Consider the following 137,655-nt stretch of genomic DNA (forward strand, 5'->3'; position numbering starts at 1 on the left):
AACTCACTTTCTATTCATTCCTATGGGGTTTTTTTTTTTAAAGCATATCTATCAAATGGTAAGCCCTAGCTTTCACCCAATGATAAATACTATTCTAAAAATCCCATAAGAATGAAAAGAGAGTCATTTTTTTATGCTGAGGTCTAATCTCAAATTTTGAGAAATCTACCCATAGTGCCTCGTCCCCAGAAACTGCCCTTAAAGGGCTGGTTCACTTTTAACTTTTTAACTTTTAGTACAGTATGTTACAGAATGATCAATTCCAAGCAACTTTTCAATTGGTCTTCATTATTTATTTATTTTTATAGTTTTTTTTTTTTAGTTTTTTGCCTTCTTCTGACTCCTCCAAGTTTTCAAATGGGGGTCACTGATCCCATATAAAAACAAATGTTCTGTAAAGCTACACATTTAGGGGCCGATTCACTAAATTCGAGTGAAGGATTCGAAGTAAAAAAACTTTGAATTTCGAAGTTTTTTTTGGGCTACTTCGACCATCGAATGGGCTACTTCGACCTTCGACTATGACTTCGAATCGAAGGATTCGAACTAAAAATCGTTTGACTATTCGACCATTCGATAGTCGAAGTACTGTCTCTTTAAAAAAAACTTCGACCCCCTAGTTCGGCAGATAAAAGCTACCGAAGTCAATGTTAGCCTATGGGGAAGGTCCCCATAGGCTTGCCTAAGTTTTTTTGATCGAAGGATATTCCTTCGATCGTTGGATTAAAATCCTTCGAATCGTTCGATCAAATTTTCTGCGCTAAATCCTTCGACTTCGATATTCGAAGTCGAAGGATTTCAATTCCTAGTCGAATTTAAGTCTACCTCTAGTCGAGTTAATTAACCCTCGATATTCGACCCTTGATACATCTGCCCCTTATTGTTACTACTACTCTTTATTACTCATACTTCTATTTAGTCCTCTCCTATTCATATTCCAGTCTCTTATTCAAAGCAATGCATGGTTGCTAGGGGAATTTGGATCCTAGCAACCACATTGCTGAAACTGCAATCTGGAGAGCAGCTGAATAAAAAGCTAAATAACTCACAAACCACAAATAATAAAAAAATGAAAACCAATTACAAATTGTCTCATTATATCACTCTCTACATCGTACTAACAGTTTGTTCAATGGCGCACAACCACTTTAACATGAGAAAGCACAAAATATAAAAACAAACATGTAATTCTGCTGGCACTTAAATGGTTAATGGGAAAACTAGCGGTCTGTTTTTTTAACTTTTAAATGCTTATTATACAGTGTAACTAATATGAGAGATTTATTTGGCACTTACCAAGCTGAGCAAATATTTCACCGGTTTCATAATCATTCATTGTTGGGCTCCCGCGATTATCTACCAGAATCAGGGTGTCAGTCAGTGGATATGATATTCTGGACTTTGTATGAGCACCAAGAAAACTGGCTGCATTATCTGATTTGATGTGGTCCTTGTACTCTCCATCATCCAATACATACTTGCAGGTGTTGATGAAAGAGGACTTGCCGTGTCCCATAAACGCAAACAGCTGGAGCAGCACCCGCTTGTACCCCTGATTGCCTTTGAAACTGAAAGTAGAAGTTTCAGTCTGTAAAAGTATTCTTGTTACGGGGTGTGTGTCCCATAGGGCTAATCAATGAACATAGTGTAGGTTAGTTAGGCTTGGGCGAATTTGACCCGTTTTGTTTCGCCAAAAATTCACCTCTGGTGAAATGACGCCGGGCATCAAAAATGATGCGCATCATTTTTTTTTGATGCATGATGCCATACAAGTCTATGGGCATCATTTCCATGGCGAAAAAAATTTGCCCATCCCTATAGGTGATAAATAGCACAAGTGCAGTTGCTAATAGCAACCAGTCAGCAATTCGTTCTGGACTCCACCTGATGCTTGGGGTGGATGTGCTGGGGAGCTTGGAGCCTAAAGTCCCAGTGAGAAGTGTATTGCCCTAATGCAGTGATCCCCAACCAGTAGCTCATGAGTAACATGTTGCTCCCCAACCCCTTGGATGTTGCTCCCAGTGGCCTCAAAGCAGGTGATTATTTTTTAATTCCAGGCTTGGAGACAAGTTTTGGTTGTATAAAAACCAGTTGTACTGCCACACAGAGTCTCCTGTAGGCTGCCAGTTCACATAGGGGCTACCAATAGCCAATCACAGCCCTTATTTGGCACCATCCAGGAACATTTTTCATGCTTATGTTGCTCCCCAACACTTTTTACATCTGAATGTTGCTCACGGGTGAAAAAGGTTGGGGACCCCTGCCCTAATGGAAGAAGGACCCTTAGGGGGAATTCACAAATGTGGTGATATTGAGACAAAATAAAAGTGTAGGTAAAAATGTTGGATTTGCCGCCAAATTCACAAACCTCTATCTCCACTTTTGTGAATTTGTCTTGTAAACAGACATTTTTCAGATTTTGTATTTTGCACAACATTTTAACGAAATGTTTTCTGAATTTGTTTTTATCTTTTACTAAACCTGTCAGTCAGACATCAAATTGGAATTTCCTGGGGAGGGAGTTTATTTTACCAAGGAAAATTATACATCATTTTATCAGGATAACCTGGGCTTTCTAAATCTGCCGACATGTTTGTGTAATTCCACTTGTGTAACAAGATACAAGGGTCTAAATACAAGAAATGCTGTTTTACATAATATAGGGATTTTTTATCAGAAATATGTTTTATTATCTTAGATCAAGGGGCGCATTTTCTAAGGGTCGAATATCGAGGGTTAATTAACCCTCGATATTCGACCATCAAAGTAAAATCCTTTGACTTCGAATATTGAAGTCGAAGGATTTACCGCAAATACTTCGATCGATCAAAGGAAAAATCGATATTTCTGATCGAACGATTAAATCCTTCAAATTGAACGATTAAATCCTTCGAAACAAATGATTCGAAGGATTTTAATCCATCGATCAAATGATTTTCCTTCGATCAGCAATAGCTTAGAAACCTTATGGGGAAGGTCCCCATAGGCTATCATTGTACCTCGGTAGGTTTAAAGTGGTGAAGTAGGGGGTCAAAGTTTTTTTTTAAAAAGACAGTACTTTGACTATCGAATGGTCGAATAGTCGAACGATTTTTAGTTCAAATCGTTCGATTCAAAGTCGTAGTCGAAGATCGAAGTAGCCTATCGATGGTTGAAGTACCCAAAAAAACTTCGTTTTTTAACTTCGAATCCTTCACTTGAGCTTAGTAAATGTGCCCCATAGTGTCTAATTGCTGCTGAAACGTAAAATTGCCTGGAAAGCTTTACTTTTCCTTTAGATTTATATAATACATTCACTCAAATTGCTAATATTGCCTCATTCATTAAGCCAAAACAAGTAAAATAACGCAAGTGTGAGTTAAAAACATTTTACATATAAAATTGTATAAAATACATTTTTTTGTTTTTACACCTATAGGGATAGACACAAACTTGTGCCCTGATTATAAAATCCCTATTAATATGATAATAATTCCCTAATGGGGCACCTACAGGAGGTGTGAAACGATTGGCTGAACCAGAGCAGATTATATTAGAATTGATCTGACACATGGAGAAGAGTTATACTGAGCTTTACTCCATTTTTAAAATGTCAGGAGTAAATGTCGTTTTAAATGTTGTTTTTGTGCCATTTTTGTGTTGTTTGAAAGACAAATTCATAAAAGTGTCTGTAAAGTGTCTTTTTTTCACTAACAAATGAAAAGTGGCGATTGAGTCAGAATTTAGGCAGATTTATGTTTGTGAATATGGAGAAACTATTTTACACCTGTTTACCACCAATTTTACTCCACAAACAAACTTTCTCCACCTTTGTGAATTCCCCCCTTAGACAATTCAGAGAAATGGGAACTTTACAAATGAATTCCCCAAAAGATCAGCAGTGCTCGTAAAAGTAGGTGTGAAAGGTGTGACCCTTTGGTAGATGTTTGATAAACTGAATTTCACGCACCCTCTCTTGCTTCTCGCTGAATGTTTACTGTGTATGTGCAAATATTATTTTGAAGGGTACATCCGGAGGCCCATTTCTTAAAATTTGAATTGTAGTGGTTTTAGAGATTTTCTAAAACACAAAAAAAGCTTCTCTAAAACCATGAATGCAATGAAAGTTATTAAAAAATCCAAGCGAGAAAGACAGAGCTAGAGACAGACAGTGGTTAGAAACTGTAAAAGGTGTAGGTGGGCAGGGCCATTTTACTCTGTAACCCTGTTTCTTAAATTTTTGTAAATAATAATTCATGATGATGATATTTGATTTACATGTTAAAGGGGTTGTTAATCCAGCCATAACACCATCCCACGGTGCCCTCTAGTTTTCCACAGAACGTCCCAAAAAATTCACCAATGATAATTCTACTGATCAACAACTTCATTAAAAATGCAGAATAACTGACCAATGAAAAATGCAGACTCTGAGCACTTGCTGTTCTCTTACATATAGGGATTCTCGAGTTTTTTTTGGATCTTAAAGCTGGCTGAGGAGATTTGGGGATAAGTTTTGGTAAAGTTTTATTGTGCAATATTGCTTTAAGAATACTACTCTGATGTTGTTGAACTACAGCTCCCATCATGCCTCAGCCTTCGTTATATGTTACATTAACCAGATCCCCAGCACTATATGAGGCATCTTGCTTTTACAGAGATTATTGTGCCACTTTTTAGGTTTCATTATTTTATATTTGTTTTCAGTATTGCTTAAAGGAGAAGGAAAGGCTAAAATTAAGTAAGCTTTATCAGAAAGGTCTATATAAATACACCAGTAATCCCTCAAAGTAATGCTGCTCTGAGTCCTCATTTCTTTCCTTCTATTGTGTACTCATGGGCTTCTGTATCAGACTAACTGTTTTCAGCTTAAACCTCCAGGGCTAGGGCTTGAGCATGCTCAGTTTGCTCCTCTCCCCCTCCCTCCTCCCCTCCCTGCTGTAATCTGAGCCCAGAGCTATGAGTGAGCATGGAGAGACTCAGGCAGGAAGTGATGTCACACCAAGCTAATATGGCAGCTGCTATCCTAAACAAATAGAGAGAGCGCCTTGAGCCGTTTACTCAGGTATAGTAAAGCATTCCGCAGAATAACTAGTGTTATAGCTTGAACTAATGTGGCTAATCTATTGGCAATAAACTGCTTCGATACCTTTTCTTTAAAGAATACAACTCTAATGTTGCTGGATTACAACTCTCAGCATGCCTTAACCTTGATATTATGCTAAAGTATTCTGGGATTTACAGTCCAGCAACAACTGAGTAAAGTGTGGTTGAGCAGTGCAGTTCAGCAGGGTTTAGTGTTTCCACTGTTTAATTAAATGTTCACCTTCACACTTTTTCCTGTTCAGTTGTTTTCAGATTGCTCACCAGAGACTTTTTTTTTACCGTTACCGAAGTTTAAAGGGATTCTGTCATGATTTTTATGATGTAGTTTTTATTTCTAAATGACACTGTTTACACTTCAAATAATTCACTCAACAATATAAGATTTTATTCCTGAACCAGCAAGTGTATTTAGTTGTAGTATTGGTGTGTAGGTGCATCTCAACTTTATCAGAACACAAGTCACATGACTGGGGGCACCTGGGAAACATGTCTAGCCCCATGTCAGATTTCAGAATGAACTGTAAAAAAATCTGTTTGTTCTTTTGAGAAATGGATTTCAGTGCAGAATTCTGCTGGAGCAGCACTATTAACTGATGTGTTTTCCCATGACAGGATCTCTTTAATGAATGGGAGTTTTACCCCATTTAACTATGGGAAAATTTGCAGGAGAGCAACTGTGCCAGCACTAGAAAAGTACCCCTTTGTATAATAACCGTATGGCAGGTTCCCACAGAGTCAGGACAGCAAAAAAAAGTATTTTAAAGAAAATTGCTTTCAACAGGTAGAAATAAAGGCAGATTTCTTCCATAAACAGCTTAAATAACAAAAATAGCTTTCAGCAGCAATATGAGTTCAACAGCAACTTAAAGGCAGCATAATTACAGACCTCCATGCAGGTGTTGGTTCCTTTGCATAAGGCATGGCCAGAATCAGGGCAGGATTTTGGGAGGCCCCAAGGCCACATGGTTCTACTGCCGGCACCGCCCGGACCCTCCCCGTGTGAGTGAGCACGCTCTGAAGAATCTGAGCAATGGGGAGCTTTTAGTCCCTAGTGCACCTTAGGGAAGCAGCTGGGCGGCATTCCGCCCCTAAAGTTTTGCCGCCTTAAGCCAGGGACTTTGTGGCCTCACCACAAATCCAGGCCTGGCTGAAACTAGGGGTAGGCAGGAGAGGCACCTGCCTAGGGAGCAATGATCTGGGGGAGCTGGCAAGGTACCTGTTCAAGGATCTTCTACCTAACCCTAGTTTGTGTTCCCTTCCCCCTGCTGCTCTCGCCTCTGTCCCCTCTGTCACTCTCTTTACTTCCCTCCCCTTCCCCTTCATTGCTTTCCCCTCTCCTCTATCATGGTGCATGCACTCTAGCTTGTGCACGCGGGGGCTAGCCGACCAGGTTGCCTAGGGGGCCCAGTCAGCTTGGTCCGGCCCTCTCTCAGACATCTCTCAGTGTCTCGCTTAGGCAGAGCTCCTCAGAAACTGGCCAGCCTGGGTTTTAAGGACTACTGATTAACCACCTGTGGCTAGTAATTATAATAATTATACATTGAGCTATTGGTGCTGTAACTATGTTGCTTCACTTTAACCCTATCTATCCTCCATATGCAGTTTTTATTTAGTGTAAATTTATGGTCCTGCACTGCCTGAAAAGTGTGAAATCAGTGAGTCTGTTTCAGAGTAGATCATTTTATTGTAACTATGATTCAAAGCTAAGTTTTATTACTCTTCGACATCCACCATCTGAACTGGTTTGCTTGAAGTAAGGGGCAGATGCAAAGCTCGGAAAGCATCAAGTCCAACGTTGCTTTGGTGTTATTGGAATTGATCTCACTCTGTTACAAACAGCATAATTCAAAACGTATATCATTTAAATCATTTTGCTATGACATATACCTGCCTAAATAGGCTTGAGGTTTTTAAATAAACATTTGTGGGGGTTTTGGGAGAGACAGGAAATGTGTTAAGAATCACTAGGTGTGTGGTACTTTCTGTAGGGTGGTAAAAGGATAAACAAATTAAATCTGCATTATTCTACTAAATGTATCCTTCAATCCTTGTTTAAACATTGAATTTCTAGATTCACTGAAGTCCTTCTCAGATGAACTGACGAGAATGAGGTCACAGGCCCATTTCTCAATACTTCCTTGTCTCTCCAGAATCCTTTCCTTCTCCTTTGGGCCAATCTCATCCAGGTCATCCACCACCACCATGACTTTGTCTTTCCCTGGAATATGGGAAAATGCAACACAAAGGGGAACATGTCAGTTAATCTAATCCATACAGTATTGAAATTTCATTAAAATGCGTGCATCATGTATTTGCCACTGTTACTGTTGGTACATTACTGATAATTGTACTTAGCCTTAAATGTTTCCGCAGTGCTTTTAGCATGAAATACTGTAGCTGCTGGAGCATAACTTTATTCAATGTTATATTGGATGTTATGACTTCAGTGCTTTGTCAGAGCATTAGCTCTTCTGTCTGTGGCATTTTAACAGGTTTGGATAAAATATGCCAAGTCTCAGAAAACATCAATGAAGTATATAAGGCAGTAGAAGATATTAGCATTTGGGGTATTTTACATTTTACTTGACAAGGAAGAATTATAAAAGTTGGACTCTCTTACAGCTTTGAAGCTTCACTCACCAAACTTGAATAACATAGTAATGGGGTCACCCCAAATGCAACAGTGTTGTACAATCCAAAGTGGGAAGAGCCAATCAAATTTCACTGTTTGACTTTAAAGGAGAAGGAAAGCTACGGAGGCATTTTATTGCCAATAGATTAGCTGCAATAGTGCAAGCTAGAATGCCATATTTATTCTGTAGAATGTTTTACCATACCTGAGTAAAAAGCTCTAGACACTGTCTCTGTTTGTTTAGGATAGAAGCTGCAGTATTAATGTGGTGTGACATCACTTCCTGCCTGAGTCTCTCCCTGCTCTGGGCTCAGATTACAGTAGAGAAGGGAGGGGTGGGGGAGAGGAGCAAACTGAGCATGCTCAAGCCCAAGCTCTGGAGGTTTAAGATGAAAACAGGAAGTCTGATACAGAAGCCCATGTGTACATAATAGAAGGAAAGAAATGTGGTGTTTCTTTTGACAGATGACTCAGAGCAGAATTACTTTGAGTGTTTACTGGTATATTTAGGTGGACCTTTCTGATAAGGCTTAGTTAGTTTTAACCTTTCCTTCTCCTTTAATGGGGAAATGTAAGCTGCTGTATAAGAAGAATTTTATTTCAGTGATTTAAGGTTTCGGGGGCAGACCCCTTTATCAGACATACAGATTAGTGTGCTCCCACAAATCCTTATACCCTCGTTAATTAGCCAAATCGTTTCTTTCTTTCTCCTTTCTGTGCCTAATTTCTCTTCTGAAATTGTGGGTGCATAGTTACGGATTACTGATTTGTGCTCATTTAATCCTGTTTTCAGACTTCTACTTGAGCACAAATCAGTAATCCGTAACTATGCACCCACAATTTCAGAAGAGAAATTAGGCACAGAAAGGAGAAAGAAAGAAACGACCCTGGCATGGTATTTCCATGAACATGGACATAGAATTAGCCAAGGTGGCAAATACTAGAGAAAGTACGTGGGAGTAGCGAAAAGGAAACAAAAAAGAAACTGTTGCAAAGGGAATGTTTCTGGATATGGCAATTACAAACAAAACAGTCTAGAGGGTTAAACGAAGACTTTAATATGAACTGTTATCTATAAACTGATCATTGTAACAATATTGTTTCTCTTTTGGCCATCTAAATGTATCTTATTTTTTTCCTATAGATTCTTTCAATGAATGAGCAGCTACCCAGGGAAAGCTTTAAAGGATAAGTAAACCTTTCAAATAAGTGAATGTAAAATTGATGAGGGGGCTATTCTAAGCACTTTTGTCATTTACATTCATTATTTATTTATATTTTATTCCAAGATATTAAGGGATACATGTACTGTTCATATGAATGAATTTTGTTCCAACAGTGCCACCTGCTGGTCAGTTTCCCACCAGTCTTGTCAGGAGAAAGAAAGAGGCTGCTCTGATATTCTTCTGCTTAGGAAAGATGTGAGAAAGGTTTTGAATTTGAATCTTCTAAGCAGAAGAACATCAGAGCAGCCTCTTTCTTTCTCCTGACAACTCCCTTGACTACTTGCTGGTCAGACTGGTGGGAAACTGACCAGCAGGTGGAGCTGTTGTAACAAAATTAATTCATATTAACAGTACATGTATCTCTTATTATCTTGGAATAAAAAATAAATAAATAATGAATGTAAATGACAAAAGTGCTTAGAATTGACCCCTCATCAATTTTACATTCACTTATTTTAAAGGTTTACTTATCCTTTAAACCAGGGTAAGGTAGAATTTCCTATATTTAACCCAGTTACCATAAGATGTACAGTAGATCTAGTATAGGTAAATCTAAAAACAACTGGACTTGTTGAGTAATTATTGAGGACGTTTCACTGCTCATCCGAGCAGCTTCTTCAGTTCAACTGACTGGTGTGGGAAGTTCTCGGCCTATAAACTCTTCCACTAATCCAATCACAATGGCACATTGTAACTCGGCATATAAACTCTTCCACTAATCCACTCACAATGTGCCATTGTGATTGGATTAGTGGAAGAGTTTATATGCAGAGAACTGCATCAACGTCTTCATTGATTACTCAGCAAGTCCAGTTGATTTAGATTGACCTATACTAGATATACCATGACCTGGATGAATGAAAATCTTCATAGTCACATAAGCTGTAGATTTTAACTATTTAAAGTGTTCGGTAAAGCCATTTGGTTTTGTTCATGTATTTATAAATCTATTAATTTATACACTGATTTTAGGATCTAACTAAACTATGAACATTATCCGGATGGTCTCCACAAAGTGATTGGACATTGCTATATTTTATATTATATATTATGTACGAGTATGGAATTCACGTGATTTTTTTTATGCCCTTTTCACTCTTTTTTCTAATTGATTTTTTCATATGGACTATAGAAAGAAAGAGACTCATACAAGAATAATAGAAAAAATTTGAAAAATATGATTTAAATGTTTGTAATGTTTTGAAATTTGCACATTGATTGCCACTAATTGGTTAATTAAGGAGGGTATAAGGATTTGTGGGAGCACGCTAATCTGTATGTCTGACGGAGGGGTCCGCCCCCGAAATGTTACATCACTGACGTGAATAAACACGCAGGGGTTTGCCCCCCTTCACAAGCCTTAAAGTGTTTGGTAATTCTTCTTATACTGTATTAGCAGAGTGGGGCCAACCTCTTTTCCAAACACCAGGCAGGACACTTGGAGAGGCTGGGAAGATAGGTATCGTATTTGCATGAAATTTAAACTGCTGCCAATGTTAGGGCAGCTATACTCACCAAACTTGAATCCCATAGTCATGGGGTCAACCCAAACGAAAAGCCAATATTTGTTGGACACCCAAAATTGGGCGGAACTACAAAGACCAATCAGATTCTTTCAGTGGAGCATTTTTAACTGCTGCCATTCTCACAAGTTTAAAGGGATACTGTCAAAGGAAAAAAACATTTCAAAATGAATCAGTGCTGCTCCAGCAGAATTCTGCACTGAAATCCATTTCTCAAAAGAGCAAACAGATTTTTTTATATTCAATTTTGAAATCTGACATGGGGCTAGACATATTGTCAATTTCCAAGCTGCCTCCAAGTCATGTGACTTGTGCTCTGATAAACTTCAATCACTCTTTACTGCAAGCCCTTCCCCCCCCCCCAGCAGCCAAACAAAAGAACAATGGGAAGGTAACCAGATAGCAGCTCCCCAACACAAGATAACAGCTGCCTGGTAGATCTAAGAACAACACTCAATAGTAAAAACCCATGTCCCACTGAGACACATTCAGTTACATTGAGAAGGAAAAACAGCAGCCTGCCAGAAAGCATTTCTCTCCTAAAGTGCAGGCACAAGTCACATGACCAGGGGCAGCTGGGAAACTGACAATATGTCTAGCCCCATGTCAGATTTCAAAATTGAATATAAAAAAATCTGTTTGCTCTTTTGAGAAATGGATTTCAGTGCAGAATTCTGCTGGAGTAGCGCTATGTTTGAAAAAAACATGTTTTCCGGTGACAGGATCCCTTTAACATCAATTTACTTTATTTTTTTGTTGTTGTTACTGATCCTTTAAAGCAATGCATGGTTGCTAGCATCATTTGGAACCAGGAACCAGATTACTAATATTCAGCTGTTGAATAAAAAGCTAAATAATTAAAGACACACAAATAATAACAAATGAAAACCAATTGAAAATTGTCTCAGAGTATCACTATCTACATCATGGAAAACCCATTTAACAATGTGGATGGATGTTATCATTATTGCAATGAAGACTGACAACTGGAGCAGTTGACCACACACTGACAAAATGACCTTACTCTAAATTTGGTAGCAGTTTCCCTGACAGCCAAGAAATTGTTGTTCAGTGGGAAAAAAGATCAATAACATTTTTGTTTTAAACATTTATGATTGGGAGCACTTGGTTAAAGTGCAACTGTATAAAAGCTCGAACTCATATGGATGAAACAAATATACAGATAAATATGGTACAGAATGAACCAAGCCTATATACTATATACAGTAGTTTCTAAACTAAACATTCTGTTCTGTATACTGTGTGCAGCTTTCTTGCTTCATGCCTTATTTTTTATGATTTTTATCATATGAACTATTTTATTTTGAGTCAAACAAAAAAAAAAATCTAATCTAAGTAGGTCACATATTGTAGAATTTTTTTACACATGTACAATCTGGAGAAGTAGTATGGAGTGAAATAGGTTTTCAATTGACAATAAAGCTTTCCAAAATTTCTTAACCCTTTTCTTATGGGCAAAGTAATGCTTCTTCAAAGACGGTAAAGGTAATCCATTTTCTTATTTATTAAGTATTGTGGATTTTGTGGTTTTAAAACTCAACCAGAGCGTAAACGGTGGCTCACTATATGCCTATTTGCTTATTGGGTATACCTTGGTCTAATATAAATAAACCAATGTATTTTTTTCTCATCACGGAAATTCTAACAAAATGGTTTTCAACAGTGAATACCAGGTACCGTACAGTTGATCGGTCATTAACTAGAATAATAATAATAATAATCAAGCCACATGAAGTAGATAAACAGATTCATTCATTCATTAATACCAGCCATGTTAGATAGACAAGTGAGTAAAGTTTTGTGAGCAGACATGCTATACAATAAGAAGTAAAATCCATGATTGTTTTTGCTAATAAAGTAAAGCTGGCCATACTCCACTCAGTCAGTGGCTTACGTGCCCATGTGTGAGCCCTCCTCAGCAGATATCTGGTCCTCTACTGATGGCTTGCATTGGCCTCCATTATTGTACAATAATTGGCTCAAGGGCCAAATGATCAGATCAGCCCAGTGTGACCCAGTGCATACCGTAGGTGGCCATATCAGACACAGATCTGGATTTTAAGGTATATGGTTACCAAAACTCACTTACCCAGCTCATTGGCTAAATATTGCAGCTCCTCATCATACAGAGAGTCCTCCACATCAGTGATGTTAATCCTCCCTCTGTTCTTGGTGTGATACAGGATAGCGACCGAGCAATGAGAGACATCCTCCCAGAACTGCATGAGTCCATTGTTATAGATGTAACAGGGTCTCACCTCCTGAACATAATCACTGAACTCTGATGTAATGAACCTGCGTAGCCACCGATAATCATCTTCTACTGATCTGGAGAATATCCCAACCTTGTGCTTCTTCTTTGCACGTGATGCTGTTTGATTGGCTGAGCCAAACTGTTAGTAAATATTCAAAAATTATAAAAATGATAATAAAAGGCTCAAATGATTTCTTTAATCCCTTTTTATAATTTATTTACATTATCCTGTATGATACACTATTTATGGGGAGCTGCAATTTTAAAAGACAGGCTTTTGGAGGAAGTTGAGTGTAGCTATAGAAATTATCACAAAATAACATTATTTCAAACCATAATTGTTTAATTCCCACATTTCCAACAGACCATCAACAGAAAACCCAGGATATAATGGATTAAAGGGGATTTATCGTGAAAATCTAATTTCAATACAAGCTTCCTCATACTGAAATAAGAAACTTTGTAAATACAATCAATTAAATATTCTGCATCTTTCTGAAATAATCACGTTTATCGTCACTATTCCTCTCTCAGCATCTGTTTCTCTTCATTCTGTCTTCATGCAGCAGTTGGGTGTCAGATATTCACTGACAGTTAGATCCAATATATCTTATAGGGGGGCTCCTTTCCTAGCAGTTGCCTTGAGAAAGGTCCCAATTGGGACCAAAATGTCACGTTGGCTATACATGCTTTACTCAATACACGTTTTTGACTGTTAATAATACCCTGTGGTTGCTGGCCCTTTGGTTGCTGGTTCTTTTCTGTATACGTATATATAAGAATTACATATGCATAGAAATGACCAGTAACACCAGGATTTTTGGTGAATCAAAAAATGTTGTTATTGCATGTACAACCGACGTGACGTTTCGGTCCTCATTGGGATCTTTCTTAAGGTGAAAAGGTCCCAATGGGGACTGAAGCAGCGAGCTGCTGTAAAACCAAACATGACTGACTCCACCACTTACCAAATTCCATGATGACGGCCAGGAAGGTTTTAAATCAAAAACCCCTATTAAATGGAGAAAATAAATTTTTACACATGTGTACACATTTATTTTCTGGTTAACATTTTAGTGTGGAAAGGAAAAGTATCAAGGAAGAAGCAACAAGCCAAACATAGTACAGACTGCTGGAATGTACAAAGAGGCACCATATGCAGTCAAGAGGAGTATTGAGATTAAGAGGGCAGCCAAGCATATATCCTATAAGTATTTACACAAGGCTCTTTCTGGGGTCCCAGCTGGTCAAAAGTCAATAAAATCTTCAGCATTTATTATTATTAATAAATAATGAATGCAGCAATTTGATTGGTTGACATGGGTCAACCATGTTGATAAATGGCCTTGAATTCCACTGTTTATTGATTTGTGATACAGAAGGGATAAAAAAGAATATAAAATGTGGATATAACATTACAGGTCACAATAGGAGGAGGAGTTGACCTAGAAGTTAAGAGTTAAGCCTTAGATGTGGTATCTCATATTAAAGTCTCTGGTTAAATTCCCTATGGCAATGCCTTATGACCCTAGAGACGTTAGTTCATTTTGCCTGGTCATGTGAATTAAGAAAGAGCCAGCACTTTATGATGGAACTGCTTTTTGACAGGCTACTGTTTCTCCTACTCAATGTAACTGAATGTGTCTCAGTGGGACCTGGATTTTACTATTGAGTGTTGTTCTTAGATCTACCAGGCAGCTGTTATCTTGTGTTAGGGAGCTGCTATCTGGTTACCTTCCCATTGTTCTGTTGTTAGGCTGCTAAAGGGGAAAGGGAGAGGATGATATCACTCCAACTTGCAGTACAGCAGTAAAGAGTGACTGAAGTTTACTGGGGGCAGCTGGGAAACTGACAATATGTCTAGCCCCATGTCAGATTTAAAAATTAAATATAAAAAAAATATGTTTGCCCTTTTGAAAAATGGATTTCAGTGCAGAATTCTACTGGTGCAGCACCAGTCTGTTTGGCCTTTGTCTTAGTCTAGTTCATCCTAGATTCTTTTTATTGGTAGAAAAATAGGTTGACAATCATGGTCTTCCCTGCAAACAGCAGTATGATCAGCAACTCATTGGACAACCAGAGTTTCTCTTTTGATTTAACTTTAAATATAATATAGATAATGTAGCGGAAGAGTGTGCATGGCCATCAGAGGAACATATGTTAAACACATGTATGTTGTTTCCACCCTGTACATCCAGAGGCACTTCCGCCATAAGGCAGAATTTATTATTTGGGCTTTATAGTTTGTGCTGCTCAGAAATTCACGGGGTTTATGAAAGTGGGGTAGAAAAAGAAGTTCACTCATATGTGCTTATTCACTGTCAAAATGAAAAAAAAAAGACACATGCCTGCGTATGTAATAAAAGGCACTAAGTTTGCACAGGAGCAGCAATCTATAGCAACCAATAAGATGTTTGCTTTAAAACAGGTGACCAGTAAATGCTATAGTACCTGATGATTGGTTGCTATGGGTTATTGCCCCAGGCAAACTTAGTGCCTTTTAATATATAACCCCCAAATAAATCTCTCCTTTAGCTATACAGATGTAACCAGTATGGTGTGTAATTATGGGAGATGATTTGTCAATATTCACTGTTATTCATCAATAGATGTATATTTTTACAGTACCTGCCCTTTGCGAATTCTGTCCGCTAGGTTGTTTCTGACACTGTGTCCCAGCATCACTTCCATGTCCTCTGGGTTGCCCTTCTGTAACAGTTGGGAGATGTGTTGTTTTGTTACCTGTACAGGGAGCCTCTGCTCTGTCATGTATTTCTGCAGGGAATGGAACTCATTAAAGTAACAGATAAATAAAAAGTGATGATCATTACAACAATATCTATAATATCAGATGTCAATATTACTATGGCGAGAAGGCATTTTATTAAGTACAACTATGGGAACTATTATCTGGAATGCTTGAGACCTAGGGTTTCCCAAATAATTTGTTTTCTGTAATTAGCACCATACCAATGTCAGTGTCAGCTTTTTTATACTTTTTCATCTTTATATTTAGGGGCATTTTCTGGAGGAACTTTTTGCTTCCCTAGGAAACCTATATATCATTACACATTTCATTATACAGGAATGGGACCTGTTATCCAGAATGCTTTAATGTAAACATTAAATAAACCCAATAGGCTGGTTTTGCCTCCAATTGGGATCAAGTACAAGCGACTGTTTTATTATTACACAGAAAAAAGTGAATCATTTTTTAAAAAAAATGGATTATTTGGATATGGGAGATAGCCTTTCTGTAATTTGGAGCTTTCTGGTTAACGGTTACCAGATTTGTTTGTGCAAAAATACAACTGATTTGAAAAGCCATAAGTCCTAGTTAGGTGCCAAGATGAAACACTGTCAATATGAGTGAACACGGTCTTCAGGACAGCTTGATATTTAATATGTAAAGGGTAACTTCAGTATCTATAGAGATATAGAGATATATAGAGACCGCCAACATGGAAAAAAATTTCATTGAGGTCGCCCTGGCCACTGCAAAATCAACACATTTCCCCTTTTTGTGTGGGGTAAAAGCCACAGAAAATAAATTCACCCTATATATCATTTTGGAAAGTACCCATGCAAATATGTCTTTCTGCACCAATGTCTTTATGGCATTACATGTTGTTGAGTACCAAGATAAAAATCAGAAATGTTTAAGCTAAGGGTCTTTTTAAAAGTATGTACCCAATATAGATATGATGACAAATCTAAGTGGCCTGTAGAGGTCCCTTAATGAAGATATCACAAAGAAAATGATCACAGGCAATAATATTCGGCAAAACACTGTATTCATAAGATGCCGGCATGGCTATGTTATAACTTACACATCATTCAAGCAGCGTCAGTGGGCATGTGCCAACAAAGAAGCCCTGTATTTACTGCCTGCAATAGGGCAGGTGGCTACTACAGGGTTCCCTTTGAGCTCGCTCAATGGTAGGGCTGCCTTGCACATGGCAATACAACACAATACTTCTCTTGCTGGATTTTCAGTCTGATACTAGATGCCAAGCACAGCAAGAGGTCTCTGTTAATGACCCCCCCAGTAATTTGTAACAACTAAGGCAGCATATATTGGTTGCAAAATAATCCTCTCTGGCTTTGTTTTTATTTTTAATTGTATTTAGTTGCCTAAAGGCAAGGTACAGGTACTTCACAAGTTCCATATCCAGAAACCCAGATTCCATGGACAATATATCCCATACTTGTATTGCCTTCAATACCAAGGCTGGTTTATGATACTCACTATTTTGTTGTAAACAGAAATTCTTGAATAATTGAATTAAGTTGACAGTTCTGCCTTTGGCCTGGTTAAAGCATGCTTTTAGAAGGCCAGATGTAGCACAATCCAGTCTCTCCATAATTTCTTTCATTGTTTTTCGAAGAGGTTTAGGAAGATTGTTAACAAGACGTGTAAATTCCTCTGTAGTTTTTTTGATTTGATCATCATCACCCTCTTCCTCAGTAAGATGCACATAAAGACTTGTGACGTGTAAAGCAGATCTAATGGTCTTCAGCTTCTCCATCAGTTGGGCTTTCTCTTTCTTATCTGCTGGAGTGAGGAGAACCAGGTCACAGGCATATTCTCCAATATTGGGCTGGTGCTCCAGGATTCTCTGCTGCTTCTCAGGACTACTGTCCTCCAGGTCATCAGCCACCACAATCACATTCTCCTTCCCTGGGAACACAATGACATATTCATATTATTCCCATGGTTCAATGTTTTATTTTTAACGTGAAGACCCTGCAAAGATTTTTTAGGCAATTCTGGACATAGCAATTAGCAAGCAAGCAATACATCAATACTGGTGCCAAATTTGTGTCCCTGTGTATACTTCATGGAAAGTATTGACAGTGGCATTATGTTGGTATTGTTTCCATTTAGCAGAGATCAGGAATCTTGGACTTAAAGGGGTCCCCCAACCAAAAACTGATTTTTTTTTCATACTGAAAGAAAGTGTAATTCTTACTAACTTATTGGTTATCTTATTAACCAATATACAATAAATATACATTTCCAATGGCTTTAAAGGAGAACTAAACCCTAACAATGAATATGGCTAAAAATGGCATATTTTATATAGTGAATTTATTGCACGAGGCTAAAGTTTCAGCTTGTCAATAGCAGCAATGATCCAGGACTTCAGACTTGTCACAGGGGGTCACCATCTTGGAAAGTGTCTGTGACACTCACATGCTCAGTGGGCTCTGATTGGCTGTTGAGAAGCTAAGCTTAGGGCTCGTCACTAATTATCCAGCAGAAAATGAGCTTCCCTGGCTGTTATATAAGCTGATGCTACAGGTTTGCTGATTATTAAATTCTGATGCTAATTGCACTGGTTTCTGTGCAATTCGCTGCGAATTTGCGTGATTCGCCGCCAGCGCATAAATTCGTAAAACGCCCGCGAAAATTCGCGTAAAAAATTCGGCGGCGTCAAAATTTTTTTTTAGAAAAAACGGACACCGGCGCCAAAAAACGGGCGCCGGCATCAAAAACGGGCGCCGGCATCAAAAACGAGACGCCAGCGCCGTTTCACGAATTTTTCGCCGTTTCGCGAATTTCGCCCGAAATTCACGAATTTTTCGGCAAAGCGAAACGGCGCAAATTCGCCCATCACTAGTACTGTATATTGTGAGTGGGTCCCTAAGCTCAGTAAGTGACAGCAGCACAGAGCATGTGCAGTGAATCAGCAGAAAAGAAGATGGGGAGCTACTGGGGCATCTTTGGAGACACAGATCTTTACTGCTAAAGGGCTGTGGTTGCCTTGGGCTGGTACAGAAGCACAAAACATCATGTACAACATTTCTAGCTACTTCTTTAGTTAGGCTTTAGTTTTCATTTACATACATATAATTACATATACATATAATTGCGGTTGAAAGTAGCATTTGTTTGTCCCCATTTTTTTTCTGGGTCGGACAAGGTAACAGGAGTAACATTAAGTCAGATGTTACTAGCTGCCTATTTTAGGGATGCAGGGAATATAAACAGACAGACAATCACATTTACAAATAACATTAAACCAGCTGATAATATATATAATACATTATAATAAATGAATGTATACTACTCGGTTGCTTAAAATTAAATTTTCTTTCACTTTGCAAAAATAAACATTTTGGGAGGAATTCCTCTTTAAAGGGATACAATCAACTCAAAACAAACTTTTAGCATGATGCTGTAGATGACAGTATTCTAAAATGACATACAAGTTTTAATTTTTTTTTATTTACTTTCAGATTTAAAGCTGCCTACTAAATTGAAATTGTTTGAATTCAGATTTGTTGGGGAAGAAATGCCACTCTGTACACATCCTAGCTAGACTTAAACATCTGCCAATGGTTTCTGGCTCCTGCTGTTCTCATCCACCAATAAGAAGAGTGAAGGGGTGTCTGTCTAATATGCATGGAACAAACCCAACTCTAAACCCAAAAGCTCTGTGTAGGAGATGGCCAGGATGGGGATGTGTTCACATTGGAAGCCAAGAGATTTGCCTGATAAACTACATTTTATATTGCAAAATTCTTTAGATTGGATTTGAAGCCCTGCAGTCAACTTATTTTGGTAGCTGGGGTCAGGGACCAGACAAAATTCACAGATGGAAGCTGCAAAGAGACAACAAGTGAGAAACCAAACAATATACAAATGAAGACCAATAAAAAAAAAGTCATTCAGAATACTTCTCTCCAAAACTTCATGTCAAGGTGAACTTGCCCTTGGTAGACAAAGGAAGGAACCAAATACAGGGCATAGTGCTTTGTGCCTCAGTTGTTGCCACAGTGGCATGGTTGGCTCAAGAAGATGAGTAAAGCTAGTAAACCCTAGAGGTTGCTCTGTTAGTAAATGATGCATGCCTCAGGCCCAGATCATATGACATGACAGAATAACATATCACCTTTGGTTCTTTTCAACTGAACTTTGAATCACAACCTAACAACAAACAACTCTAACTTGAAGAGTCACCAATCTCAATTTCTTTTTATATTTATAAACAGACACGCAAAGGTTTTGCCTTGGGCATGGCCAGTGTATTTCATGGTTATAAACAACAAATGAGTTCTACTCAAATGTTGTAACCTATTGTTCAAAAAGTATTAACAGATAAATGTATCACTGGTGTTTATGAAGGTGTTTCAGTTGCACCCCTCCTTATCACCTCCCACCTCCTTTCTGACAATCTAATAATCCTTTTGAGATGACCTTTAATACATTGTGTTTGGTCATACATTACTGGGAGCATGGTTTCCTCACAAAGATGTTATTTCCCTACTGAAAAATTCTAATCGAATCAACCTATTAACGGAAAAAGGAAGATACACTGGGAACTTTAGTGGGTTCAGCCATGGCCACCAACTGTATTAACGATGATTTATAATTTATGTGCCCCACTCCTAGTCAAAGCCCAGCCACACTATGATGGGAAAGAGAGGAGAAAGATTCCTACTTAACTTCTGTCTGCTCAGGAATCTTGCCCTTTTCCAATGTAAAAGTAATTTCTGGGGTTCACTATGCCATCAAATATTGGGGGCCTCTGTACCTTTATATGCTGGGGCCACTGTATTTATCCCATTCGCTGGGTCATTGTCAATTTACTAACAGGTGTAGGCAACAATTCGCTAGCAAACGGAACAGTCGCTAGCGTTCGTTCACACTCTACCGCCAGGTGACTTTTTGAACGTTTGTTACTCTACAAATTCAGTAAAGTGTTGAATTTTACTGAACGTTACCTCTTTCACCAGAGTTGACTTTGCCACCTCATACCAGGTGAACTGCCAAAATGAAGCTAGATCTTCCTCAATCTTATGTCACTTCCATCATATCCCGCCTGCCGAAAATGCATTAAAGTTGTAAAAATGCTGGTGACTTGTCCTTTTTTAAGCAGGATTGCCTGCAAAAGTCCTAACAAACTTTTTGGGGTTAATATTTTCCCCAGACATTTGAAGGACATGCCACATTTATATAAGGGTGGGATCAAGTCTAGGGCATTAGAGGATCTTTTTTGTATTCATTAAGTTTCCTTAGACATTTGTAATAAAAAGTGGCAACTTCAAGCATTTGCAACAACATCACTAATAAAGACGTCACATCCCTTGGGGAAGGGAACACTGCTGAACTCTGTAACTCAGGCCAGATTAAAAATCAAGTGCAAGGTGCAAATAGCAGAGCTGAAGGGCACAAGGCATCCTTGTCCTTACCGCCTACAACAGGGTGGTCAGTAAAGGGAGGGTCTCTTTGCACCACAAGCTTATCATTGCCCCCTAAATTGTGTGTCCGAATGATACACAAATTCATAGCCATGGTGCATGCCTCACAAATACTGCCTGTCCCTCACGAAAAAATGCACTTTATTCATCAGAAAGCATAGTACAAAGAGTAGTACAAAATAGGTGCTTGTCATGGGGCACAGTGCAAAGTGTTCTTTGCACCCTCCACCCCCCCTCCGACCCCCCCACCCCAACTCTGTTGACTATAAATAAATATATATATATATCATTGGCAAGTAGTGCAGCCTTCTGTTCTGATTTTGCACTCCACATACCTAGCTGTTCAGCCATATATTTCAGCTCGTCATCATACAAAGAGTCAGCGACATTGGTGATATTCAGCCTCCCTCTCCTCATAGTGTGATACAGGATCCCGAATGTGCACTGAGACACCTCTTCCCAGAACTGCAGCCGTCCATTATTAGAGATGTAATAGGGTCTGACGTCCACCACCAAATCCCTCAACTCTGTTCTGAGGGACGTTTGTAACCAATCGTAATCACTTTCTGCTGATCTGGAGAAAATCCCAATTTTATGGTTTTTCTTGATGGACTAAACATGGAGAACAGAAAGAATGAGCAGGATCATAGTGAGGGACCCAAACACAATGTATTGCACTACATTAAAGTAGAACAAAGAAATGCAAAACACTGAATCGATTTATGGAATTTCCCCATGAATACAGTGCTTTCTGTGTTCAGCTGTGCTGTATTCATGATGGGTGGGCTAAGAGAGTGGTTGGATCATAAGGCAATATCATCCCGTATATGCCCAGCTAAACTACTGTATGCTTAAAGGGATTCTGTCATGATTTTTATGGTGTCGTTTTTATTTCTAAATTACACTGCAAATAATTCACTCTACTGTGTAAGATTAAATTCCTAACCCAAGTGTATTTTTTAAGTTGTAATATTAGAGTGTAGGCGCCATCTCAGGTCATTTCGCCATCTCAGGCACATTCCATGTGCTTTCAGAAAGAAACAGCACTTCATGATAGAACTGCTTTCAGGCAGGCTATTGTTTCTGAAGGAGTCATAGTGAGTGTTATTCTTATATCTACCAAGGAACAGTTATCTGGTTACCTTTCTATTGTGCTGCTGATGGGCTGCTGGGGGGTGAGGAGTGATATCACTCCAACTTGCAGTACAGCAGTAAAGAGTCTAGCCCCATGTCAGATTTTAAAATTGAATATAAAAAAATCAGTTTTCTCTTTTGAAAAACGGATTTCAGTGCAGAATTCTGCTGGAGCAGCACTATTAACTGATTCATTTTGTAATAATAATTTAATAATCTGATTTTATACTAATTTGATTTTTATATAAATCAAAATAATTAGATTTTTGACTGGAATTACTTTGATTTTCACAGTTCTGCACTGGTGCAAGAAATAAAAAGCTATCTTTTTCAATCAGTAAAAACAGAATGTGTTTGATAAAAGAGCTCTATTTATTGGGTTCATGCCAGAACACACGTGTCCTGTCTTAAACCTGTACTGATGTATTTATAGGTGAGAGTCACACACTCAGGATGGCTATTCCTGGCACTCACAGGTACCAAATCTGTATCACATATAGTGCATTTATGAAAGTTTCATGGATCTATTTTTGCATGATGCCATATACCGTTTCAATAAATAAAATCTCATTTAATGTAAAAATAATATGTTAATATACCAGTTTTCCTTCTTCTGTTTTTGGTTCCACTTCGTTAGGACCTAAATTTAAAAAAAAAATTAATTCATAAATTGATGTGAACTTAATTTAAAGTAAAATCTATGCACAACCTATAAACGTTCTATATGGTATAATGATAGTCTTATCCCTGGTCCAAGCATTTAAAAAAAAAAAATCATTGTCCCCAATCCTGGGAACAGGGGGGTGGAGAACAGCAATTCTAATATAATACTTTACACTTCATATATACTTAGTAAAGGAAGGAAGTATTTGTCTCTTAGCAGTATAATGGTTTGTCTAAATTTAGTGCACAAACACAGACCAATAAGCCTGTTATACTGGCCAACCATCTGTAATGCATGGCACCTGAAAGGGCTCTACATACTGCCCTGTAATGCTACTCAATCACATCACTCATCAGTCTGTCCAAATTCATTATTTCATCACTGATACCCCTTATCTGTATCTTAATGGGGCATGGGCAGACTTGGAAGTCTGTGGAGACATTTGGTTATTTGCTGTTTCTGGAGCACAGAGAATAAACTCTTTTCTACCTGTTCTGGGTTCTTTCTGTGTTTTCATTTATTCCCAGCAGCGAGAAACAAAGAAGAAGTTAGTTTGGGAGTTTGTGGAGTCAGAAAAAACACAGAAGAAGCAACATGTATTGCCATGAATAATCAGGAGAATCCGGGGAGGCTGTTAATTCTACCGGAAGCGTTTTTCAGGAACCATTCAGTCAGTGTTAAAGGGGAAGTAAAGTCTAAAAAGGAATAATGCTAGAAATGCTGTATTTTGTATACTAAACATAAACATGAACTTACTGTGGTGTTTATACAAATGGCCTGTAGATGTCACTGTGTTCAGACATACTGGGGCAAATTCACTAAGCGCCGAAGCGCCGAACGCTAGCGTCAATTCTCTAGCGTTGGGCATTTTCGTTACTTCGCAAATTCACTAACGAACGCTGGCGTAAAATTCGCTAGTGTTACTTCGCACCCTTATGCCAGGCGAAGTTTCGCTACGGATGTAACTACGCAAATTCACTAACGCGCGCAGTGTACTGAACGCTACCTTTTACGCTAGACTTCCTTCACCACCTCAGACCAGGTGAAGCGCAATAGAGTAGATAGGGATTGCTTCAAAAAAAGTTCAAATTTTTTTCTAAGTCCCAAAAAACGCTGGCGTTTTTTCTATATCATGGGTGATAGGCTGAAAAAGATCGAAAAAATTTTTGGGGCTCCCCTCCTTCCCCCCTACATTTCCTAACTCATGGCAACTTAACTATACAGTGGGCACATGTGTAGGGCAAAAAAAAAAAAATTATTTGATGTTTTGAAGGTTTCCCAGGCATTTGTAGTGATTCTACATATTCCTCCATTGAAATTTGAATTTGGCGCCGTATGCAAATTAACCATCGCTAGCGTAACTTCGCTTCGCTTAGCGAAGCAACGCTAGCGAAACTTCGCAATCTTATGCTACCCCTGTGCGCAACTTCGGATTTTAGTGAATTTGCGGAGCACTGGCGAAACTAAGCCTGGCGAAGTGTGGCGAAGTGCGGCGAAGTGCGGCGAAGTGCGGCAAAGTTGCGCCTGGCGCAACTACGAATCTTAGTCAATTTGCCCCACTGTGCATACTTCCTGTCAGCTTAAAAGTGAAACTTACTGTTGTGTAATGGCTGCACGAGTCTCTGCTAATAAAACACTGTTATACTCTACTCATCCTCGGCTACCCAAAACATAACAAATGGTGACAAGGATGTCTCTTCTACCTCTGCAGCAGCTTGCACCTTTTCTTCCAAACCCTGGTGAGCCTACCATAACTTTTACTGCTTGGATCCGTATGTTTGAAAATTACATTATTGTCGCTGACCAAGGGGAGATTTCTGCTGCTAGAAAGCTTTACTTATTCACTGCCTGGGAGCAGAGGGACAGCGTATATTCTATACATTACCATTACCTGATGAGACTTATGAAACTGCTCTTACTGCTAAAAGAACTTTTTCGTGCCAAGAGTAAATGTGGTTGCTGTAAGATATAAATTCCGCCAACGTGGACAGCGTAATGGCGAATCCACAGAACAATTTGTAGCAGTTTTGAGAGAGCTGGTTGTTACTTGTGACTTTGGGAATCTAACAGAGAAAATGCTAAGAGACCAAATAGTGGAAAAAACAAACTCACCTCACATTAGAGAGAGACTGCTCCTAGAGCAGGATTTAACCCTTGCAAAGGCTATTACAGTTGCTAGCCAAATTAAAACAGCAGTGGCAGAGGCTAAAACTCTCAGTCAGGGAACTGCTCGGAATGTACAGACTGTGAATTCAGCACTGAGCTCTCTCAATGCTCAGTCACAGGCAAAATACAGTGCTAAGGAAAGGGATTCACCTACACTGCAAAACCATGCAGCAAATACAAATAGAAAATACAACTTTCGCTGTGGTTCAGCACAACACACTGCAAATCATGTTACATGTCCTGCAAAAGCTAAACAGTGCCACAAATTCACAAAAGTAGGACATTTTGCTAAGATCTGCTGTAGTTCTGCTAAAAATGTTCATGAAGTCACTACTACAAATGTCACAGTATTAAGTGTGGATAAAGCCGGTACATTTATTCCAGACAAGTTTATATGTCAGTGTCATTAACCTGATGCTGATACAAGTTCAGCTCTTTCTATACTACCAAAGGAGATTTTCTTGAAATACTTTGCAAAAGATCCGCTTGTTGCACCTGCCCTGAAACTGGTCAGTTACTTAAAGGATCCAATCCCTGTGCTTGGTTACTTGCCAGTGACTGTACAATTTGAATCAAATACTGCAAAATGTGACTTTTACATTGTGAATAAGGGAACTGCTATACTTGGAAGGGATCTCTTTGCTGCATTATACCTACAATTAGTTGATGGTCTCATTACTACAGCACCAGTGCCTGCCACACAGCCTGTGTCTAAAATTTCACCACAAAGCAACACTTCACTGGGCTGTGCAAAGAACTTTGTACACAAAGATAAGTTGAGACCAGATGTAAAACCAGTACCATTCCCTGATTCAGCATGGGAAAAACTTGCTATTGATATTGTCGGTCCTTTTACAGATGCTCCTATAGACTGTAGATTTGCTATAACCTTGTTGGACTATTACAGTAAATGGCCTGAAATTGCATTTGTTTCTCATATAACATCAGCTACAGTAATAACATTTCTGTCTACAGTCTTCAGCAGAAGGTAATCCAAAGGAGTTAATATCAGACAACGGACCACAGTTTGTTTCATATGAGTTTGAATCCTTTCTGAGAGAGAGGAATATTGTCTTCCAAAAACAAGGTTCACTGTGTTCCTCAAAACGTATTTTGAGGAAGGGGAATGACAGAAAAAATATATAGTGTAGTATATTAAACACTTAAAATTTTCACCATTAGTGATATTCACAACATTTGTGCCTTATTACACAAACGTGGCACTTTGTGTATGCAAATCGCGTGACACTTTGTGTATGCAAATCGCTTCCCGTGAGCAGTGTTAAAAAGAGAAATTTAAAAAGAGATTCCAAAAACAGTGTTTCTTTTACCTTTTAGTGTATAATTAAAAACACTCTAAAAATTCTATGCATGAATATTTTTTTCGTGAACCCACCAGATTCTAGCAATCACACGCAACTTAGTGGTAGACAGGTAGATTCTTATCTATGAAAGGAAAAACAGAGGGTATAACCACTGTGATCCTAGTGCCTCCAGTGGCACGATACACTCACCAGACGTGAGTCACAACAGGCAGGGTTTAAGAATATTCTATTCCAGGTTCTGGGATCCTCATCCGTTATTCATATATAGAGAGATAAAAACAGAAGCATGTGCAGAATTACTTAAAAACAGTTTAACCAAAATTCAAAGTTACACTCACAAACAGTTTCTTTGTAGCCGCATTAAAAGTTTTCTGTGTGGGTCCCAAAAACGCTAAGGCTCCTCGGCGTCCCTCAGAGTTCCCTGCGCAAATGAAAAGGATTGCTTCTGCACCAAACACACGTAGTCACGCTTACGCGTTTCGCCTCAATGGCTTCTTCCTGAGCGATGACGTTACCTTGTTCTCTGCTACTTTATCTCCTGTGATCTCTCAACCAAACTTTGCGCAACTTTGATAATAAGGCACAAATGTTGTGAATATCACTAAGGTTTAATATACTACACTATATATTTTTTCCGTCATTCCCCTTCCTCAAAATACTTGTTGTTTTGAGGAACACAGCGAACCTTATTTTTGGAAGATTATTATAAACGGGCAGAGGAGAGCCTAAAGATTTGCTGGACTTATTGGGGGAAACCGTAATTTCCTTGGACTGACATTGATTTTAGAGAGGAATATTGTGCATAGGAAATCTTCAGTGTATTACCCACAAGCAAATGGAGAAATGGAGCGATACAACAGAAGTCTGAAAGAAGCACTAAAGACAGCAAATCTTACTGGGAAATCTTGGAAAGTATCTACAACAGAGTTCCTACATAACTACAGAGCAACTTGCCATGCAACAACACAATCATCTCCAGCTGAATTACTACATGGCAGACAGATACGCACTAAGTTACATGTTGCAGACATCAAACTGCCACAAAATACGATGCCTACAAAATCATCTACTGCTGACATTGTGAAACAGCAACAAGCCAAATGCAATGCTTATACTGAAAGAAAACGTGGTGCAAGAGAAGTACACTTTCAGCCTGGATCTTTACTCAGAATTAAGAAACCAGGAATACTAAAACAAGGACAATCTAAATTACCTACACCACGTGAAGTGAGACGCCAGTTAGGACCATACACCTATGAACTGTCTGATGGACGAATATGGAATGCAAGTTGTCTTGCTCCTGTTAGATATGACTTTGGAGAAGCTCCATTTGATGAAGGACATTTTCCTACTCATGATGTCAACTGCAATAGGCCTGAAGAAAGTGAACTTATAAGGCGTACTGAGAGAATAAGAAAACTACCTGCATGGACCCACGACTATGTGTTGTGAATAATGCATAATATTGTTTTAAAATGCATACTGTTTAATCATTGCTGGTTATTATAGTTGTCCAAATGCTTTCCTACTATAGGGGAAATATGTGGTGTTTGTACAAATGGCCTGTAGATGTCACTGTGTTCAGACATACTGTGCATACTTCCTGTCAGCTTAAAAGTGAAAGCTTACTGTTGTGTAATGGCTGCATGAGAGCCTGCTAATAAAGCACTGTTATTCTCTACTCATCCTCGGCTACCCAAAACAGAACACTTACTGCACCACAAGCCTAATTAAACAAATCATTTATGCATTCAAAGTTGGCCACAGGGGGTCACCATCTTGTAATTTTGTTAAACATCTTTGCAAGACCAAGACTGTGCACATGCTCAGTGTGGTCTGGGCTGCTTAAGGATCATCATAAATTATCAAAACAGCATAAGTCAAATAATATCTGCCAGAAGCAGATACAGCAAAACTGGTTTATAATCAGAATATACAGACTTCACTGGGTCCTGTGTTGTCATTTAATTGAATGTGGATTTTATAGTTTTTGTATTGTTTAATACAAACTTTCTCCAACTCTACAGAGCCAGAAGCTGCAGCAAAATAATCCTCCAAATAGAATGCCAGTTTATCTGTTTAAATCTGGCTCCATGATCTTTGTCCCTGCAGCTGGAGTTGGGAACAGTAAAGGGGATGTAAAGACAAAAATAAAATTCAGTACAAATCTCTACACAGTGGCCCACTGCTCTACAGGGAAACAAACAAAGCTGCTTGAGTTCTGCATGGCTGGGAAGTAAGGCGGGGCTCCCCCTGCTGTTCATAAGTATGATTGTTTCCCTGCAGGGCAGTTAGGGACTGTCTGACCAACAACGGGGGGTTAGCCTCCAGTCTTTAATTAAAGGGCATGTAAAGGCAAAAAAATAAAATCCCATTTTTACTTTCTTTGATAAAAAAAAAACCTACATACTTTACTTAAAAAATGGGAACTGTTTTTATAAGAAACCTGACTGTATGCAGTGAAATACTCCCTTCATTTACTGTGGATAGGACTTGTCATACAGCCGCCCACTGCTCTACAGGGAAACAAACAAAGCTGCTTGAGTTCTGCATGGCTGGGAAGTAAGACGGGGGCTCCCCCTGCTGTTCATAAGTATGATTGTTTCCCTGCAGAGCAGTTAATGACCGTCTGACAATTCCTATCCACAGCAGTAAATGAAGGGAGAATTTCACTGCATAGAGCCCCACCCCCCAGTGGTTGGTTAAGAAGCAGAGCATGACAGCAGCAGCTCTGATTGCATGGGGAGTGGGTCTGGACTGGCGGGACCCTGAGGGATAGAGCCCACAGTGTTTCTTTCCCTGGTGTCCCGCTAGCCAAGTCTGGCCTTAGATCCCAAAAAGGAGCCATGTAATCTAGGCTGTACACAGACAAGTCTGACCTGCACACTGTGTGGCTGGGCAAGAAAGTTCAGCTGAGTGGAAGTTGGCTCATTGGTTGCTGAGCTATCTCTCTGTATAAAATGTTTCCCATAGACCTCAGTGAAAGTGACATTTAAAAAATGAAGCTCTCAAACATGGGGATGTAAGTTTTTTATCACCAAGAATAAACATTTTTGGGCTCCAGTTGGTGGGCCCTTGATATCAAATTCTGTGGTGGGCCCTTGGTGTCCCAGTTCAACACTAGATGGATAATGTGGCATGTACTGGTGTAAGTTTAAAAACAGCTGCTTTTTTGAGAGACATTACAATTTACCTGGTACAGCAAAGCTCCCTGTTCTCTGCAGTATAAGTTTCTCTGGTTTAGGAGAGCCTTGCGCTTGTGCTACTGTATCTTGCTCTGGACACTTTTTCTTTTTATCCTTTGTGTTGCCATCACGCCCCATTTTGCGCTTTGTTGCAGTTTTTATTTTTTGTTTGATTCTTTTGAGCATTTTCTTCAAACCTCCATTGCCTTCCTTATCTGCTTGTGTGATAAGCACCAGGTCACAAGCGTATTTTACAATACTGTGCTGCTGCTCCAGGATTCTGTGCTTCTCTGTAGAGCTACTGTCTGTCAGGTCATCAGCCACCACAAACACATTCTCCTTCTCTGGGAACAGAAGAAAAAAAAAGAAGATTATGTTAAAACTGCTGTCCACAGCTTGTACCACAATGAATGCAACGTGTCACCTGATTAATAAGACTAAAGTTGCAGGGCAAAGATTCAGAGTTGGCATAATGTCACGTCACTTGCTTCAGTGGATGCAATTCATTAAGGGATCCCTGGAAGTTCTGCAAAGTCCAAACTTGGGGTAGATCCAGGTTTCCCTCATCTACATTAGCACAATGGTGCATAGTTCATGACTGAAGGCTTAAGGCTATATTGGTTCTCACCACAAGTTGTTAGGAGCATGTATAGGCCATCTATAATATTTGGTGATATTTACATGAGAATATTAGATGTCACATTGGAGTTCTGTGGTCTTTATAAAAGAACATGGTCTGTGTACCTGTATACTGTATATGGTTTCACAAGTCATTAGGGACATTGAATTTGTTATCCAGTGGGGGCCCCAATGCAGTTAAGTAACAAGGAACAAACTAGTCCCAATCAACACCATTGTACCATATGCCCAGTTAGTCACATCCACCACAGCCCTGATCTGCCATCCCAAGGACAGATCTGTTAATATTCTTATATTTCACAGTAGGGAATGTCTTATTCCCTGAATTGTTTGTAAGCAGAATTGTACAGTTGTACTGCCCTGCCTGGTGTCCAAATTCTTCCATAGAATAAAGTGTAGTTACCAGCTTGCACACCCTGGCTCTCCGTGTCGTGAGTTGCCCGGTGCCCAGCCGAGAAGGCTTTGAACCCTACAAAATTCATAAGTAAATAGAAGTAAATAGTAAAAATGTTCCATACCCAGTATAGCAGACATATGTTTCAGCTCCTCATCATAGAGAGAGTCAGTGACATCAGTGATATTTAATCTCCCTCTGTTCATGGTGTGATACAGGATAGCGACTGAGCAATGAGAGACATCCTCCCAGAACTGTCTGTGTCCATTGTTAGAGATGTAATAGGGTCGAACTTCATCAACCACATCTCTGAATTCTGATTCAAGAAGCGTCAGCAGCCACTGGTAATCACTCTCTGCTGATCTGGAGAAGATTCCGATTCTGTGGTGTCTTGTAATCTGGATACAATCCTATAACAAAACCAACAAGAGGAATTTTATGCTACTATATGGGGCATATCTGATATAGTGAATAAAGTACCCTCTCTTGTAAAATATAAGGATATTATAAGTTACCGAGGAGTTTCATGACCATATAAAAACATGAGGCCGAAGGCAGAGGGGCTCATTTATCAACACTGGGCACATTTGCCCATGGGCTGTTACCTATAGCAACCAATCAGATTGCTGCATTCATTGTTTTGCTTGCTGCTGGCTTTATAAAGCTAATCACTGATTGGTTGCTATAGGTAACAGCCCATGGGCAATTTTGCCCAATGTTGATAAATGAGCCCCAGAGTGTTTTTATACAGGTCATGGAACTCTGAGGTAACTTCTAATATCCTCATATTTTTCAACAGGGGGTACTTTATTTATTATAATACACAAATATCAGTTAGTCTTGTGACAGAAATGACATCACTGTTTATAACTGATGACATCAGAACTCACCGTTTATAAGGATATAATTTACAAGATATTCCTGGCTTTTGTGTATTATAAAATATATTTAAAAAAAGAAAAAAATTAAACTTCCCATCTGGAACAAAAGTTTGGTGTATTAGTAGGGAGAGATGGTGCCTATAGTAACAGTGGGATAATAGTCTCTGGGAAGGGAGTGTGACTGTGGGATAGCAGGTATAGTAGGGAGAGGTGGTGTCTATAGTAACAGTGGATAATAGTCTCTGGGAAGGGAGTGTGACTGTGGGATAGTAGGTATAGTAGGGAGAGATGGTGTCTATAGTAACAGTGGGATAATAGTCTCTGGGAAGGGAGTGTGACTGTGGGATAGCAGGTATAGTAGGGAGAGATGGTGCCTATAGTAACAGTGGATAATAGTCTCTGGGAAGGGAGTGTGACTGTGGGATAGCAGGTATAGTAGGGAGAGATGGTGCCTATAGTAACAGTGGATAATAGTCTCTGGGAAGGGAGTGTGACTGTGGGATAGCAGGTATAGTAGGGAGAGATGGTGTCTATAGTAACAGTGGGAAAATAGTCTCTGTGAAGGGAGTGTGACTGTGGGATAGTAGGTATAGTAGGGAGAGATGGTGCCTATAGTAACAGTGGGAAAATAGTCTCTGGGAAGGGAGTGTGACTGTGGGATAGCAGGTATAGTAGGGAGAGATGGTGTCTATAGTAACAGTGGATAATAGTCTCTGGGAAGGGAGTGTGACTGTGGGATAGCAGGTATAGTAGGGAGAGATGGTGCCTATAGTAACAGTGGGATAATAGTCTCTGGGAAGGGAGTGTGACTGTGGGATAGCAGGTATAGTAGGGAGAGATGGTGCCTATAGTAACAGTGGATAATAGTCTCTGGGAAGGGAGTGTGACTGTGGGATAGCAGGTATAGTAGGGAGAGATGGTGTCTATAGTAACAGTGGATAATGGTCTCTGGGAAGGGAGTGTGACTGTGGGATAGCAGGTATAGTAGGGAGAGATGGTGCCTATAGTAACAGTGGATAATAGTTCTGGGAAGGGAGTGTGACTGTGGGATAGCAGGTATAGTAGGGAGAGATGGTGTCTATAGTAACAGTGGGATAATAGTCTCTGGGAAGGGAGTGTGACTGTGGGATAGCAGGTATAGTAGGGAGAGATGGTGCCTATAATAACAGTGGGAAAATAGTCTCTGTGAAGGGAGTGTGACTGTGGGATAGCAGGTATAGTAGGGAGAGATGGTGCCTATAGTAACAGTGGGAAAATAGTCTCTGGGAAGGGAGTGTGACTGTGGGATAGCAGGTATAGTAGGGAGAGATGGTGTCTATAGTAACAGTGGATAATAGTCTCTGGGAAGGGAGTGTGACTGTGGGATAGCAGGTATAGTAGGGAGAGATGGTGTCTATAGTAACAGTGGATAATAGTCTCTGGGAAGGGAGTGTGACTGTGGGATAGCAGGTATAGTAGGGAGAGATGGTGCCTATAGTAACAGTAGATAATAGTCTCTGGGAAGGGAGTGTGACTGTGGGATAGCAGGTTATAGTATGGAGAGATGGTGCCTATAGTAACAGTGGATAATAGTCTCTGGGAAGGGAGTGTGACTGTGGGATAGCAGGTATAGTAGGGAGAGATGGTGCCTATAGTAACAGTGGATAATAGTCTCTGGGAAGAAAGGGAGTGTGACTGTGGGATAGCAGGTATAGAGGGAGAGATGGTTGCATATGTAAGGTGGAATAATAGTCTCTGGGAAGGAGGTGTGATGTGGATACAGGTATAGTAGGAAGGATGGTGTCTATAATAACAGTGGAAATAGTTCTTGGAAGGGAGTTGGGCTGTGGGATAGCGTATAGTAGGGAGAGATGGATGTTTTAGTAAAACGTGGAAAATAGGTTCTCTGGGAAGGGAGTGTGCTGTGGGATAGCAGGTATAGTAGGGAGAGATGTTCCTTAGTAACAGTGGATAATTCTCTGGGAAGGGGTGTGCTGTGAGTACAGGTATAGTAGGGAGAGATGGTGTCTATAGTACAATGATGGATAATAGTCTCTGGGAAGGGAGTGTGACTGTACAGATAGCAGATATAGTAGGGAGAGATGGTTGGCTATAGTAACAGTGGATAATAGTCTCTGGAAGGGAGTGGTGACTGTGGGATACAGGTATAGTAGGGAGAGGATGGTGCCTATAGTAACAGTGGATAATAGTCTCTGGGAAGGGAGTGTGACTGTGGGATAGCAGGTATAGTAGGGAGAGATGGTGCTATGTACAGTGGATTAATAGTCTCTGGGAAGGGAGTGTGATGGGGATAGAGCGGTATAGTAGGGAGAGATGGTGCCTATAGTAACAGTGGATAATAGTCTCTGGGAAGCGGGAGTGTTGACTTGGAAGCAGGTATAGTAGGAGAGATGGTGCCTATAGTAACAGTGGATAATAGTCTCTGGAAGGGAGTGTGACTGTGGGATAGCCAGGTATACGTAGGGAAGTGGTGCTATGTCAGTGGATAATAGCTCTGGGAAGGAGTGTGACTGTGGATAGGATATAGTGGGAGGATGGTCTATAGTACAGTGATATAGTCTCTGGGAAGGGAGTGTGACGTGGATGCAGGTATAGTAGGAGAGATGGTCTATAGTAACAGTGGATAATAGTCTGGGAAGGGTGTGCTGTGGGATACAGGTATAGTAGAGAGATGTGTCTATAGTAACAGTGGATAATAGTCTCTGGAAGGAGTGTGACTGTGATAGCAGGTATAGTAGGGAGAGATGTGCCTATGTAACAGTGATATAGTCTCTGGAAGAGTGTGCGTGGATACAGTATAGTAGGGAGAATGGTGCCATAGTACAGTGTAATAGCTCTGGAAGGGAGTGTGCTTGGGATAAGGTATAGTAGGAGAGAGTGTCTATATACAGTGGATAGTTCTGGAGGAGTGTGCTGTGGATAGCAGGTATAGTAGGAGAGATGGTGCTATAGTAACAGTGGATAATAGTCTCTGGAGGAGTGTGACTGTGGGATAAGGTATAGTGGAGAGATGGTGCCTATAGTAACAGTGGATAATAGTCTCTGGGAAGGGAGTGTGACTGTGGGATAGCAGGTATAGTAGGGAGAGATGGTGCCTATAGTAACAGTGGATAATAGTCTCTGGGAAGGGAGTGTGACTGTGGGATAGCAGGTATAGTAGGGAGAGATGGTGCTATAGTACAGTGGATAATAGTCTCTGGGAAGGGAGTGTGACTGTGGATAGCAGGTATAGTAGGGAGAGATGGTGCCTATAGTAACAGTGGATAATAGTCTCTGGGAAGGGGTGTGACTGTGGGGATAGCAGGTATAGTAGGGAGAGATGTGCCTATAGTAACAGTGGGATATATGTCTCTGGGAAGGAGGTGTGACTGTGGGATAGCAGGTATAGTAGGGAGAGATGGTGCTATAGTAACAGTGGGATAATAGTCTCTGGAAGGAGTGTGACTGTGGGATGCAGGTATAGTAGGAGAGATGGTGCCTTAGTAACAGTGGGATAATAGTCTCTGGAAGGGAGTGTGACTGTGGGATAGCAGGTATAGTAGGAGAGATGGTGTCTATAGTAACAGTGGATAATAGTCTCTGGGAAGGGAGTGTGACTGTGGATAGCAGGTATAGTAGGGAGAGATGGTGTCTATAGTAACAGTGGATAATAGTCTCTGGGAAGGAGTGTGACTGTGGGATAGCAGGTATAGTAGGAAGATGGTGCCTATAGTAAAAGTGGATAATAGTCTCTGGGAAGGGAGTGTGACTGTGGGATAGCAGGTATATAGTATGAGAGATGGTGCCTATAGTAACAGTGGATAATAGTCTCTGGGAAGGGAGTGTGACTGTGGGATAGCAGGTATAGTAGGGAGAATGGTGCTATAGTAACAGTGGATAATAGTCTCTGGGAAGGGAGTGTGACTGTGGGATGCAGGTATAGTAGGGAGAGATGGTGCTAAGTAACAGTGGATAATAGTCTCTGGGAAGGGGTGTGACTGTGGGATAGCAGGTATAGTAGGAGAGATGGTGCCTATAGTAACAGTGGATAATAGTCTCGGGAAGGGAGTGTGACTGTGGGATAGCAGGTATAGTAGGGAGAGATGGTGTCTATAGTAACAGTGGATAATAGTCTCTGGGAAGGGGGTGTGACTGTGGGATAGCAGGTATAGTAGGGAGAGATGGTGTCTATAGTAACAGTGGATAATAGCTCTGGGAAGGGAGTGTGACTGTGGATAGCAGGTATAGGGGAGGGAGAGATGGTGTCTATAGTAACAGTGGATAATAGTCTCTGGAAGGGAGTGTGTCTGTGGGATACAGGTATAGTAAGGAGAGATGGTGTCTATAGTAACAGTGGATAATAGTCTCTGGGAAGGGTGTGACTGTGGATAGCAGGTATAGTAGGGAGAGGATGTGTCTATGTAACAGTGGATAATAGTCTCTGGGAAGGAGTGTGCTGTGGGAACAGGTATAAAAAAAAAAAAAAAAAAAAAAAAAAAAAAAAAAAAAAAAAAAAAAAAAAAAAAAAAAAAAAAAAAAAAAAAAAAAAAAAAAAAAAAAAAAAAAAAAAAAAAAAAAAAAAAAAAAAAAAAAAAAAAAAAAAAAAAAAAAAAAAAAAAAAAAAGGGGGGGGGGGGGGGGGGGGGGGGGGGGGGGGGGGGGGGGGGGGGGGGGGGGGGGGGGGGGGGGGGGGGGGGGGGGGGGGGGGGGGGGGGGGGGGGGGGGGGGGGGGGGGGGGGGGGGGGGGGGGGGGGGGGGGGGGGGGGGGGGGGGGGGGGGGGGGGGGGGGGATGGTGTCTATAGTAACAGTGGGGTAATAGTCTCTGGGAAGGGAGTGTGACTGTGGGATAGCAGGTATAGTAGGGAGAGATGGTGCCTATAGTAACAGTGGATAATAGTCTCTGGGAAGGGAGTGTGACTGTGGGATAGCAGGTATAGTAGGGAGAGATGGTGTCTATAAATAACAGTGGATAATAGTCTCTGGGAAGGGAGTGTGATGTGGGATAGCAGGTATAGTAGGGGGGAAAATGGTGCCTATAGTTTAAAAGTGGATAATAGTCTCTGGGAAGGGAGTGTGACTGTGGGATAGCGGTATAGTAGGGAGAGATGGGTGTCTATAGTAACAGTGGATAATAGTCTCTGGGAAGGGAGTGTTGACTGTGGGATAGCAGGTATAGTAGGGAGAGATGGTGGCCTATAGTAACAGTGGGATAAAAAGTCTCTGGAAGGGAGTGTGACTGTGGGATAGCAGGTATAGTAGGGAGAGATGGTGCCTATAGTAACAGTGGGATAATAGTCTCTGGGAAGGGAGTGTTGACTGTGGGATAGCAGGTATAGTAGGGAGAGATGGTGTCTATAGTAACAGTGGATAATAGTCTCTGGGAAGGGAGTGTGACTGTGGGATACCAGGTATAGTAGGGAGAGATGGTGTCTATAGTAACAGTGGATAATAGTCTCTGGGAAGGGGAGTGTGACTGTGGGATAGCAGGTTATAGTAGGGAGAATGGTGTCTATAGTAACAGTGGATAATAGTCTCTGGGAAGGGAGTGTGAACTGTGGGAATAGCAGGTATAGTAGGAAAAGATGGTGTCTATAGTAACAGTGGGATAATAGTCTCTGGGAAGGGAGTGTGACTGTGGGATAGCAGGTATAGTAGGGAGAGATGGTGCCTATAGTAACAGTGGATATAGTCTCTGGGAAGGGAGTGTAACTGTGGGATAGCAGGTATAGTAGGGAGAGATGTGCCTATAGTAACAGTGGGATAATAGTCTCTGGGAAGGGAGTGTGACTGTGGATAGCAGGTATAGTATTGAGAGATGGTGCTATAGTAACAGTGGATAATAGTCTCTGGAAGGGAGTGTGACTGTGAGATAGCAGGTATAGTAGGGAGAGATGGTGTCTATAGTAACAGTGGATAATAGTCTCTGGGAAGGAGTGTAACTGTGGGATAGCAGGTATAGTAGGAGAGATGGTGCCTATAGTAACAGTGGATAATAGTCTCTGGGAAGGGAGTGTGACTGGGATAGCAGGTATAGTAGGGAGAGAGGTGTCTATAGTAACAGTGGATAATAGTCTCTGGGAAGGGAGTGTGTCTGTGGGATACCAGGTATAGTAGGAGAGATGGTGTCTATAGTAACAGTGGATAATAGTCTCTGGGAAGGGAGTGTGACTGTGGATAGCAGGTATAGTAGGGAGAGATGGTGTCTATAGTAACAGTGGATAATAGTCTCTGGGAAGGGAGTGTGGTCTGTGGGATACCAGGTATAGTAGGGAGAGATGGTGCCTATAGTAACAGTGGATAATAGTCTCTGGGAAGGGAGTGTGACTGTGGATAGCAGGTATAGTAGGGAGAGATGGTGTCTATAGTAACAGTGGATAATAGTCTCTGGGAAGGGAGTGTAACTGTGGGATAGCAGGTATAGTAGGGAGAGATGGTGCTATAGTAACAGTGGATAATAGTCTCTGGGAAGGGAGTGTGACTGTGGGATAGCAGGTATAGTAGGGAGAGATGGTGTCTATAGTAACAGTGGATATAGTCTCTGGGAAGGGAGTGTAACTGTGGGATAGCAGGTATAGTAGGGAGAGATGGTGCCTATAGTAACAGTGGGATAATAGTCTCTGGGAAGGGAGTGTGACTGTGGGATAGCAGGTATAGTAGGGAGAGATGGTGCTATAGTAACAGTGGATAATAGTCTCTGGGAAGGGAGTGTGACTGTGGGATAGCAGGTATAGTAGGGAGAGATGGTGTCTATAGTAACAGTGGATAATAGTCTCTGGGAAGGGAGTGTGACTTGTGGGATAGCAGGTATAGTAGGGAGAGATGGTGCCTATAGTAACAGTGGATAATAGTCTCTGGGAAGGGAGTGTGACTGTGGGATAGCAGGTATAGTAGGGAGAGATGGTGTCTATAGTAACAGTGGATAATAGTCTCTGGGAAGGGAGTGTGACTGTGGGATAGCAGGTATAGTATTGAGAGATGGTGCCTATAGTAACAGTGGATAATAGTCTCTGGGAGGGGAGTGTGACTGTGGGATAGCAGGTATAGTAGGGAGAGATGGTGCCTATAGTAACAGTGGATAATAGTCTCTGGGAAGGGAGTGTGACTGTGGGATAGCAGGTATAGTAGGGAGAGATGGTGCCTATAGTAACAGTGGATAATAGTCTCTGGGAAGGGAGTGTGACTGTGGGATAGCAGGTATAGTAGGGACAGATGGTGCCTATAGTAACAGTGGATAATAGTCTCTGGGAAGGGAGTGTGACTGTGGGATAGCAGGTATAGTAGGGAGAGATGGTGCCTATAGTAACAGTGGATAATAGTCTCTGGGAAGGGAGTGTGACTGTGGGATAGCAGGTATAGTAGGGAGAGATGGTGTCTATAGTAACAGTGGGATAATAGTCTCTGGGAAGGGAGTGTGACTGTAGGATAGCAGGTATAGTAGGGAGAGATGGTCTCTATAGTAACAGTGGATAATAGTCTCTGGGAAGGGAGTGTGACTGTGGGATAGCAGGTATAGTAGGGAGAGATGGTGTCTATAGTAACAGTGGATAATAGTCTCTGGGAAGGGAGTGTGACTGTGGGATAGCAGGTATAGTAGGGAGAGATGGTGCCTATAGTAACAGTTTGGTTTAAATTGAAATGACTTATTGTGCTACCTCTGATTTCATCCCTATGCTGTTTTGTGAACTGTAATTATGACCGACGATAAAAAGGATTCTGTTACTTACCAGTTCTGACTCTGCTGCCATTTCTTCTGTATAACGACATTCTGTATAAAAAATAAAATATCAGTTCAATTCCAGTTCAATTGTGTTCAATTTCCATGAAAACACAAGCAAAATCGCACAAACCCTGAAACATCAACCACAACTGTGTCAGGCACATCTTCCCCTCGTGACCTGAAATACATTTTATTCATACACTGCACTTACACTTCAGTAAAGTCTGATGACCCAGGAAACAGCTTATTGGTTATATAATATTTCCCTCCTGTTTAGATGAGCTGAGAGTCAGGTTTTATCTTAAAGCAATAAATGTAATTACCTTTAGTTGTACTTGTTCTAAATGGATCCATTTCCTCCTCTGTGAATAATTGCAGATGGCAAACTTTATATGGGCTCTGATCCCAGTTCCGTCTCATCTCTTTCTTACGCAGGGAGTCTTCCAGGTCTGTTACTATCACTAATATATTGGAGAATTCTAAACAGGAATATGTCACGTTAGAGAAGGATTTATGTACTTGTGATTATTCTTGTTACATGTTGTTATTCCCAAACACGTTTCATCTCTTTTGGTTAATTTTATTTCTTAAACCAGTATCATCATTAGAAAATATTCTGACAAGAAGCATCCGATGGGTACATAGTTAAAGGAGAACTAAAGCTTAACTAAAGAAGTAGCTAGAAATGTTGTACATGATGTTTTGGGCTTCTGTACCAGCCCAAGGCAACCACAGCCCTTTAGCAGTAAAGATCTGTGTCTCCAAAGATGCCCCAGTAGCTCCCCATCTTCTTTTCTGCTGATTCACTGCACATGCTCTGTGCTGCTGTCACTTACTGAGCTTAGGGACCCACTCACAATATACAGTACACATAGAATAGAAATGTCACAATATAAGGCTGATTAGTAATTAATACACATAATTACTACATGGCAGCACAGAAACCAGTGCAATTAGCATCAGAATTTAATAATCAGCAAACCTGTAGCATCAGCTTATATTACAGCCAGGGAAGCTCATTTTCTGCTGGATAATTAGTGACGAGCCCTAAGCTTAGCTTCTCAACAGCCAATCAGAGCCCACTGAGCATGTGAGTGTCACAGACACTTTCCAAGATGGTGACCCCCTGTGACAAGTTTGAAGTCCTGGATCATTGCTCTTATTGACAAGCTCAAACTTTAGGCTGGTGTAATATACTCAGTACAGGTATGGGACCTGTTATTCAAAATGCTGGGGACCAGGGGCTTTCCAGATAACAGATCTTTCCATAATTTGGATCTTCATACCTTAAATCTACTAGAAAATCATGTAAACATTAAATAAACCCAATAGGCTGGTTTTGCCCCCAATAAGGATTAATTATATCTTAGTTGGGATCAAGTACAAGCTACTGTTTTATTATTAAAAGTAGATAATTTGGATTATTTTATTATAATGGAGTCGATGAGAGACGAACTTTGCGTAATTCGGAGTTTTCTGGATAATGGGTTTCCGGATAACAGATCCAATACCTGTATACAAAATATGGCATTTTTAGCCAAATTCATTTTATGGTTTACTTCTCCTTTAAGTTGGATTGAAAAAGACCAAAGTCTATCAAATGAAACCCCATCAAACGGAACCCAGTGCCCGTGCATATATTTATACTGACTCATCTATACACTTTTTTATATGAACTATATTTACCAGTATCTTTACTAATTATAGATTTTAGTATCACTACAGTCTTGGATACTTCCAGTAGTCTCATAGGAGGTCCCCCTGCAACCTCATGGTCTGCTTCCTCTATAGTTACACCACTGTGCAGAACCTTGCAAGTATTTAAATACAAACAAACAAAATCATTGAAGTGTGATTTATTTTCCACAAATTCTCCATAAAGCCTTTAGGGAACTACTGACATAAATGTTATGGTAAATTGTCTCTTAAGTACGTAACTCATTTCCGTTTCATCACAATATTTTTTCTGGGTATACATTAAAGGAGAAGGAAAGCTCCAAGACAGTTTATTGCCAACAGATTAGCCACATTAGTGCAAGCTAGAACACTATATTTATTCTGCAGAATGCTTTACCATACCCGAATAAACAGGTCTAGACGCTGTCTCTGTTTGTTTAGGATAGCAGCTGCCATATAAGCTTGGTGTGACATCACTTCCTGCCTGAGTCTCTCCCTGCTCACTTACAGCTCTGGGCTCAGATTACAGCAGGGAGGGGAGGAGGGCGGGGTAGAGGAGCAAACTGAGCATGCTCAAGCCCTGCCCTGGAGGTTTAAGCTGAAAACAGGAAGTCTGATACAGAAGCCCATGAGTACACAATAGAAGGAAAGAAATGTGATGTTTCTTTTGACAGAGGACTCAGAGCAGCATTATTTTGAGGGTTTACTGGTGCATTTATATAGACCTTTCAGATAAAGCTTACTTAATTTTAGCCTTTCCTTCTCCTTTAAGCATTATGACATTCTTATCTCATATGACGTTTATGCAAATTTTGGCCAATTTAATTGGAACAGAACAGTTAAGTTAAAGACAGGCGATGCTCTCTTTTTTTTATGTGAGTGGTCATTTTAGCCGTATGTGTTTGATACATTTTTTGTACTACAGTCCTCCTGCATTAAATCTATTATCTGATTGTTATAGAGCCTTTGTGGCAAATTTACTAAAGGGCGAAGTGACTAACGCTAGTGAAAATTCTTCACCGTGACGTCATTTTGGTACTTCGCCAGGTAACTTCGCTAGCGAAGGAGATAGACTCTAGTGGTACTTCGCTCCCTAACGCCTGCCGAAGTTGCGCTCTTGTGAATGGATGTAACTACGCAAATTCACTAAGATGTGGATTTTACTGAACGTTACCTCTTGCCTTCACCACTTCAGACCAGGCGAAGTGCAATAGAGGAGATAGGACTTCCTAAAGAAATACTTCAAAATGTTTCTAAGTCCCGAAAAACGCTGGCGACTTTTCATTTTTCAGGGTGATAGGCTGCAAAAGATTGTACATTTTTTCTGGGGGATCTGGCTTCCCCCCTACATTTCCTAACATATGAAACATAAACTATACAGTAGGCTCATGTGTAGGGCAATATAACAACTCTCATATTTCAATTCAAAACCGGGAGTCCATATAGTTATTCAGCCAGGCCCAAGGGACTCGCCCCAGTTCAAAAACTACAAAAAAAATTTATATCAAAAACGATATAAGTCCCAAGGCTTCTTCAAGTAAAGAATATTAATTTATTGTTATTCACATTAAAACTGTAACTAGTACATACTACCCCCCATACCCCACCTTACGCGTTTCGCACCCTCCGGCGCTTAGTCATAGGTGTATCTGTCAGTAAGGGGTGATCCCGCCCCTTTTTTTGTTTAAAAACAATCAAGGGTCATAAGTAATTATCCCTACTTCGTATTTGTTAACCCATAATGCTTTATACAGGGTGTATGTACCATTTCAGTTATATAATAGTTTAAAGTTATACATTGTATTCAAATCATTCACTAACCACACAGTCCATCAAGTTAGTTATTGCACAACATTGTATTTTAGCAGTATATAAATGTTTACGCACCAATTAGTTAATCTCTAGCCTTGCACAAATTCCATTATTACCAAAATTATATCGAATGTATACACTGTCATCATTGTGGCTACTATCCATTATTAGTATTATATAATAAGTATATTCCTTTATCTTTATAAACATTCAGGTGTAGCACGTCACGTCAAATTCATAATTAAGTCCCAATGGCAACCGCGTTCCTAAATGAAAAATCCAATAAACTTCTCTCTTTTCTAGTAATTTCTGATGATCCCCTCCCCTTATTCCTAGTCTCACCCTCTCTATTCCCTGTATGGAGAATTGATTTACATCCCCTCCGCTGCATATCGCAAAGTGCTTGGTGACATTACTTTTCTCCATCATTTTGGGGTTCTTAATTTGACTCACTCTCTCCTTCAGTTTTCTACCAGTACACCCGACATATTGCTTGCAGCACTTCAAACAAGTGATCAAATAGATCACAAATGCAGTGTTGCAATTAATATATCCTTTAATTACAAATTCTTTTCCTGTTACTGTGGACATAAACTTCTTAGACACTTTCATATGTGTACAGGTAACACATCTGTGGCTACCACATTTGTAATTACCCACAGACATAAATAGTCCCATATCCTGTTTCTTAGATTCCATTTTAAACAAACTGGGCGACAACATGTCCTTTAAGGTGGGAGCTCTTTTAGGGATAATATTGATTCCCAGGCTCAACAACTCAAAAAAAAAAAAAAAATATATATATATATATATATATATATATATATATATACATACTAACTCTTACCATGTGTCCCCATACAAAAATCCAAATAACTTTTTCCATCTTCTATGAATTTTCCTAATTGCATTGAGTGATAGAGTACGATATAAGTCGCTTCACTTGCTGTACATTTCCATTCATCCTCAGTGGCAATACAAAGGGGAATGAACTTTATGCTCTTGATATTCATTGGCCAGTGCTCCTTAATCTTTGCATGTAGAAACTCTAGATCACGAGGTGTATCCCAGTATAATACTGTCACGTTGTGTCCTGGGGTCTGGCCCATCAAAGCGTCACTGTAACCAGAAACAAACACAAACAACTGATCAAAATTCCAGCCTTTTTGTCAATAATTCATTTGTGCAGGTGATTTACAGTACATTGTTGAGCAATTATAAACAGAAACCATTTTGTTCCTTTCACAACTGGTAATAATAGCAAATGTCAGTCTCAAACAGACCATAAGGTGCTACCCGATCTACAGATCATGGCGGTTTTATTTAAAGGAATTCTGTCATGATTTTTATTGTGTAGTTTTTATTTCTAAATGACACTGTTTACACAGCAAATAATTCACTCTACAATATAAAATTTAATTCCTGAACCAGCAAGTAGGGATGGGCGAATTTTTTCGCCTCGTTTCGCCGAAAAAATGACGCCCATAGACTTGTATGGCGGCGTGCGTCAAAAAAAAAAAAAAGACAGTTTCGCCGCGCGACAACATTTTTTTGACGCCCGTAGACTTTAATGGGCATTTGCGACATTTCGCCGGCGGCGAATTTTTGGCGAAGCGGAATGGGTCAAATTCGCCCATCCCTACCAGCAAGTGTATTTAGTTGTAATATTTTGCCTGGTCATGTGCTTTCAGAAAGAGCCAGCACTTTAGGATGGAACTGCTTTCTGGCAGCCTGTTGTTTCTCCTACTCAATGTAGCTGAATGTGTCTCAGTGGGACCTGGATTTTACTATTGAGTGTTGTTCTTAGATCTACCAGGCAGCTGTTATCTTGTGTTAGGGAGCTGTTATCTGGTTACCTTCCCATTGTTCTGTTGTCAGGCTGCTGGGGGGGGGGGAAGGGTGATATCACTCCAACTTGCAGTACAGCAGTAAAGAGTGATTGAAGTTTATCAGAGCACAAGTCATATAACTGGGGGCAGCTTGGAAACTGACAATATGTCTAGCCCCATGTCAGATTTCAGATTTAAATATAAAAAAAACAGTTTGCTCTTTTGAGAATTCTGCTGGAACAGCACTATTAACTGATGCGTTTTGAAAAAAAAAAAAAATTCCATGACAGTATCCCTTTAAATGGAGTCATGGGACATGGTAAAATAGATGTCTAAATAATGACTTTATCTGTACAATGCCAATAAAAAGACGGCAAAAGCACCCGGCCTAACAACCCCACTATCAAATCAGGGTCCATTCCACAGGGTCGATTCTGTGCCCTTTGCCAACTGAGGCGGCTCCTGCAATCTCACCCTCTTCGCTCCCCAGCAATTACCTTTTTTGCACAGGAGCGGGTCTGCGGGTGGGGTGCATCGTTAGTGCAGAGAGTGCAATTGCACTCTTTGCACTAGAAGAACTGAATTTCCAGTTTCATAACTGAAAATGCAGCTTTTAAAGTTACCAGGGGTGACTGTTTGCTGCTCCTGGTAACTTGGGGGCTGCTGCCCCAAGTTAGAAACTAAAAGGTTAATCTGAAGTGCAAGGCCAAACAACCTACTTCTACTTTTGGATTGGTGCAAACTCTATATTTTTTTACAGGCTGAGAGAAGTGGATTTACTCCATTACACACCTCAATAAAAGCCAAGCTGGGACTAACTAAATGAGCTAAATAAGTCAAAAACCACAAATAATAAAAAATGAAAAACAATTGCAAATTGTCCCAGAATATCCCTCTCTGCATCATACTAAATGTTAACTTTAAAGAGCTAAATAGTAAGAGTAGCAACATGTTCTCGGTTTCTGAGAAATGAAGGCAGAAGCTATGAGGAAAGAGTTAGATGCAAATGATAAAAAAAACAGAGGGTGATAAGATGTCTTTCTCCCAAGGGAAATAATTATTTGCTGGCAGTTTGCATGGCACTGCTGTTTAGGTGAATGGTGTGATTTCAGCAGCTTCAACCTGGAGTTTTTAAAAGTATGTGGCTACCTGCAAAAGAGCCGCACCTAAGGCAAAGAAGTGAGTACTATTTTTTATATTTTTTTATTTTTGTTTTTTTCTGCGAAAGGAACTCTGGCTATATTTAGTTTTCTGTATGCTTTAGTGAGTCTGCCCTCTTTGAGGAGCCTGAAAAAAAAAAAAGGAGAGGCATGAGTCTGAGAGAAATTGTAGAACATGTAGTAATCCTGCATTAAAGTGGAATAAATTGTCAAAGAGAATTCTAGTAGAGAGGAAGTTTGAAAGCTTTACTCATTTACATGAGACATGAGACATGAGATCTTGAACACACCACCTACTGTAGATGCTCTGGTAGCTCGGTTGTCAAGGAAGACAGCCTTACTGATAGATGATTTGTCAGCTCTAAAGTACCTGATGTACCAGCGCATGGAGGAAGAACTTAAGATATTATACATGTCCTTAGGGGCTGCTAGCAAGAGCACTGTGGCTTTTTGGGGTGGCAACTCGTACAGCCTTATGGATTAGACAGTGGTTCGCAGACACAGCATAAAAAAAGGGGTTCAGCACTCCAAATCAAGTCAAAGTCAACTGTGGTTTATATCAAGGGCCAAGGAGGTACCCAGAATTCTTTAATCTTCAGAGAGACATGGCCCATAATAGAGTGGGCTCAGAGGAATATTCTGGATTTTCTCAGGAGAATGGTTGCTGGATTTGTTTGCAGGTGGATTTGATGGCGACCGGGTTCAACACGAATCTTCTGGTCTTCTTCTTCCAGAGTCCTTGTCCAGAAGCCCTGGCAATAAAAGCATTCTCTCAGAATTGGGAGGGGCCATTTGCATACATCTTTTTTCCGATACCAGTCATAATAAGAGTTCTGCGGAAGATCGTCTTATCTCAGGTGGAAGTAACAGCCATCCTTCCCAACTGGTCCAGGAGGCCGTAGTATCCATTACTGGGGAGACTATCAGCCAGGGATCCTCTAAACTTGTCTCGATTTCTGGATCTCCTAATTCAGGGTAGCCCCATTTGAGCCATTGGAGAAAGTTTCGTTATGGCTTCTGACCTTGAAAGTCTTCTTCTTGGTGGTTGTCACTTTGGCTAGATGGATTGGAGAGCTGTGTGCTCTTTCTGTGGACCCTCTGTATACAATAATTCATGACAATAAGGTGGTAGTCAGACCAGTATTGGAATTCCTTCCCAAGATGGTTTTCAAGTTTCATATTAATGGTGGCTTCACAGTTATCTCAAGAGGATCTAACTGCTTTGGATGTCAGATGTTTGCAGATCTCTACATTAAGAACCAGGAAGACAAGAAATTTCTTTGCAGTCCCCATGGGGAAGTGAAAGGAAGAATTAGCAGCCATATCTACTTTAAGTTCCTGGCTGTAAAGATCACTGTGAAAGCTTATAAACAATGGGGCAGATATCTGCCGAGGGTGATCAAGATTCACTCTACCCGAGCAGTGTCAGCCTCTTGGGCAGCAGATACAGGAGTAATGTTGTATACAATCTGCAAAGCAGCAATTTGTGTTACGCCTAACACTTTCATCAAACATAACAGATTTGATGTTTTTTCTGTTTCGTAAGCTCAGTTTGGGCAGTCAGTGATTAATTCTATATCAGTTTAGAATAAATATTTCATACAGCATGCTTCTGTTCTCACCCTGTGTTGCGATTGCTTGGGTATATACCCATCAGTATTTTCTATACATGTTGACGGTGGATGGCCAGGAAAAGAGAAAAGAGAAAATTGTTATCATAATTACCATAATTAAGATTTTCTGGCCATCCTCCTGGTCAGCATTCCCTCCCTAGTTCTATACTCTATTTTCTATACATGTTGAACAGGAGGATGGTCAGGAAAAGAAAATCACGGTAAGTATGAATAAAAAATGTTCTCTTTTGACTAACTACACTGCTGCAGGGGATAAACAAAATGGAGGGTGGTGAGGGCCTGTCTCAGTATTTCTCTCATGCTGTGGTTTTGCCGATCAACACCTCAGTAGCATTGAGTCACTGCTCAACAACAACTTCTTATCTCAAGCACCTTTTCTCCTCACAGTCCCCTCAGGAATTCTTCCTGTTTCTAAATCCCACCCCTAGAGCCTTCTGTCTGTTTCTCTCTCATTCAAGGATTCTTCTATGTCTGGAGCAGTCAGTGTGTAACATGTACAGCCTCACTTTACATCTTCCTGAGGAAAAACATTGTTTTTTTAAACCCTCCTCCCTTTCACATCTTCATGACACACAACACATACCATGCACCACTCAAGTACCTGTCAATTGTGTTCCTTTTTATGTATCTGATGCATCTGAGGGGAACACAATACTCACAATACTCTCCCGCACTTAAGCTGTAATTCTCCAAAATTGCACTTTGCCCACTGCACTTGCAAAAATGGCACAACATAACAGGCAATATGTCTGATCCATGTGTGATACTGAAAGGCCTGGCTAAAGTAACAGCAAAGTGGGGTTCAGTATTGTACTTGTCATGGCACTACTATGACTATTACCCATTGCTCTATATATAGCTATGGCTCTTGAGTAATTTAATGGGCTTCTTCTGTAGCATTCCAGCTTTATTATCAATAGGTTGTTAGGCGCACTGCCCATAGTAACCTGCCATTTGTCTGACTGAACTATGAACAGGATACTCAAGAAAAAAAATAACAATAAAACTGCATCCTTATGATATATTTATATGTATTCATAATACATACAGTACATATACAGGTATAGGATCTGTTATCCAGAAACCCATTATTCTGGAAGGTCCTGGAATAAAGATAGTATGATGGTATGAATATCCAAATGACAGAAATTTCATAAAGATTCATCATCCGGAAACCCCCAGGTCCAGAACATTCTGGATAACAGGTCCAATATATATATATATATATATATATATATATATATATATATATATATATATATATATATATATAAAGTATTAGGGTAGAGTTACATAGTTACATAGTTAAATCGGGTTGAAAAAAGACAAAGTGCATGAAGTTCAACCCCTCCAAATGAAAACCCAGCCCCATACACACACCCCTCCCTACTTTCACATAAATTCTATATACCCATATCTATACTAACTATAGAGCTTAGTATCACAATAGCCTTTAATATTATGTCTGTCCAAAAAATCATCCAAGTCCCTCTTATAGTCATTAACTGAATCAGCATCACAACATCACCCGGCAGTGCATTCCCCAACCTCACTGTCCTGACTGTGATGAACCCCCTACTCTGTTCCTTTAAATGAAACTTCTTTTCCTCTAGTCTGAAGGGGAGGCCTCTGGTACTTGATTCTCTTTATGGGTAAAAAGGTCCCCTGCTATGTGTCTATAATGTCCTCTAATGTACTTGTAAAGTGTAATCATGTCCCCTCGCAAGCGCCTTTTTTCCAGAGAAAACAACCCCAACCTTGTCAGTCTCCCCTCATAATTTAACTCTTCCCTCCCTCTAACCAGTTTAGTTGCACTTAGTCTCTGCACTCTCTCCAGCTCATTTATATCCCTCTTAAGGACTGGAGTCCAAAACTGCCCCCATACTCCAGATGAGGCCTCACCAGGGACCTATAAAGAGGCAGAATTATGTTTCATCCCTTGAGTTAATGCCCTTTTTTATACAAGACTGAACTAAACCCAAGATCCTTCTCATTTAAGGAAAGTCCCAACACACTGCCATTTAGTGTATAACTTGCATTTATATGAGTGGACGTATGAATTAGACTTACCCCATAGCAGGTTTAATGGCAGAAAGGTTTCTAGTGGTTCCAATGTGTGAGGTGTCTGAGCCGCTGATGGTTACAGTATCTATGTTCCCAGTATCCATTGCTTGGGGATTTGACAATCCATCAGTTTTGCCTCCATTTAAAGACTTTGTCTCATTCCTTAGTTCATCCCTTAGCTGATCTGTATCCACCTCTGCAGAATCCTCACGCTGCAATTCTGGGGAACCTGCGCCCTGGATACTGTGTGGAGCAGACACATTGCCTGGTTTAATAATGGCTACAATTGTTGCTTTGGTCTTTCCTCCCAGAAATTAAGAGGCCAAAAAAAAAACTGAGTGTCTCTTATCATATAATTATTATTAATGCCTTAGACATCTGAGCTTCATTTATGTCTGTGCTTGAGTCTTCTAATTCATTATCAAAGAGTGAGGAACAAGTGCACATGTGCAACCCTTAGTGCTCATCAGGGGCGCGCCGCCAATGAGGCGAGCTGAGCCGCTCGCCTCAGGCGGCAGCGCCTGAAAGTATTCCTGCACCTTTAAGAGCCGAATTTCCGGTTTTTGAACCGGAAATTTGGCTGTACTATTGCGAGAGAGCGCAATTGCGCTCTCCGCAATAGTGTTTCTGCCTCCCCTCCCGACACGTAAGTTGGTGAGGGGGGGCGGCATTGCAGGAGCCGCCTCAGGCGGCTCCTAAGTCTGATTCGGCGCTGGTGCTCATTCTCCCTGGATTTGGTTACACTCTTTTCACTGGATAAGAAATCTGTCCTTTGGTGCATAAGGAAGGTGGCACGGACAGGATTCTGTTGTGGGAAGCTTCCTAATCTGTTCCCTTAATTTCACATCTGAATAAAGTTAGGGGCTGTCTCAGGGGAGATGGGGTTATGGCTACATGCCTCCTCCAGCCAGTTTCACATGAATCCACCACTGCTGAATAATGGCAAAGCTGTATTCATGGGGCTTGCTGCAAGTCTCAGTTATTTCAAAAGAACCCATGGCGACCACAAATTTCCCCTCCCTGGCTCAGTCCCAGGCACTGCCTCAGCCCATGGGTTTTCTCCCAGTGCCCCACCAGCCTGGTCCAACGCTGTCTGTAGTGCAAAGTGCTGGGAGTAGCCGGCTCTCTCTGAAAAGCCTGGGCAAGCAGCCAGGGCAACAGTTGGTCAATGCTGGCACAATTATGAAGAAAATTCACAGGACAAAAGGCAACTTTTAATGGAACTGTTCAGTATAAAAATAAAAACTGAGTAAATAGGCTGTGCAAAATAAAAAATGTTTCTAATATAGTTAGTTAGCCAAAAATGTAATGTATAAAGGCTGGAGTGAGCAGATATCTAACATAATTCCACCCTTTATATATTACATTTTTGGCTAACTAACTATATAAGAAGCATTTTTTATTTTGCCCAGCCTATCTATTTGACTTTTTAACAATATCAATTTAACGATTTTTATTTTTATACTCAGCAATTTCTTTAAATGTACATTCTTTGTTTTTAGAGGTGTATAATACAGGAAATAATTGTTTTTGGCACAGTGGTCCAGATTAAATTTCATGAGAAAAACCTTATCTCCTAATTCAAATCCAGGCTGTCATATAGAACCAGAGTAAATTCAATGAGAACAACTTATCTCAGTGTTTCATCACATGAAAACTCTATTGACGTCTATGGGGGAAAAAATGGAACTGAATTATGAGAAATGTTTTTCGCCTCCAATTGAATCATTTATGTGATACAAGTATAGCATCTTTTATCCAGAATGTTTGGGACCTGGGGTTTTCCAGATAACGGATCTTCCCATCATTTGGATCTTCATACCTTAAGTCTAATAGAAAATCATATAAACATTAAATAAACCCAATAGACTGGTTTTGCTTCCAATAAGGATTCATTATATGTTAGTTGGGATCAAGTACAAGCTACTGTTTTATTATTACACAGAAAAAGGAAATCATTTTTAAAAATGTGGATTATTTGGAAAATTATTCCGGTAATTATGAGCTTTCTGGATAATGGGTTTCCGGATAATGGATCCCATACCTGTAATCCATAAAATATTATAAGACTGACATATTATAAGATTGACAACATGTTGCTCCACATGATCACAAAAATGACTCTTACCCTGTAGCCTTGTCATTGGCAAACCCTTGGTTTTCTGTGGTTTCTTGGTGTGAGGGGTCTGATCTGCAGATTATTCGAGATCTGTTCAGAGAGGCCAATGACTGGTTAAGGTTTGGATGAGGATCAGTCGTCGTTTTCACAGATTCTTCTAGTTTGTAATTTTCACAAGGCAGCAATTGTTTGTTGTCTTCAGCTAAATGTAAACGTTCTGTCCCTTTACTTATTTCCTCCTGTAGCTGATCTGCATCCATGTGTCCAGAATCCTCAGATCTCAGTGGCTGAATGACTATACACTTGGCCCTGTGTGAGCAGAAGACAAAATAGACATAATGTCCAGGTAATGATCTACATGTGGCTTAATCATGGCTACTGTTATTGCTTTGATCTTTCCTCCTCTTGAAGCCAAGAAAGAGAACCATCTTTGATATGAATGTATGTCTATGTTTGGGAATGAATTAATTAAAGTTAGAAGAACCAGTCTCCCCTTTCCATCTCAGAGATCAAACTCACAATTCAACATCCTCATGTGCAGATGCAGCAAACATTGACATCACATGGTCTACATAACACATGAGACACACTATATGCATCAGAGCCCACCACGTTACACCGGTCAATTCACCAGAAAAAAGGAGCGGACAATATTTCAGTGAATTGACTGGTGTGACATTTGAGCCAAATGCCTTGATAAAGTTTTCTTCATGTAAATAAAAGACATACCTCCCAACTGTCCCTTTTTCGGAGGGACAGTCCCTCTTTTTACAGCTCAACCCGCAGTCCCTCATTTGTACTGGAAAGTCCCTATTTTCTCTGCACTGAACAGCCAGAAAAATAAATAAAGTTTCTCACTTAATTGGCTTTTAGCAGAGAGCCCAGAACAGGTAACAGGTGCAAATAAGATACTTTGTAACAATTTTGAGACACAAAAACACAGTTTAGATGAGAAGTATTTTCAAACTTTCATAACCTGCCAAATTTTGTAAAATGAACATGGTAATTAGGGGGTGTGGCCACAGAAAGGGGCGTGGTCAAAACATTTTGCTTTTCTACGTGTGAAAAACATTATTGTCCCTCTTTTTACTTCCAAAATGTTGGGAGGTATGAAAAGACCCCAACGTTTATCTCTGTGGAATCCTACACCCTGCTCTGAGCTAGCTGGAAATATTTTATACAGCAACTTTCTTGTCTCTGTAATTAAGACAGTGGCTGGTAGGGCTCCTAGAAGTATATAACAGGGACCGGAAGGAACGAGTAACAAAGTAGAAGACTCTTCACTTGATGGTTAAAAAGATCATTGTGTTGTCATAGTAGGAATGATAATAAGATCCTCATTAAGACATAGGGGTGCAAGAAGACAGTAGGGCTCATTTAAAAAATATTATTCTGTTAATAATGACAACTCGTTCAGCAGCATTGTACAAACATTATACATCATTCACATTGCAAGTGTGACTAAGCTAAATGGAGGCAAGGTTGTGTGTGTGTTTGCTGACGCTATTACTTAAAGGTACATGTCTTTGCACTTCCAAATAGTTGCAGTCAGCACCCATAAATGCAGGTTTTCCATAGCGGATGTGTCAATAGACACAACAGACTTTATCCAAAGAATACATAGTTATATAGTCAAAGTCCATCAAGTCCAACCCCTCCAAATAAAAACCCAGCCCCATACACACACCCCTCCCTACTGTCACATAAATTCTATATACCCATATCTATACTAACTATAGAGTTTAGTATCACAATAGCCTTTGATATTATGTCTGTCCAAGAAATCATCCAAGTCCCTCTTATAGTCATTAACTGAATCAGCATCACAACATCACCCGGCAGTGCATTCCCCAACCTCACTGTCCTCACTGTGATGAACCCCCTACTCTGTTCCTTTAAATGAAACTTCTTTTCCTCTAGTCTGAAGGGGAGGCCTCTGGTACGTGATTCTCTTTATGGGTAAAAAGGTCCCCTGCTATTTGTCTATAATGTCCTCTAATATACTTGTAAAGTCTAATCATGTCCCCTCACCTTTTTTCCAGAGAAAAAGACCCCAACCGTGACAGCCTACCCTTATAATTTAAGACATCACTAGCGATGGGCGAATCTATCCTGCTTCGCTGAAAAATTTGCGAAATGGCAAAACAATTTGCAAAAAGGTGAAAAATTCATGAAACGCATTGTCAATGGGCAACAATTTTTACACGTCGACTATTTTTTCCAAGTGCATTAAAGTCAATGAATGTCTGAATAATTTTGACGAGCGACAATTTTTTTTGTCACTGCAAATTTTTCACCTGCGAATTTCTGCTGCAGTTTCGCAAAAACATTTGAGTGTGGCGAAACGTGGAAAATCACCTCAAATCCATGCCTGGTGAATAAATTCGCCCTTCACTAGACATCACACTCCAATTCTGTTTTAACACCAAATGCAGGGAGAGACGTCATCCCCACTATGATTATTTTAGCCATAATGTGCACCCAATTAACCAGTGGCCATTTATGCAGTTGTGTTCCTTGTTATGTATCTTAGGCAAGTGCAGTGCTGTGCTCTTCCACATTGCAGCTGGAATTGTGGGAAAAAACACTGAATTGAGGTAAAAAAACGTTGCACTTTGCACACTGCACTTGCGGTTGTAAATGAGTCATGATGGCACATCATTAAAGGCATTAGGGTCACATGTATGTCCACAATTGCAGTTCTAACAAAGTCCCCAAGGTCTGGTGGGACAGCAACACCCATGGAATACTTTCCATTTCATCTTTAATTACTACGGGAAGGAAGGAGTCATTTCTTTCTAGTACTATTTTGGTCTGTTTAAAGGAGACATATAGGATAAGTGAAAAAACCCAATTTTGTAGGCAATTATAAGTAATATATGGTGTTGCTTTAAAAATAGCCCCTTTATTGGAGCTCCCTATAGATCCAGTTCTCTGGTCCCTGTCTGTGTTTCAAATGAGGGGTGGGCATGTCCTAACAGTCCCTGCCAGAAGCACAGTAGGAGGGGACAGCCAATCACAGCCCTGCAGTCACACAGGCACAGACAGGCTTCAGTTCCCTATCAGGTCCTGCTAGCTGCTGATTGGTTCCTGTCCTACAGTGCAGTGAGCTGAGAGCCGCCGGCTCCCCTGCACAGCCTGGGAATTCAGGGACCAGGAAGTGGAATATTTCTACGTTTCGCCAAGGGTGAATAAATTCACGAACCTCCCGCGAATATTCGCCAGTGAAATTTTTTTCATGAAAACTTTCAATTGCTCAATTTTGCCAATCACTAGAAGGGAGGGATTATTAGGGTTTTTGCAGAGATATTCAATAAATCAGACTGAAACACTACTTTTTAAGCACAATTCTTCTATATCTAAATATCTAAATGAGTATAATGCACTGGTACATTCTTATTTTTTACACACAATGATGTTTCCTTTAATGCGTTTATTCTGCAACAATCTGCTTGAAGTTTATCTTTTAGTTGTTAGTCTCAATGGTCATAATAGCCCAGCATTTGTTTACTTTTCTGACAAATAATGAATAGCACAATATATATATATATATATATATATATATATATATATATATATATATATATATATATATATATATATATACATACACTATTTAAGCATTAGGATACAGTTATGTTACATGATCATAAGATTAAGATTTACCCCATTAAAGCATTGATGAAACGATTTCCAGTGGTTCCCCGGTTTGGGGTGTTTGAGCCACTGTGGGTTACAGTATCTTTGCATTGAGTGCAAAGAAATGGTTCAGCCTTATTGCTTAGTGCAGCCTCTAGCTTATCCGCAGGCATTGGCTCCTGAGTTGCTGTGAACTTGGCCCTGTGTCCAGAAGACAGAGGTCACTGGCTCTGCATGCATCTGGACCCACCAAATAAATAGAAATATTAAAAGGAAAAAATAGAAATAATTGAATAATAATAATAATAATAAAAGAAAGCTAGATGGGCTCCAAATCACACTTGGCTCCTAGGCACCAGTACTGGTACTGAGAGTAGCTGGTACTCCTGCAGAGCCTGGGCAAGCAGTCAGTGCAACAGCTGGGTAGTAATAACAAGATTTTGGAGGAAATTCATTGTTGAGCACAAAAGTCAACATATTAATGCACATTAATGGTGTTTAATACAGGGAATAAATGTTCTGACACATGTGCTCCTTACATGGATTATTTCATCAGGCTGCATATATTTTAAGCTTGGCAATTACTACACATGGCTATAAGATTTGCTCTTACCCTGTAGCTGTGTCTTTGGCAAACTCTTGGTTTCCAGTGGTTTCTTGGTGTGAGAAGTCTGATCTGATGACAACTGCAGCTATATTCAGAGTGGCCAATGATTGGCTGGGTTTTGTAAAACTATCAGTTGCAGGATTCACAGATTTCTCTAGTTTGGAATTTTTGCTTGATGTCAGGCCCGTGTTGACTTCAGTTAAACTTAAACTCTCTGTCTGTTTACTTAATTCCTCCTGAGGCTCATCTGTATCCATGTGTCCGGAATCATCAGGCCTCAGTGCCTGGGTAACTATATACTTGGCCCTGTGAGCAGAAGACAGAGTATTGAGAGTCTCCTGGTAATTATCTGCACGTGGGTCAATCATGGCTACAATTGTTGCTTTGGTCTTTCTTCCCAGAAACTGATTGAGAATCCAACAAAGTAAAGTGTCTCTCTGATCCACACCATTATCTGTTATTGCCCTGGATGAGTCAATTAAATCTATATCCATGCTGGATTCTTCTGACTCTACTTCCACATGTGCAGCCTCACTTGTTCTCTCACTCCCTACTAGATCCACCAGACTCACCTTGCTACAAATCTCCCCTGTCCCCTGAGTACAGGTTATTGTTAAAGTAAATATTCCATGTGCCTGGCTAGTTTCATCCATAGTAGGGTTGGCTCTGTCAGCTACAGTCCTACACTCATTCCCTGCTATTATTATCTGTCTGATATCTTCATAACTATTGACAACATGTAGGGATAATCCATTGGCATAAGGTCCTAATGGAACATTCGGTTGCAATTTAACTGCTCTGTGCATCCTATTAGGTGCCAAAAGATCCCTCAATTCTTCATTAAATATTTCTGCATAAGAGACCTTAATGTCAAAAGCTTTAAATCTACTGGGCTCACTGTTAAACAATTCAGAGCAGATCAACGAGACCAGACCAGACTGTTCTTGCAACTCCAACAATGAGAACGTTTTCCCTGATCCTGTTTGTCCAAAGGCAAAAACACAAGAGTTGTATCCCTGTGAGATATTCTCTCGGATTTCTTTCCCAAGATCCTGGAATGTCTCTTCCAGTGATAGTTTCTCATCAAACCTCAATAAACAATGATCAAATACAAATTCTTTTGGTTGTTCAGAACCTTCTCCCCCTGAGTTCTGAGGAGGAGGCTGCAGGCTGATCTTGTTGCCATTCACTTGAATAAACAAGCCGGGTCCTTGTGTGGGTTGTGGCTGCTGCACAGGAGAAGATCTCTCACCAACGTCCATTGTGTTGTTCCTACAAACACCGTCTGTACAGTAAGAAAAGATCTCAGTTTTAGATAAATAAATTCCTCATTTCAGAGTCCTCAGCCTGCTTATCTTCTCTGCTACACCCTATCAGACTTATCAGACTTTCACAATGTCAGTTTCTCTTTCACTTTTATAGCTACACAAACACACACACATTCATACACAGCTTAGACACAGTAAAGAAAACTGTGTAAAAGTTGTCAGTCTATAAATGTAAATCTCCTAATGACAAGAGGCCCCAGTCTCCTGCACAAACCTGATTATCTGTAAAACACATGACACTTTACCCTATATAAGACACAATAATTAAATGAGGCCCATTGCTCCGGATTATTCAGCAACACACTTCCTTGTACAGTATAGATATGCACTGCTTTGGCTTATACAGCTACACTGTCCTGTTTAAAAGTGCATTTCAGGTGTATTGCCCTTTACCAACCCCGAATTTGTGTAAGCAGTTTAGCAAAAGCACACAAAAAAAAAATGTGTTGCCTTCTAGTCATTTAGTAATTAAAGGGGAACTATCAGGAAAATGAAAGTTAGCTATAAACTATAGCTCATGGAATTAAGATATTTTAGAAATATACTGAAATGCTAGTTTTGTACCATTTCTGAAATAATTTAATTACTCATCCATAACTCTCTCAGAAACACACGTGGAGATTTAGTCGTCCGACAAAAAAACGCCTCTTGTTCAGGTGACTAATCTCCCCTAACTGCCTCACCGCAGGCTAGAATCTAAATTGCTGGTGGGATCGCAGTCGGAGTGCTTAGTTTTTCGATGTCGCCCAAAGTTGCTGTACAAGGAAATTTGGGCCACTTCAGAAAGCAGAAGCAATATGTGTGCCATTCCACCAGCGATTTACATGTGGGATGGCACTCTTCTTCAGGGGACTAATCTCCCGAATTGTCTTCTTGCCGGCTAGAATCAAAATCACAAACGGGATGGCACTCTGAGCACTTCGTTTTCTAAAGTGATATTCTAAGCACTTTTGTCATTAACATTCATTCATTATTTATTTTTTATTCCAAGATATCAAAGGATACATGTGCTGTTAATATCAATGAATTGTGTTACAACAGCGCCACCTGCTGGTCAGTTTCCCACCAGTCTGACCACCAAGTAGACAAGGAAGTTGTCAGGAGAAAGAAAGAGGCTGCTCTGATGTTCTTCTGCTTAGGAAAACAATTAGAAACCTTTCTCAAATCTTTCCTAAGCAGAAGAAGGTTCTTAGGACTAAGAAGAAGGAGAAGAAGGAGTTTGTGATAGAAGGTTCATTGTGATAGAATGACTTAGAAGAAGGACTAAGTGATAGAAGGTTCTCAGTGGTAGAAGGACTTAGAAGAAGGACTTAGTGATAAAAGGTTCTTAGAAGAAGGTGATAGAAGGTTCCCAATGCTTTGGTTTTATATTATGTCCCTGATCTGATAGAGCTGATTACTAAATGTAGCAATTCATTTGATCTCATTTATATTTCCTCTTTTTCTCTGGTCAACTTTTATGGTCTTCATTTTATCTTGTTTATTTTTCAGCCTCAATAAATTTCTCTATCCCTCTGTAGGGCTTTTAAAAAAAACAAAGAACCAACTGATTTGTTTGCAAAAAACCTGTCTCACATGCCTGTATAATAAATTCATTTGTGTCACTACATATTTTCCACAGCCTCAAATATTACCCTTTGGTATTCGGTGAAATACATGTGTTGGATGTGCTGAGCCTCCATGCAAGAGAAAGTTTCCAGAACAGGCTCACAGCTAACATAGTGTTTTGGCCTCCTAAAAGACCCAAGTAATACATTAGCCAACAGTGAATTATCTTAAATACAGGGTTCCCTCGCTAAGAAAATATAGATATAGTTCTTATCTTATCTAAAACTCTTACAAAAGTATCTTAAGTATCTATTCTGGGCTGTCTGCCAAGAGCCAATTAAGTTAGAAACGTTGTATCTTTTTTGGCGGTTTAGTGCAGGAGATGAAAGAGAAACTCGGGACATATCACTCCAAATCCGGGACTGCGGTTTGAGCTGTCAAAAGAGGGACTGTCCCGGTCAAAACCTAGGAGGTTGGATGACATGGAAGGCTCATTTGCAGGAGATAACTTCTTATTGTACAACAACTCCCATCATCGTTTAAAGAGAGTTTGTCATGAGAAAACATGGCATCAGTTAGTACAGATCCACCAGCATAATCATGCATTGAAATTCAAACAGAGCAAACTTTGTTTTTATATTTCATTTTGAAATCTGACATGGGGATAGACATATTGTCAGTTTCCCAGGTGCCCAGGTGTCATGTGACTTGTGCTCTGATAAACGTCAGTCACTCTTTCCTGCTGCTCTGTAATTTGGAGTGATGTCACTCCCCATTAGACTATCAACAGAACAAAGGGAAGGTAACCAGATAGCTTCATTGCTAAAAATGCTCCCCTAGTGGTAGATATGTGAACAACTCTCAATAGTAAAATCCAAAAAGTCAAGTGATGATTTTTTTTGGTTACATTGAGTAGGAGAAACAATAGCTTATCTGAAAGCAGTGCTGGCTCTTTCTGAAAGCACAGGATCAGGAGCAACGACCTGCGATGGTGCCTACACACCAATATTACAACTAAAAAAATGCATTATTGGTTCAAGAATAATGACTTGGTAGAATGAATGACTTGCAACGTACACAGTGTAATTTAGTGATACAAAACGTCTCCATAAAAATCATGACAGAAGCTGGGAGCTTGCGTCTATGAACACCTCAGCACCCCCAATGTTAAGAGAAAGAAATGTAAGTGATTTAGCCATGGGGTCTGACTCAGGGACTCCATCCCTAATAATAACTGCTGTGTCAGCAAAACATTTCTTCATCCTTTCACTTACCAAAACTCAGCGCTGAGTCTAAGCACAAAGCTGTATTAGGAGTGACACTAATAAAGGTACTTATATTAAGCCTCACCCAGGGATTGTTCATTAAAGGGTTAAAGACTCACCTATTGGAGAATGAGCCGTCCCACAGACCCCAAATATTCTCTGCTTCTCCTTCACTAGAGCCGCTCCTTCTCTCTCCTCTCCTCGTCTCCAACGTATTCACTTCTCAGTTTAGTTTCACTCTCTGCTCTGCACCTTCCTGCTCTGTTACTCAGCAGCCTCTTGTTATTATGGGATGGGTCTGTTAAAGGAAACACAACCAGTTCTCCCTCTCAGCTGAGCTCTTGTACAACTACAGACAGCAAAGTGTGGTGCACAGAGAATTTCAGGTGCAAGCACATCATTTAGAATTTATTTTAACATCCACTTCTCTGCATTTATTTAACCCAGCATACACTGGATTATGTGTGTTTATGTAACTATAGTGCTAGTCATTGGCTCGTTGCTGGTATATTTGCAATTACAGCTCTCAGGGTCGGATTTACATAGCGGGAGCCCCTAGGCCTAGGCCCACTGCCATTTGTCAGCGCTGTCCCCTCCCCATAATTTGGGCACAGGCACAAATGTTCATCATCAGGTCGGGAGCACTGGGGATTAATGCATTTTAAAAACTGTTGTATCTCATGATCAGCCCCAGAGCTTCCAAACTAATTCAGGTGTGGTTGGGCTTCATGTTGTCCGTAAAATCCTGCTGCCCTAGGCCCAGGCCTTTCTGACTACTGACTATTGACTATTGACTACTGTCCACCTATTCTGACATGCCATTGCTCTGCCTGGATTAGTCTACCTGGATTCAGTATAATGGCAGGAGAGGGAGCACAGCCTAACCCAAAGATATTGCTTGGTAGGATGGAAACCCATAGGTCTAGCCTGCCCCCAACTCTCATAGGCCCAGCTTTCCTCCAACCTTGATAGGCCCTGCCTGCCCCCAATCCAACCAAGCCTGCTCCCAAGCTGAATCGGCCCAGCCTGCCCCAAACTAATTGGCCCAGTCCACTCTCCTATTTCCTCCCTCTCTCTCTCTTACCCTGCGTGCCCCTATTATGTGCCTCTATTTCATCCCTCTCACTCTCTTACCTTGTCTGCCCCTTTCCTTTCTATTTTGTGCCTGTATGCCCTTATTTTCCTAAATACTTGGTGTGTCAGTAGCCAGCGACACTTTGTCTAGGGGCCCCGCCAACATGGTCCCAATTGGGCCCCACATTTGATAGGATCAGCCCTGGCTGTTGCTCACGAGAGGTATTGCGGTAGTGATTGTGGTAATGACAAAGCTTCACGGCATGACTGTAGCATCACTGGCAGACAGCCTGTTCAGTGCAGAGAAAAACTGGACTTTCCAGTGCAAACGAGGGACTGCGGGTTGAGCTGTCAAAAGAGGGACTGTCCCTCTTAAAACGGGACAGTCAGGAGTAGTAAATGTAATTATGGCGTGGATTTGATAAAAGGCACCATACAGCTCAGCAACGATAAACGAATGCCCTTAACACCCATTTGTCGTAGGCGTCAAAATCACAGTTTTGCAAATTTTTCACGCATTTCGAGGGAAATGCACTAAATTCAAGGCGAAGTGAAACAGGACAAATTTGCCCATCACTACTCATATATATAGTTAAAGACCAGTGTAACACTAGCATTATCATTACCTTTCCCTTAGTTGATAATACTTATTTCTTTAGCCTTTACTTTCCCTTTAAAATTACAGTATAAACAAAGCCCTGGTTTAATGTCTTTCTCTCCCCCTGTTACTGACAAATTGCTTTTTATAGTACAAGCACAAGCTGCATTCCCGAATCTGCTCCTTTCAGTTTCATTCTCACTTATCCTGGAACAAGGCTAATTCTAGTTTCCTAAGCAGGGCTCACAGACTTGTTCAGTGCTGGAAAACTGGCCTTCCAAATGCAGCAACAAAGAACATAGAGTCATATTTATTGTCTATGGGTAGTGATGGGCGAATTGGAGGCGTTTTGCTTCGCAGAAAAATTCGCAAATTTCGCGCAAAATTTGCGAAACGGCGCCGGCGTCTCGTTTTTTGACGCCGGCGCCCATTTTTTTGACACCGGCGCCCGTTTTTGACGCCGGTGTCCGTTTTTTCGAAAAAAAAAATTTGATGGCAGCGAATTTTTGCCACCAATTTTCGCGGGCGTTTCGTGAATTTATTCGCTGGCGGCGAATTGCGCAAATTCGCCGCAAATTCGCGCCTGGCGAATAAATTCGCCCATCACTATCTATGGGGCCAATTTGTAAATAAATGTGGAGCAGGCACTCAAATGAAGGCAAATCTTCCATCAAATAGTTGAAGCAAAGTAAAAAGATTTATTGTGGCTTTCATCTTACGCGTTTCGTGTTATGAATACTTAATCATAGGCATATGGGGCCAGTTTGACCAAGGACTGTGGTCCTATTCTGAGGTCCTGCTCTAGGGACAGGTCTTGCCCTACCCTCTGGGCACATTATACTAAGCTGTGCTAGTCTTGCACTTTTTACATGTCTATCTCTAAAACATGAATGCAGCACTCTCATACATCATATTAAGCAGTAAAAGGGACACTGTCTTTCTACCTACATAAGCCAAATGCCGGCTCAGTGACAGTTAAGGAAGCAGGAAGAGATCAAGTCAAGTAGAAAGTGAAAGTGATAGGTTTTCACAATAATAACCAGCTATCCTCTTTATAATTTCACTGGGTCAGGAGTATAAAGACTATAGGGCAGGGTGTGTCCATATATATATATATATATATATATATATATATATATATATATATATATATATATATATATAGTTAATTATTTCCCCTTTATTCATTATCATTAAATGAATACAGAGCTTCTGAGGGCCGCAGATGCTAAGCTTGGGGTAGGGTGCAAAGTGCAAATAAACATACTGTATACATGCCCATAGTTCCTAAAGATCAAAGTTACAAATGAAGCCCTCGGGGTGGCCTTGGGGGGCTGAAAATGCTGAAAATTTAATTTCAGCTTCTGCATACTGAAATAAGAAACTTTCTAAATGCAATCAATTAAAAATTCTGTCCAATTTCTGAAATAATCAAGTTTATCTTCACTATTCCTCTCTCAGTTTCTTATCATTCTGTCTTCATGCAGCAGTTGGGTGTCAGATATTCACTGACAGTTAGATCCAATATATCTTATAGGGGGGCTTCCTTTCCTAGAAGATGTATTAGAGTTAAAATCACCAGACATCATGTCTCTCTACATGCAGGATTTGTGCAAAAGGCAGTTATTTTGTTAGATTTTGTTTGTAATGGAATCAGTTATTTGAGTGAGCGCTAATTCATCTACTAGGAAAGGAAGCCCATCAACCCCAATAAGATATATTGGATCTAACTGTCAGTGAATATCTGACACCCAACTGCTGCATGAAGACAGAATGAAGAGAAACAGATGCTGAGAGAGGAATAGTGACGATAAAGCTGAAATGGCGATCATCAGCACACAAAAGAACATACTGGGGGGGTGGGGGGGGGGCAGAAGGGGATTTGCTCCAGGGAAGGTGCGCAGTGGGCATGGTAGAGGGGGGGAGGGGGCCTTGGGGGGTGCAGAAACCTGATGTGGAAGCCCACCTGCCGTCTGACTCTGAAACTTTCCCCTAGTCCTCCACAGCCAGCAGCTGCATTAATATGCAAAATAATCCTCCAATGAGAATCCCAACTGATAAGTATAAATCTGGCTCCATGTTCTTTGTTCCTGCAACTGGAGTTGGAAGCTTTAAGCCCAGTTTCCCAGCACTGAACAAGTCTTGTTCTTTATCCCCATGTCTGATTCCAGTGTTATATAATGAAGAATAAAATTATATAATTATCTCTATATGTAAGATAACTACAAGATGACTGACATAGTGCTGGGAATCAGCATTCTCATTGGTCAGTTCTTTTGCATTTATAATGAAGTTGATAAATTCTCATTGGTGAATTTTCTTACATCTAAAATTATGGTTTTCTGCATCTTCTATAGAAAACTAGGGGGCTCTGTGTGAGATAATTACTGTATATAATGTCTATGCTCATACATTCTCACACATATAAATATAATACTTTCATTATTTTCCAGCTTTGTCCATTGTCTATGCATAACACATATAGAAACATACTACATCGCTAACGGCATATATTCGTGAGCGCAGTCCTTATTCTGTAACCATGGCAACCAAACCTGAAACGTCCTTGTTGTGTACCACAGACTTGATGTCACAGTTTAAAACTTGTAATGGGTGCACTGTATGCTTCCCCCACTCATGGATATTATATGATGAGAATACAGAGATCCTGTAGGCTTCCTATGCTTGGTGGCCTTCTGATGCACCAACACATGCTCTACCTTGGACTAATCTCTACTTTGCATGATACGTAAAGGGTTCAAATCTAGCCTAATGTTGCTTTATAGAGTATCTGTAACGTCTGTTATCCCAAAACTCAGAGCAAACCCCAAGGTCCTGGTCTGTGCTCAGACTTATGCCTATAGCCGATGCCTTTGGCTTCAGGAGGAGCCCTCTGCTACTCATATGCACTACAGAATCAGGAGCCAGGAGAGTAGTCAGGATAAACAGGCCGGATCAGTACCAGTCAGACAGAACCCCCAGTGACTTCTAATATCCTTATCATTTACAGTAGGGGGTACATTATACCTTATAATACATGAGTGATACTCAGAGTTCCCTGTATAACTCCGCCTGCAGCCTTGTGCCTTTATATGGTCACAGAACAACCCCTCAGTGACTTCTAATATCCTTATCATTTACAGTAGGGGGTACATTATCCCTTATAATACATGAGTGATACTCAGAGTTCCCTGTATAACTCAGCCTGCAGCCTTGTGTCTTTATATGGTCACAGAACAACCCCTCAATGACTTCTAATATCCTTATCATTTACAGTAGGGGGTACATTATCCCTTATAATACATGAGTGATACTCAGAGTTCCCTGTATAACTCAGCCTGCAGCCTTGTGCCTTTATATGGTCACAGAACAACCCCTCAGTGACTTCTAATATCCTTATCATTTACAGTAGGGGGTACATTATCCCTTATAATACATGAGTGATACTCAGAGTTCCCTGTATAACTCAGCCTGTAGCCTTGTGCCTTTATATGGTCACAGAACAACCCCTCAGTGACTTCTAATATCCTTATCATTTACAGTAGGGGTACATTATCCCTTATAATACATGAGTGATACTCAGAGTTCCCTGTATAACTCAGCCTGCAGCCTTGTGCCTTTATATGGTCACAGAACAACCCCTCAGTGACTTCTAATATCCTTATCATTTACAGTAGGGGGTACATTATCCCTTATAATACATGAGTGATACTCAGAGTTCCCTGTATAACTCAGCCTGCAGCCTTGTGCCTTTATATGGTCACAGAACAACCCCTCAGTGACTTTTAATATCCTTATCAGTTACAGTAGGGGGTGGATTATTCTCTATATAATGTACCTGATAAAATGGCCTTGTAAAATTGGTTATGAAAGATACAGCTCAACATTCCTGATTTTGCCAATAAACCACCCCTATCCATCCCCATTCAGTATCATGGTCCACTCCAAATAAACATCATCCTTCTTTTGTGCAACAGTTGTAGGCTGAGGGGGCAGGTGGTTTATATGGGGATAACATTACCAGCCGGTTACTTATTCCACCCCGTAGTTTAATTTCTAATGTTTAGGAAAAGTCATAATCAAGTCTATTCAAATTGGAGATATTGCTCTTTATTTACTGCAAGTGTAGATGTGAAACCTACTAAAAGCCAAAGGTAAATTAAAATCCAAAGTTCTGGCGTTAAACTTTACTATTCAGGCATGAAATCTGTTACCTTGAATGCTCGGGACCTGGGGTTTATGCTATGCTACCCCATGTGTGTGTGTGTGGGGAAGTTATTTAAACCCTTATACAAATTCACAAAGGTCACATGGTTTTATTAATCAATATTATAAATTACAAACACGGTGACTACACATTTATACACTACTTTATTCACTCATGAATACATTGAGGGTGTGGACAGTATCACAGCATCTTTTTTTATCATCTATTATATTATTAGCGCGTCTTTTTTAAGACTATTGGTATGGGACCTGTTATCCAGAATGCTCGGGACCTGTGGGTTTTCAGCTAATGGATCTTTCTGTAATTTGAACCGACATACCCTAGAAAATCATGTAATCATGAAATAAACCCAATAGGCTGGTTTTGCTTCCAATAAGGATTAATTATATCTTAGTTGGGATCAAGTACAGGCGACTGTTTTATTATTACACAGAAAAAGGGAAATCATTTTGAAAAATTTGGATAAAATGGAGTCTATGGGAGACGGCCTTTTCATAAATTGGGAACTTTCTGGATAACAGGTTTCCGGATAACAGATCCCATACCTTTAATGGAGTCTATGGGAGTCGGTAATTTGGAGCTTTCTGTATAACAGTTTCTGGGTAACAGATCAAATACCTGTATAATATTATTATATGTAAAATTAAATGATATATATTAGGCCTATTTATTAGGTTTAATTCATTAGATCCTTTATTCGGACATTTCCTTTCCTCTGTGTCTTCCCATGGGAAGTGTTCCTTTATTTTCTGCATTTGTACCTAATCTACCTTTTGTATATCCATTCAATAAAGTTCAACAACAGCAGCAGCAGTTTTACAACAACTTTACGACAATTCTCTCCAAACAAAAGTCAACATCTTTACTTAAATCGAAGGGGCAGATGTATCAAGGATCGAATATCGAGGGTTAATTAACCCTCGATATTCGACTAGGAATTGAAATCCTTCGACTTCGAATATCGAAGTCGAAGGATTTAGCGCAGAAAATTCGATCGAACAATCGAAGGATTATTCCTTCGATCGAACGATTAAGTCCTTGAATCGAACGATTCGAAGGATTTGAATCCAACGATCGAAGGAATATCCTTCAATCAAAAAAAACTTAGGCAAGCCTATGGGGACCTTCCCCATAGGCTAACATTGACTTCGGTAGCTTTTATCTGCCAAACTAGGGGGTCGAAGTTTTTTTTAAAGAGACAGTACTTCGACTATCGAATGGTCAAATAGTCGAACGATTTTTAGTTCGAATCCTTCGATTCAAAGTCGTAGTCGTAGTCGAAGGTCGAAGTAGCCCATTCGATGGTCGAAGTAGCCCAAAAAACACTTCGAAATTCAAAGTTTTTTTACTTCGAATCCTTCACTCGAATTTAGTGAATCGGCCCCTAAGCGCCAAGTGCAAAGATAGAGGCCACTTCCATGGCTTTGTACTTTGCCTTTAAATCTGTGGGATTCCTAAAATATATTTTTCTGTAATGAGTTAGGGGGGGTATTTATCAAGGGTCGAATTTCGAGGGGGTTAAAACTCTCGAATTCGACCATCGAATTGAAATCCTTTGAATTCGCTTATCGAATTCAAAGACTTTAGCGCTAAAATAAGCATTCGATCGATTGAATAAAAATCGTTCGATAGAACAACTAAATAGTTTGAATCAAACGATTCGAAGGATTTTTATTCAATGCCAATGCTTGTAGAAGGTCACCATAGGCTTACAATGCAATTCAGTAGTTTTAACTTGGCGTATTGGATTTGAAGGATTTTTAAAGAGACAGTACTTCGACTCACAAATGGTCGGACAGTCTAACGACTTTTAATTTGAATTGTTCAAATCGAAGTCGAATTCGATGGTCGAAGTAGCCTATTCGATGTATCCAAAAATTTACTTCGAAATACAAACTTTTTGAAATTCGAATATTCACCCGAGGCTTAGTAAATCTGCCCCTTAATGTCAGCCTTGGTCTCTGTGTCTAAAGCAAAAAAAAAACTACAGCATATTTATACTCTACCGGTTTTCAATGCATCACCGATTCGGAATAATAATCTTAATAACAGCAAGATAGTAGATCTTTATTTTCCCAGGTCTTCAAGAGGAATATCATATGTGACACAGCGCATGGGAAGCCTGTATATGTGGGCACAGAAATGTGTGGATTTATGCTGCATGATCTGGGCTGTAGAGGTATGTTTGAGGAGAAATTTAACGGATAAATAAACCTTTAAAATAAGTGAATTCTAAGCACTTTTTGTAATTTACATTCATTATTTATTTATTTTTTATTCCAAGCCATAAAAAGATACATGTACTGTGTACCTGCTACTTGATGGTCAGACTGGTGGGAAACTGACCAGCAGGTGGCGCTGTTGTAACAAAATTCATTCATATTAACAGTACATGTATCCCTTAATATCTTGGAATGAAAAAAAATAAATAAATAATGAATGTAAATGACAAAAGTGCTTAGAATAGAACCTAATCAATTGTATATTCACTTATTGTAAAGGTTTACTTATCATATAAGGGGGTTGTTCACCTTTGAGTTAATGTTTAATATGATGTAGAGAGTGAAACAATTTGCAATGGGTTTTAATTTTTTATTATTTGTGGATTTTGCGTTATTTTGTTTTTTTTATTCTGCAGCTCTCCAGTTTGCAATGTCAGCAGTCTGGTTGCTAAGGTCCAAATAACCTTAGCAACCACTAGGGATGCACCGAATACAGGATTCGGTTCGGGATTCGGCCAGGATTTGGCCTTTTTCAGCAAAATTCGTATTTGGCCGAATCCTTCCAGCTGAACCGAATCTGAATCCTAATTTGCATATGCAAATTAGGGGTGGGAAGGAAAATTGTGTGACTTTTTGTCACAAAACAAGGAAGAAAAAAATGTTTTCTCCTTCCCACACCTTATTTGCATGTGAAAATTTGGATTTGGTTTGGCATTCGGCAGAATCTTTCGAGGAGGATTTGGGGGTTCGGCCGAATCTAAAATAGTGGATTCGGTGCATCCCCAGCAACCATGCGCTGATTTAAATAAGAGAATGGAATGTGTATAGGAGAGGGACTGAATAGAAAAATGAGTCATTAAAAGTAGCAATAACAATACATGTGTAGCCTTACAGTGCATTTGGTTATTAGATGGGGTCAGTGACCCCCCATTTTGCTGGTATAGTTTCTGAGTTTAGTAAAGTAGATAAAAGTGTGTAGTGTGAGTGTCATGATAAAGCCTATTTAGGAAATTGTCTAAGGCATGCCAAGGATATTTCAATAAAATCACATTTGAATTGTACAATTGAATCAGATTTCTAAGTTTGTTGAAATTAGAAAAAAACACAGAAATATTTACAGTGTTTAGACTTATCAGCCAAACTGGGTTGGAGCAACATAGTGTGAACTCAACCTTAGCTGGAAGATAAAGTCACACTGCATCAGGTTTAGGATGCTTTACATGAATTATTATTATTATTATTAGTTTTTTTATTCCCCTCTTCTATCTTTCTTTGCATTTCTTCCGTGTCTCTCTTCATCTTCTGCTCCTTCATTCTCTGCATTTCTTCCAGTTCTCTCTTCATCTTCTCCTCCTTCATTCTCTGCATTTCTTCCATGTCTCTCTTCATCTTCTCCTCCTTCATTCTCTGCATTTCGAGCTGCTCCTCTACCTTTTTCACTTCCCTGTCATGAATGAACTTGAGCACCTTTTTCTTCCTTTCTTGTCTGGTTTCCTCTGGATCCCCCATCCTCTTCAAACGAAACTGAATATCTCGAATAACTTCACAGAAGAACTTCAGCACGTCCTCGTGTCTCCCTCTGGTTTTGATGTGATCTTCTGGGGTGAAATTCTCAAGGGCAAAGATTTGCTCCACTCCCATGTTTTCAAACTTATCCTTCATATCTCTGAGCTTGCCACTGGTCTTATGGGTCAGAACCACAACAGGAAAGATCTCTATAAAGAACAAAAGACTGTGTTATCTGCCAATACCTTGCTGATAAATATGAATCATATGTTTCAGAGTAGGATGTAAAGAATCTCCTAACATATCTTTTTATTTAGTAGTAAGTAAGGCTATACAGTATTTTACTATACTTGCATGTGACACATGAGGGGTCATTTAAGAATGAAGCCACAGTGTGCTAAGTGCATTGCCAGATGAAATATCCATCATCCAGCTGATAACTGGCAGGGGAATGTTCTTTGACAGGGAAGCATCAAGGAGTCTGGGAGAGAAGAAGGACCCAGGAAAAACCTGGGGTAAAATAGATCCCCTGCTGCAACTCCCAGCCAGAGTGAGAGAGACCAGGAGAGAAGAGTGTCTGCCTGTGTGTAGCTTAGCCAGAAACATTCTAGAGCCCTGGCAATAAAAAGAGTGCCCATCCCAGGGGCGTAACTATAGAGGAAGCAGACCCTGTGGCTGCAGGGGGGCCCAGGAGATATAGGGGCCCCACGAGGCCCTAATTCATATACAATTTCAATAAATATTGGAGAAACAAGTCAACCTCTAAACATTTTGGGGGCCTGAAAAATAATTTGCTGTGGGGCCCAGTAATATCTAGTTATGCCACTGGCCCATCCTGTTCCTTGCATAGCTGCTAAAGACTCAGGAGGTGCTTGTGCCACTGTGAAGATTAACCCTGTTGCAGAGCTGACTGTAATCTCCAGTGAGGCACCCGAGGGAAGATATTGGCAAGGATACAAGCGTGGGGCCTTGTTTGAGGACAGTCCTTATTTGTGCACCTGTCATGTGGCGGAAGTAACTAAGTTGCAAAGGGAAAGGTACTTGTGGGAAAGGTAGTGCTACCTTGGTCAAAGTGCTCTTGGGGAAGGTACATGTTGCACGGAACTAAACTGTGCAAAAGTATCCCTTCTGGAGTCAAGGAATGTGGTAGTTAGTCAATCAGAGAGTATTTTTGCTAGTTAGACAGATAGATGCCCACATTTCCCCATTGCAGTGCTGTTATATTAGCTGCCCGTTGCATTTTTTTTCAATATAAAGTTTATTATTGCTGCAAATCTCTGTGTAATTTATTTCCTATGGGACTCCCTGAGATGCATCCCATTTCCCTGGCTCTCCAAAATTCCACCAAGGTGACAGGCATAAGCTAGTGTGAGCCTATTCTGAGGCAGTGTGCCAAGAGAGGGTTAGTGGACCTTATTGAGTGGGCATGATGCTGCACCTTGGGAGGAAGACTCTCCAGGAACATTCATTTGAATGTAAGTGTTTCATCCATCTTTAATGTGAATCTATGTAGTTTATTTTCTGCCATAGGGCACAAATAAGCTAGGGAAAGGCCTTTGGACAACTAGTTGAATGACAAAGAGCCACCCCTTCAGTGGCAGATTTACATAGGGCCTATCTGGGCGGTCACCCGGGGTTATGTAAAAGAGGGAAATTATGCCTAATTCACTGTCTCCTTCTCTGAGCTTGAGACCTGTGGTTTCTTCCCCCCTGGAAGGGTATCAGAGACTACAACTTGATTGGCCCTATTTTTCAGGCTACTAGGGCATCACTAGATCCTGATCCATTGCTTCCTTAAGCATGCCCCTTCATATTTGATCAATGCCAGAAGCAAAATCTCACCCACTCTCTCTGCTGTTGAGGAAAACTAAGGGGCTTGAGTAAAATATTGGAGAAAAACAGCAAAGGTGATGTTGCCTATAGCAACCAGTCAGCAGTTAGATTTGAACCGGTGCCTACAAGTTAGAAAACAAAAGTAAATATCTGATTGGTTGCTCCACCTGTATTTTTCTCCAATATTTTAAACAGCATCATAATAGGTCCCTAACTGTATTTAGGATCTGTTCATATTGAAGAGAGAACTATAGCCTTCTGGGCCTTCATTTGCTACCTTTAAACTAGCACCCTCACCCCATTCCAAACTGCACAGTTGAAGTTGTAGTTGAAGTCATAGAGATATAGAATCCCCCGATATGATGGTGAGAAACACAGAACTGCCAAGCTGGGTAGAGAAACTTGAGACTGCTCCCTACTGGCTGAAACAAAATAATGACTAGAGATGATTGTCCAATTAGGGGTGACATTTGGGGTAAACTCAAATTTTCTGTCCTGTGTACCCCTGGAACTACCCAATGTTTCTATATATCTGTAACCTTGTTATGAGCTAAGGGGGCCCAGCCTGAAGGCCAGTTAGGGGGAGATTTGGGGTGAGTGCTTATTTGTGCCCTGGGTACCCCTGGAACTATAGCAGGGTGACTGTTACCCCAATGTTTCTATATATCTGTAACCTTGTTATGAGCTAAGGGGGCCCAGTCTGAAGGCCAGTTAGGGGGAGATTTGGGGTGAGTGCTTATTTGTGCCCTGGGTACCCCTGGAACTATGGCAGGGTGACACCCCAATGTTTCTATATATCTGTAACCTTGTTATGAGCTAAGGGGGCCCAGTCTGAAGGCCAGTTTGGGGGAGATTTGGGGTGAGTGCTTATTTGTGCCCTGGGTACCCCTGGAACTATAGCAGGGTGACTGTTATCCCAATGTTTCTATATATCTGTAACCTTGTTATGAGCTAAGGGGGCCCAGTCTGAAGGCAAGTTAGGGGGAGATTTGGGGTGAGAGCTTATTTGTACCCTGGGTACCCTTGGAATTATAGCAGGGAGACTGTTACCCCAATGTTTCTATATATCTGTAACCTTGTTATGAGCTAAGGGGGCCCAGTCTGAAGGTCAGTTAGGAGGAGATTTGGGGTGAGTGTTTATTTGTGCACTGGGTACCCCTGGAACTATAGCAGGGTGACTGTTACCCCAATGTTTCTATATATCTGTAACCTTGTTATGAGCTAAGGGGGCCCAGTCTGAAGGTCAGTTAGGGGGAGATTTGGGGTGAGTGCTTATTTGTACCCTGGGTACCCCTGGAACTATAGCAGGGAGATTGTTACCCCAATGTTTCTATATATCTGTAACCTTGTTATGAGCTAAGAGGGCCCAGTCTGAAGGTCAGTTAGGAGGAGATTTGGGGTGAGTGTTTATTTGTGCCCTGGGTACCCCTGGAACTATAGCAGGGTGACACCCCAATGTTTCTATATATCTATAACCTTGTTATGAGCTAGGGGGGGCCAGTCTGACGGACAGTTAGGGGGAGATTTGGGGTGATGCTTATTTGTGCCCGGGGTACCCCTGGAACTATAGCAGAGTGACTGTTACCACAATGTAATGCTAAGGGGGCCCAGTCTGAAGGTCAGTTAGGGTGACTATTAGCCCTGTTTGACATGGTGTGACAATAATATAGACAGAAGAAATGCATTGACAGTGACATTCTTTGGCAGAACATAAGCTGCTAAGGCCAAATATCAAAGATCCTTTTATGTTTTAACTATGTAGAATATGTACATTGATGGTTAATCTTCACCTGAGTAGATGAATGTTAATATTGCATTAATATAACACAGATACAAAGTAAGTTCAGCACAAGCTCATGTTCTTAGCAGCAAATAGAAATGTAGCACACACTTTACCTGTCAGGTCTCTGGCAGTTTCAAGCAACGTTTTGAGCTCAGGTATTTCTTCATCAGCAAGTTTGTTATTTGCACTAGAAATATAACAAAATGCAGAACACTCAGTGAGAACAAATGTCACTTATTTTACTCTTCCCTCTATTCTCTCTTTTTGAAAGGGGTTGTTCACCTTTGAATTAACTTTTATGTTATAGAAAAGCCAATTATAAGCAACTTTGCCATTGGACTTCATTGTTTATTTTTTGTAGTTTTTGAATTATTTGCCTTCTTCTGACCCTTTTCAGCTTTGAAATTGTGCTCATTGATCTAAAAACAAATGCTCTGTAAGGCTACAAATGTATTGTTAATTCTTCTTTTTATTACTCATTTGTCTATTCAGACCTCTACTATTCATATTCCATATAAATCAGTGCATGGTTGCTGGGGTAATTCGGACCTTAGCAACCAGATGTCTGAAATTGCAAACTGGAGAGCTGCTGAATAAAAAGCGAAATAACTTAAAAACCACAAAAAATAAAAAACAAAAAACAATTGGAAATTGTCTCAGAATATCACTCTCTACATCATACTAAAAGTTAATTTAAAGGTGAACAACCCCTTTAAATGATAAGTTAACCTGTAAAATAAGTGAATGTAAAATTAATGAGGGGGCTGTTCTAAGGACTTTTGTCATTTACATTCATCATTTATTTATTCCAAGATGTTAAGGGATACATGTGCTGTTAATATGAATGCGTTTTGTTATAACAGTGCCACCTGCTGGTCAGTTTTCCATCAGTCTGACCACCAAGTAGTCACGGAAATTGTCAGGAGAAAGAAAGAGGGATAAGATACTTGACTTAACTGCAATCCATAATATTATGACTTTGTGTCAGCATGGTTTTATGCGTAATATATCTTGCCAGACTAATTTTATTAGGAGGTGAGCAGGGACCTCAGCTCTGTGATGGCAGTGGATGTGATCTATTTGGATTTCAAGTCTCAGTACTGATCATTCAATTATATAGACCAAACAAGTTAACACTAGCAAGTCCATTTGTCTGACACATTGGTGAGTAATACACATAGTTACTGTCATTCTTATAATGTATGGGCTGATTTCAGAAATGATTTAAATAAAAATCTTACCTGTAGACAAATATTGGGTAGATTAAGTCAGATGATTTGACAAATTTTTCAGCCTCCACAATTCTGCCAGTGAGCCCAAATCCTCTGCTCCAGTCCACTCCCTTATCCAGGGGCAACAGATTGGCTGGAAATCAAATCAAATGGAATCATTATTTTCATCTCTTTGGCATTCAGTGTAACATTAAATACACAAAACACAAATATTTAGCACAATAAGTATAATAAAATATGAATCTAAAATCATTTTATACGTAGAGTGAATGTATAATCTCAGGTAGTGGCCCTTATTGGGATAAGATAAGGACAATAACCTGGGCCCCTTTCCACTTTGACTATGCAGGTGTTGCCTGGAGATAACTAATCCTACACTATCAATCCTTGGTTGGCCACAGAATGGTTTTAGTCTTTATTTTATCCTTTTTTTATCTAAGTGAACTCTATGTGTATTGTGTGATACAACTGATGGCTCTCTCTTTGGACTGGAGTATATAGTTTGTATGTGTATATTTAGGCCAAATTGTTCATCCATCAGAGACTTTATGGCATCTAGCTCAGAGAAATTTAGAGATTTTGATGTGCCCTCTAGTTCAGAAAGTGTTTTGTTGTCACATTCTAGTGATAGACAAAATCAGGAGGAATGGAAAGACCACCCTCTCAACAAAATAAATTGGGCTGAAGTTGATCACAGACCAATTATTATATTGTTATAATTGATAAATAGTAAGTTGAACTGCTAAAATTGTTTTCCTTGGGAGGTGAATAGACAAAAGCATTAAGTGTTCCTTAGAATGCAATTCAACACTGATAAGGGTATAGAAAATGAAACAGATACAGTAGAAGGGAAGAGATATCCCAGAGAAAACTACTGTATTAGTTTATTACTAACTAGTTTGCAGGGATACCTCCTAGCTGGAGGAGTCAGGGCACTCAGGGCTTTGGTCTCAAATGCACAATTACTATTTCTCAATTGGAAAGGCTGCATCAAGCTGTAAAACCCAAAACCCTGGCCACCTATGTTTTTAATAATGCCTGACTTACATTTTGCCAGAACTTTATCAAAGGCAAATCATTTTACCTCAACATGTTCCATCTACTTAAGCAGCAGCATCCATGAACCATTATTATAAACAGACATTTGAACAGGATCATCATGCTTAAGGAAATCCCTCTCACTGATCTAAGGATGTGTCAACCATTGAGTTCTGATACTAGCTGCAATTGGTCTCTATAAGCCACCAATAGGAACCTCATTGCAGCTTCAATTAGCCTATCAACATTAACCTCCTCTCTGTGTTTCCCTTGCTTGCTGATTGGAGGATACCAGGGTTCCAAGGCACAGAAGAGTTGACTCTGCAGTTGGTGAAGTAGAGCTTGTGGGGTGGCCTCCACATAATTAGCGATTGGAGATTGTCCTGTTTCCTCTAGTTCCTGGAGTCAGGAAAGATAGGAAAGATAGCAAAAGCAGGGATATAATAGATTTTTCCATTTAATTGTTTCAGACACTATTCCACAGGATATAGTCCACTGCACCAATATACATACAGTTAGTTTCATCATTTATCAAGAAACAAACTCTGGAATCCAGATGGTTTCCCAGCAGGGGCAGAGACATAGAGAGAAATCATATGTATTCATACATATTAATATATTGAAGGGCATTTACAAATTTTGTGAAAAAAAGTCCTGCTCTTTAAATAAAACAGGAAATGTTTGCCCATATACTGAAATTTATTTAAGTTGGCCAACTATGTCATAATCACCCCGGTCTAGTTCTACTCTCGCTTTCATCTGATTAATTAAGAATGACAGTATTTTAGTATATATTTAGTTTACATGGAACTTGCTTTCCAAACTTAAAACTCTCAAATAATGTTGGCCAGCAATATATGGACAAACAATCCCTGTTTTATTTAAAAGGGGAGGCAATTTTTTCACAAAATATCTTCATTCAGCCATGGACTTACCAAGCTGAGCTAAAATTTCTGCTGTCTCATAATCGTTCATCACTGCGCAGCCGCGGTTGTCTACCAGAGTCATGGTGTCGGTCAGTGGAAACGTTATTCTGGATTTAGTGTCCCCACCTTGTGATCCTTTTGAGTTTGAGTAGTTTTGGTAGTCCCCATCTTCCAAGACGTACTTGCAGGTGTTGATGAAGGAGGATTTACCATGTCCCAAAAACCCAAAGAGTTGTAGGAGGACACGGTCATACCCATGATTCCCTGAGGAACCATCTTTAAGGTTGAAGTTTTTAATATAATGAGTCAGCTCAGGGATTGTATTCATTCTCCTTCTCAATAACCCCACTCACTTGTTCCTCAAACTGAATAATCACAGAGCTGAGAGACGGACGTTTTTATAGGTATGAAATGTGAAAGTAAAAGTAAAATCTACACAACTGTCTCCAAGCTCTTAATGATATAATGATGCATGAGTTTCAGCTTACCTACCATATCTTAAACCCAAAGAGTAACATTGATCACTGGGTGCATATTAAAGCAATGAGGTCCCTGATTGGGTTAGGTTTGTTGAAATTTTCTATATTATGTTTTAGGGTGTATAGAATATAACCTTGTAATAGAGATTACCCTATCATGCCCTTTGGATATCAAAGTGCCTATCATTCCCCCCTCAACAGAGAAATTGCAATGACCAAAACAATCTATTGCTGTCAGTGCTGTTCAGTAAAACGCATTGCATAGGAATCTCAGTATATAAAACATGTGGGGATGTTCCCTTAGGGTAGGGGGTCCTCAAACTTTTTTTACCCATGAGCCACATTCAGATGAAATCCTGATGGCTTCATCTTGTATGCACTCATGCCTGTATATAAATAATTATGATATACTGGGTCAGGTTGGTTTTTATTTAGAAAAGAGCATTTTAGGGTTGAACTCTAAATTTGGTTGACCCATGCATCACTATAACACTTTTAAAAAGGAATGGTAATTGAACTGGTTATGTATCAACTATATAGCTCATGTTTAATTATACTATTTTACAAATGGGTTTTATACATTTTTAAATATAAATGGGTTGTTGGTATGCTTCTTCAACCTAATATTTTTTTTTTACTAATGCAGACACTCATTTATGCTGCTAATTTCGGACTCAAGCTGGAATCAGCCTATTTTACTAGATGAAATCTGTTTTCAGGTTTTAAAAGCACAAGTATCCCTCCCCCCCCCAAAAAAACCCAGTGGATTAACCACTCACTATAAGTCAGACCAATGACTGAGGGAGCAGCATCAAGGCCAGTTAGGGTGAGCAAAAAAAGTACTCTATTTTAGTTGACCCCAGGAAACCATCTATTTTTTGTAAAGTACATCCACATTCTCCCAAATCCAAAATGGGTAACCATGTCTTTCTACCCCAGAGTACCAAGTCGCAAAGCTTTCCTAAATTTTTGTAGGAAAATCTGAAAATTGCCTTGAAGCTTCCACTTTGCTGCATCTATGTTGGGACTACTTCTTCTAATACCTCTCTGTTGAAAATTTGCATTTGGATGATCAATGTTTTTGCATACTTGCACTGTTGCTAAACATTTTTATACATAATAAATCAGTTTAATTATAAAATAATTCCTTCATCAATAATACCTGTCTTTTTGAAGATCTAATACTTTTTTTAGGGATGAATGAGAGGTCTATCTGCTTTCAAAAGCAAGCTGAAAATGTTTTTATATTACAACTTTTTAAAAGATCCAACTACAAAGTACAAACGAAAATAGCATGAATTGTAACTATTCCCTAGTCAAATTTTACAAAAAAAACAAAAAATGTAATTTCAAGATTCAAAATTCGAATTTGAAATATGAATTTTCACTTTGACCCTTGATAAATCTGCCCCTTAGTATGCTGAAAATACATAATATTAAAGGTAGTAAAGTGAGGCAGTGGCGATAATAGTGTCTTAAAAAATAAGAGCCGACAGCCTCAGAGACATGGTGTCTGTGATAAAGCTACTAATGTATGCTAGATTTTTCTAATTAAAATATTTATGGGGCAAATTTATTTATGGCAGATACAATGATGGTTGAAGAACACCTTGACTGAAGTACTTTCACCTAAATATTCTTGCACCAATGTTGGTGTGCCTCAATATTCTAAGGTATGGAGAGCAGCACACTGAGGAATGGGGGGGCACTGTATGTTACACTCCCACTGACTGGGTGGTAAGGTCGGATTAGGGTGCCTGGGGCTTACCGGGGCTGATGTCTCAGGGGCCCCCCACCCCTGCCGCAAAGTCCCCTCTGGGTAGAGTTCTGCAGAGGGTACCCACTGGTTACCCGCAAAAACCTGCAGTTGCAGCTAGAAGTTTTGGGAGCGGGTCAGCGGTTCTCCAGGTTTGCGGGTCAGGCTGCGGATCTTCTCAATATTGAGCTTTACTTCTTTTTTTCTGATCACGCCTACTTCTAATGATGTCACTTCTAGTTTACAATGACAGCACTTCCTGTTTTACAATTTTTTTTCTGATCATGCCTACTTCTAATGATGTCACTTCCAGTTTACAATGACAGCACTTCCTGTTTTACTCATTTTTTTCTGATCATGCCTACTTCTAATGATGTCACTTCTAATTTACAATGACAGCACTTCCTGTTTTACTAATTTTTTTCTGATCATGCCTACCTCTAATGATGTCACTTCCAGTTTACAATGACAGCACTTCCTGTTTTACTAATTTTTTTCTGATCATACCTACCTCTAATGATGTCACTTCCAGTTTACAATGACAGCACTTCCTGTTTTACTCATTTTTTTCTGATCATGCCTACTTCTTATGATGTCACTTGTAGTTTACAATGACAGCACTTCCTGTTTCTTGATGGTTAGTGGGTCGCGGATTGGGTTGCGGATAAGGTACTTGTGGGTCCGGTCCAAGCAGGTAAGTATGCTAGTTGCAGGTCCGGGTGCAGGTATATATATATATTCTTTACTATGCAAGCTAATTGAGGTCAATGACACATGGGGCAATTTTCATCATTGTATTTTAGCTAGTAGTGGACAGATCTCCCAAAAATTAAATAACATTAAGACATTGCTATTATTCATGACAATCAGACTTAAAATGAAAAGGAAGGCATTTTCCAACAATTAAGCCAGTTGCCTTGAGAAGTAGGTTTTACTCGAGCCTATCTTAAAGGAGAAGGAAAGGTAGTGAAGCAGTTTATTGTCACTAGATTAGCCACAATAGTGCAAGCTATAAAACTATATTTATTCTGCAGAATGCTTTACCATACAGCTCTAGAAGCTCTCTATTTGTTTAGGATAGCAGCTGCCATATTGGCTTGGTGTGACATCACTTCCTGCCTGAGTCTCTCCCTGCTCACTCATAGCTCTGGGCTCAGATTACAGCAGGGAGGCGAGGAGCGAGGGGGAGAGGAGCAAACTGAGCATGCTCAAGCCCAAGCCCTGGAGGTTTAAGCTGAAAACAGAAAGTCTGATACAGAAGCCCATAAGAACACAATAGAAGGAAAGAAATGATGTGTTTCTTTTGACAGAGGACTTAGAGCAGCATTACTTTACTGGTGTATTTATAAAGACCTTTATGATAAAGCTTACTTCATTTTAGCTTTCCTTCTCCTTTAAGTGAGTCATTTTTAAGAGAGTAATTTGCAGTAGTTGTAACTGTAATCAACAAATCTTACCGTGTGCCATCACCTTAAAGAGTCACTGAAGTTTATTAGAGCACAAGTCACATGGCTGAGGGCACTTTAGAAAGTAAGAAAATGGCTAGCTTCAGGTCAAATTTCAAAATTAAATATAAAAAAATCTGTTTGCTCTTTTAAAAAATGGATTTCAGTGCAGGAGTCTGCTGGAGAAGCACTTTATACTGATGCATATTGACAAAAGATGTTTTCCTGTCACAGAATCCCTTTAAGGACTTATACACAAGGATATGAAGTTACCTGAAATTAACTCTAATGTTGTGATACTATGGTTTCCAGGATACTTAAGGTTTAAATGAGATGTGTAAACACAGTACTAATTGTGTTTATACAATTAAATAGAGAATAACACAGAACAATTGTTATTAACACATATTGCTTCTACAAATCAGGTCTGGGAAGGGAAATCAAGACAGGTTTCCCTGTACATAGCACGTGGCACAGTTCGTTTGTCCTCTCCCAGCAAAAATAGACTAAATACTGTATACATCCCCTCAAAAATGATTTTGGAAAATTTAGGGGCCATTTACCACTGCAACTGAAGTTGATATGTGGCTCTTCATACCGAGAGGCACAATTTTGTTATATGATATATATGTAGGGATGTGAAAATCTTAGACACCCTTACCCATTACAGACAGGCACATCCCTAGTAATATGGACACCTCAGTGGGTCCTTATGGGGACCTTGTGCTTATGTCATCCCTGCAGTTCTCACAGTGGATGCTAGAGGCACTGTGGTATAATATAAAAGGGCTTGAAAGCCATGAGGTAGGAGCCATTGCTGCTGAACCTTTCCTCTGTTAGGCCACAGAGGTTAGGGGTGGTGGAACTCATCCTGAGTTTAGTGAAGTGATAGTTATACCCTTTAATAGATCACTCTAGGAGTGATAGATAGGGTATTTAGTTGAGCAGCTCAAAGCTCCGCCGAGGAGATTAGAGGGATTAAGATCCCGGGTTTTACTGACCCCATAGTAGGGCCTAAGTGTTAAGCTCAGGGAAGTAAGAGTTTCTGAGTTCCACTTAAGGTAATCCTGAAGATTGGGGAAATCCCTTCCAACAAGCTGCATTGTTCTCCTTACTCCTCAGAGAGTTGTTCTATATTCACACAGTGAGTATATTGTGTAACCTTGATTGATCTCTGTTTTACTCTATGTTTCATGCTCCATGGCGAACTCTGGTTTTGGTTAATAAACTCTGTTTATTGTTTAAGCAAATAAAACTACTGGTGCCCATCATTGTGCTATAGCATCAGGTTACAGTTACACTACACCCTTGCCTCCACCCCGCTGCGAGGGCTTACCCCTGAGAAAGAGAGCTCATCGGTGGTCTTAGCCCACCAAGGAAAGAAGCTAAAACTGCCCTAGCACAAGTCAGTTTACTATAGTGCTACATATATATATCTCTTTCTTTGGGTAGGGCAGCACTCCGCTTCTTGTGGATCCCCGGGCGCAAGATAAACAATGTTCCAGAATATAGTAAATCAGACCAGCAAAACGGGGATTTTTTCAAATCAAGGCAATTGTATTAAAAAAATACATGTCCAACCGACGTGACGTTTCGGTCCCATCAGGGACCTTTCTCAAGGCAACCATGTCTGTGTTTCAATCATATACATATACTTTAGCTAAACCAATCCGTGACATCATCAACATATGTGAATATGTGCTGTTTTATGTATATATTAAACAGTTAAAAAGTTAAAAGATTGTAAAATTAGTGATAATAGGGTGTTTAAAGGTGCTACTAATGACTACATCAGTCAGATATAGTGTGACCATGAACCCAATTTCTTGCACTGTCTATTCTACCAGTAATAACAAATGTAGCGCACCCGTAGGTGTAGCTGTGTTAGATGGGTCCTGCTCTCGTCCACCTCTGGTGACACCCACAACCCCCAGTGATACACATAAACCAGCAGTGTAAATGCAAGCACTTTTATCAGATCCAAAGACCCAGTAATAGGATAAATTGAACAATCTCTCTTTTAGCAATATGTTTCAACAAATAAGTCAAAGCATCTGAACACACAGTTATAACACTAATGTAAAATCAAATGTTAGAAAATGACAATGAATAATAAACAGACTGATCTAGTCAACTCAGATAATGTTTAAGTCAAATTCCCTGAACACTGGCCAGTGTTAATAATAGCAGTAAGGCCGGCAGTTGGAGCTCATATATAAACCAGTTTTTGTAATCCACAAGTCACATAAACAGTAGTTGTGATCCACCAGGCTGTAGTGGGAGGCTTCACTCAGGAGAGCACATGCAGAAAATGACACAAGCTGAATTATTGGCGATATATGAATATTCCTCTCCAAATAGGCCTTTACCCTTCAGAATGGATTGCAGGCAGGCAGATATAAAAGTCCTGTCTCTAGTCCTAACTGTTACTGGGTTGTATAAAGCCCTGCAATGCCTGATTAAGTGAGAGTCAAAATCAACAGGTAGCACTCACTGAAAACTGCTTACAATTTCTCCAGATATTGAGCAGACTAAGCAGTCACCATGTGGTGTGATCTGTAACACTCCTCTTCAGATAGCAGACAGTCACTGGTCTCTGTGAAGAGAGGATTCCATCTCACATGCAGCACAGCTCTGGGTATATCTCTATCTGCCCCAGATCTCCTCTGCCCTCCTGGAAGTTCTCCCTCTTCCTTTTCCTTCTTTCAGAAGTCAGTCTTTCTCTCATTGGCTGCAACTCCTCAGTCTGAAAGCTGCTCTCCTATTGGTGGCAGGAATCTTTCTTCTTCCTGTGGGAGGGAAACTGCAAGCCCAGCAAGGTCTTCAGCAATTAACTGTTTCAGTGCTGAAGATTAATAGAACTATAAGTCCCAGCAATATGATTTTACACAGAATATACTTTGCACAATTTAAATAATAGCCATGTTAGCAGGATGGCTACACTCTCCCCCCACTGAAAATACTTGGGTCCTCCCAAGTCAAAAAGTAATTTAACATCAAATACAATTATAACATTAATGTACCATTAACTCAACCGCTGTTTTATAATATGGTATCACAACTGTAGAAATCAGCTGAGGTGTAGTGTCACCAACTGAGTAGAAAGTGGAGGGAACATGGGCGTAGATTCTACGATGAGCAGTGACCACAGGCTCTTGAGTATTATTCCCCAAAGTATCATATGTGAGTCTCTGTGGGGGTTTCACCAATCTCTGAGGCCTTGGTTCAAAGATATTGACAGGAGAACTTAGTTCTGGGGGTTGATCAATGTCTAAGCTTTCAGCTGTTCTGTTGTCTTCTTCTAAAATTTCTTCTTGAACATCCTCACTCTGTTTCTCCAACACTGTACAGCTGCCATCAGGATTACTGTCAAGACTTCCAGTGACATTGAGTCCTGCCTGAGGCATGGAAACATTTGTCAGTCTATTGCTAGAAACTGGTTGTTCAGTTTGACATGGGATGAATTCGGATGCATCTGCATTGAGATTACTGTTAATGGAATCTTGAATGTTACCATCAAAAAGTCCATCCAAGCCCCATTCATCCTCACTGTCTTCTTCCTCTTCTGGGGAAGTACCTGAGTGTTGAATAGCAGGAAGAGTATCTTGTCTCCGTCTTAATCTTCTAGATCGTCTCAAGATAGGTTTGCGCTGAGGCATTGTAGGTTCAGAATTTATAAATCTCACTGACTCTGCCAAAGGCATTAAATTATTGCGGTGCCAGGTTTTTATAGGCCCTTCTTTACCTTCGGGGCGGACTTGATAGACTGGAATGTTAGGTAGCTGAGAGCAAATAATGTAGATCTCAGAGCCCCATCGATTAGCTAGTTTGTGCTTACCAGGCAAGCCCAAATTTCTCAACAGAACTCTGTCACCAGGCTGCAAATCATGACATTTCACCTTCTTGTCATAGTGAGCTTTGTTCCGCTGATGTCTCTGTCCACTTGCATGTTCAGCTAGATCATAAGCTTCTTTGAGGTTCTGGAATGTCCCATTCTTCTATGGCCTGTGAAGCCTGATCCATCCAGGATTCAAAATCTTCCTCTCCCTGAGGGGTGGGTTGCTTGCCGGAAAAGAAACGTAACTTGCGGTACCCAAATCCAGTAAATGGCTGTGTAGGCTTCAGGCATTTTTCTACAAGACTCCCCAAAGCATTCAGAACTTCTGGTCCTATGGCATTACTGGGTAGTGAAAATTCAACCTCTGTTGTAGAAGGTGGCACCGTTTCCACAGGTATTCCTTCTACTTGTGAAGTAGTGCCCCTTTTAGGGAATATCACATGGACTATATTTTCTCCTGGGCCTGACACACTCGAAGGTATTTGTTCCTGCACCAATCGATTTCTCCATTCTAATAAAGCTAGAGTCTTGCGTTCAGCAGTGTCCATGATGCTGTCTAATACGAATCCACGGCCAACCACTGGTAAGGACTCAGCTACTTGACGTATTTGTATTTCAGTCCATTCAGTGTCTGGCAACATGAAAACTAAGCAGTGTTCTGGCTGAGCATTGTGCTGTTTACACCACTTTGCAGCGGTTTCTGGGTTCATTTTGCCTTCCATATCACTTTAACACTTGGTCTAGGGAAATAGGGGCGGAGTTCTGGGCGGAGCAAGGATCCCGGACGAGCCCCCAAATGTAGCGCACCCGTAGGTGTAGCTGTGTTAGATGGGTCCTGCTCTCGTCCACCTCTGGTGACACCCACAACCCCCAGTGATACACATAAACCAGCAGTGTAAATGCAAGCACTTTTATCAGATCCAAAGACCCAGTAATAGGATAAATTGAACAATCTCTCTTTTAGCAATATGTTTCAACAAATAAGTCAAAGCATCTGAACACACAGTTATAACACTAATGTAAAATCAAATGTTAGAAAATGACAATGAATAATAAACAGACTGATCTAGTCAACTCAGATAATGTTTAAGTCAAATTCCCTGAACACTGGCCAGTGTTAATAATAGCAGTAAGGCCGGCAGTTGGAGCTCATATATAAACCAGTTTTTGTAATCCACAAGTCACATAAACAGTAGTTGTGATCCACCAGGCTGTAGTGGGAGGCTTCACTCAGGAGAGCACATGCAGAAAATGACACAAGCTGAATTATTGGTGATATATGAATATTCCTCTCCAAATAGGCCTTTACCCTTCAGAATGGATTGCAGGCAGGCAGATATAAAAGTCCTGTCTCTAGTCCTAACTGTTACTGGGTTGTATAAAGCCCTGCAATGCCTGATTAAGTGAGAGTCAAAATCAACAGGTAGCACTCACTGAAAACTGCTTACAGTTTCTCCAGATATTGAGCAGACTAAGCAGTCACCATGTGGTGTGATCTGTAACACTCCTCTTCAGATAGCAGACAGTCACTGGTCTCTGTGAAGAGAGGATTCCATCTCACATGCAGCACAGCTCTGGGTATATCTCTATCTGCCCCAGATCTCCTCTGCCCTCCTGGAAGTTCTCCCTCTTCCTTTTCCTTCTTTCAGAAGTCAGTCTTTCTCTCATTGGCTGCAACTCCTCAGTCTGAAAGCTGCTCTCCTATTGGTGGCAGGAATCTTTCTTCTTCCTGTGGGAGGGAAACTGCAAGCCCAGCAAGGTCTTCAGCAATTAACTGTTTCAGTGCTGAAGATTAATAGAACTATAAGTCCCAGCAATATGATTTTACACAGAATATACTTTGCACAATTTAAATAATAGCCATGTTAGCAGGATGGCTACACAAATTACTTACACTTTATTCTATAACTCCTTAAAATCTCACATATCACAAATTTATTAAAATCAGGGTATAATTTGAGCGAAGTCTCTTCATTGCGTTCCCTTAACTCCAATGTATAGTGGAAACAATGTTCTGTGTTTTACTACAAATCCCCGTCATCCATTGCGAACTGAAAAAATCGGTGGGAAAGACAATGTTAAGGCCACAGTTCCTGTCTCACAAAAAACAGTTCAGGGATATTGAACTATTAAGGCCCTTAGGGGTCACACACTAAAGTTCATAAGTCCAGAATGCCTCCCTCTGTAATAGAATCCGATCTAGGTCCCCTCCTCGTAGCAAACCTGGAATACAGTCAATGGGCAAGCATTTAAAGGAGGAAGCGGGATGTTTAGCTAAAAGCCAGTGTTGTGCCACTGGTTGTTTCGAGATGTCCTGTTTTGCCTCTTTTTTAGTATCCCTATTGGGTTTTTGAAACAGGGCAGCTCTGATAGTAGACCAATGCATGCTGATACTATTAATTTATCGGGGTATCCCCTATCCAGGAAACATTGTGCCATGGTTTCTAGAGCCATAATCCTCTCTGTCTCCCTTACTTGTCACCCGCACCACCCGTAACATTTGTGACCGGGGTAAGGAGTTTATTAGATGCCGGGGATGGCTACTAGTGTAGTGTAGCAATCTATTCCTGGCAGTGGGTTTTTGGAAGACTTTAGTCTACAACTGGTGTGTTTCGGGGTCCTTAAAAAGGGTCACATCCAAAAAATGAATACTGTGGAGATCTCTGTGTAGCGTAAATCTAATGGATGATGGTACTACATTTAGATCATTTACAGAAGCAGAAAGATCTTCATCTGGTCCATACCAGAGAAAGAACAGATCATCAATGTAATGTCTGTAGTACCCACCATATTTACGAAACAAGGGATGGTTGTATATGTGTTGTGTCTCATACGCATGCATAAAAATGTTAGCATATCTGGGTGCGACGTTCAAGCCCATCAATGTGCCCATTAGTTGCACATAAAATGCCTCCTCAAACTTGAAATAGTTTTTATATAATATAAACTCCAAGAGTGAGATCACAAATTCTACTGGCGGCCCTCATATTCCACATTGTTACTCAAAAGATCCCTCACTGCACCAATACCTGTCTCGTGTGGAATGAATATGTATAGACCATGCACATCCATTGTGACAAAATAGAAAGTTCCATTTGTTGGATTTATGCTTTGTATTATTCTGTAGTATCTTGCAGATAGGAACTCAAACCCCTTATCAGTGGTTGTAGGAGCGATGTGAAAGTGCTTCCTCCAGGATTCTTTTCAACTGCAACTGAAATTTAGATGTGGGGTCATAGGTTAACTTTTTTAACAGTTAGGGGCAGATTTACAAAATTCGAGTGAAGAATTCGAATGTAAAAAAATTCAAATTTCGAAGTATTTTTTGGGTACTTCGACCATCGAATTGGTTAATTTCGATCGAATTCGATCGAATTCGAACGATTCGAACGATTGGAAGTAAAAATCGTTCGACTATTCGACCATTCGATAATCGAAGTACTGTCTCTTTAAAAAATACTTCGACCACCTACTCCGGTAGATAAAACCTACCGAAGTCAATGTTAGCCTATGGGGAAGGTCCCCATAGGCTTGCCTGTGATTTTTTGATCGAAGGATTTTCCTTCGATCGTTGGATTAAAATCCTTCGATCGATCGATCGCAGGATTTGCGCAAAATAGTTCGACTTCGATATTCGAAGTCGAACGATTTTAGTTCCCAGACGAATATCGAGGGTTAATTAACCCTCGATATTCGACTCTTGATGAATCGGCCCCTTAGTGTCTGACAGTTGACTCAAAATTTGTGACCTGTAATACTCGTAGTCCAATATCACTACTGCCCCACCTTTATCAGCTGGTTTGATTATAATATTTTCATTTTCCCGGAGCCCATTAAGTGCCTCCCATTGTTCCTTAGTAAAGTTCCCCCTATGTTGTATCAATTGGGGTTGATCAGATGCTGCTACATCAATCATGTGGGAGAAGGTACGAAGTGAGGGATTATTTATAACCGGGTCAAAGTCACTTTTAGCTTTTATTTGTTCAATTTTGTTCTTTTCAGGTACATAAATCTCCCCCCTTGTCTTTGGAATGTTCCCGTAACCTTAAATTTCGTCAAAATTTATATTTATCAATAATATTCCAAAACTCGTGTTTTAGGGTCATTGGGACATAGGTTAAACCCTTTGATAATTCACTTGTCTCACCTGCCGTTAGGTTGTGCCTGGAAAGGTTAATGACCATTTGTTTGGGGATGTCCTTCCCCCCCCCCTTCTGCGGTCTCGTCCCCTTGTGGCCTCTGTGTTTCCGGCCTGCCCGCCAATGTCTTGGTTGCCCGCGGGTGCTACGGCCCAATCGTTCTCTAAAAGAAGAAGTCCGGTTGCTGCGTCCAATTGTAGGCATATTGTTTATGCGAAACCCTTGTGGAATTTTCTTCTCCCTGTAATATTCCGAAAGGGATACCCCGTGGAGATGTAGATAAAGTGACATGTGCTTTAAACTTACCAGTGTATCTGCCCTGCTTCACTCTGAAAGAAAACTCTTCCCTGTTTGCCGTTATAATTTTCATCTACATGAAGATAACTGGTGGCTGATCTGAGCATGCTCAAGTCATGGACTAAGCAAAGTGGGCAACATCATGCCAAAATGTAAATATGACTGAAGGGCATTGACAGTATCGCTATTAAACATTGCAGAACAAAGCCCACATTTCCATTCCACCTGAAGATGAATAACCCAGAAAGTTAAACATTTTGGTGATCAGAAACAAAAAGAAAACTCCTAACTTTATTTTTTCCCCTTGATTTCTAAAGACAGTGCCAACCTTGATGTACATAACCCTCAGGCACTAATTCAACTAAAGTATACATTAATTTATTGTCCATTATTCTAATTATTATTATTACGGCCCATCCTTTCACTAAACATTACACAAGCAGCTGTTATGTTGTGATACTGTGGTTTCAAGGATACTTGAGACTTTAATGAGATGTGTAAATACAATGCAGTCACAGTTTGACTTCTCCTCATTTGAAATAGACTAAATATAACTCCCCTCTCATCTGGTTTCAGACATTTTAGGGTAGAGTCCTGCATGGGTCCAATTGGAAGGACCCGTGCTCTGACTCAGACCCGTTGACCCTAACCTGACTCACTCCCGCCACCCAACACATCCCCCTACCCAGAGCCACTACCTATAAGTTAAACTTATCTTGCGACCCTGGAACCGGGAACCAGAAGTGACGTCACCATAGACGGGGAAGAAATGTACCAAAGAAATTGCCTACAACATTAGGGAGGGTCGAATGGCCAGTCCCGCACATTTGCTGGGTACCAAGGCAGGTTACCCATAGACTACCTGCATAGTCATGGTGTCAGAAATGTTCTAACTAGAACCCAACCTCTTTACATGTATTTCATGGATACTCACAGGTACCCGACCGGATGCAGGTAATTTACTACTGCAATTAAAGTTGTGAGTGTATTCAGTGCTGTTGCCTCCATCTCTCCTTCTGTTCTGAGTTGCACCCAAATATGCCTATTCATGCAGGGCACCACTGCCACCTTGAAGAAGCAATTGTGTCTGATTCATTAAAATATACAATGTAAAATTGCTTGTGTTATGATGTGTCGACTGCATTTCCCCTGACAGCCAAAATAAAGCTGAGGAAAATGCGGCATTGTGGGTAAAAAGCATGGAGAGTTACTGTATATCTGAAATTATGCTTTGCCTACTGCACTTACCATGGTTTTGTATAAAGCGTACTTTGCAGTTCAAACAATAGAAAGCAGTTTCCGTTTGCTCTCTTTAGTGCAAGAAATAACAAAACCTATAGCATTTTCATGATTTAAACAGTAGGCAAAAAGTATATTTAGTACTTATTCATTTTAACATCGTTGAGCAGTGAGGTGAACTGCCCCTTTAAGCAATTCCACTGAAGGAGACACATAGAACATCTGTAAAGGTGGCAATCGATGTTTAGATCAATGAATTTTGTTCCAACAACACCACCTGCTGGTCAGTTTCCCACCAGTCTGACCACCAAGTAGTCAAGGAAGTTGTCAGTAGAAAGAAAGAAAGTTCTTCTGCTTAGGAAAGATCTGAGAAAGGTTTCTAATTTTATTCCTAAGCAGAAGAACATCAGAGCAGCCTCTTTCTTTCTCCTGACAACTTCCTACTTGGTGGTCAGACTGGTGGGAAACTGACCAGCAGGTGGCGCTGTTGGAACAAAATTCATTCATATTAACAGCACATGTATCACTTAATATCTTGGAATAAAAAATAAATAAATAATGAATGTTATCAGTTTTACATTCACCTATTTTAAAGGTTTAATTATCCTTTAGGGTATGAAGATCCAAACTACGAAAATACCCATTATTTGGAAAAAAAACAGATCCCAAGCCTTCTGGATAACAGGTCCTATACCTGTAATGGCTTTATCAAAGCTTCTGGGTGGTCCTATGATCAGTGTGATATTGACTTTGGTTCTAGAATGTTTAATTACACATCAATGCACTGACTTGGGTTTAGCGCCTGGTAGTGATGAGCAACATTTTTCGGCAGGTTTCACCAGCAAAAAGAAACCCATAGGTTCTAATGGGTGATAAAAAAATTGGCACCCATTGATTTCAATGCATTTGGCTAATGGTATGGGATCCATTATACAGAAAACCATTATCCAGAAAGCTTCAAATTACAGAAAGGCCAGCTCCCGTAGACTCTATTTTATCCAAATAATCCACATTTTTAAAAATGATTTGCGTTCCGCTCAATGAAAAACCTTGTACTTTATCCAAGTTAAGATATAATTCATCCTTACTGTAAAATGAACAATAGTAACTGAGATACATACTGTAACCAATGCCATGCTAAAACTTTAGTCACAAAATTAAATCCCCAAAATAAATCATTAACAAATATTGGATTTGAGTGAAAAACTTAATCACTCCAAAAATATAAAAAAGTTTGAAACCTAAAACCTGGCAAGGATGTTGGGAAAAATGTCTCCCAAACCAAATGTCTGAATAATTATAAATCAAACAGAATAGTTTTCAATAAAGATGATTTATTTTTAACTAGATATTCTTTATATTATGCTGTTATACTGCCGTAAACAGAATCAGGAGAACCCTTTTCAGTAATGGAAACACATAAACAACTAGGGCTCCTCTCAAGGATCTGAGATAGTCATGAGACAGTTCTGAGATGGTTCTGAGATACCAGAACAAGATGATACCAAACAATTAAGAACACTCCTGAGTAGACATTAAGTGCAAGAGGAAGATCATAGATTGATCCATGCCATAGGTAGGCGCAAGCATTCCATTCTTCTGCAGAGAACTGGCCAAGCCCATGTAGCGTCTGTAGGCTTCCTGAGTCTGAAAGACTTCTGGATCTGCTGTGGGGAGTGTAATTTCCTTGAACAATTTAAACCTTTGTAAATCTATTAAACTTTTCCAACAATAGCTGTTTATAATTTGATTTTCCGGAGGCATGAAAGTTCTTCTCAGCTGTGCTGATGAGAATGAGGTCACTGGCCCATTTCCCAATGCTTCCTTGGCTCCTCAGAATCCTTTCTTTCTCGTCAGAGCTGCTGTCCTCCAGGTCATCCACCACCACCATGACTCTGTCCCTCCCTGTAATATGAGCAAATGCAACACACAAAGGGCAACATGTCAATTCCCATCACATCCATAAATCTCAGGACAACTTACTGTACCATCACCTGCAGCAATGTGATGCCCTTTAAGGCTGGGTGATGCATTGGCAGCACTTAATTAGCAAAACCTATTTTACAAATGTTACTTGTGTTCTCATGTATATGGCTCATTAAATGAATGAATCATTCCAGTATGGAGAATAACTGAACGAGTAATGAGTAACAAGTGATTTGGATCAGGAATAAAGGATTCAGCTCTGCTGATGAACTGCGCTGAACTGATCACCGACACCTGCTGAAAATGCCTTGGTTCAACTTTTTAAAGAAGTCAAACATCTCCTGACAAACAGGGAACTCTATCTGATTTGATTAATTCATCAATTTATTAGCACAGACAGTGTTGTGAAAAAGAAAAAAAAATATTGTAATTCTGAAAACTCTCCCAAATTCCCCAGTTTGATCTTTCTTTGACAAATTTAAGGGCTGCTGTGTATAATGTAGTCTTTTTTTGGTAATTCACACAGTTTTATTAAATGTAGATATAATTGCTATCACTGTTTAGAATATGAAGGAGCTGTATCAAAGGCTTTGAGGCTCAAAATGTGCCCTCTAGTGATGGGCGAATTTATTCGCCAGGCGCGAATTCGCGGCGAATTTGCGCGATTCGCGGCAGGCGAATAAATTCGCGAAACGCCCGCGAAAATTCGCCGAAAAAATTCGCGTCAAAAACGGGCGCCGGCGTCGGAAAAACGGGCGCCGGCGTCGGAAAAACGGGCGCCGGCGTCAAAAACGAGACGCCGGCGCCGTTTGGCGAATTTTTCGCCGTTTCGCGAATTTCGCGCGAAATTCACAAATTTTTCGGCGAAGCGAAGCGGCGCAAATTCGCCCATCACTAGTGCCCTCTTATCATGGTAAAAAATATCCACTGTGATGTCCTACACTCCTTCAACATCATACTCAATCTCATGGCCTCTTGGGGCTTGGACATATTTTAAACATATTCGCTTCTATTTTCTTTTAATACACATTAATTCAAAACAAATCTGTAATACACATAAGACCATAGAAGTTATTTGACTTTAAGAATATTAAGGTTCAACTTCATCTTAATTTTGTATGTATTAATTTGAAGACTACCGTATATACTCGAGTATAAGCCGACCCGAGTATAAGCCGAGGTACCTAATTTTACCTGCAAAAACTGGGAAAACTTATTGACTCTATTATAAGCCTAGACACAACTACAGCCCTTTCTCCCAGCAGCACAGATTTTGCCAAAGCGACTCCTCCAGCGATCAACCGGACTTCTTTACAAAGTTGATGGTGACAGAGAATTGCCAAACGGATTACTGTGTGCATTCTCCCACTGTCCCACTACCATGTGCAGAGGGTGCTGTGTGATATTGCCATCACTGTTAATCTTTCGTATAACCAACAGAGGGCGCTGTGTGATATTGCCATCACTGTTATTCTTTCATATAACCAACAGAGGGCACTGTGTGATATTGCAGTCACTGTTAATCCTTCATATAACCAACAGAGGGCGCTGTGTGATATTGCAGTCACTGTTATTCTTTAATATAACCAACAGAGGGCGCTGTGTGATATTGCAGTCACTGTTACTCTTTCATATAACCAACAGAGGGCGCACTGTTATTCTTTCATATAACCAACAGAGGGCGCTGTGTGATATTGCAGTCACTGTTAATCTTTCGTATAACCAACAGAGGGCGCACTGTTATTCTTTCATATAACCAACAGAGGGCGCTGTGTGATATTGCAGTCACTGTTAATCTTTCATATAACCAACAGAGGGCGCACTGTTATTCTTTCATATAACCAACAGATGGCACTGTGTGATTTTGCAGTCACTGTTATTCTTTCATATAACCAACAGAGGGCATTGTGGGATATTGCGTCTCTCCCCAAGTGAACTGTTGGTATAGGAATGATTCAAAGTGACTGCAATCTCTGCCAGCTGACCCGAGTATAAGCCGAGGCTTATACTCGAGTATATACTGTAATTGAAAATAGTATTACAATGCTGATGTCTACATTATTAGAAAACGTACTTTACATGATGCACCGGAGGGGGGGGACACTTGGATACTTAGGGGCAAATTCACTAACCTGCGGAGTTACGCTAGCGCAGGCATCGCCGCACTTCGTCAGGCAAAGTTTTGCCAGGGCGCTGCTAATTCACTAAATTCCGAAGTTGCGCTGAGGGAGGCGAAAGGTAGTGAAGTTGCGCTAGCGTTAATTCGTCAAGCAAAGCGAAGTTATGCTCGCGATGCCTAATTTGCATTAAAGTACAATGGACGTTTATATGTAGCAGCAAATACATTACACTACACAAGCCTGGGAAAGCTTCATAAAATAAAATATATACATGTGCCCACTAATAGTATTATATAACTATAGTTTAGGTGCCATATGTTAGGAAATGTAGGGGGGGAAGGAGGGTACCCACAAAAAAATTTACGTTCTTTTTCAGCCTATCACCCTTAAAAAAGGAAAATACGCCAGCGTTTTTTTGGGACTTAGAAAAAATTTCAACTTTTTTTGAAGCAAGTCCTATCTACTCTATTGCACTTCGCCTGGTCTGAGGTGGTGAAGGCAAGTCTGGTGCAAGAGGTAACTTTAAGTAAAATGCGCAAGTTAATGAATTAGCGGCATTACGTCCCTTCGCCATAGCACAACTTCGCCTGGCGTAAGGGTGCGAAGTAGCGCTAGAGTAGATCCATTTCGCTAGCGAATTTAGTAAATCGGCTAAGCAATGAAATGACGTGAAGCTGGCGAATTTGCGCAATCGTTAACCCATTCGCGCTTTAGTGAATTTGCCCCTTATACCTTATCTGGCACTAGGGCAGAGCACAGACAGACCCTGGACAGAAGTGCATTGTGGATGAGCAATTATAGGGCATTCTCTTGCACGTCTGACCCCCTACTAAGTTTGCCCAGATGGAGTAACTCATAGCAACCAATACAATCATTGTTTTTTAACAGGTTTAAAAGACTTCTGGGTGATTGGTTGCTATAGGTGATCAGACCAGTAGCAAGTTTTGTATTTTTTATTATATTTCCATATGTTCGTCCTGGAGAAGAGCCGCTTAAGGGGAGATATGATAACTATGTATAAATATATAAGGGGATCGTATAATAATCTCTCTAATGCTTTATTTACCAGTAGGTCTTTCCAGCTGACACAAGGTCACCCATTCTGATTAGAAGAAAAGAGGTTCCAGCTAAATATTGGGAAGGGGTTTGTTACAGTGAGAGCTGTGAAGATGTGGAATTGTCTCCCTGAATCAGTGGTACAGGCTGATACATTAGATAGGTATAAGGAAGGGTTGGATGCTTTATTCACCAGTAGCTCCTCCCAGCAGACAGGAGGGAGCCAATGAGATTAGAGGAGGGAAAGGGGTGTTACAGGGAGAGCTGGGAAGTGAATCAGTGGTACAGGCTGATACATTAGATAGGTACAAGGAAGGGTCGGATGCTTTATTCACCAGTAGCTCCTCCCAGCAGACAGGAGGGAGCCAATGAGATTAGAGGAGGGAAAGGGGTGTTACAGGGAGAGCTGGGAAGTGAATCAGTGGTACAGGCTGATACATTAGATAGGTATAAGGAAGGGTTGAAAGGTGTTTAGCAAGTGAGGGAATACAGGGATATGGGAGAGAGCTCATAGTACAAGTTGATCCAGGGACTGGTCCCATTGCCATTTCGGAGTCAGGAAGGAATTTTTTCCCCCTCTGAGGCAAATTGGAGAGGCTTCAGATGGGTTTTTGCCTTCCTCTGGATCAACTGGCAGTTAGTCCGGTTATATATCGACTTAAAGGTTGAACTTGATGGACATGTGTCATTTTTCAACCTAACTTACTTTGTTACTATGTATTGTAATTAATTGATCAAATGAATTTGAGCTACAAAACTCAAGTTTGGGATTTGTTAGGCATTTACTATGGTCGTCTATAGGGAGACAAACTCACTTACCCAGTTCCTCAGCTAAATATTGCAGCTCCTCATCATACAGAGACCCCTCCACATCAGTGATGTTAATCCTCCCTCTGTTCTTGGTGTGATACAGGATAGCGACCGAGCACTGAGATAATTCCTCCAAGAACTGCATGAGCCCATAGTTAGAGATGTAACAGGGTCTCACCTCCTGAACATAATCACTGAACTCTGATAGAATGAACCTGTGCAGCCACCGATAATCATCTTCTGCTGATCTGGAGAATATCCCAACCTTGTGCTTCTTCTTTGCACGTTGTACTGGCACTAGTTGCATTAATGAGTCCGTCTGTTTAAATATAAATGTACAACATTATGTTGTTATGTTAATTGAAGTCACTACAGAGTTTGATGATAACTTTTTATTTATTCACATCATACTGTACAATATAAAGGGGAAACTAGACTTAAGGTGTTAAGCTGCAAGTTAAGACCCTGGTTATTTTGAAGGGGAAAAAAGACTCCCCTTTTTGACATGAGCAAATTTATTTGGGATTAAATAAATGGAGCAGAAACAGTACACCGAAGTGCCAAATTAAATATAAATTTATAGAAATGCATTTTTTACTCATAGTTTGATTTTGAAGAGTAAAAGGAAGTGATATGATCATAGACTACACAAGACTCATACTTGACACCTGAAACATTTCACCATCCCTACCCCCTTAGGCTCACAGGGCAATAGCCTTGTTCCATTGTGAAGTGATGGATTCTGGATCTTAAAGGCCCTCTGCTTTCTTGATCCTCTGTGCACCCCCCACAGAGGGACTTCAAGTCCCAAAATCTATCACTTTGCTAAGGGACAGTGTTAGGGAGGGGTTGCAGATCCAAGAGCATCTGACTCTATTTTTCAAAAGAGCAAATGTATTTTATTTATATTTAATTTTGAAATCTGACATGGGGCTAGACATATTGTCAGTTTCCCAGGTACCCCTACATAGTTACATAGTTAAATTGGGTTGAAAAGAAAGTCCATCAAGTCCAACCCCTCCAAATGAAAACCCAGCCCCATACACACACCCCTCCCTACTTTTAATTAAATTCTATATACCCATATCTATACTAACTATAGAGCTTAGTATCACAATAGCCTTTGATATTATGTCTGTCCAAAAAATCACCCAAGTCCCTCTTATAGTCATTAACTGAATCAGCATCACAACATCACCCGGCAGTGCATTCCCCAACCTCACTGTCCTGACTGTGATGAACCCCCTACTCTGTTCCTTTAAATGAAACTTCTTTTCCTCTAGTCTGAAGGGGAGGCCTCTGGTACGTGATTCTCTTTATGGGTAAAAAGGTCCCCTGCTATTTGTCTATAATGTCCTCTAATGTACTTGTAAAGTGTAATCATGTCCCCTCACAAGCGCCTTTTTTCCAGAGAAAACAACCCCAACCTTGTCAGTCTCCCCTCATAATTTAACTCTTCCCTCCCTCTAACCAGTTTAGTTGCACTTAGTCTCTGCACTCTCTCCAGCTCATTTATATCCCTCTTAAGGACTGGAGTCCAAAACTGCCCCCATACTCCAGATGAGGCCTCACCAGGGACCTATAAAGAGACATAATTATGTTTTCATCCCTTGAGTTAATGCCCTTTTTTATACAAGAACTTTATTTGCTTTAGTAGCCACAGAATGACACTGCCCAGAATTAGACAACTTGTTATCTACAAAAACCCCAAGATCCTTCTCATTTAAGGAAACTCCCAACACACTGCCATTTAGTGTATAACTTGCATTTATAGTCATGTGACTTGTGCTCTGATAAACTTCAGTCACTCTTTACTGCTGTACTGCAAGTTGGAGTGATATCATCCCCAGCAGCCAATCAGCAGAACAATGGGAAGGTAACCAGATAACAGTTGCCTGGTAGATATAAGAACATCACTCAATAGTAAAATCCATGTCCCACTGTGACACATTCAGTTACATTGAGTAGGAGAAACAACAGCCTGCCAGAAGGCAGTTCCATACTAAAGTGCTGGCTCTTTCTGAAATCACATGACCAGGCAAAATGACCTGAGATGCACCTACACACCAATATTACAACTAAATACACTTGCTGGTTCAGGAATGACATTTTACATGGTAGAGTGAATTCTTTGCAATGTAAACAGTGTAATTTAGAAATAAAAAACACAGCATAAAATCATGTAATTTAATGGGTGTTTTTTCAGGGATTTTCTGTGAAATCAAACATGGTCACATTGTATATCTTACCAAACTATTTAACCTTCTTAGTTCCCAGGAATCCTTGCTTTCAGAAGTGCCTACCAATAGAAAAAGCAATAATTTATTTACAGACACTTTTTTACGCATAAGGATACAAAAAAATTAGTTTTGTGAAATCTAAAAGAAAACCGACAGAGGAGGAAGCACAACAAAAGCTGAAGATACGGGAATATACAAACGAGAAACTCTCAGACATACAGTAGTGTGACAAGAGGAACCACATGAAGCCAACGTTGGTATATTTAAGAGAATCATCAGGCATATATTGCAGGCTCATGGATTAAAATTCAATAGAGTTAGAGGTTTAGGTAACACAATTCCTGCTTAACCTGCTTTTTGGAAGGGATGAGGGGTAGGGCCAGGGGGTGTCAGGAACCATTGCCTCTTACTGTATAATGTATTTGGACTAAAGTTCCCACTGCCTCTCACTGTATTTAATGTATCTGAGGAATCAGTACCTTCTGCCTCTGACTTTATATAAATGTATTTAAAGGAAAACTAAACATTAAAATTAATTATGGCTAAAAATGCCATATTTTATATAGTGAACTTATTGCACGAGGCTAAAGTTTGAGCTTGTCAATAGCAGCAATGATCCAGGACTTCAAACTTGTCACAGGGGGTCACCATCTTGGAAATGCCACCACTCCATGTGTGTCAGTCACTGGGCTTTTCGTTTGATATTTTTATTGACGAGCAAACAGGGCCACTTTAGCCACTGCTGGTTTTCCTTAGACAACAGTGCCCGTCAAAACCCCCAGTTGTCGTAGACTTTAAAGGATCAGTAAACCTTTAAAATAAGTGAATGTAAAATTGATGAGGGGGCTATTCTAAGCACTTTTGTCATTTACATTCATTATTTATTTTGTTTTTAATCCAAGATATTAAGGGATATATGTACTGTTAATATGAATGAATTTTGTTACAACAGCGCCACCTGCTGGTCAGTTTCCCACCAGTCTGACCAGCAAGTAGTCAAGGAAGTTGTCAGGAGAAAGAAAGAGGCTGCTCTGATGTTCTTCTGATTTGAGAAAGGTTTCTAATTATTTTCCTAAGCAGAAGAACATCAGCCTCTTTCTTTCTCCTGACAACTTCCTTGACTACTTGGTGGTCAGACTGGTGGGAAACTGACCAGCAGGTGGCGCTGTTGTAACAAAATTCATTCATATTAACAGTACATGTATCCCTTAATATCTTGGATTAAAAATAAAATAATGAATGTAAATGACAAAAGTGTTTAGAATAGCACCCTCATCAATTTTACATTCACTTATTTTAAAGGTTTACTTATCCTTTAAAGTGAACAGGAGACAGCGTGGGCAGTTTTGGCCATTTCTCCTCTCGCTAAAACATGAGGTGGTTTCTCCACTAGCAGCGGTATGAGTCCAAAGCAAAGCAGTGGTAGCATCTTAGCAACATGGAGGTGCTATTAGTTCAGGCAGCTGAATATGTCAGGAGGAGCCCATTGTTATGAGACTAGGCTGAGCAGAAAAGCTTCTGTTAAAACACTTCAATTTTAAAGTTAAATATTCAAAAAAAAGAAACTGGTCATTTATGAAACTGATTTCAGAGCAGGAGTATACATGAAGAGAGATTATTTCTGTTTCTCAGTGACAGTAATCCTGCAATTTTATTGCTTTAAGCCGGAAACAAATAAAAACCACAGTCATTCACTGTATGCAACATGACAAACTGCAAAGAGCATTGTTTTCTTCTATAGCTATAATGGGAGCTACATTTGTTAGACTTTAAAGGAACAGTTCAGTGTAAAAATAAAAACTGGGTAAATAGACAGGCTGTGCAAAATAAAAAATGTTCCTCATATAGTTAGTTAGGCAAAAATGTAATGTATAAAGGCTGGAGTGACTGGATGTGTAACATAATAGCCAGAACACTATTTCCTGCTTTGAAGCTCTCTTGCTTTCCACTGATTGGTTTCCAGGAAGTAACCAATCACTGACTTGAGGGAGGCACATGGGTCATAACTGTTGCTTTTGAATCTGAGCTGAATGCTGAGGATCAATTGCAAAACTCACTGAACAGTTACAGTATGTCCCATGTGGCCCCCCTTATAGTCACTGACTAACTCAGAGTTAGAGAGCTGAAAAGCAGGAAGTAGTGTTCTGGCTATTATGTTACACAACCCGTCACTCCAGCCTTTATACATTACATTTTTGGCTAACTAACTATATTAGATACATGTTTTATTTTGCACAGTCTATCTATTTACCCAGTTTTTGTTTTTACACTGAACTGTTCCTTTAAGAATCCTTAAGGCAAGTTCCCCTAACCAGACACCCTAGATTCCATTCATTCTGGATAACAGAATTGTATTGCCTTCAATATCAATACTATTTTATGATACTCACCTTTTTCTTTTAAATCGAAATTCTTAAAAAATTGAACTATATTGACAGTTCTGCCTTTGGCCTGTTTAAAGTATTTTTTCAGAAAATCAGGAGTATCACAATCCAGTCTCTGCATGATTTCTTTCATTGTTTTTTCAACAGGTTTAGGAAGATTGTTAACAAGACGTGTAATTTCCTCTGTAATGTTTTTGATTTGATCATCATCATCCTCTTCCTCAGTAAGATGCACATAAAGACTTGTGACGTGTAAAGCAGATCCAATCGTCTTCAGCTTCTCCATCAGTTGGACTTTCTCTTTCTTATCTGCTGGAGTGAGGAGAACCAGGTCACAGGCATATTCTCCAATATTGGGCTGGTGCTCCAGGATTCTCTGCTGCTTCTCAGGACTATTGTCCTCCAGGTCATCAGCCACCACAATCACATTCTCCTTTCCTGGGAACACAATGACATATTCACATTCTATGAGTTAGAATGTGTAATGTGAATTTCACAGAAAACCAATTTATGTATCCCAATTATGAACGGCTGAAACTGGAAAATCAGTATAAACAGAAAAAATATGATGACATCTTAGGGCTAAACTCCACAGGAGATTCTGATCAGATTTTGTTGTTCAGATTTTATCTAGGAGAAGGAGTTCTGAAGGCTGGAGGGCAGATGTTAACAGTGCCCCAGCCCAACCTCGGTGCAACATAACTCTGGAATTTGCTTCCATCCAAACCATGTCAGACAGTGATGACACAAGTTAGTAAGCAGTGAGTTCGGAAGAGATAGAAAAGATGAGCAACAATAGGGTTTATGTTGGCACAGGCATGATAAAATTGGAATGTCACTATCCCTTGAATGAATTAAGGCAGTGTTGTCCAAGTGTTCCATGCTGTGTGCCAATTACACAATATTTCATATATTTGGGAGGCCAGATTATTATACAATAATCATGTCAATCAAAGACATCTATGGAAATCCCTGAAGGACGTATTTGGACTGAGGACCTTCAGATTCTACAGGAAGGAGAGAATACATACGTGTATGATTTAACTTCAGATTCATTGAAAACATTTCCACATTTTAGGACACAATACAAATTTGCCCACTTTTCGCCCGGGGAGAGATAACGTTTGTTCTTGGGGCAAATTGTTAGACGAAGGCCTGACTACTCTTGAACCCAACTAATGGGTGGACATACAGTTAGTCACAGCCTCTCCCTCCTGGTACATTTATCATATCTTTTTTCTCTAATTTCCAACCACTGTATATAACTTTGGCACCATTTCAACAATGTTTCAGTAATTAGTTTTCTTCCTGACGAAGTAATCATTTAGTAAACATATGTAATGGAAGCTTGGTAGCATTTTACTATGAGAAGGGAGTGAAATGCTATAACAAAAATAGGTGTAATAATATCCATCTAAATGTTACACTACAGTGGGGGTCCCCACTCTTATTTACCTGTGAGCCACATTCTAATGTAAAAAGAGTTGGGGAGCAACAGAAGCATGAATAAAGTTCCTGGGGTGCTGAATATGGGTTGTGATTGGTAGCCCATATATGGACTGGCAGCCTACAGGAGAATCTGTTTTGCAGTACACCTTGTTTTTTATGCAACCAAAACTTGCCTCCAAGCCTGCTTTGAGGCCACTTGGAGCAACAGTAAAGGGGTTGGTGAGTAACATGTTGCTTGTGAGCCACTGGTTGGGGATCACTGATCTATAGTATAAAGTTATTACTCAAATAGCAATTTCCTTGAACTAAGCAGGCAGATAGTGGACACCTGTAATTGTGCTGGACAGTAGTGCTGTGCGGGCCGGCCAGATACCCGCGGGACCTGGGTTTACCAGTGGGTCGGATGGGTTTGGGCCGACCTCACTCCCCCATTTGAGGATCATGGGCAGGGACAGCAGGCAGAAGAGCTCAACCCAAACCTTACACTGCCGGCTTCAAACTTCCGATTTTATAGGTGCTTGCCTGTCTGTCCCACCCTTTTTGTGATGTAATCATTGGGGCGGGGCAGCGAGGCTCTATAAAATGAAGCCAGAAGTAGGGTGTGGGCGGGCATGGATAGGACAGCACCTTTTCTGTCAAATTAGATGAGGTGCATTACCTAACTCAAGGGTGGAGCAGAATGTGATATGGGTCCAGAGACAGCATTCTGGAAGCCTCACCAGACATGTCTCATATGCACTTTCACTCAATATACACAGCAACACAATATTGGCACCACTTACTGATGATGCTAATATTTTCTTTTGGGTGTTTTCATGGGTGTAAAAATGCACATATTTGTATATTTGTACATACGTTACTGGGAGCAGGGTCACCTGGACAAGAGGCATCCGCTATTTCCCTACTGAAAAATTCTAATCTACTATACCCAGTAATGGAGAAAGGAATATAAACTGGGAACTTTAGTGGGTTCAGCAATGGCCACCAACTCTATTAAATATGTTTTATAATTTATGTGCCCCACTCCTAGTCAAAGCCCGGCTACACTGTGATGGAAAGAGAGGGGAAAGATTTCTACTTAACTTCTGTCTGCTCAGGAAAAGGAGTGAACATATGGCTGTACTCCTACCCTTCTACAATGTGATACTGTCATAGTTCTGGGGTTCACTATGCCATAAAATATTCAGGGCCATTGTACCTTCATTTTTTGGGGTCACTGTGTTTGTTTAAGCAGGGGTCAAGTGTATCAGTATATGTTGATGTGTGATCATTTGCTGAGAAAAAACTGTGCCCTAAAATGCTGAGGGCCATTGGAATCTTATATGCTGGGGGGTCCAGTGAACTATTATGTTGTGTGTTATCCATACTTTTTTAAGGTGGATTTATTGTGGGGTAAACTGCTCCTTGATATGCTTGTGATTACAATGGGGGGTAATTTACCTCTATACAGTATAACTGATATGCCCTAAAGTGCACTTAGATCCTCAATCATAACTGGCCCAACTCTGTTCTGTTCACTATCAAAAAAAATATATACATATATATATATATATATATATATATATATATATATATATATATATATATATATATATATATATATATATATATGCAAAATTTGGAAATATGCCACATACCTAGTTTTTCAGCCATATATTTCAACTCCTCATCATACAAAGCGTCCGTCACATTGGTGATATTCAGCCTCCCTCTCCTCATAGTGTGATACAGGATCCCAAATGTGCACTGAGACACCTCTTCCCAGAACTGCCGCCGTCCATTATTAGAGATGTAATGGGGTCTAACAACCACCACCAAATCCCTCAACTCTGTTCTGAGGGACGTTTGTAACCAATCGTAATCACTCTCTGCTGATCTGGAGAAAATCCCAATTTTATGGTGTTTCCTGATGAACTAAACATGGAGAACAGAATGAACGAGCAACAACATAGTGAGGGACCCAATACAATAAATGGGACAAATTAATGATTCTCAAGTTCAGTTGTGGTCATGCAACATAACGCACATTTGTTTCGCAAAAAAAAAACCCTTCGGCTTCAAAAGCTGCTCCTTGCACTTCCTTATTGCTGCACTTGGTGCTTCTCAATCCATCTTGCCTCTTATTACAGGTATGGGATCTGTTATCTGAAAATCCATTATCTGGAAAGCTCCCATTTATAGAAAGCCTGTCTCCTATAGACTCCAAACATGGAAAACAGAATAAATGGGCATAGTTACATAGTTAGTTACATAGTTAAATTGGGTTGAAAAAAGACAAAGTCCATCAAGTTCAACCCCTCCAAATGAAAACCCAGCCCCATACACACACCCCTCCCTACTGTCACATAAATGATATATACCCATATCTATACTAACTATAGAGTTTAGTATCACAATAGCCTTTGTATTATGTCTGTCCAAGAAATCATCCAAGTCCCTCTTATAGTCATTAACTGAATCAGCATCACAACATCACCCGGCAGTGCATTCCCCAACCTCACTGTCCTGACTGTGAAGAACCCCCTACGTTGCTTCAAATGAAAGTTATTTTCTTCTAGTCTAAAGGGGAGGCCTCTGGTACGTGATCCACTTTATGGGTAAAAAGGTCCCCTGCTATTTGTCTATAATTTCCTCTAATGTACTTGTAAAGTCTAATCATGTCCCCTCGCAAGAGCCTTTTTTCCAGAGAAAACAACCCCAACCTTGAAAGTCTAGCCTCATAATTTAAGCCTTCCCTCCCTCTAACCAGTTTAGTTGCACTTAGTCTCTGCACTCTCTCCAGCTCATTTATATCCCTCTTAAGGACTGGAGTCCAAAACTGCCCCATACTCCAGATGAGGCCTCACAAGGGACCTATACAGAGGCAGAATTATGTTTTCATCCCTTGAGTTAATGCCCTTTTTTATACAAGACAGAACTTTATTTGCTTTAGTAGCCACAGAATTACACTGCCCAGAATTAGACAACGTGTTATCTACAAAGACCCCTAGATCCTTCTCATTTAAGGAAACTCCCAACACACTGCCATTTAGTGTATAACTTGCATTTATATTATTTTTGCCAAAGTGCATAACCTGCATTTATCAACATTGAACCTCATTTTCCAGTTTGCTGCCCAGTTTTCCAACTTAGACAAATCACTGTGCAAAGTGGCAGCATCCTGCATGGAACCTATAGTTCTGCACAATTTAGTCTCATCTGCAAAAATAGAAACAGTGCTTTCAATGGCCACCTCCAGGTCATTAATAAACAAGTTGAAAAGCAAGGGACCTAGTACAGAGCCCTGCGGTACTCCACTAACAACACTGGTCCAATTAGAAAATGTTCCATTTACCACCACTCTTTGTAGTCTATCTTTTAGCCAGTTCTCTATCCAGGTACAAACACTATGTTCCAGGCCAACATTCCTTCATTTAACCAGTAACCTTCTGTGTGGCACTGTATCAAATGCTTTAGCAAAATCTAAGTAAATAACATCCACTGCTATCCCAGAATCGAGGTCTCTACTTACATTCTCATAAAAAGAAATTAAGTTAGTCTGGCAAGATCTATTACGCATAAAACCATGCTGGCACAAACTCATAGTATTATGATTTGCTATGAAGTCCAGTATCTTATCCTTTATTAACCCTTCAAAAAGCTTTCCTACCACAGACGTCAGACTAACTGGCCTATAGTTTTGGGGCTGAGAACGGGATCCTTTTTTGAATAGAGGCACCACATTAGCAATTCACCAGTCTCTCGGCACTATGCCAGAACTCAATGAATCCTGAAAAATTAAGTAAAGAGGTTTGGCAATCACAGAGCTAAGCTCGCTAAGTACCCTGGGATGAATACCATCTGGCCCTGGACCTTTGTTAATCTTAACATGTTCTAGTCTCTTTTGAATTTCTTCATGTGTGAACCATGCATCATTAGTTGTATTACTAGAATTGGGACTGTTAAGAAGGAAACCTTCACTTACTGGTTCCTCATTTGTGTAGACAGATGAAAAATATGAGTTCAGAATCTGTGCTTTTATTTTGTTTTCATCAACCAGCTGACCCCCCTCTGAAACTAATGGTCCCATCCCTTCCTGCTTCATTTTTTTACTATTAACATATTTAAAAAATAATTTTGGATTTTACTGCTTGTTGCAATATGCTTTTCTATATCAATTTTAGCTTGCCTTATAGCTTCTTTGCATGATTTATTGGCCTCCTTGTACCTTATAAATGTTTCGGTTGTCCCAGCTAACTTGAAAGCCTTAAAAGCACGTCTTTTTTTACCCACCTCAACACCAACGCTTCTATTGAACCAAAAAGGTTTTGCTTTGCAACGACGTTCCTTGCTTACAAGGGGAATATACTGACATGTATATTTATTAAGACTTCCCATTTTTGTTCTGTGTTTAATCCTGTGAAAAGCATTTCCCACTTAATATATTGCAGAGATGCCCTTATACTGTCAAAGTTTGCACGTCTGAAATTTAGTGTTTTAGTTCCTCCCTTATAGAATTGCTTCTGCAACAGAATCTCAAAGGAGACCATGTTATGATCACTATTCCCTAAATGCCCCTCACCCACACAAATGTTAGAGATGAGTTCAGTATTGTTAGTTATTACAAGGTCCAAAAGAGAGTTATTCCTAGTAGGTTCTTGAACGAGCTGGAATAAAAAGTTGTCATTCAGCATATTTACAAACCTACTAGCTTTTTCTGTCTTAGTAACCCCATTACCCCAGTCAATGTCTGGATAATTGAAGTCACCCATAGCAACAACTTGACCCAGCTGTGAAGCCGCTTGTATCTGCAAGAGTAGCTGGGCTTCATACTCGTCACTTATACGAGGTGGTTTATAGCATACATTAATCATAATTCTTTTTGTTACCTTTTGCCCAGTCAAAATCTCTACCCAGAGTGATTCTACACCCTCACCAGTGCCAGCTATTGTTATTTCTTTAGCGCATGGCTTTAATTCAGGCTTTACATACAAACACACTCCTCCACCCGCTATTTAATCCCTCTTTCCCTCCTAAAAAGGGTGTAACCATTTAAATTCACAATCCAGTCACATGTTTCATCCCGCCAGGTCTCAGCGATACCAATTATATCATAATTTTTAGAGCATTCAATTAATTCTAGGTCAAAGTGTTCAAAGTGAGGGGCCCAAAGAAAATGTATTGCTTTACATTAAAGGGCAAAACAAAGGCACAAACCCTTCACTCCATGCCCCCCAAACAATCTCCCCAAAAACATTCCCAGCATCAAAGGGTAGTTGTGACAAGGAACTGAGGTTCACCTTGTATACGTAGAGCTGTGATTGGCTGCCACATCCTATTCTGTTTTTGGGTATCTGTCATCAAGACATGTTCACAGACCAGTATGAATCTAGCAAGTGCTTACCCTAATTTAAATCTGGAGCTATATATTATAATATAAGTTTATGTGGATTTCATAAACAGTTGTTAATTAAGCAGAGTTAGGCTTACTGGCTTATACTACCTGATTACAGAGATTGAAAGGAAATCATAACTGTCTGTCTGTGCTCTTTGGTTTCAGTTCACCACCCCCTTAGGCTCACAGTGTAATGCAACCCTTCCCATTCCTTGTTCCTTTCTGAAGTGATGGAACCTGGGACTATAGTGGTGCACTCGCAATACAAGCAACTGCCTGGGTGCTGGTTATAGCATAGTATAATAATCCAAAAAATATAAAACCGCACTCCAAGGTCTTGAAATAATGAAAACAGTGGAAAGTTTATTTCAACGTTTCGGCACACTGACTCGGGCAAGACAAGTTTTCACTATTTCAAGACCTTGGAGTGCGGTTTTATATTTTTTTGGATTATATATATATATATATATATATATATATATATATATATATATATATATGGAGGCAGTCTTTCAAAGCTGAAAAAGGAGAAAATGCACAGGATTCACAGCAGATAACAGATAAGCTCTGTAGTAAACAATGGGATTCTTCAGAATCTGTGTGTCATCTACTGTGTATCCTGTGCTTGAATAGCTGCTCCCATGGCTACACAGCAGCTTGTTTATATAAACTATAGTAGTACTTATCTGTTATCTACTGTGTATCCTGTGCTTGAATAGCTGCCCCCATGGCTACACAGCAGCTTGTTTATATAAACTATAGTAGTACTTATCTGTTATCTACTGTGTATCCTGTGCTTGAATGGCTGCCCCCATGGCTACACAGCAGCTTGTTTATATAAACTATAGTAGTGCTTATCTGTTATCTACTGTGTATCCTGTGCTTGAATGGCTGCCCCCATGGCTACACAGCAGCTTGTTTATATAAACTATAGTAGTACTTATCTGTTATCTACTGTGTATCCTGTGCTTGAATAGCTGCCCCCATGGCTACACAGCAGCTTGTTTATATAAACTATAGTAGTACTTATCTGTTATCTACTGTGTATCCTGTGCTTGAATGGCTGCCCCCATGGCTACACAACAGCTTGTTTATATAAACTATAGTAGTACTTATCTGTTATCTACTGTGTATCCTGTGCTTGAATAGCTGCCCCATGGCTACACAGCAGCTTGTTTATATAAACTATAGTAAAGTTTCTGAAGAAAACACACCATTTTACCAGTGCAGAGCAACAGTACATTATAATGTCATTCCTTTTTAAACACTTTAATGTTTTTGATGTTACTGTTCATTTAAAGGATAAATTAACCTTTAAAATAAGTGAATGTAAAATTGATGAGGGGGCTATTCTAAGCACTTTTGTCATTTACATTCATTATTTATTTTGTTTGTATTCCAAGATATTAAGGGATACATGTGCTGTTAATATGAATGAATTGTGTTACAACAGCGCCACCTGCTGGTCAGTTTCCCACCAGTCTGACCACCAAGTAGTCAAGGAAGTTGTCAGGAGAAAGAAAGAGGCTGCTCTGATGTTCTTCTGCTTAGGAATAAAATTAGAAACCTTTCTCACATCTTTCCTAAGCAGAAGAACATCAGCTTCTTTCTTTCTCCTGACAACTTCCTTGAGATTTGCTTGCCCTGAAATAATTAAAAAATCACAAATAATAAAAAATGAAAACCAATGGCAAATTGTCTCAGAATATCCCTCTCTACATCCTACTAAAAGTAGAAGAACCCCTTTGAATGAGCCCTATAATTCTAAGATCAAATTTGATAAAAGAGGGGGTTACTTTCAGTGAGATGCTGTGAATTTACACTTCTTACCAAACATGTTCTTCCAGTCCTGGAAGTTTCCCCCTGGGAAACACCTATTAAATAGAAAAGAAAACCTTTAAAAACACCCACAATTTTTTGTTAATATTTTAGTGTGAAATATATGAGGAAAAAGCATCTAGAAGGAAAGTCAAGCACAGCTGCTGGAACATAGAAAGGAAACCACGCATTAAATATAAATACACAGAGATTAAGGGCCATGAGACACAGTAGGAAAGAGGTCCGTTCCCCGAAGAGCTTACAGTCTAAGTGAAAAAACAAAACAAAATGAAATATATGACACTGTGTATTTACTGGAACATATGTGATGTTGGTTTGTCCATGCTGTAAAGTCTCTGTTTGTTTAGGATAGCAGCTGCCATATTAGCTTGGTGTGACATCACTTTTAAAGGAGAAGGAAAGGCTAAAATCAAGTAAGCTTTATCAGGCTTGTAGAATATCTCAGGCCCAACCCAAATCTCATCCTGACTATGTACTAGGGTCAATAAGCATTCCTTTCTAAATCTCTGCCCACTTGGTTTTTAAAGGAGAAGGAAAGGCTAAAATTAAGTAAGCTTTATAAGAAAGGTCTATATAAATACACCAGTAAACCCTCAAAGTAATTCTGCTCTGAGTCCTCTGTCAAAAGAAACAGCACATTTCTTTCCTTCTATTGTGTACTCATGGGCTTCTGTATCAGACTTCCTGTTTTCAGCTTAAACCTCCAGGACTAGGGCTTGAGCATGCTCAGTTTGCTCCTCTCTCCCCCTCCTTCCTCCCGTCCCTGCTGTAATCTGAGACCAGAGCTATGAGTGAGCAGGGAGAGACTCAGGCAGGAAATGATGTCACACCAAGCTAATATGGCAGCTGCTATCCTAAACAAACAGAGAGATCTTCTAGTGCTGTTTACTCAGATATGGTAAAGCATTCTAAAAAATAAAAAGTGTTCTAGCTTGCACTATTGTGGCTAATCTATTGGCAATAAACTGCTTCGGTACCTTTTCTTCTCCTTTAAGTGTAACTTTTGAAGCTAATTCTAATTTATTTATATCACTGATTAGTATATCACAGAACACATATTATTTATTACAATATTATTACATATTTTAAAGGGTTTGTTCACCTTCAATTCAGTTGTTTTTAGATTGTTCCCCAGAAATAAAGACTTTTTCCTATTACTTTCCATTATTTATTTTTTACTGTTTTTCCAAAATCTAAGTTTACTGTTGAATGTCCCTGGCTCTTGTGTTTGAGCTCAGTAATTCAGGTGCAGATTCTGAACTATTACAATTTTGCAAAATTTAGTTGATCCATATCTCGGCAGCATCTCTGGAGTATCAGTAACTATTGTATCAATTCTAACAGCTGCCTGTAATGAAACCCAGAGATTCTGCTCAGCAGGGACAAAGATAAGAAATGTCTCAACTAAATGTATCAATTTAGAACAGTTTACAGGGTCGGCGACCCTCCCTCCCAGAGCTGCTTCAGAAGGTGAAAAATTACACTTTACACTTCAAAATTAGAAAAACGGTCACACATAGAAAATAGAAAGTCATTGGAAAAAGTCGTTATTTCTGGTGATCTATCTGAAAACAAATAGTTGTTTGAAGGTGAACAACCCCTTTAAGCAGCCCTGTATTTGATGGGGTGTGTGATATTGGGGCAGACAAAACAAATTTAGCCATTTTGCTAGAAAAGTATAGTCAACTGGGTCTTTATTTCATTTAAAGTGCATGTTTATCAATGAAAAACTGCAAAGAGCTTTGTTTTCTGTCACTGCCACAGAGAGGCAAAGGGATAACAAACTCAGTGGGTAATCACAGGATTATGGAAAAGTTATTCTCTTGGGAAAAACAAAGTCATCAATGTTTGTGTAAATATAGAGTACCTTGCTGGTGAGACTGGCACTGCCGTTCATTAGGTTGTCTCTGATGCTCTGTCCCAGCATTTATTCCATGTCTTCTGTGTTCTTGTGTTGGGTGATTATCAGCTGTACAGGGATCCCCTGCTCTGTTATCTACATTTGTCTCTGCAGGGAATGGAACTAAAGCAAGGTTACATATAAAAGAAAACATTGTTGTATCAGTCATGGCTTGTAGAATATCTCAGGCCCAACCCAAATCTCATCCTGACTATGTACTAGGGTCAATAAGCATTCCTTCCCAAATCTCTGCCCACTTGGTTTTTAAAGGAGAAACACAAGAGTCCTCTGCACTCAACCCATTATCAATATATTTAAGACAGCGACATTTTGTGCTACTGCTACTGAAAAATGCCTTACCCTTTAAACAAAACAGGGATTGTTTGTCCATATATTGCAATATATTTAAGCTGGCCAACTACGTCACACTCATCCCATATCTGGCCAGTCCTACACTCAATTTTATCTGATTCATTAAGAATTCTATTGCTTCTTTATACATTTTACAAAGGGACTAGGTTTTACCTGCAACTTACTTGCTGCTTTCAAAGTAAACCTCGATACTTGGCTGCCCTTTTATTAGACACCAGTGGGATCACCTGACTATAGCTGGGAGGGGTGGGAGCTACAACATGGAGCTGGTCACTGCTCCTGTATAAACTATAACAAACAAGGGAAAGTTGTGCTCACCACTATTTTTTAAAACCATTAGGCGGGGGTGCAATGAGGCTGTGACCACAAAATACATATAGTCAAACACAAGAGTCCTCTGCACTCAACCCATTATCAATATATTAAAGACAGCGACATTTTGTGCTACTGCTACTAAAAATGCCTTACCCTTTAAACAACACAGGGATTGTTTGTCCATATATTGCAATATATTTAAGCTGGCCAACTCCATGTTGTAGCTCCCACCCTTCCCAGCTATAGTCAGGTGATCCCACTGGTGTCTAATAAAAGGGCAGCCAAGTTTGGGAGTTTTACTTTGAAAGCAGCAAGTAAGTTGCAGGTAAAACTTAGTCCCTTTGTAAAATGTATAATGAAGCAATAGAATTCTTAATGAATCAGATGAAAACTAAGCGTAGGACTGGCCAGATATGGGATGACTTTGACGTAGTTGGCCAGCTTAAATATTGCAATATATGGACAAACAATCCCTGTTTTGTTTAAAGGGTAAGTCATTTTTTAGTAGCAGTATGCACAAAATGTCTCTGTCTTAAATATATTGATAATGGGTTGAGTGCAGAGGAATCTTGTATTTGTCTATATGTATTTTGTGGTCACACCCTCATTGCACCCCCGCCTAATGATTTTAAAAAATAGTGGTGAGCACAACTTTCCCTTGTTTGTTTTAAAGGAGAAAGAAAGGGTAAAACTAAGGGGCCCATTTACTTAGTTCGAGTGAAGGAATAAAGGAAAAAAACTTCAAATATGGTCAAATATGGCTACTTCGACCATCGACTATGACCTTCGACTTCGAATCGAATGATTCAAACTAAAAATCATTTGACTATTCGACCATTCGATCGTAGGAATAGTGGTAAATCCTTTGACTTCGATATTCGAAGTCAAAGGATTTTACTTAGATGGTCGAATATCGAGGGCTAATTAACCCTCGATACTCGACCATATGTAAATGTGCTCCTAAGTAAGCTTTATCAGAAGGGTCTATATAAATACACCAGTAAACCCTCAAAGTAATGCTGCTCTGAGTCCTCTGTCAAAATAAACAGCACATTTCTTTCCTTCTATTGTGTACTCATGGGCTTCTGTATCAGACTTCCTGTTTTCAGCTTAAACCTCCAGGGCTAGGGCTTGAGCATGCTCAGTTTGCTTCTCTCTCCCCTCCCTTCTCCCCTCCCTGCTGTAATCTGAGCCCAGAGCTATGAGTGAGCAGGGAGAGACTCAGTCAGGAAGTGATGTCACATCAAGCTAATATGGCAGCTGCTATCCTAAACAAACAGAGAGAGCTTCTTGAGCTGTTTACTCAGGTATGGTAAAACATTCTGCAGAATAAATATAGTGTTATAGCTTGCACTATTGTGGCTAATCTATTGGTAATAAACTGCTTTGTTAGTTTCCTTCTCCTTTAAGGACCAGCAAATGCTTGAGGTCATCAAACAGTCACAGCATCAGCTTTTCTGGGAATAGAAAAAGCCACTAAAAATATATTCTAAATAACTGAATCTCTGTCATACTGTAAGTCACACATTTCAGGGAAGGGCCAGAGGCAGAAGCTGGCAGAGTAAGGTTGCAGGTTGAGCGGAAAGAAGAGCTTAATCTGAATACGATTTTAAAGGAGAACTAAAACCCCAATGTGAAGTGAACCATCCACTACCCCCTCATTGTCCTCCCTCCATGCTTCTTCCCTGCATACTGCATTAGGGCAAAAAGTGTCCCCAAATGGCAATCTCACTTCTTCATGCAGAGTAGCGCAGTAGAGCTCCACGGCGTCAACTTCCATATTTCCGGTTTTCTCCGGATCCTCTTTCCTTCTGCAATTTACAGCTTTCTGGTGTATATGTAGTTGGCACGAAGAATACCCGACTGGCTCCGACTGCACATGCTCCATATAATGATAGCTCAGTGACGGCGGCCCCTTTCCAAAGAAGAATGAAGATGTGGAAGATGGTGCCCTGGACTAGACTGACATTTGGGGACACATTTTGCACAAATGCATTATGCAGGGAGGGGGATTATGGAGGGGTAGTGGATGGGGCTTTTTTTTGGGGGGATTTAGTTCTCCTTTAAGTAAATATTCAGTAACCACAAAAATATGCCTGACATGTTGATGCAAAAAAAAAGGGGCATTAGATGAAGAGAAAAATCCCGCTTCAATAAGCATATTACATACAGTATTTCACATTTTGTAAAAAGGTTCCTTGTAGCTGCAAAGTAATTTAATGTGAAACAAAAGTACAGTACAGATAAAAAAATCACATTTATTATAATAAGTTAAAATACTTTAGTACCCCCAAAAGAAGCCTAAAACGTTTCATGCGTACCCAGCACTTAGTCATAGGCAATCCTAAGTGCTGGGTAAGCATGAAATGCATTAGGCTTCTTTTGGGGGTACTAAAGTATTTTAACCTTTTATAATAAATGTGATTTTTAATTTTTACTTCGTAGTAGCGGGAGTATTCATTTTTCACAAGTTGGTATATTACCTCTCTTAGTCACTAGAGATCTCTCATACACTTAGGGGCACATTTACTAAGCTCGAGTGAATGATTAGAATACGACTACGACTTCGAATTGAACGATTCGAACTAAAAAACGTTTGACTATTCGACTAAAAAAAAAGGATTTTACTTAGACGGCCAAATATTGAGGGTTAATTAACCCTCGATATTCGACCAATAGTAAATGTGCCCCTTACTATTGCTCTGTAGCCAAGACTGAAAGTGTTGAAAGTCCAGTACAGTATTGGTTAGTTAACATTTGCTGAGGAAAAGAAATAGAAAAGTGGCCAGGAAAAGCAAGTCAAGATTATTTCATGATACTTACCAGTTTGTTTTGAATCAGATTTAAACATTTTGACACAATTGGCTGTTTTTCGCTTTAAGGTTGTTAGACTGGAAGCCATAATGCCATACAATTTCATAGAAAAGCTTTTCTTGGCTTTAATGGCTTGTGCCTTCATATGGCTTTTGAACTGATTCTCTTTATCCTCTCTCTCAGTAAGTTGCACATAAAGACTTGTGACAAGTAAAGCAGATCTAATTTTCTCCAGCTCCTCCATCAGCCGAGCTTTGTCTTCCTTGTCTTCTCGTGTGAGGAGAACCAGGTCACAGGCGTATTCTCTAATATAGTATTGGTTCGCCAGGATTCTGTGCTTCTCCTCAGGACTACTGTCCTCCAGGTCATCAGCCAACACAATCACATTCTCCTTCCCTGGGAACACAATGACATATTCATAAAACATGCGTTATGGTTGTATGTATTGTGAAATACCATTCTGGTGGTGGATCCCAATTATTAACTGCTAAAACTGGAAAATGTTAAAGCTGATTTTTTTTCCCAGCTTATAATACCTAGTTACATAGACAGAAAAAAAATACTGTTTCATTGGGTTAGACATGGCTTCTAGATGATCTAAAAGAGAAAAAAAAGGATGTAGTGTGTGCGTATTAAACTCCAGATTCATTGAAATGTTTAATTCTAATATATTTGTATATAATCCAGATTTGACTTTTTTCTCTAAAAGAGGGCTGACAACTTTCTCCTAGAAGCACAGAAATCTAGGGAAGAAGAATTCAATACCTTACCAACCAAAGACTATCATTCATAGTCTAAATTTGGCCATGACCCAATCTAACCTGGTGCACTTTAACACTATTTATTAAATATTTAGTATGTAAGCACCAATATATTCTGCAATGCTGTGCAACGTTTGGGTATATACAGAATACATACAAAATCGAACCTATAACTACTACAAGATGTGGAGGGCCGAGCACAACAGAGCTTACAATCTAGAGTTAAAGTGATAATGACACCAGAATTTAAACTCTTTTTGTATATCTATCATAATATTGCCTTTCAAAGCAACTTATAACTTTACCAGTATTTACCTGATGCTTTTACATTATCTGTTTAATGCCCCATGTTCCTGTGTAAGGGGGGCTGCCATATTCGTCAGCGTGACCTATAGGTAACTTTTAATGTACATTCATATTTTAAAAAGTAGTTTTTTAGTATCAGTATCACTTTAAGGAACACTATACTAGCATGGGGGGGGCATGAAAGCAAGAGTGGCATCACTGATTGTGGTAGATTTTAATTTATTTTTGGATAGATGAACTCTAGTGCAACATTTTGCCTCAGTCAGCTGGCTCCTTAAAGGAATTTTGTCATTTTGGCTAATCCTGTGCTTTCAGAAAAAGCACACAATGGAACTGCTTTCAGATAAGCTATTGTTTCTCCTACTCAATGTAACTAAAGGAATCACATTGGGGTTTTTACTACTGAGTGATGTTCTCATATCTACTGGGGAGCTGTTATCTTGCGTCAGGGAGATGTTATCTGGTTACATTCCCCTTGTTCTGCTGATGGGCTGCTGAGGGTGAAAGGGAGCAGACAATATCATTCCAATTTGCAGTAAAGAATGACTGAAGTTTATCAGAGCACAAGTTACATGAATGAGGGCACCTAGGAAACTAAGAACATGTCTAGCCCCATGTCAGATTTAAAAATTAAAATGTAAAAATATCGGTTTGTTCTTTTGAAAAATGGATTCTGCTGGAACAGCACTAACTAACTGATGCATTTTGTAAAGAAAATATTTTCCCGCGACTGAATCCCCTTAATTATTCTGTGGCCAACTTTGCATCCTGAATTGCTGTTTTTATAGTACAGATACCGAACAACCTAATAATTCAGAGATACATATCCAACCTTACAGACTGTCTACAGCCTGTCTCAATATGTTCAGATCTTATCAGTGAAAGACATTGGCACATGGAATTTGGAAAATATTACAATATTTTTCTTTTGATTGACGTTTCATGATACCTACCTAGAATTTCAGCCATATATTTCAGCTCGTCATCATACAAAGCGTCAGTGACATTGGTGATATTCAGCCTCCCTCTCCTCATAGTGTGATACAGGATCCCGAATGTGCACTGAGACACCTCTTCCAAGAACTGCAGCCATCCATTATTAGAGATGTAATAGGAACTGACGCCCACCACCAAATCCCTCAACTCTGTTCTGAGGGACGTTTGTAACCAATCGTAATCACTCTCTGCTGATCTGGAGAAAATCCCAATTTGATGGTGTTTCCTGATGAGCTAAACATGGAAAACAGAATGAATGAGCAACAACATAGTGAGGGATCCAGTACATTAAAGGGGACAAATAAGGGTTTTTTACTAGTTCAATTGTGGTCCCACAAGATAAGGGCCTCCAAAGTAAGAATCATTCTAGACTAGTACATATTTAACCAAGTGCCATACATTATTTATAACTGTCTACAAAATATGGGTGGTGTTTAAAGTAAAATGCTATATCTCCCCTTTAACAAGGAGTCTGTTATGTTGAACCCATACCCGGGCAATAAGCTGCCACCTTGGTCAGATCAGGGAGCTGGATCTTTGTGTATCAATAGAAAGGTGTGTCCTCTAATGATTGGACTGGTGTTAAACTCGGGTGTATCTGGCACAGAGGCAGTTGTCATCTAAAACTTCTACTAATATATTATTAGGCAACAGTCACACACTCAAGACTACGCTTGGCACTGAATGGCAGCAATGCTGGCTAATGACTTTATTTAATTAGGATGCTAAACAAAGTTTAAACAGATTCCAAGCCCAAAAAATTGTGTTTACAGTATATACCGTTTTCTGTCCATTTTTTTCATTTTCTGATTGCTTTTCCATTTCCTTAAGATCTAAAAAACAAAACAAGAGAGAGAAATGTATATACTGATGTAGGATACATATCCTTCATTTAAATTAAAGGATAAGTAAACCTTTAAAATAAGTGAATGTAAAATTGATGAGGGGGCTATTCTAAGCACTTTTGTCATTTCCATTCATTATTTATTTTGTTTTTATTCCAAGATATTAAGGGATACATGTACTGTTAATATGAATGAATTTTGTTACAACAGCGCCACCTGCTGGTCAGTTTCCCACCAGTCTGACCACCAAGTAGTCAAGGAAATTGTCAGGAGAAAGAAAGAGGCTGCTCTGATGTTCTTCTGCATAGGAAAGGGATTTGAGAAAGGTTTCTTATTTTATTCCTAAGCAGAAGAACATCAGAGCAGCCTCTTTCTTTCTCCTGACAACTTCCTTGACTACTTGGTGGTCAGACTGGTGAGAAACTGACCAGCAGGTGGCGCTGTTGTAACAAAATTCTTCCAAGTGTCTAGCTGACCTATCTGCTCTACAGAAGCTTCATCCTTTTCTCTCCATGATGCAGAAAGGGATCTGGGTGAGTGGGCCATAATCAATTGTGGAGACTGTAACCGAGATGAGCAATAAATGCAATTTGATGGTTTAATCCAACTGGAAAAAGATTAAACTGATGAATTGTTCTGCTTCCAGAAGAATGAAGTGTCAGAAGCATCTCTTGACATCTAAGGAATGCCACAGATTCCTGAGTCTCTATATTGGTAAATCATTCTATGGAACCAATGACATTTTTTGGTCAATTTTTGGTGAAGCCCAAGAACAACTTTGCCTTCTGCACATTATAGAAAGATTGTGGTTTTCTCCCACTCTTCTAGTCACTGAACCTTCTTATTAAAGCTTCATTTCTCAGAGACAACCAAGTAATAGTGCTTGTTGCAATCGAATCATGATTTTAAGACTTTGTTAAATCTTACTCCTAGAAAATCCAAAATATGGGAGACTGAAGCACATACAGTATGTAAGTGGTACTAATAGAGTTAATACAGTAGTCGTAACCATGGAAACCACTCTTCTTCTGCAAAGATGGAAGTCCACAACACCAATAATAAAAATGTTGAATATTTATTGTAACAGCTTCTTCAAACTTGCAACATCCATTCACATGTATACAGTTCCTGGCACATTCACTTCCATAAGACACATCACGGCACGGTATCAGTCAATCTATTCCCCATTGAGCAATTACTCTTTACCTTGTAAATTCTCCACTTAGGGTCACGGATCGTCCTTTTCCAGGGTTTCCACCTTTGGGTCCTAGCAGCCCGATGTGTACACCACGGGCCCCCTGCCCTACTCCGGATAGGACTTTTTTCCTTTCACCCCCTGGTCCTACCAGTCCGGGATACGCTCTATGCCCCTCTGGCCTACTCCAGGTAAGAATTTGTTCACCCTTCCTTTGGGACATCCGAGCTTCCCTATCACTAATGCCCTCACTGGCAAAGCCTTGGCTCATAAGCCGATATCTCCTTGTTGGGGTCAAAACTACCCATGCTAGATGTTACCTCACTATCTTAAGTACCTAGTACTTTAAATTTTATCCCTGGTCTATTTTCCAAGTGTGTTCTCACCAACCCTAGGGTGTGTTTTCCTCTTAAATACTTATCAGTCTTGAGTGTCACTGTAACATTTTCCTCTCATTTGCTACTCCAAATCCTATACATGTGTCTACCCACTGCTGTCCAGCATGGAACCCTCTGAACCATAGACTTGACACTACTGCCATCTTGAGGTGATTTTCATTCTTTGCAATTTAAACTTTCCAATCAATTTAACATTTTACATCATTCAAACATTCACTTAACACATGCAACGTATACATATTCAACACACAACCCAATCACCCTCTTACAAGTATGAGGCCCAAGCTTTTCAGATTGCTCCAATTCCAAAGGACATTCGATATATGCTTTGGCAGTACTAAAATGATAGGTATTATGTAGGAGCTTAACCAATTTAGAAGAATGGTGAATTAGGTTAAATTCCTCTGAAATACCATACCAAAGCTGATCTCATGGTGTTCCAGTAAAGCACTTGGACCTTGATGAAGAAATCCAGGTACAGGTAGAGGAACTTGATCTGAAACTGACAACTTCAGAAAAAAACAACCTCCTGAGTCAGAATGGTTCTATTAGTGTCAAAATGACTTTTCTTACTTTCTAAAGGAATCTCTGGATTCATTGGGGAGAAGGAAAGGAATAGGCTACTGCCTTGGATGCTGGTTGAGGATAGAGCAAAAAAAATCTCCTGTTGGACTGGGCAGTACATTTGAGGTAATCCCATTTGAAATAGATATACTTTAAAGAGTAATCGTGTCCTCTCTCAAGTGCCCTCTCTCCAGCGAAAACAACCCCTACCATGACAGTCTATCCTCATAGTTCAATTCTTTCATCCTGTAACCAGTTTCGTTGCATTTAGTCTCCGGCTCATTTATATCCTTTTTAAGAACCGGAGCCCAAAACTGCACTGCATACTGAGGGTGAGGCCTTACCAGGGACCTATAAAGAGGTAATTAGGTTTTTATCCCTTGAGTAAATGCCCTTGCATCAACTCATCATAAGCTACTTATACTGTACCTATTCTCTTCATGATAGTTCCCCTTGAAATTTGTTTTGGTTTTTAATTTTATGTAGCTCTCAATTTGTTCTAGCATCAGAAAGTGGTGTGAATGAGAGACTGGAAGGTTAAATAAAGTTTGCACAAAAATAATGATACAAATCAAGCCTTAGGCCAAAGTCACGGTTGACATATGGTCCACTTCTCTCTTTGTAGGCAGACCCTCTCGTCCATAGCTCTATGCAGCTGCACTGATAGACACCTTTTTGGCCTGAATGCAGAGCAGAGATCGGCCTTGAAAATGCCGGCTTTTGTGTGTTTGAGGATGCTGTCCACTGTGTGGTGACGCTACAAAGAGCTCTGGATGAGAATGGATGACTGTACTCCAGGTATGACTTTGGCTTTAGGATTAATATGCTTTGTTGTTAGTAACCCCCTGCAACATAGACTTTTGAAATCTTAGGGCAGAGAGTTGCACAATAGAAACCAAAATAGCACAGAAAAATATTATTTGACTCTTACCATTCATTCCAATACAGAATTGCAAATAAGTCGTTTCATCTTCTATGTGCTTTCTTGATTGCATAGAGTAACAAAATATAATAATCTTGGCTTTCCTGGCTTCCGATTTCCATTCATCCTCAGCCATCTCACAAAGTGGAATGAGTGACATGCCCTTGCTTATCATGGGAAATCGCTCCTTTAACCGAGATTCCAAAAATGTAACATCAGGGGGTTCATCCCAGTAGAATACTTTCACATTTTCTCTTGGTTTCTGGATATTTGATGCATCACTAAACAGAAACAGACACACAAAAACCTGATTAAACCAAATCTTCTAAGGCAACGATTACAATGCGGCTACGTAAAGCTGATGTACACTGTAAATGAAACCATTTTCTGCCTCTCACAGCAGGTAGTGGTACTAAGAACTTCAAGAGGCCATAAGCTTGACCCTAACTTGTTTATAAGATAAGTAAACCTTTAAAACAAGTGAATGTAAAATTGATGAGCGGGCTATTCTAAGCACTTTTGCAATTTTCATTCATTATTTATTTTATTTTTTTCCCAGGATATTAAGAGATACATGTGCTGTTAATATGAATGGATTTTGTTACAACAGCACCACCTGCTGGTTAGTTTCCCACCTGTCTGACCACCAAGTAGTCAAGGAAGTTGTCAGGCGAAAGAAAGAGCCTGCTCCGATGTTCTTCTGCTTAGGAAAAAAGAAACCTCTCTCAAATCTTTCCTAAGCAGAAGAATATCAGAGCAGCTTCTTTCTTTCTCCTGACAACTTACTTGACTACTTGGTGGTCAGACTGGTGGGAAACTGACCTCATCCGAGGAATGCCTCCTACATTCTTAGCATCCTCTGGTTGGGGATTTTGACTTGATAATCCATCAATTCTTTCTCTAGATAAACTTAATCTCTCTGTGTGTTTCCTGAATTCCTCCTGAGGCTCATCTGTATCCATGTGTCCACAATCCTCAGGTCTCAACACCTGGGTAACTATCCACTAGGCCCCCTGGTAATTATCTGCACAATTTTCATACTCTTAAAATATTAGCAGCCTGCTTTGGAAATTAAGTGAATATGCAGTAACCTTTAAGTTAACATCACATGGATGACATAACACACTGTGGCCTATCAGAGAGCAGCATGGTCCACCATGTCACGCCTGTTAATTTACGGAAAAATCAGTATTAATTATCTGTTTAAATAGAGAAGGGTGAGACATGTGCCTAGATATCATTTGTTACGAGTCAATAAAAGGGTCAAGGATTAAACCAAATCCCTTCATTGTTTCTATATTAATTCAGTTACTGCTGGGGGCCATAGAAGTTCGGTATAGGGGATTAAAAGTGATACACAATTGCAATGTATATGGGTAGAGCAGTTCATCTGTAAGTTCTAGGGGTAACTGATACACAATTTCACTGCATGTCATGCTATTGGGCAGATGCCACAACCTTCTAAAAACATGTGCAAATGCAGGAAAGGAAAAGAGTTAATCCTGATAATGGAGCTGACAGGGGTTCCCATTGGGAAACATTAACCATCATGCAATGACTGAATGACAATGAATGCTCAGGACATGAAAAGAATTGTGTGAACCCAGACTAGTGATATCACTAATGTATAACCCTAATAATGCAACATTTGGGCCTGCCAAAACCTCTTTCCCACTGCCTAAACCTCATTCCCACTGCCCAAACCTCATTCCCACTGCCCAAACCTCAAACTTCATTCCCCCTGCCCAAACCTCATTCCTACTGCCCATATCTCATTCACACCACCCAAACCTCATTCCCACTGCCCAAACTTCAAACCTCATTCCCACCGCCCAAACCGCAAAAACCTCATTCCTGTTGCCCAAAACCCAAACCTCATTCCCACTGCCCAAACCTCATTCCCACTGCCCAAATCTCATTCCCACATCCCAAATCTCATTCCCACAACCTAAACCTCATTCCCACCACCCAAACCTCATTCCCATTGCCCAAATCTTATCCCCAACACCCACCTATGAGCAAATCTCACACACATGTACATTGACATGCACCTGCCGTTGCACTATTAAGATATTACTTTTTTCCAAAAGCTTTTCCCTTTCAATGCATTTTTGGGCAGACTGTGTATGTCTCAATTGTTCTAGTTATTATAATTATAAACCTTACCCCTCAGCAGTGTGGTTGTTGCAAAGGTTTCTATTGGTGGTGGTTCCAACAATGTTCTGACCTGCTGATAACTGGTTACGGTTTGGATAAGCATCAGAATCAGGATTCCCTTGATTTAGGAGTTTGGTTTGACAGTTGTTTGTTGTGGTTTTCAGCTAAACTTGATTTTTTTTGCTCGTTCCCTAATTTACTCTGTAGTGAATCTGTAATAATGTTCTCGGAATCCTCCGGCCTCAGTGGCTGAATAACTATGGGCTTGGCTCCCACTGAAGAAGTCAGAGCAGTGAGAATCTCCTGGTAGTTACCTGCACTTGGGTCAATCATGGCTACAATTGTTGCTTTGCTCTTTCCTCCCAGAAACTGATTGAGAAGCCAAGAAAGCAAAGAGTCTCTCTGATCCACACCATTGTCTGTTATTTCCCTGGAGGATTCAGATAGATTTATGCCCATGAATGAGTCTAATTTTAAATGCTCATGTCCCTCACTACCTCCAGAATCCACAAAGCTGACCTTGCGGCAGAGCTCATTAGTTGTACCTGAGCCATTAGTATATCGTATTGTTAGTGTAAATATAGCCCATGGCTGGCTGGCTTTCCCATCTATAGTAGATTTAGCATTGGCAGCCATAGCCCTACACTTATTTCCTGCTATTAGCATTTGTTTAATAGTCTCATAACTACCAACAATATGGTGGGACAATCCCTCAGCATAAGGCCCTGATGGATCACATTCACTCTGTTTTATTGCTCTCTGCACCCCATTAGGTGCTAAAAGATCCCTCATTTCTTCATCACACAGTTCCACAAATGAGACGCTAACTCGTAAACGTTTAAAGGCATCCTGCTGGCTGTTAAACAACTCAGAGCAGAAGAATGAGACCAGACTTGGTTGTTCTTGGATCTCCAACAATGAGAACGATTTCCCTGATCCTGTTTGTCCAAAGGCAAAAACACAAGAGTTGTATCCCTGTGACATATTCTCCCAGATTTCTTTCCCAATATCCTGGAAAGTCTTTTCTTGTGACGGTTTCTCATCAGACTTCGCTAAACATTGATCATTGTTGTCTTTTCTGTTTATAAAAGGTCCAGATCCTTGTGTGGATTCTACCTGCTGCATAGGAGAAGATCTCTCACCCACCTCCATTGTTCCTACAAACACTCTCTGTACAGTCAGTTTTAGAAAAATGGATTCCTCATTTTAACTGAAAGATAACTGGAATCCCAGACGGCTACAGCTTCAATGTCCTCTGCCTTCTCATAGTCCGTACTGCACCCTGTAAGTCTTCCACAGTGTTTTGCTTTTACTTTCATAGCTACACACCCACACACACAGCCACCTGCACAAACCTGTTTATCTGTAAAACACATGAACCTTTGCCCTGTATAAGACACAATTATAATAATATGGGACACATAGCTCTGGATTATTCAGTAACACACATCCTTGTGCAGTGTAGATGTGTGACATGACATTACATATTACATATCAGTGGGACCTGGATTTTACTATTGAGTGCTGTTGTTAGATCTACCAGGCAGCTGGTATCTGGTTACCTTCCCATTGTTCTGTTGATGGGCTGCTGGGCATGATATCACTCCAACTTGCAGTACAGCAGTAAAGAGTGACTGGATTTTAACAGAGCACAAGTCACATGACTGGGGGCAGCTGGGAAACTGACAATGTGATTTCAAAATCAAATATAAAAAAAATCAGTTTGCTCTTTTGAGAAACGAATTTCAGTGCAGAATTCTGCTGGAGTAGCACTATTAACTGATGTTTTTGGAAAAAAACATGTTTTCCCATGACAGTATCCATTAACTATAGGGTATCAGCCCCCTCCCCTCTAGTCAGTATTTTCAGTTACTCATCTATTATCTCATCTCTGTCAAACAGAACACCAGCTATTTCCTAAATATGAGCTCCCCATCCCTTAAACGGTCAGCTCTTCCCCCACCTGCTGCTGCCCCCTGTAGAATAGATTGTCAGCTCTTCCTATGGCTTTTTAATCTATTAAATAGAGTTTTCCCTACTCTCTCCCGCTCTCTGTGAAATAGAGCTGCCACCTCTCCTCCCACTGCCACTGAGTGTAAGCTCTTCTCCCAGTTGAGATAAACAGGATGCAGAACTAAAAAAAGAAAGCCTAAAGCCTGTTTGGAAACACACGTAGCAGCACAGGGGGACATTGCAAATGTGAGCTCTGAGCACCACTGGGGAAACTGTAATGACCCCTGTTCCAGAGGAAACAATCCCCAGCATGAGCCTTGGCACTGAAAGGGTTACATAAATCCCAATTGTCCCGTTTTCTGCAGGACAGTCCCGATTTTCACAGCTCAGCCCGCAGTCCTGGGTTTCTTACTGAAATCTCCCAAGTTTCTCTTTGATCTCCTGCACTGGCGCCAGAAAAGTGATACAAAGTTTCTGAAATTTAATTAAATAAGAGGCTTTTTGGCAGAGAGCCCAGAACACTGAGCAGCTGCACTTAGATTAGACATTTCTAATAATTTAAGATAAGCAAAGATACAATTGTAATTATTTTATCCAAACAATTCTCTTGGGGGAACTGAGACTCACAGCTTAAAGCACAATTTCACTTTCATTAGCAAAACTGTGATAACACATAAAACTTGGCCCTAAATCTGCCTGAAATCTGTTCAAACTTTCATAACCTGACAAATTTTATAAAATGGACATGGCAATTAGGAGGCGTGGCCATAAAATGGGCACAACAGATCTTTTTGTCCCTCTTTCCATTTTTCAGTTTTCGGAAGGGATGGGGTTAAAGCAGCCGCTGCTGAACAGAGTCAGAATGAAACAGAAAGGAGCAGATTGAGGAATGCAGCTCAGCCCTACTCATTTCCTTTATATGATCAATAACAATGTGCCTGGCAGCCCAGCAACAAGGGAGGAGAAATAGATTAAACCATAGGAAACAATTAAACAGAAATTTTAAAGGTGAAGTAAAAGCCAAAAGTGTGGGATGATAAAGGGGTTGTTCTCCTTCCAAACACTTTTTTTCAGTTCAGTTGTTTTCAGACTGTTCCCCAGAAATAAAGACTTTTTTTCAATTACTTCCCATTATTTATGTTTTGCTGTTTTTCCAAAGTTGAATGTTGGTGTCTCTGGTGTTTGAGTCTGGCAGCTCAGTGATCCAGGAGCATCTGAACTATTACAATTTTGCAACATTTAGGGGGCAGATTTATCGAGGGTCGAATTTCGAAGTTAAAAATACTTTGAAATTCGACCATCGAATTGAAATACTTTGACTTCGAATATCAAAGTCAACGTTTTTTTCAAAGAATGTGGGTATCCTGCGGTCGAAGTAAAATCGTTCGATCGAACGATTAAATCCTTCGAATCGAACGATTCAAAGGATTTCATCGATCAAATGATTTTACTTCGACGTCCAAAAACTTAGAAAAATGCTCTAGAAGGTCCCCATAGGCTAACATAGCACTTCGGCAGGTTTAATTTGGCAAAGTATTGAAATCAAATTTTTTTTAAAGAGACAGTACTTCGAATATGGAGTGGTCGAATATTCAAAGGATTTTACTTCAAATCGAATTCGAAGTCGAAGTCATAGTATCCTATTCGATGGTCGAAGTATCCAAAAAATTACTTCGAAAATTCCCTCGAATTCACTTCGACCCTTGATAAATCTGCCCCTTAGTTGATACATTTCTCAGCAGCATCTCTGGATCAAGTCTAACAGCTGCCTGTAATGAAACCCAGAGATACTGCTCAGCAGGGACAAACGTAAGAAATGTATCAACTAAATGTATCAATTTAGAGCAGTTTACAGGGTCGTCGACCCCCTCTATTAAAGCTGCTTTAGAACGTGAAAAATGACACTTTACACTTCAATATTAGAAAAACAGTCACACAGAAAATAGAAAGTAATTGAAAAAAGTCGTTATTTCTGGTGATCTCGAGATCTGAAAACAACTAGTTGTTTGAACCCCTTTAAGGGTATGTAGATTACACAAATCCAGGGAGAAGAATGTCATGTGGACATAGGTGGAGAGCACAAAAATGCAATGAGACAGAAAGGGGAATTTATAATCACAAATGCAGTGTACAAAGTGCAACTTCAGCTACAATTTCCCATGCCTCTAGCACAGTGGCTAAATGGAGCTGCACTTTTTTCAGTTGTGTCCAATGAAGTCATCATTACGTCATTTCTGGCGTTGGCATCAAAATGGCATCTGCATGTGTTATTTTAGGTACAAGTATGGCGCCTATTGAGGCTGATGCTGTGGGTGCCCTGGAGCTTGTGTCACCTTCAAGGTGCCCTCAAGCTGTTGTTGATGTACAAATCTCATCAGTTTTGGCTGTCAAGGGTTGATGGGAGTTAAAGATGCCGCCTGGGCTTTGCCACCACTAAAGATTGTTTATTTAGACTGTTTGTCCTCAGGGCTGGAACTGGGGGTAGGCAGAAGAGGCACCTGCCTAGGGCACGTTAATGGGGTCTAATAAATAAAGGGTCTTCTGCCTACCCCCCCGCTGTTTCTCTCCCCTCTATCACTGGGCTCCTCACACGCATGAGTGATGTCACAATGCATGCACACACACGTGGGGGGGGGGGGCATCTGGCCGGTTTAGCCCACCCCTGTGTCCCCTTGTTCTGGTGGGGCCCATAGTAGCCCAGACTGGCAATCTGTGTGCTCTAGGAAATGAGGGGCTACTGTGTGTTGCCATAGACAGTTACTATTTAGGAGCCTGGTGGGGGGCAGGGATGGGCAAATTTGACTCATTTCGCTTCACCAAAAATTCGCCGCCATCGAAAATTCGCCGCCACACATTAAAGTCTATGGGCGTCAAAATTTTTTTGACGTGAGTAATTTTTTTCTGCCATTGAAGATTATGGGCGTCATTTCTGTGGTGAAACGAAGCAAAAAAAAATCACTCATCCTTACACTGTCTACTTGAAATGCTTATTTTGACTTTTAGTCCAGGCCTGGCCTATAACCTAGAGCCCATTTTCTATATTTAGAATGGTTTCTTATTTTTCACATGATCAGGTTGCCTCACACACACAGTGATCAGTAGGGGGCGTATTGATAAAGGGGGGCAAGGGGTGTGAATAGTCAGCGGAGTGGCTGGCAGTTAGTTTGCTGAGGCCTACAATGAACTCAGAGGAGGATGAAGGACACACTTCTGAGATGTAACGCTGTGATGATGATGATGATACCAGTGATTTGACATGAGGGATTGTGTCCAATATTGGCTCCAATATTGGTAAAATATCTTTAGTGTGCACCTTTAGATAGCTGTGTGAGCAGAGAGAGTTGGGTGGTTTAGAATAAGTTCGCAATAATGTGTTTGCACCCAAAATCCTTTGTGCTTCACAATGTATTGTTGTGTAATTAGTGTTGGACTGGCCCACAGGGAAACCAGGAAAATCCCAGGTGGCTCAAAGTGTCTTGCTTTTTAACATTTGGCCTATTTCATGGCTATTGCAAAAAGGGAGGGGGGTGCACTCCTAAGGCCATATAAAAACATATATATATATATTGCCCTACACATGAGCCCAGTGTATAGTTTATGTGCCATATGTTAGGAAATGTAGGGGGGAAGCCGGGTACCCCAGAAAAAAATTATGATCTTTTGCAGCTGTATTAATAGGAGTTTTTTCAATAATGGCTCATGGTAATACTCTGATTAAACCCAATAGCTCATCGCAATACCTTTCTACAGAACTATATCAAACACAAAGAACTGTTCTATTGTTGAACCTGATGTCATATGTTGAGCCCGATATAGTGTGAAAAGACAGCTTTATAACATATAATTGTGTATAACAAAGCTTTGTATCATAGGATACAAGGCTTCCTTATAATCCAGAATCCTGTATAATGAAGCGTTGTGCAAGAGAAATCATGGGAAGTAATCAACTCGATGACCTAATACTTGTTCATTATTCTCATATGTTTTATGATTTCTGCAGCCCTTATCAGACTTTCCTTTATTATAGGTAGGGGCACAATATGCTATTCAGCTACTAGTTAGCTAAGAAAAGATCTCTGCTTCGGATGTGCTTGTTGGGAGTCTGGCCAGATCCTGATGAGCGCATGGGAAGCAAGATCTGTTATTAACCAAATCATTGTATCTTCTTACTAAATTACTATTTTAGCTCATTGTTTGCTAAGCCTATATAAACTGGGGGTCTCCATTCGGTCAGTTGAGATTTTCCTGTGGGGTTGACGCGTGCCGCCACAGGGCCTTCCATGCTCCGTTTGATGGATTCTATCTGCTGACTGTTCCCGGGATCTCCCAGTCTTAGTTGCAGATTGAAGGTGCTTTGCTCTTTTACTCCTTCGGTAAGGATGTAGCGAACTGTTCTGCTGCGAACTAGTTCGTGCGAACTTCGACTGTTCGCGTCCGCCGCAAGTTCGCGAAAGTCGCGCGACGTTCGCCAATAGGCGTTCGCGTCAAAATCGTTCGACCATTCGACCATTCGATCGCTAAAATCGAACGATTTTCGTTCGAATTGAACGATCGAAGCCATTGGATTGAATGAAATCATTCTTCAGATCTGACGAGCTGAGGGGGAGTGTGTCGGATCGCAAGAAGCTGCAGCATGTAGTTACTTAGGGTAAAATTTCACAAGCGATTTTCATCAGATTTTGTTGGTCAGATTTTATCTAATCCTCCATGCAACAGCACACAACATCACACAACAGTACACAACATGATGCAACACCACACAACGCCACACAACAATGCCCCCAGTGGCGGAACTACCGCGGGAGCAGGGGGTGTGAGGCGCCCAAGGCCCGCATGCCCTCATGGGCCCCCGGCAGCACCGCGCGCCACTGAAATCCCCCCGGTAGCGCCATGCACCACTGAAATTTGGGCCGTACGGAGGGGGCGGGGGCCCGGCTGGGGTTTAGCTTCTACCATCAGGAGGCAGGACACTAGAAGAAGAGCTGACTCCTCCCCCTATAGCTATACCCCCCTCTCACCATAGGGAAGCTCAGTTTTGAATAACCAAGAAGGAGACTTATTCTCCAATAACTATATACACAATAATCACATAATGACTAATAATAGTCTGAGGAGTAGCTTCCCGGGCGGGAGGCCCTGTGTCCCACAGACTGCTGAAGAGAAAAGGATTTAACGGTGTCTAATACAAAATCTCCTTTTCTCTTGCAGATATCTGTGGGACACTGGGACCATGGAACATACCAAAGCTGTCCTAAGTTTTAAGGGTGGGAGGAAGCGAGGCCAAAGTCTTTAAACTATTGCGGGCTGTAATACCTTCCTGCCGAATCGTGCATCTAATGCTGCAAAGACCTCAAATTTATAAAATTTTGTAAAGGAATGAATCGAGGACCATGTAGCGGCTCTGCAAACTTGTTCGGCTGAGGTGTGATTCCTAAAGGCCCACGAAGTGCTGATACCTCTCATGGAATGGGCTCAGATGAGTAATGGAGGGGTCTTTCCTTTGTCACGTAAGCGCGGCAAATAGCTTCTCTTATCCATTGTGATATGGAAGTTTTAGATGCTGGAAATCCTTTGCGTATTCCTGAATGTATGACGAATAAGGGGGATGATTTACGAAAATCTTTGATTCTCTGTAGATAGAACTTAATGGTTCTCACAGGATCTAGAGCATGAAGAGCAGTTTCTTTTGTTGATTGTGATCGAGGACAGAACGAAGGTACCGTGATGTCCTGGTTAATATGGAAGTCTGAGTCCACCTTGGGTACAAATGAAGGAATGGTGCGTATTACCACTCGGTCCTGGTGAAATGTCAGGAACGGTGGTTGACATGAAAGAGCATTTAGTTCTGATACTCTACACGCTGATGAAATCTCTAGTAGAAACGCCACCTTCCAAGAAAGCCACGCCAAAGGAATCAAAGCCAGTGGTTCAAAAGGTGGACCCTCTAGTGCCTGAAGAACTAAATTCAGGTCTCACGGAGGGAGTGGATCTCTGTATGGAGGAACGACAAGAGTATCTCCTTGCAAGAATTTGTATTCGTTACCAACGTTGAAATAGAACAGGTAGTGCAGAAACCTGAGATCTTAGAGATGCTGGAGACAGCACTTTGTCTAGCCCGACTTGAAGAAATTCCAGAATCTTAGGAATTGAACAGTCATAAAAAGATACTCCTTGTTTTTTACACCATTCTCTGAAACAACGCCAAACCCTATAGCAGGTCTTGGAGGATACTGATTTTCTGGCAGCGATCATGGTTTTTATCACCTTTGAAGAAAAACACTTTTGCTTTAATACTAGGGCCTCAATAGCCATGCTGTCAAATTGAGCATCTTCGAGTTGGGGTGTACTATGGTGCCTTGAGATAGTAGATCTGGTAGATTTGGTAAGTGCCATGGATCTTCTCTGGTTAGATTTATCAGCTCGGAAAACCATGCTCGTCGAGGCCAATGAGGTGCTATTAGAATCACTGTGTGATGCTCCCTTTGAATTCTGTGGATCAATCTGGGTAGTAGTGGAAGCGGCGGAAATGCATAGCCTAGTCTGAATTTCCATGGAGCCGTCATGGCATCCAGTGCGAGAGCTAGAGGGTCTCGGTAATGTGACATGAACTGTTGGGCCTTCTGGTTTACCCTTGAGGCCATCAGATCTATTTCTGGAGTGCCCCATCTTTTCGTAATTGCATTGAAAACTTCTTGATTTAGAGACCACTCTCCTGGATCAAACGTTTGTCGATACACAGATAATCGGCTTCCCAATTTTCGAGTCCCAGAATATATATCGCTGACAGTGTGGTGTTCCGCCCAAGACAGAATGTGGCTTACTTCCTGGAGTGCTTGACGACTGTGAGTACCTCCTTGGTGATTGAGGTACGCCACCATTGTCGCATTGTCTGATTGCACTCAGGTGGCTCTTCCCCTCATTCTTTGTTGCCAGTGAGTGAGAGCCCTTCTCACCACTCGCAGTTCTAGAATGTTTATCGGTAGGAGAGTTTCTGGTGATGACCATGCTGATGAGTCCCTGAGTCGTGAACGAGCCAAAAACCGATCCCCAACACTTTAGGCTGGCATCCGTAGTGAGAATCTGCCACTGTGGATCTGATAGAAGTATTCCTTTGGATAGATTGCTGTAGTGTAGCCACCAAATCAATGATACCCTGGTTTTGGGAAGCAGACATTCTCTGAGAAAGATTTTTGCGATTCCACTGTGTAAAATGTTCCATTGTAGTTCCCTGAGATGGAACTGTGTGAAGGAAACTGCTTCTATTGCTGCTACCATGGACCCCAGCAGTCTCATGGCAAACCGGGCTGAAATGTGTTTGCCATTGTGTTAAGTCTTCTTACTAGCGATAGAATGTTGTCTATCTTGTCTGGAGGCAGAGAAACTTTATATTCTCTTATGTCGAAAATCATACAGAGAAACTGCAGTCTCTGACTGGGAATTAAGTTTGACTTTGCAGTATTGATGATTCAACTTAGTTTGGTCATTGACTATATAACTTGGGCCAGATTGTTCTGTGCTTCTTTTTGGGAGGATGCCTTCAGAAGAATGTCATCCAGATATGGCGTTATGGATATTCCCTTTACTCTGAGTGATGCCGCCGCTGCTGCCATCACCTCGGTAAATATCTGTGGAGCCGAGGTTAGGTCAAACGGTAGTGCCACAAATTGGAAGTGAAGTCCTTGGTATGCAAACCTCAAGTATTTCTTATGGATTTGGAAAATAGGAATATGAAGATAAGCATCCCGGATATCTAGTGTGGTCAGATTCCATCTTGAAACCAGCTGGACGAATGAATGTATTGAGCTGTTTGAAATCTAACACTGATCTGAAGGATCCGTCCTTTTTCAGCACTATGTAGAGGTTTGAGTAGAACCCTCAAAATTTTTCTTTTGGGGGAACTCCAAAAATGATTGTAAACCACCGAGAAAAATGCTTGCTGTTTTCGTGGCTCTGTTGGTACTCTTGACATGAAAAAAATGAGAATGTGGGATGGAAGAGAACTCCAGCTGAAACCCGTGAGATGTGATCCTTTGTACCCAAGGATCTTGTGTGGTTCTTCGCCAAATCTCTTGAAAGTGAAGCAATCTAGTCCAACTGTAGATTGAGGGTGATCTGGTAGTCATGCTGAGGATGACTTGTCTGAAGGCTTGGACTGGTTACGTCTGTTCTGCCAGTTGCTCTTGAACCTATTTTGGAACCGATTCTTGGTTCCGAAAGACTGAGGTTGAAAGTGTCTGGAATTCAAGCTTTTGGAGTTCCGTGGTGAACCAAAAAATCGTCCTTTACGAAAACTGGAACGTGGTTTGGGTAAGAAGAGTGCTCTTACCCCCTGTAGCCGGGCTAATAATTTTATCTAAATCTAATCCAAACAGCAGTTTTCCTTTGAAAGGAAGAGCAGTAAGGGATTTCTTTGATGATAAATCTGCCAACCAAAATTTTAGCCATAAAATTCTGCGTGCCGCCACGTTAAGGATGATATGCGAGCCACCACTTGGGCTGCATCTAGGGATGCCTTGCAGATGTAATCTGATGCACCCTTAATTTGTAGCGTAATGTCTATGAGTTCTTGTCTGGGTTTTCCTGATGATAGGCCCTCCATGAGAGAAGACACCCAAGTCTGAAGAGCTCAGCTTACCCATGCCGATGCAAAGATGAAACGTAATATACCTTCCAGTTTCTTGTCCATAGAGTCCTTGAAGGACGATGCATCAAGGACTGGTAGCTGTATTTTTTGACAGTAAAGTCACTGGAGCATCTATTGATGGGGGGAGTGCCCCATTTTTCAGTGCTTTCTTTTGAGAATTAATAATCTCTTTTCTGGTTGTTCCCACTCAGACTGAATAATGTTATCCAGTTGTTGATGAGAAAGAAAAATTGGTACAGCTTTTTTCTGATGCTTAAATATTAATTGAGAAGAGTCTGATGATATCTCTGACTCTTTGAGATCCAAACATTTGATCACTGATGCAATTAATCTGCCTATAGACTCTGAGGATCTAGTCAGCTCTTCAGTATCCTCCTGTTCATCTGAAGATATTTCCCCTTCACTTGGAGACAGTTCCTCTCCGATAGGAGAATCAGTCCCAGATTCCTCTTTGCTGAACTCCACAGAGGACGAGGGAACTGGTCGTTTATGAACCTGGGTATTTGGCTCCCCTGCACCTTTATCTAATCTGTCTAGTGGTTTGTCTAGACAGTCTAGTTTAGGTATCCCTGAAGATAACTGTAGTGCCCATATGGGTGGTGCAGTTTCCGTCACAATGTGAGTTTGAGAAGTCAAAGCCATAGATGCCTGAGGAGGAGATTCTTCCCTCGAGACCTGTGTCTCAGCTGGTTCTTGCAATTCATGAGCCTCATGAGCCTCCAGGGGCAACTCAGCCAAAGGAGGTGGAGAACAGCTACTACATATTGGTTCTTTATGACTGGCTGGTAGGCGTTTGCGGCACTTGGAGCATGCTAGATACTGTACTTTAGATGTAACATGATTACTCCTGGAAAAACGCCCTTGTGACTTTTTATCAGCCATAATGAAAGAATTTTTTTTTTTAAATTAATTAGCTAATTAGTTAGGCAAGTGAGCTCTGGCCACTAGTACCTGCCCATTCCGTTCCTTTCCCAACCCCGGAGCAGGCAGAAGTGACGTTGCTCTCCAGACGCACCACAGTTTTAAAATCTTGGCTTTTCCAAGTGCACCGCGAGTGAGATAAACTGAGTAATTTAATTTACGCATTTGACCTTTTAAAAACAATATCTGTACAGTCCAACTTCCTAACAGGCCAACAGGGGAGACAGAAGGAGCAAAGCATATCACAGGACAACCCACATAATTGTTCAGCTGCTCGAAGCATAACAACTATATACTCACAGACCATTTATGTAGTATATGAAAGGTCCACATTCCATACACTGCTCCGGACAGCCATGGCTCATGTTGCATGAAGCCCCATATATAGATATATATATAGTCAAATGCAAAAATGACGGCACTCACAGGCAAAAAATCAAATGGTCAAATAAGGTGAAACCATATGGTTTATTGTGATCCTACATTTCGGTTCCTTCTTGGAACCTTCGTCAGGGAAATAAAACAGAACACAACAGAGCAATGCAGAGTTTAAATGGTATCAAATGGCGCCAACATGTGGTTGCTAGGGTGCCTAGCAACGTGTGCACGAGGAAAAAGTGTGCGTATAGGGTTAAAAACAGTATTATGGGCATAGGGCTGGGTCAGTAGCCCTTCAGAGCAAAGACTAAACCCGTGAGCTATCCAGTATTGTAACTGCCGTGTAAATGAACAGGAAGCCAAAGTGCCGGCTATCTGCCCCCAAGAATCCATGAAATGCTAAGAAAATGATTTGGTGTGTAAAATCAATTGCAACTCGCCCTCCAAATGCTTGGCCTGAAAACAGAACACTTATATTAGGCCAATATGGTTGACCAAGGTTTGCTTGTTTAGTGATCTGGACAGGTAAATAAATCTTGATCTAGGGGCCTCTTAGAAGTAAACTAAATGACCAATAATGTAGAACATATGAGGGGATGCTAATTCATTTGGAACTCCCATCAACCAAAGTTGCTAACTTTATAGAACTCCAAGGTCACGTTTAATATCCGCATATTATAACATACATTTCAGTGTGTCATGACATAATAAACTGTGCAGCCATTATAACAGATCAGCAAGCAACGTTTATATAGTAAATAATGTACCCCCTATTGTAAGATATAATTATATGATATGTCACCAAGGAATTCCATTCTGTGGGTGGGGGGGGAGGGGTGATTGCAGTCGTTGATGCTGACTTGGTTATGCACAAGTTCCTGTCAGTGACTCATGTGACAGGAATTACATCACAAAGAACTGATTATAACATAACGGATGACATAACCAAGCACCATTTATAAGATTATAATCTACAGGATATTCATGGCTCCTGTGTATTATACTGAGAAATAACAATGGAAAATGAAAATATTTTTTCACACACACTATGAACCTTAAAATTATTATTTAAATTCCCCTCCACTCCATGTGTAGTTCATCTAGAAAGGTCTAGTGTTATATTAATACAGGAACACTTAAACATTAAGCATAAGGTACATGGGAAGAATTTAATGGACTTGCTAACAATTTGTTCTATAAGTATTTTTATCTATTGTCTAGGGAAAATGGCCTTACAATCATTTTTTTGTATTTTTCTTTGAAGAAAACGAAATACTTATAATAGAAGAAAATATATATGACAACACACAATGTTTTTCATTTATTGAAAAGTTTATTTTAAGTTTTTACAGTATTGCAAAATCCATGCCTTCATGGATGGGATCGATGGGAACATTTGATGCAGGGCTGTGGGTGTTTTGTACCATCTGTATAAGATTTTCTTTTTGTTTTCCATGTGGTTGGTGCACTTGGAGTATTTGAGGGGAGATTTGCCGCTTGTATCCATTGGAGGAGTGGTAATGATGTGGTAATTTGTAGGTCTTGTTCCACTTGGTGATATACTGTATCTTCTCAGTTGATGGGTGGCTTATAATTATACTATACATTCTAGATCAGTGGTCCCCAACCAGTGGCTCCTGAGCAAAATGTTGCTCTCCAACCCCTTGGATGTTGCTCCCAGTGGCCTCAAAGCAGGAGCTTATTTTTAAATTCCAGGCTTGGAAGGAAGTTTTAGTTGCATAAAAACCAGCTGTACTGCCAAACAGCTCCTCCATTAGTCTGCCAGTCCCCTTAGGGGCTACCATCAGTCAATTACAGCCCATATTTGGCACCCCAGCATGCTTATATTGCCCTCCAACTTGTTTTTACATTTGAATGTGGCTCACAGGTTAAAAAGTTTGGGGATCCCCACAAATCCACACATTATATAATTTAAATATCTCCCCCTTGATGACCAAACTGACCCGAGAACTAAATGCATGGTCCAAAGTACCAGTGAATTAAATGTCAATTAATTAAGATGATATGGTTCCCTCGTTTGTTGTATTTTTTGCAAATGCTCCCACTATTTCTTACCCGTAAAGATCTGACTAGGATGAACACAGCACTTAGTCAATTTATCTGGGGAGGTAAACATTCTCGGATCAGCAGCTAAAATCCCAAGGTGGGATAAATCTCCCACATTTTGAGACATATAACTTGGCTTGTAATTTACATGATGCGGCAGACTGGCTCAACAATAGAGAGTTTTGTGCATTGTCTCCTCTAGAACAGGCTTTCATACCAAATACCTCCCTGGCCTCTCTTTTGCATTTAAAGGAGGGACAAATACCACAGACAATTAAGGAAAATCCACTGCTAAATCCCACAATTAGAGCCTAGACTGTCATAGACTGTCTATTTCACCCTCATTGTCCCCTTTCCTATCTTTTCTAGGCAATCCTAGATAGTTGTCCAATTGTTTCTAGTCCATTTAGGTTCCAGTTCTTTGTTGTCTGCAATTCCAGATCATAGTAACATAGTAACATAGTAAATAAGGTTGAATCTGCCAGTTGATCCAGAGGAAGGCAAAAAAACCCCATCTGAAGCCTCTCCAATTTGCCTCATAGGGGGAAAAATTCCTTCCTGACTCCAAAATGGCAATCGGACTAGTCCCTGGATCAACTTGTTCTATGAGCTATTTCCCATAACCCTGTATTCCCTAACTTGCTAAAAAGCTATCCAACCCCTTCTTATACCTATCTAATGTATCAGCCTGTACCACTGATTCACTTCCCAGCTCTCCCTGTAACACCCCTTTCCCTCCTCTAATCTCATTGGCTCCCTCCTGTCTGCTGGGAGGAGCTACTGGTGAATAAAGCATCCAACCCTTCCTTGTACCTATCTAATGTATCAGCCTGTACAACTGATTCAGGGAGAGAATTCCACATCTTCACAGCTCTCACTGTAAAAAACCCCTTCTGAATATTTAGGCGGAACCTCTTTTCTTCAATCAGAATGGGTGACCTCGTGTCAGCTGGAAAGATCTACTGGTAAATAAATCATTAGAGAGATTATTATATGATCCCCTTATATATTTATACATAGTTATCATATCACCCCTTAAGCGCCTCTTCTCCAGCGTGAACATCCCCAATTTTGGCCAGTCTTTCCTCAAAGCTAAGATTTTCAATACCTTTTACCAGCTTAGTTTCCCTTCTCTGTACCCTCTCTAATACAATAATGTCCTGTTTGAGTGATGGAGACCAAAACTGTATGGCATATTCTAGATGGGGCCTTACCAGTGCTCTATACAGTGGGACCCCCTCCTCCCGTGACTCTCTGCCCCTTTTAATACAGCTCAAGACCTTATTTGCCCTTGATGCTGCCGACTGGCATTGCTTGCTACAGCCAAGTTTATCATCTACAATGACTCCAAGGTCCTTTTCCATAATGGATTTGCCTAGTGCAGTCCCATTAAGGGTATAAGTGGATATTTTTACATCCCAGGTGCATGACCTTACATTTATCAACATTGAATCTCATTTGCCACTTAGCTGCCCAGATTGCCAGTTTGACAAGATCCTGTTGCAAGTGCCACATCCTGGATGGAATTAATTGGGCTGGATAGTTTTGTGTCATCTGCAAACACTGATACATTACTTACAACACCCTCCCCTAAGTCATTA

At 40.3% G+C, this 137,655-nt stretch overlaps 2 protein-coding genes across 3 annotated transcripts; both read right to left on the reverse strand.

Annotated features, from left to right (window-relative positions):
- Positions 1 to 6,486: 6,486 nt before the first annotated feature.
- On the reverse strand, positions 6,487 to 59,977 carry LOC121399012. 2 transcript variants are annotated; one of them, XM_041578764.1, is made up of 16 exons: positions 59,835 to 59,977; positions 55,581 to 56,859; positions 51,338 to 51,637; positions 49,216 to 49,452; positions 43,370 to 43,641; positions 39,357 to 39,512; positions 39,041 to 39,081; positions 30,581 to 30,866; positions 29,432 to 29,767; positions 22,683 to 22,723; positions 21,285 to 21,561; positions 16,991 to 17,422; positions 15,370 to 15,516; positions 13,710 to 13,753; positions 12,577 to 12,880; positions 6,488 to 7,303 (listed from the first exon to the last, which is right to left on the reverse strand). In XM_041578764.1, the coding sequence occupies exons 2-16, from the start codon at positions 56,834 to 56,836 to the stop codon at positions 7,095 to 7,097; spliced, it is 4,338 nt and encodes a 1,445-aa protein (XP_041434698.1). In that variant the 5' UTR covers positions 56,837 to 56,859; positions 59,835 to 59,977; the 3' UTR covers positions 6,488 to 7,094. The 2 variants fall into 2 exon arrangements, with proteins under 2 accessions (XP_041434699.1, XP_041434698.1); XM_041578765.1 differs by lacking the exons at positions 55,581 to 56,859; positions 59,835 to 59,977 and adding an exon at positions 54,995 to 55,182 and having other exon boundaries at positions 6,487 to 7,303.
- A 30,685-nt stretch (positions 59,978 to 90,662) lies between these two features.
- LOC121398805 lies at positions 90,663 to 123,243 on the reverse strand. Its single transcript, XM_041578119.1, has 13 exons — positions 122,292 to 123,243; positions 122,101 to 122,209; positions 119,944 to 120,215; positions 116,791 to 116,843; positions 115,968 to 116,244; positions 113,957 to 114,343; positions 110,414 to 110,569; positions 108,538 to 108,581; positions 102,971 to 103,247; positions 99,891 to 100,322; positions 97,510 to 97,559; positions 95,270 to 95,579; positions 90,663 to 91,253 (listed from the first exon to the last, which is right to left on the reverse strand). The coding sequence occupies exons 1-13, from the start codon at positions 123,241 to 123,243 to the stop codon at positions 91,045 to 91,047; spliced, it is 3,528 nt and encodes a 1,175-aa protein (XP_041434053.1). The 3' UTR covers positions 90,663 to 91,044.
- Between the last annotated feature and the right edge of the window lie 14,412 nt (positions 123,244 to 137,655).

Source organism: Xenopus laevis, chromosome 9_10S (assembly GCF_017654675.1).
Source record: "Xenopus laevis strain J_2021 chromosome 9_10S, Xenopus_laevis_v10.1, whole genome shotgun sequence".
Lineage (NCBI taxonomy): Eukaryota > Metazoa > Chordata > Amphibia > Anura > Pipidae > Xenopus > Xenopus laevis.

Excerpts from the sequence above, each read along its gene's own strand:
- LOC121399012 (XM_041578764.1), bottom strand. The coding sequence starts at position 56,836 with ATGGACGTTGGTGAGAGATCTTCTCCTGTGCAGCAGCCACAACCCACA. Across the intron at positions 49,453-51,337 it reads GCCAATGACAAGGCTACAGG|TATCCAGGGCGCAGGTTCCC; the intron begins GTAAGAGTCATT and ends TGCTCCACACAG. Across the intron at positions 43,642-49,215 it reads GCCATTAAACCTGCTATGGG|TGACGCTTTGATGGGCCAGA; the intron begins GTAAGTCTAATT and ends TTCTGGTTACAG.
- LOC121398805 (XM_041578119.1), bottom strand. The coding sequence starts at position 123,243 with ATGGAGGTGGGTGAGAGATCTTCTCCTATGCAGCAGGTAGAATCCACA. Across the intron at positions 122,210-122,291 it reads TATTACAGATTCACTACAGA|GGAATCCTGATTCTGATGCT; the intron begins GTAAATTAGGGA and ends TCCTAAATCAAG. Across the intron at positions 110,570-113,956 it reads ATCTGATTCAAAACAAACTG|TTCCATTCCCTGCAGAGACA; the intron begins GTAAGTATCATG and ends ACCTTGCTTTAG.